The following is a 121,796-nucleotide window of genomic DNA, read 5'->3' as shown; positions in this document are numbered from 1 at the left end:
AGTACTCCTCCATGTTGAACACCACCTGGAAGAAGCACAGAGTAGCAAGGGCACAGAATGTACTCTGGGTGGGGGACTTCAATGTCCATCACCAAGAGTGGCTTGGTAGCACCACTACTGGCCGAGTCCTGAAGGACATACAGGAAACTTTGTATTATCCGGAGGTTAACTGTCCGGAATGCTCGAGCCACCGGCAAAAATCAGGAGCCGTTTTGTTAGGTTTTTTTTTTTTGGTTGCTTTTTTTTCACCAGTCAGGCTCTGCAAGGTCTCGCTGAAGCTGTTGCTAAGCTACAGAGATGCTTGCAAGGTACTGCTGACTGTTTAGAAGCTGTTGCTAAGCAACAGGGTTTGTTGCTAGATACGGAGCTCAAAATCTCCGTATGTTTCAACATTAGCGCTGGTTTGTCCGGCAGTTTTGATGGGACGGCAACAGCTCGGTCCCGTCGGTGCCGGATAGCACAAAGTTTCCTGTAGCTGCCAGTCTGGGCCTGCGACAGGTGGTGAGAGAACCAACACGAGGGGAAAAACCTACTTCACCTTGTCCTCACCAATCTACCTGTCGCAGATGCATCTGTCCATGACAGCATCGGTAGCAGTGACCACTGCAGAGTCATTGTGGAGACGAAGTCCCATCTTCACACTGAGGACACCCTCCATCGTGTTGTGTGGCACTACCACCGTGCTAAATGGGATAGATTCAGAACAGATCTAGCAGCTCAAAATGGGCATATGTGGGCCATCAGCAGCAGCAGAATTGTATTCCACCACAATCTGTAACCTCATGGCCCGGCATATCCCTCACTCTACCATTACCATCAAGCCAGGGGACCAACCCTGGTTCAATAAAGAGTGTAGAAGAGCATGGCAGGAGCAGCAGCAGGCATATCTAAAAAAGAGGTGCCAACCTCGGGAAGCTACAACACAAGACTACATGCATGCTAAAAAAACGGAAGCAGCATGCTATAGACAGAGCTAAGCGATCCCACAATCAACGGATCAGATTAAAGCTCTGCAGTCCTGCCATATCCAGTTGTGAATGGTGGTGGACCATTAAACAACTAACAGGAGGAGACCATTAAACAACTAACAGGAGGACGGGGCTCCATGAATATCCCCATCCTCAATGATGGTGGAGCCCAGCACGTAAGTGCAAAAGACAAGGCTTAAGCATTTGCAACCATCTTCAGCCAGAAGTGCCGACTGGATGATCCATACCGGCCTCCTCCTGAGGTCCCCACCATCACAGAAGCCAGTCTTCAGCCAATTTGATTCACTCCACATGATATCAAAAAATAGCTGAGCGCACTGGATACAGCAAAGGCTATGGGCCCCGACAACATCCCGGCTGTCGTGCTGAAGACTTGTGCTCCAGAACTAGCCGTGCCTCTAGCCAAGCTGTTCCAGTACAGCTACAACACTGGCATTTATCTGACAATGTGGAAAACTGCCCAGGTATGTCCTGTCCACAAAAAGCAGGACAAATCCAATCCGGCCAATTACCGCCCCCATCAGTCTTCTCTCGATCATCAGCAAAGTGATGGAAGGTGTCATCGACAGTGCTATCAAGTGGCACTTACCAATAACCTGCTCACTGATGCCCAGTTTGGGTTCCGCCAGGACCACTCGGCTCCCGACCTCATTACAGCCTTGGTCCAAATATGAACAAAGGAGCTGAATTCCAGAGGTGAGGTGAGAGTGACTGCCCTTGACATCAAGGCAGCATTTGACCGAGTGTGGCATCCAGGAGCCTGAGTAAAACTGAAGTCAATGGGAATCGGGGAAAACTCTCCACTGGTTGGAATCATACCTAGCACAAAGGAAGATGGTTGTGGTGGTTGAAGGTCAATCCTCACAGCCCAGAACATCGCTGCAGGAGTTCCTCAGGGCAGTGTCCTAGGCTCAACCATCTTCAGCTGCTTCATCAATGACCTTCCCTCCAACATAAGGTCAGAAATGGGGATGTTCGCTGATGACTGCAGTGTTCAGCGCCATTCACAACTTCTCAGATAATGAAGCAGTCTATGCCTGCATGCAACAAGACCTGGACAACATTCAGACTTGGGCTGATAAGTGGCAGGTAACATTCGCACCACAGAAGTGCCAGGCAATGACTATCTCCAACAAGCAAGAGTCTAATCACGGCCCCTTGACATTCAACGGCATTACCATCGCTGAATCTCCCACCATCAACATCTATTGACCAGAAACTTAACTGGACCAGCCACATAAATATTGTGGCAACAAGAGCAGGTCAGAGGCTAGGTATTCTGTGGCGAGTGTCTCACCTCCTGACTCCCCAAAGCCTTTCCACCATCTACAAGGCAAAAATAAGGAGTGTGATGGAATACTCTCTACTTGCTTGGATGAGTGCAGCTCCAACAATACTCAAGAAGCTCGACACCATCCAGGACAAAGCAGCCCGCTTGTTTGGCACCCCATCCACCACCTTAAACATTCACTCCCTCCACCACCGTGCCTGCAGTGTGTACCATCTATAAGATGTACTGCAGCAGCTCGCCAAGGCTTCTTCGGCAGCACCTCCCAAACCCATGACCTCTACCACCTAGAAGGACGAGGGCAGCAGGCGCATTGGAACACCACCACCTCCCAAGTTCCACACCATCCTGACTTGGAAGTATATCGCCATTCCTTCTTCCAGTATAATAATATTCTTTATAACCCATTGTATTCTGTACTGACCCCTCAACCTCAGAACACCACATACTGTACCAGTGTACATGTTTCCTGTTCTCGTGCTAGCTACCCTGTGATCTCCAAGTAAAATTGCCAGTAAGGAGCAGATTTGTGCTGTGAGTCTGTACAAAGTAGGCACTGGATTGAGACTACCCAGATTTCATATAGGGCCTTTTTAGTTGACACAGAATTTTCATTCCATCACACTTCCACGTGAACAAAAAGCAAAATATTGCACATTCTGAAAATCTGAAACAAAAACGGGCAGCAGTGTGGAGAAAACAAAAGTTCAAGTTTTGATTGTGCCTTTGTCAGAACTGGAAGATGTTACAGTTGAGCAGCATTTAAAAAGCTGTTTGTGATATTAATGTTCCCATTCTGATGACCTGTTTGTACACTCGAAATATTAACTTGTTTGTTCTTCCCACAGATACTGCCTGACCTGCTGAGAGTTTCCAGCATTTTCTGTTTTGTTTCATGTTTCCAGCACCTGCAGTTTTTTTTTAATAAGTTTATATGCATGCAGCAATATAGATTTTTTTTTTTTTTTTTTTTTTGTCCATGATGTCACATCCTGCCTGTGACTTTTCTGTTCTGAAAATATTTTTTTTTAAACTTTGTGCATTTTTGTTTCTGATGGGTAGTTTAATTGCTGGAAAGTTTGATGGGATCTGGGACAGAGGTTCTCTGGTAGCTATCAACCCATCTGACAGACAATGGTGAGTAATGTTATTTGTCTTATTTAGCAAGAATTACCAGAAGTTATTGTGCTGCATTTCACCAAAAGTAAACTTGCTTATGATTTTTGAGAGACCAAATTTAATTTTCTGATCATAATTAATGCTGGTAATGGCATAAGTTATAGGGGAAGCCCAGAATTGACGCGCCTTGGTCTCCCACACCTCGGTGAAACCCTGAGTTTACACCCCACTGGTCTCCCTTACTTATCAACAATTAACCCCAGCAGTTCACTTCAGTTTTCAAAAAACATGCAGTACTTGGTGAAGACTATGGCTGGAGCTTTCTAGAGGTAGGCAGGTTGGAGCTGGGGGCTTCCGCAGTAGGTGAGAAACCTGGGAGGCTGGGTTTCCCACAGGCCCTACCAACTTTAACAGCGGGGCCTGATTTGCACGTGAGGCCTCGGTTTCCCACCCGCAATCTGACAGACTGAGAGGCTGGCTGGTTATGGGCAGGTAGGCCTGCAGCTGCAGAGAGGGATGGAGGGTTCGGCCCGGAGGATAGATGTGTGGGGTGGGGGGGTCAGTCAAGAATTGCGGGGGGGCTCGGCCGGGGATGGAGGGGTGGGGGTTGCGGTCGGTCGGAGGATCAGTGGGGCAGCAGAGGGGGTCGGTCGGAGGATCAGTGGGGCAGCAGGGGGGGTCGGTCGGAGGATCAGTGGGGGAGCTGGTGGTTGGCCAGAGGATCAGTTGGTAGGTTGGGGGGGTGGTGGGTGAAGAGAGGATCAGGGCCGGCCATGACCAACGGAGGATTGTGGCCGGCCTCAGCATCATCAGTGGGGGGAGGCCTCATGGTGGGGATCGGAGGCCTGGGAAGACGATCGGAGGCCTCGTCAGGAGGTCTCCGATTAGACATAGAAGATAGGAGTAGGCCATTCGACCCCTCGAGCCTGTTCCGCCATTTAATGAGATCATGGCTGATCATCCAAATTCAGTACCCTGTCCCTGCTTTCTCCCCATATCCCTTGAACCCTTTAGCCTTAAGAAATATATCCAACTCCTTCTTGAATATATTTAATGAATTGGCCTCAACTGCCTTCTGTGGTAGAGAATTCCACAGGTTCACCACTCTCTGGGTGAAGAAATTCCTCCTCATCTCTGTCCTAAATGGCTTACCCCTTATCCTTAGACTGTGACCCCTGGTTCTGGACTCCCCCGCCATCGAGAACATCCTTCCTGCATCTAGTCTGTCTAGTCCTGTTAGAATTTTATAAGTTTCAATGAGATCCCCTCTCATTCTTCTAAACTCTAGCGAATACAAGCCCAGTCGACCCAATCTCTCTTCATACGTCATTCCTGCCATCCCAGGTATCAGTCTGGTGAATCTTCGCTGCACTCCCTCCATGGCAAGAACATTTTTCCTCAGATAAGGCGACCAAAATTGCACACAGTACTCAAGGTGTGGTCTCACCAAGACCCTGTACAACTGCAGCAAGACATCCTTGCTCCTGTACCCGAATCCTCTCGCTATGAAGGCCAACATACCATTTGCCTTCTTAACCGCCTGCTGCACCTGCATGCTTACCTTCAGCGACTGGTGCACAAGGACACCCAGGTCTTGTTGCACTTCCCCTTTTCCCAATCTGTTGCCGTTCAGATAATAATCTGCCATCCTCTTTTTGCCACCACATTATACTGCATCTGCCATGCATCTGCCCAATCACTCAACCTGTCCAAATCATACTGGAGTTTCTCTGCATCCTCCTCACAGCACACACGCCCACCCAGCTTTGTGTCGTCTGAAAACTTGGAGATATTACATCTAGTTCCCTCGTCTAGATCATTAATATATATTGTGATTAACTGGGGTCCTAGCACCAATCCCTGCGGTACCCCACTAGTCACTGCCTGCCACTCGGAAAAAGACCCGTTTATTCCAACTCTTTGCTTCCTATCTGCCGACCAGTTCTCTATCCAAGTCAGTACCTTACCCCCAATCCCATGTGCTTTAACTTTGCTCACTAATCTCTTATGTGGGACCTTATCGAAAGCCTTCTGAAAGTCCAAATACACCACATCCACTGGTTCTCCCTTATCTATTCTACCAGTTACATCCTCAAAAAATTCCAGTAGATTAGTCAAGCATGATTTACCTTTTGTAAATCCATGTTGACTTTGTCCGATCTTGTCACTGTTTGCCAAGTGCTCTGCTATTACATCTTTTATAATGGACTCTAGCATCTTCCCCACTACCGATGTCAGGATTACTGGTCTATAATTCCCTGTTTTCTCTCTACCACCTTTTTTGAATAGTGGGGTTACATTAGCTACCCTCCAATCCATGGGAACTGTTCCAGAATCTATAGAATTCTGGAAGATGACCAGCAATGCATCTACTATTTCTAGGGCCACTTTCTTAAGTACCCTAGGATGTAGATTATCAGGCCCTGGGGATTTATTGGCCTTCAATCCCATCAATTTCCCGAACACCATTTCTCTACAAATACTGATTTAATTCAGTTCCTCCCTCTCATTAGACCCTATGTTCCCCCACATCTCTAGGAGGTTATTTGTGTCCTCCTCTGTGAAGACAGAACCAAAGTATGTATTTAATTGGTCTGCCATTTCTTTGTTCCCCATTATAAATTCCCCTGATTCTGACTGCAAGGGACTTAGGCTTGACTTCACCAATCTTTTTCTCTTCACATATCTATAGAAGCTTTTACAGTCAGTTTTTATGTTCCCTGCAAGCTTACTCTCCTACTCTATTTTCCCCCTCTTAATTAATCCCTTTGTCCTCCTTTGCTGAATCCTAAACAGCTCCCAATCCTCAGGTTTTCTGCTTTTTCTGGCCAATTTATATGTCCTCTCCTTGGATCTTATGCTATCCCAGTTTCCCTTGTTAGCCACAGTTGAGACACCTTTTTTGTTTTATTTTTGTGGGGGTGAGTTAGGCAGGAACTCTGGATCCAGGAGGTAGATATAAAGGCGCTCATCTCCTGGATGCAGTAGTCCCGCCTTGCTTTAACTGCCGGGTTTCATTAATTGTGTGAAACCTGTCCACATACAGTTAAATTCAAAATGCAGGTTAAAAAAAGGCTTCCAGCCTCATTAAAATATTTAAATTGACGTCCTGCCCCCTGGGAGCAAGTTGGTCACCTGCCTCCGTTAAAACCAGTAGTAGGTGGGATCAGGTCAGGAATTCCATTTTTAACAGTTTTAACTGCCCCGACACTCCAAACCCACCTGTTTTGTTTAGGGGGAAATTCCGATGTCTGAGTTCACTAAATCCATCCAATTTTCCTTGTACCATGAAAGGAAACAATTGGCCTCCATTTGGTACCTCTCTGTGTCACCGCTCAGATCATAAATTGAATGTATTGGACTATCAAATCTGTAGCCTACTTACTCCATTGTGATGCATGTTAGTATTGTACAAGACTATCCTTTTTAGTAATGTAGTTCTATGCCAAAATTATTTTTTTAATGTTCATAATTGAAGACGAGAAAAATGCAGATTAAATGCTTACTTTTCTCTTTTTAGTAGAAGATATTTCAATTGTATATGTATGTCATTTTTTTTTTAAACTAAATTTATCATGTATATCTATATATATAAATCGGTCGGTGTGTCTGTCTGTCATTCTGTCTGTCATCGCCTGTGCGTCTGTCGGGCTATGCACTCGAAAGTTACAGGGCGTACCTACGCGCGCGTTACCTCCAAAGAAAGCTTACGCTTCCGAGACGGTTTTAAGCGTATTTACGTTTCGGCCGGGCTAAAATCCCGCCCGCGGTATCCCAAAAACCTTCAATGTTCCGCTCGTTAGCATCTCATTATCCGCTCATTAGCGACAAAGTGACCTCGAGCTCGACCAATCGTACGCCGGGTTGCTGGCGTGTGCCGCCGGGCCAATCGGTGCGTGTGTGGCCGGGCCTTATCGTTCTGAACCGAGGTGAGTCGCCGCCATCTTGATTCCAAACTTTTCCTTTCTTTTTCCCGCTTTCTGCGTCTTAAAAAAAAAACGTTGCTTTTAAAACACATATTGTTTTTTAAAAAAATGATTTAGAAAGTAATTAACTTATCTAATCTCATTAATTTTCCTACCTTTCCCCGTTTGTCCAGGTAGGCCTAGAAGCCTCGGCGCCTCCTCCGCACCCACGCCCGAGCTAGGCACCTCCCGGCCCCACTCGAAGGCTGGAGGGCCGAGCCTCAGCCCAGCGCCGCTAGGGTGCGCGCGCAGCAGGAGCTGAGACGCGCTGTCTCTCTCTGGCTCGGCCGGGGGGCGGGGCTTGCTGAGCGTCAAGCGTTACCCTGGCAACCCCGGCCGGCCGTCTCGCACAGCCGCAATCGGCAGTCTTCGCCTCGGGGGGGCGGGGGGGGGCCGCGCGCGCAGCAGGAGCAGCTGAGACGCGGCATCTCTCTCTCTCTGGCTCGGCCCGGGGGCGGGGCTTGGTCAGCGTCACGGCTACCCTGGCAACCAGGCCCGCCGGCCGAGCCAGAGAGAGACGCCGCGTCTCAGCTCCTGCTGCGTGCGCAATCGGCGGTCTTCACCTCGGGGGGCGGGGGGCGGCGCGCAACCCTCGGGGGGGGGGCCGCGACCCTGGGGGGGGCCGCGACCCTCGGGGGGGGGCCCCGCCCTCTCCCCCCTTCCCCCCGCCCTCCCCCCCCCCCGCCCTCCCCCCACCCCACCCTCCCCCCCTCCCTTCCCCCCCTCTCCCTTCCCCCCCCGCCCTCCCTTCCCGCCCTCCCTTCCCCCCTCCCCCCACCCTCCCTCCCCCCTCCCCTCCCCTCCACCTCCCCCCCCTCCCCTCCCCTCCCTCTCTTCGCCCCCAGTCGCGCTCTCTCTTCCCCCCCCGTCGCGCTCTCTCTTCCCCCACCCAGTCGCTCTCTCTCTTCCCCCCCAGTCGCTCTCTCTCTTCCCCCCCAGTCGCTCTCTCTCTTCCCCCCAGTCGCTCTCTCTCTTCCCCCCCAGTCGCTCTCTCTCTTCCCCCCCAGTCGCTCTCTCTCTTCCCCCCCCAGTCGCTCTCTCTCTTCCCCCCCCAGTCGCTCTCTCTCTTCCCCCCCAGTCGCTCTCTCTCTTCCCCCCCAGTCGCTCTCTCTCTTCCCCCCCAGTCGCTCTCTCTCTTCCCCCCCAGTCGCTCTCTCTCTTCCCCCCCAGTCGCTCTCTCTCTTCCCCCCCAGTCGCTCTCTCTCTTCCCCCCCAGTCGCTCTCTCTCTTCCCCCCCAGTCGCTCTCTCTCTTCCCCCCCAGTCGCTCTCTCTCTTCCCCCCCAGTCGCTCTCTCTCTTCCCCCCCCAGTCGCTCTCTCTCTTCCCCCCCCAGTCGCTCTCTCTCTTCCCCCCCCAGTCGCTCTCTCTCTTCCCCCCCAGTCGCTCTCTCTCTTCCCCCCCAGTCGCTCTCTCTCTTCCCCCCCAGTCGCTCTCTCTCTTCCCCCCCAGTCGCTCTCTCTCTTCCCCCCCAGTCGCTCTCTCTCTTCCCCCCCAGTCGCTCTCTCTCTTCCCCCCCAGTCGCTCTCTCTCTTCCCCCCCAGTCGCTCTCTCTCTTCCCCCCAGTCGCTCTCTCTCTTCCCCCCCAGTCGCTCTCTCTCTTCCCCCCCCAGTCGCTCTCTCTCTTCCCCCCCAGTCGCTCTCTCTCTTCCCCCCCAGTCGCTCTCTCTCTTCCCCCCCAGTCGCTCTCTCTCTTCCCCCCCAGTCGCTCTCTCTCTTCCCCCCCCCAGTCGCTCTCTCTCTTCCCCCCCCAGTCGCTCTCTCTCTTCCCCCCCAGTCGCTCTCTCTCTTCCCCCCCAGTCGCTCTCTCTCTTCCCCCCCAGTCGCTCTCTCTCTTCCCCCCCAGTCGCTCTCTCTCTTCCCCCCCAGTCGCTCTCTCTCTTCCCCCCCAGTCGCTCTCTCTCTTCCCCCCCAGTCGCTCTCTCTCTTCCCCCCCAGTCGCTCTCTCTCTTCCCCCCCAGTCGCTCTCTCTCTTCCCCCCCAGTCGCTCTCTCTCTTCCCCCCCAGTCGCGCTCTCTCTTCCCCCCCAGTCGCTCTCTCTCTTCCCCCCCAGTCGCTCTCTCTCTTCCCCCCCAGTCGCTCTCTCTCTTCCCCCCCAGTCGCTCTCTCTCTTCCCCCCCAGTCGCTCTCTCTCTTCCCCCCCAGTCGCTCTCTCTCTTCCCCCCCAGTCGCTCTCTCTCTTCCCCCCCAGTCGCTCTCTCTCTTCCCCCCCAGTCGCTCTCTCTCTTCCCCCCCAGTCGCTCTCTCTCTTCCCCCCCAGTCGCTCTCTCCCCCCCCAGTCGCTCTCTTCCCCCCCAGTCGCTCTCTCTCTTCCCCCCCCAGTCGCTCTCTCTCTTCCCCCCCAGTCGCTCTCTCTCTTCCCCCCCAGTCGCTCTCTCTCTTCCCCCCCAGTCGCTCTCTCTCTTCCCCCCCAGTCGCTCTCTCTCTTCCCCCCCCCCAGTCGCTCTCTCTCTTCCCCCCCCCAGTCGCTCTCTCTCTTCCCCCCCCAGTCGCTCTCTCTCTTCCCCCCCCCCCAGTCGCTCTCTCTCTTCCCCCCCCCCAGTCGCTCTCTCTCTTCCCCCCCCCCAGTCGCTCTCTCTCTTCCCCCCCCCAGTCGCTCTCTCTCTTCCCCCCCAGTCGCTCTCTCTCTTCCCCCCCCCCCAGTCGCTCTCTCTTCCCCCCCAGTCGCGCTCTCTCTCTTCCCCCCCAGTCGCGCTCTCTCTCTTCCCCCCCAGTCGCGCTCTCTCTCTTCCCCCCCAGTCGCGCTCTCTCTCTTCCCCCCCAGTCGCGCTCTCTCTCTTCCCCCCCAGTCGCGCTCTCTCTCTTCCCCCCCAGTCGCGCTCTCTCTCTTCCCCCCCAGTCGCGCTCTCTCTCTTCCCCCCCAGTCGCGCTCTCTCTCTTCCCCCCCAGTCGCTCTCTCTCTTCCCCCCCCAGTCGCTCTCTCTCTCTTTCCCCCCCCCAGTCGCTCTCTCTCTTCCCCCCCCCCAGTCGCTCTCTCTCTCTCTCTCTCTTTCCCCCCCCCCCAGTCGCTCTCTCTCTCTCTCTCTCTTTCCCCCCCCCCCAGTCGCTCTCTCTCACTCTCTCTCTTCCAACAACAACATGCCCTTGAAAAAGCCTCGGCACCACCGGGCACTTCAGCTAGTAATCTATAATTCAAATGTGCAATTGTATCTCTCCGAGCTTCATGGCACATACTATAGCAACTTATGGAAAATGACTGTTAAGCATTTCATTGTAAATAGGAAGAAATGTGATTCTAATTGTATTGTTGCATTCTGCTTTTTGCTTCCTGATGTGAGAACATACACTGTGCTCTCCCAAACCTGGCTAATACTCCCTTTCCTGTCCAAGCATGACCAACTGAGCCAGGCTAGAAAAACCAAACGTAAAGTGAATGAAAATAGCAGGGTTAAATAAAACAGTGATAATCAAAGGAAGAAAAGAGAACACCAGCAAAGCAAAATTGAAAGATAAAAATGTTAAATGAGACAGTTTGCTAAATTTAATATTGCAATATTTAATTTTTTTTGTTATAATTGTTTCAGTTATGCCAAGCTAATGACTACACTTATGGCCGAAGGATGTCAGTACCTTCTGGACACTTTCACGTATGATCAAAACAAATGTGCTGGTAAGTGATTGTGGGATTCACAGACTAGATGCAGGAAGGATGTTCCCGATGGCAGGGGAGTCCAGAACCAGGGGTCACAGTCTAAGGATAAGGGGTAAGCCATTTAGGACAGAGATGAGGAGGAATTTCTTCACCCAGAGAGTGGTGAACCTGTGGAATTCTCTACCACAGAAGGCAGTGGAGGCCAATTCATTAAATATATTCAAGAAGGAGTTGGATATATTTCTTAAGGCTAAAGGGATATGGGAAGAAAGCAGGGACAGGGTACTGAATTTGGATGATCAGCCATGATCTCATTCAATGGCGGAGCAGGCTCGAGGAGCCAAATGGCCTACTCCTGCTCCTATCTTCTATGTTTTTATGTTCTAGATAAGTTTTAGGTGTGAAAAGTGTAAGCACTTGCATGTGTTTGTGTAAAATAACAAAAAAGTTTTTGTAATACAGTCAAGCCCACTTAAACAAATAACTGATAAAAGAATAAAACATTTAAGAGAATAACATTTCTATGCACGTCTTTTCCAATTATAGCTGTCCCTGTTAACTGTTAAATGAATAAGACATTTTTAAAGCAATTGCAAAAGTCTAGATTTATTTAAATGAATAAGACATTTTTAAAGCAATTGCAAAAGTCTAGATTTATTTATTTTAAGTGTTGTACTGCCTCACTAAAGCCAATGTGTTAAACCATCTTTATCTAAGTGTTTGTCTCGGTGTGAAAATCGCCTAGTAACCAATTCAGTGATGTTTCACAATCTTTCACCTTATCGGCTGCTGGGGCACAAGCACTTTTATCAATGTGACCAGCACTTTTGTTTAGGTGCAAAAGCCACCGCATTGGGTGCGAACATAAGAACATAAGAAATAGGAGCAGGAGTAGACCATTCGGCCCCTCGAACCTGCTCCGCCATTCAATGAGATCATGGCTGATCTGACCTTGGCCTCAACTTCACTTTCCTGCCCGCTCCCCATAACCCTTGATTCCCCTGTTTTTCAAAAATCTGTCTATCTCCGCCTTGAATATATTCAATGACCCAGCCTCCACAGCTCTCTGGGGTAGAGAATTCCAAAGATTCACGACCCTCTGAGAGAAGAAATTCCTCCTCATCTCCGTTTTAAATGGGCGACCCCTTATTCTGAAACTATGGCCCCCTAGTTCTAGATTCCCCCACGAGGGGAAACATCCTCCCTGCATCTACCCTGTCAAGCCCCTTCAGAATCTTATATTTCAATAAGATCACCTCTCATTCTTCTAAACTCCAATGAGTATAGGCTCAACCGTTCCTCATAAGACCACCCCTTCAACTCGGGAATCAACCTAGTGAACCTTCTCTGAACTGCCTCCAATGCAAGTATATCCTTCCTTAAATAAGGAGACCAAAACTGTATGCAGTACTCCAGATGTGGTCTCGCCAACGCCCTGTACACTTATAGCAAGACTTCCCTACTTTTATACTCCATCCCCCTTGCAATAAAGGCCAATATTCCATTTGCCTTCCTAATTACTTGCTGTACCTGCATGCTAACTTTTTGTGTTTCATGTACGAGGACACCCAGATCCCTCTGTACCGCAGCATTCTGTAGTCTCCATTTAATTAATATTTTGCTTTTTTATTCTTCCTACCAAAGTGGATAACCTCACATTATACTCCATCTGGCAAATTTTTGTCCACTCACTTAACCTATCTATATCCCTTTCCAGACTCTTTGTGTACTCCTCACAACTTGCTTTCCCACCAACTTGCTTTCCCACCTATCTTTGTATCGTCAGCAAATTTGGCAACAGTACACTCTGTCCCTTCATCCAAGTCATTAATATAGATTGTAAGTAGTTGAGGCCCCAGCACTGATCCCTGTGGCACCCCACTAGTTACAGTTTGCCAACCTGAAAATGACCCATTTATTCCAACTCTCTCTTTTCTGTCAGTTAGCTAATCCTCTATCCAGTCTAATATATTACCCCTAACACCGTGAGCTCTTATCTTATGCAGTAACCTTTTATGCGGCACCTTATCGAATGCCTTCTGGAAATCCAAAGACACTACATCTACTGGTTCCCCTTTATCCACCCTGCTCATTACATCCTCAAAGAACTAGTAAATCTGTCAAACATGATTTCCCTTTCATACAATCAAGCAGAGTCAACATGGTTTTATTATGATTTTCTAAATGTCCTGCTATTACTTCCTTAGTAATGGATTCCTGCATTTTCCCAATGACAGATGTTAGGCTAACTGGCCTATAGTTCCCTCCTTTCTTGAATAGGGGAGTTACATTTGTGGTTTTCTAATCCGCTGGGACCTCTCCAGAATCCAGGAAATTTTGGTAGATTACAACCAATGCTCAAGCTTTGTGCTGCTTAGAACTTACCAATGTTTTAGCAGTACATAAACTCTTGCTGTGAATAATTGAAATGCCAACTCTAAAGATGAGGGTTTCTGCCTCTACCACCCTTTTAGGCAGTGAGTTCCAGACCCCCACCACCCTCTGGGTGAAAAATGTTTTCCTCAACTCCCCTCTAATCCTTCTACCAATTAATTTAAATCTATGCCCCCTGGTTATTGACCTCTCCGCAAAGGGAAATAGGTCCTTCTTATCCACTCTATCTAGGCCCCTTATAATTTTATACCTCAATTAGATCTCCCCTCAGCCTCCTCCGTTCCAAATAAAACAACCCCAGCCTATCCAATCTTTCCTCATAGCTAAAATTCTCCAGTCCTGGCAACACCCTTGTAAATCTCCTCTGTACCCTCTCGAGTGCAATCACATCTTTCCTATAATGTGGTGACCAGAACTGTATGCAGGACTCTAACTGTGGCCCAACTAGTGTTTTATACAGTTCAAGTATAACCTCCCTACTCTTGTATTCTATGCCTCAGCTAATAAAATAACGTATCCCATATGCCTTCTGAACCACCTTATCTACTTGTCTTGCTACCTTCAGGGATCTGTGGACATGCACTCCAAGGTCCCTCTACACTTCTCAGTATCCTACCATTTATTTTGTATTCCCTTGCCTTGTTAGTCCTCCCTTGCACTTCTCCGGATTGAATTCCATTTGCCACTTTTCTGCCCACCTGGCCAGTCCATTAATAATTTCCTGCAGTTTACAGCTTTCTTCATCACTATCAACCACACGGCCAATTTTTGTATTATCTGCAAACTTCTTAATCCTACATTTGAAGTATACCACAAAAAGCAAGGGACCTGGTACGGAGCCCTGCAGAACCCCACTGGAAACAGCCTTCAAGTCATAAAAACACCGTTATCCTTTGCTTCCTGCCACTGAGCCAATTTTGGATCCAACTTGTCACTTTCCCTTCAATCCTATGGGCTTTTACTTTTCTGACCAGTCTGCCATGTAGGACCTTGTCAAAAGCCTTACTAAAATCCATGTAGACTACATCAAACGCACTTACCTTATCGACTCTCCTTGTTACCTCCTCAAAAAATTCAATCAAGTTAGTCAGACACAACCTTCCCTTAACAAATCCATGCTGATTGTCCTCGATTAATTCGTACCTTTCTAAATGACAATTAATACTGTCACTCAGAATTTTTTCCAATAATTTGCCCACCACTGAGGTTAGATTGACCTGCCTGTAATTACTCTGTCTATCCCTTTCTCCCTTTTTAAACAACGATATAACATTAGCAGTCCTCCAGTCCTCTGGCACCACACCTGCAGCCAGAGAGGATTGGAAAATGCTGGTCAGAGCCTCTGCTATTTCCTTCCTTGCTTCTCTTAACTTGGGATACATTTCATCCAGGCCTGGTTATTTATCAACTTTCAAAGATGCTAAACCCCTTAATATTTCCTCTCACTATTTGTCTCATCTAATATTACACACTCCTTCCTTAACTACAATATCTGCATCATCCCTCTCTTTTGTGAAGACAGACACAATGTATTCAATAAGAATCATACCCACGTCTTCCGCCTCAACAACAACAACAACAACAATTTGTATTTATATAGTGCCTTTAATGTAGCAAAACATCCCAAGGCACTGCCAAGGAGTATTTTAAAACAAAAAATTTTTGACACCGATCCACATAAGGATAAATTAGAGCAGGTGACCAAAAGCTTGGGCAAAGAGTTAGGTTTTAAGGAGCGTCTTAAAGGAGGAAAGAGAGGTAGTGAGGCAGACAGGTTTCGGCAGGGAATTCTAGATCTTCAGGCCTAGGCAACAGAAGGCACGGCCACCAAAGATTGAGCGATTTATAATCGGGGATCCTCAGGAGGGCAGAATTAGAGGAGTGCAGATATCTCGGGGGGTGGGGGGTTGTGGGGCTGAAGGAGATTAGAGATAGGAAGGGGCGAGGCCATGGAGGGATTTGAAAACAAGGATGAGAATTTTAAAATTGAGGCATTGCTTAACCGGGAGCCAATGAAGGTCAGTGAGCACAGGGGTGATGGGCGAACGGGACTTGGTGCGAGTTAGGCCTCCACACACAGGTTACCTTTTTTGTCTCTAATAGGCCCTACTCTTTCTTTAGTTATCCTCTTGCTCTTTAAGTATTTGTAAAACATCTTTGGGTTTCCCTTGCCAATATTTTTTCATGCCCTCTCTTTGGTTACCTAATTTCCTTTTTAATTTCACCCCTGCACCTTCTATATCCCTCTCGGCTTTCTACAGTATTTAGCTCTCGGTATCTGACATAAGCTTCTGTTTTTTTGCCTTATCCTACCCTGTATGCCCCTTGACATCCAGGGGGCTCTAGATTTGGGAGTCCCACCTTTTTCTTTGTGGGAACATATTTGCTCTGAACCCTCACTGCCTCTTCCATGAATGTCTCCCACTGCTCTGACACTGATTTACCTTCAAGTAGCTGTTTCCAATTCACTTTTGCTGAATCACATCTCGGTTTAGTAAAATCGGCCTTTCTCCAATTGAGAACTTTTACTCCAGGTCTATCGTTGTCCTTTTCCATAACCTATGCTAAATCTAACTGAATTATGATCACAACCACCAAAATGCTCTCCACTGATACCCCTCCACCTGCCCAGTTTCATTCCCTAAAACTAAGTCCAGAACCACCCCCTCTCTTGGGCTTGCTACTTCTAGACAGTTTCCTAGAAGTAAAGGGAATTAAAGGTTACGGGGAGCGGGCAGGAATTTGGACATGAGTCTAGGTTCGGATCGGTCATGGCCCTGTGGGTAGCGGAGCGGGCCCAGGGGCCGTGTAGCCTGATCCTGCTCCTATTTCGTGTGTCTAATTCTGTTAGATTCAGGAGATGGTTCTGTGATAGTGGATTGGCGGTTAGGATCAGATCAGCCATGATCTTATTGAATGGCGGAGCAGGCTCGAGGGGCCGATTGGCCTACTCCTGCTCCTATTTCTTATGTTCTTATGTACTGGCTAAAAAAGTTCTCCTGAATGTAGTTTAAGAATTCTTCACCCTCTATACCTTTTACACTGATTCTATCCCAGTTAATATTAGGGTAGTTGAAATCCCCTACTATGACTGCCCTATTGTTTTTGCACTCATCAGAAATTTGCCTGCATATTTGCTCTTCTATCTCCCTCTGACTGTTTTGGGGGTATGTTGTACACTCCCAGCAGTGTAATTGCCCCTTTTTTGTTCTTCAGTTCAACCCATATGGCCTCATTTGATGATCCTTCTAACATCATCCCTCCTCACAGCTGTAATTGTTTCTTTAATCAATATTGCGACCACCACCCCCAATCTCGTCTGAAAACCCCGTAAGCAGGAATATTGAGCTGCTGTTCCTGCCCTTCTTTCAACCATGTTTCAGTAATAGCTATCTATTTATCTGTGCCCTTAGCTCATCTGCCTTATTCACTAGACATTTGCATTGAAATATATACTATTAAGCACTGCCAAACTCCTTTGTTGCCTATTTTCTAGCCTTTGTTTCCTCTGCCTTCCAAACTTGCTTACTAATTTTCTGCCTTTCATTTCCAGCTTTGCTTAGAATCATAGAATAGTTGCAACGCAGAAGAAGGCATTTGGCCTGTCGAGCCTGTGCTAGCTCTCTGCAAGAGCATTTCAGCTAGTCCCACTTCCCCGTAGCCCTGCATATTTTTTTCCTTCAGGTACTTCTCCAACCCCCTTTTGACAGCTGTGATTGAGTCTGCCTCCACCACCCTTTCAGGCATTGCATTCCAGATCCTAACCACTCGCTGAGTAAAAAAGTTTTTCCTCGTGTCGCCTTTGGTTCTTCTGCCAATCGCCTTAAATCTGCATCCTCTAGTTCTCGACCCTTAACATAAGAACATAAGAAGTAGGAGCAGGAGTAGGCCATACGGCCCCTCGGGCCTGCTCCGCCATTCAATAGGATCATGGCTGATCCAAATCTAGACTCGCGTCCACTTCCCTGCCCTCTCCCCGTAACCCCTAATTCCCTTATCTGCCAGGAAACTGTCTTATCTCCATTTTAAATTGATTTAATGTTGCAGCTTCCACAGCTCTCTGGGGTAGCAAATTCCATAGATTTACTACCCTCTGAGTGAAGAAGTTTCTCCTCATCTCAGTTTTGAAAAGGCAGCCCCTTATTCTTAGATTATGCCCCCTAGTTCTAGTCTCACCCATCAGTGGAAACATCCTCACCGCATCCACCCGATCAAGCCCCCTCACAATCTTATATGTTTTGATAAGATCGCCTCTCATTCTTCTGAATTCCAATGAGTAGAGTCCCAACCTACTCAACCTTTCCTCATACGTCAACCCCCTCATCTCCGGAATCAACCGAGTGAACCTTCTCTGAACCGCCTCGAGAGCAAGTATATCTTTTCTTAAATATGGAAACCAAAACTGCATGCAGTATTCCAGGTGTGGCCTCACCAATACCCTGTATAACTGCAGCAAGACTTCCCTGTTTTTATACTCCATCCCCCTTGCAATAAAAGCCAAGATTCCATTGGCCTTCCTGATCACCTGCTGCACCTGCATACTAACTTTTTGTGTTTCATGCACCAGGACCCCCAGATCCCTTTGTACTGTAGCACTTTGCAGTTTCTCTCCATTTAGATAATAACTTGCTCTTTGATTTTTTCTGCCAAAGTGCATAACCTCACACTTTCCAACATTATATTGCATCTGCCAAATCTCTGCCCACTCACTTAGCCTGTCTATGTCCTTTTGCAGGTTTTTTATGTCCTCCTCACTCACTGCTTTCCCTCCCATCTTTGTATCGTCGGCAAACTTGGATATGTTGCACTCGGTCCCTTCCTCCAAATTGTTAATATAGATTGTAAAGAGTTGGGGTCCCAGCAATGACCCCTGCAGAACACCACTAGTTACTGATTGCCAGCCCGAGAATGAACCATTTATCCCAACTCTTTGTTTTCTGTTAGATAGCCAATCTTCTACCCATGCCAGTATATTACCCCCAATCCCATGATTTCTTATCTTGATCAGTAATCTTTTGTGTGGAACCTTGTCAAATGCCTTTTGGAAGTCCAAATACACTACATCCACTGGTTCCCCTTTATCCACCCTGTATGTTACATCCTCAAAGAATTCGAGCAAATTTGTCAAACATGACTTCCCCTTCATAAAACCATGCTGACTCTGTCCTATTAAATTATGTTTATCCAAATGCTCTGTTACTGTTTCCTTAATAATGGACTCCAACATTTTGCCAACCACAGATGTTAGGCTAACTGGTCTATAGTTTCCAGCTTTTTGTCTACTTCCCTTCTTAAATAAGGGTGTTACATTAGCAGTTTTCCAATCTGCCGGGACCTTTCCTGAGTCCAGGGAGTTCTGGAAAATAATCACCAATGCATCCGCAATCCCTACCGCCACTTCTCTCAAGACCCTAGGATGTAGGCCATCAGGTCCGGGGGATTTATCCGCCTTAAGCCCCATTATTTTACTGAGTACCATCTCCTTAGTGATTTTAATCGTGTTTAGCTCCTCCCCCCCCCCCCCCAATTGCCCCCTGTTTGTCCAGTGTTGGGATATTTTTAGTGTCCCCTACTGTAAAGACTGATACAAAATATTTGTTCAGCGTCTTTGCCATCTCCATGTTCCCCACCACTAGTTTCCCGGTCCCATCCTCTAAGGGACCAACGTTCACTTTAGCCACCCTTTTTCTTTTTATATAACTGTAGAAACTCTTGCTATCTGTTTTTATATTTTTTGCTAGTTTACTTTCATAATCTATCTTCCCTTTCTTAATTAATCTTTTAGTTATTGTTTGCTGGCTTTTAAATGCTTCCCAATCTTCTATCCTCCCACTAGATTTGGCTACTTTATATGCCCTTGTTTTCAGTCAGATACTATCCTTTATTACTTTACTAAGCCATGGATGGCTGTCTTTTCTTTTATTCCCCTTTTTCCTCAGTGGAATATATTTATCTTGAAAGATGTGAAATATCTCCTTGAATGTAGACCACTGCTCTTGTACCGTCTTACACTTTAATCTGTTTTCCCAGTCCACTTTAGTCAATTCTACTCTCATACCTTCATAGTCTCCTTTATTTAAGCTCAGTACGCTGGTTTGAGATCCAACTCTCTCATCCTCAAACTGAATTTGGAATTCAACCATATTATGGACACTCATTCCAAGGGGATCCTTTACTAGGACATTTTTTATTAATCCTGTCTCATTACACAGGACCAGATCTAAGGTTGCCTGCCCCCTGGTTGGTTCAGTTACATACTGCTCAAGGAACCCGTCCCTAATACACTCTATGAACTCTTCCTCAAGGCTGCCAATCCCAATTTGATTAGTCCAGTCAATATGATTAGTCCAGTCAATATGAAAGTTAAAATCCCCCATGATTATAGCTGTTCCCTTACTACAAGCCCCAACTATTTCCTGATTTATACTCCGACCAACAGAGTTGCAACTGTTAGGAGGCCTATAGACTACGCCCACTAGTGACTTTTTCCCCTTATTATTCCTTATCTCCACCCAAACTATTTCACTATCCTGATCCTTTGACCCAATATCATTTCTGACTATTGCAGTGTTTCCATTCTTGATTAACATAGCAACCCCACCTCCCATTCCTTCCTGTCTGTCCTTCCTAATTGTCAAATACCCTTGTATGTTTAGTTCCCAGTCATGATTATCTTGCAGCCATGTTTCCGTAATGGCCACCAGATCATACCCATGTGTAGTTATTTGTACCGTCAACTCGTCAATTTTGTTACGAATGCTGCGTGCATTCAGATAAAGAACTTTCAAATCTGTTTTCTGACAATTTATTCCTGCTTTTACCCCTTTTACTACTTTACCTTTATCATTATACATTCTGTCCCTTCCTGACACGCTCTGGTTTTTAATTCCCCCACTGCTACCTTGCTCTATTGCCTTCTCCACTGTCATTTTTATTTTTCGCTCTCTTAAAACCTCCCCCCCACTAATTAGTTTAAAGCCCTCTCTACAGCCCTAGTTATTCGATTCGCCAGGACTCTAGCCCCAGCACTGGCCAAGTGACATCCGTCCCAACGGAACAGCTCTCTCCTGTCCCAGTACTGATGCCAGTGTCCCAGGAAGCAAAATCCATTTCTCCCACACCAGTCTTTGAGCCACGCATTTAACTCTCTAATTTTATTTACCCTAGCCAAATTTGCACATGGCTCAGGTAGTAATCCAGAGATTATTACCCTTGTGGTTCTGCTTTTTAATTTGGCCCCTAGCTGCTCATACTCCCTCAGCAGAACCTCTTTCCTTGTCCTATCTATGTCGTTGGTACCAACATGGACCACGACAACTGGATCCTCCCCCTCCCACTCCAAGTTTCCCTCCAGCCCAGAGGAGATGTCCTTAACCCTGGCACCGGGCAGGCAACACAGCCTTCGGGACTCTCGCTCTCGGCTGCAAAGAACTCTATCTATCCCCCTAACGATACTATCCCCTACCACTACAACATTTCTTTTATCTCCCCCCACTTGAATGGCCCCCCGCTGCACGGTGCTGTGGCCGGGTTGCTCATCCTCTCCGCAGTCCCCGTTCCCATCCTCACAGGGAGTAAGAGCCTCAAACCTGTTGGACAAGAGCAAGGGCTGCGGCTCCTCCAACACTACCTCCTGGATCCCCGTACCTGCCTCACTTCTAGTCACACCATCCTGACCCTGGCCACGGACTACATCTGAATTAATTAATCTAATTGGTGTGACTACCTCCTGGAACACAGAGTCCAGGTAACTCTCCCCCTCCCTGATGTGTCTCAGTGTTTGAAGCTCGGACTCCAGCTCTTCAACACGGAGCCGGAATTCCTCGAGCAGCCAACATTTACTGTAAATGTGATCACCGTGAGCATCAATGGTGTCCACCAGCTCCCACATATTGCAGCAGCAACACATCACCTGATCTCCCATTCTATGTAATTAATTAAATTTATTAATATTATTCTTAAATACCCTCTGCCCCGATTCTAGATGATGAATATCGCACCTTAGAAACTATAAACCACAGAGTTTAAGCTTAAAAAAGAGAGAAATACTCACCAACCAATCACTTACCCGCTTTCTGGTGACGTCACACTTGGATTACTTTTTACCTCTCTCCTTCCCTCTGAGTTCCAAGATTGGAGATTGGTAAGCCTTACCTGGGTCTCGGGAGCCTTTATACAGCCGTTCAGCCCGCGATTCCTGCCGATTCTCGCACTGAGGCCTTACCTGGGTCTCGGGAGCCTTTATACAGCCGCTCAGCCCGCGATTCCCACCGATTCTCGCCTTCTGCCAATGAGAACAATTTCTCTCTATCTACTCTGTCCAGACCCCTCATGATTTTGAACACCTCTATCAAATCTCCTCTCAGTCTTCTCTGCTCTAAGGAGAACAACCCCAGCTTCTCCAGTCTACCCACGTAACTGAAGTCCCTGGAATCATTGTCGTAAATTTTTTCTGCACTCTCTCTAAGGTCTTCACATCCTTCCTAAAGTGCATTGAGGCCAAACCAGTGTTTTATACAGGTTCATCATAATTTCCACGTTTTTGTACTCTATACCGCTAACCATGAAGCCCAGGATCCTGTAAGCTTTTTTAACTGCTTTTTCAACCTGCCCTGTCACCTTCAACGATTTGTGCACATATACCCCTAGGTCTCCCTGTTCATGCACCCCTTTTAGGATTGTACCCTTTAGTTTATACTTCCTCTCCTCAGTCTTTCTACCAAAATGTATCACTTTGTACTTTTCTGTGTTAAATTTCACCTGCCACGTGTCCGCCCATTCATGCCCTCTTGAAGGCTATCACTATCCTCCTCACTGTTCACTATACTTCCAAGTTTTGTGTCATCTGCAGATTTTGAAATTGTGCCCTGTACACCCACATCCAAGTCATTAATATATATCAAGAAAAGCAGTGGTCCCAGAACCAAGCCCTGGGGAACACCACTGTTTACCGTCCTCCAGTCTGAAAAACAACTGTTCACAACTACTAAGAACATAAGACATAGGAGCAGGAGTAGGTCATTTGGCCCCTCGAGCCTGCTCCGCCATTCAATAAGATCAAAGCTAATCTGATCTTGGCCTCAACTCCACTTCCCTGCCCGCTCCCCATAACCCTTGACTTCCTTATCGCTCAAAAATCTGTCTATCTTCATCTTAAATATATTTATTGACTCAGCCTCCGCAGCTCTTTGGGGAAGAGAATTCCAAAGATTCACGACCCTCTGAGAGAAGAAATTCCTCCTCATTTCCGATTTAAAAGGGTGCCATTATGTCCCCTAGTTCTAGATTCCCCCATGAGAGAAAAATCCTCTCTGCATCTACCCTGTCAAGCCCCTTCAGAATGGTATATGTTTCAATAAGATCCCCTCTCATTTTTCTAAACTCCAATGAGTATAGGCCCAACCTGCTCAACCTTTCTTCATTAGACAGCCCCTTCATATCCGGAATCAACCTCGTGAACCTTCTCTGAACTGCCTCCAATGCAAGTATATCCTTCCTTAAATAAGGAGACCAAAACTGTACGCAGTACTCCAGGTGTGGTCCCACCAACGCCCTGTACAGTTGTAACAGGACTTCCCTACTTTTATACTCCATTCCTTTTGCAATAAAGGCCAACACTCCATTTGCCTTTCTAATTACTTGCTGTACCTGCATGCTAACTTTTTGTGATTCATGTACAAGGACACACAGATCCCTCTGTACCACAGCATTTTGTAATCTCTCCCCATTTAAATAGTAATTTGCTTTTTTATTTTTCCTACCAAAGTGGATAACCTCGCATTTTCCCACATTAAACTCCATCTGCCAGATTTTTGCCCACTCACTTAGCCTATCTATATCCCTTTGGAGATTCTTTGCGTCCTCCACACAATTTGCTTTCCCACCTATCTTTGTATCATCAGCAAATTTGGCTACATTACACTCAGTCCCTTCATCCAAGTCATTAATATAGATTGTAAACAGTTGAGGCCCCAGCACTGATCCCTACCGCACCCCACTAGTTACAGTTTGCCAACCTGAAAATGACCCATTTATCCCGACTCTGTTTTCTGTTAGTTAGCCAATCCTCTATCCATGCTAATATATTACCCCCAACCCCGTGAGCTCTTATCTTGTGTAGTAACCTTTTATGTGGCACCTTATCGAATGCCTTCTGGAAATCCAAATACACGGCATCTACTGGTTCCCCTTTATCCACCCTGCTCGTTACATCCTCAAAGAACTCCAGCAAATTTGTCAAACATGATTTCCCTTTCATAAAACCATGCTAACTCTGCTTGACTAGATTATGATTTTCTAAATGTCCTGCTATCACTTCCTTAATGATGGACTCCAGCATTTTCACAATGACAGATGTTAGGCTAACTGGTCTATAGTTGCCTGCTTTCTGTCTCCCTCCTTTCTTAAATAGGGGCGTTACATTTGCTGTTTTCCAGTCTGCTGGGACCTCTCCAGAATCCAGGGAATTTTGGTAGATTACAACCAATGCATCCAATATCTCTGCGGCCACTTCTTTTAAGACTCTAGGATTCACGCCATCGGGTCCAGGGGACTTGTCCACCTTTAGTCCCATTAGTTTGCCTATTATATTCTCTCTAGTGATAGTGATTGTTTTACGTTCCCCCCCTCACCACCACAATAGCCCCTTGATTATCCATTATTGGGATGCTTTTAGTGTCTTCTACCATGAAGACTGATACAAAACATTTGTTCAAGGTCTCTGCCATTTCCCTGTTTCCCATTATTAATTCTCCAGGCTCATCCTCTAGGGGACCAACGTTTACTTTAGCTACTCTATTTTCCTTTTTATATACCTGTAGAAGCTCTTACTGTTTGTTTTTATATTTCTTGCTAGCTTACTCTCATAAGCTATCTTCTCTCTATCATTTTTTTAGTCGTCCTTTGCTGCTTTTAAAATTTTTTCCAATCGTCTGGCCTTCCACTATTCTTCGCAACATTGTATGCTTTTGTTTTCAATTTGATACCATCCTTTAGTTCCTTAGTTAGCCACAGATGGTTCATCCTTCTCTTAGAGTCTTTCTTTCTCACTCTCTGTTCCCTGTCACTTAGCCAATTTCGTATCCATGCTGCCACTGTCCTTTTTATTCCATGGGCTTCAGCTTTGCTGACAAGCCTATTATGTGGCACTTTGTCGAATGCCTTTAACCCTTTAAGTCCCAGTATCATTCTGGTGAATCTGCATTGTAACCCTCCAAGGTAGTGAGGAAGCTTTTAGAAACAATAATCAGGGGCAAGATTAACAGTCACTTGGACAAGTGTTGATGAATTAAGGAAAGCCAGCAGATTTGTTAAAGGGAAATAGTGTTTAACCAACTTGATTGAGGTTTTTGATGAGGTAACCGAGAGGGTTGATGAGGGCAATATGGTTGACGTGGTGTACATGGATTTCCTCTTGTTCCATTACAGTTTTGCCTGCCATTCTTTGATTCCAATTTACTGAGGCCAGGTCCGTTCTTATCCCACTGAAATCTCCAATTAAGTATTTTTACCCCTGATTGCTCCCTGTCCTTTTCCATAGCTAATTGAAACCTTATGATACTATGATCACTGTTCCCTAAATGTTCACCTACTGACACTTGCTCCACTTGACCTACCTCATTCCCCAGAACCAGCAATACCTCCTTCCTCGTTGGGCTGAAAACTTACTGATCAAGAAAGTTCTCCTGAACACACTTTAGAAATTCTTCCCCCTCTCTGCCCTTTACACTATTACTATCCCAGTCTATATTAGGATAGTTGAAGTCCCCCATTATCACTACTCTATAGTTCTTGCATCTCTCTCTAATTTATTTTGGTGGCCTATAGAATACACCTAGTGTAATGGCACCTCTATCTATATCTAGCGATATAGATTCTGTCCTTGACCCCTCCAGGACATCCTCTCTCTCCAGCACTGTAACATTCTCCTTAACCAATACTGCCACACCACCTCCTATCTTTCCTTAACATTTTATATCCATGAATATTTAATACCCAATCCTGCCCTTTTTGAGCCAGGTCTCCATTATTGCCACAACATCATATTCCCATGTGGCTATTTGTGCCTGCAGCTCACCAACCTTGTTTACTATGCTTTGTGCATTCACATACATACACTGCAAACCTATCTTAGCCCATCCTGTATTCTCTCTTAGTCTGACCCCACCTAATACCTTACTATTTCTTATTTTAGTGCTATCCGTCTCTCCCAATCCTTTGCGCCCTTTGTTTTTCCTTTCTAATGCTACATCCTGGTGCCCATCCCACTGCCAACTTTGTTTAAACCCTCCCCAACAGCACTAGCAAACCTCCCCGTGAGGATATTGTGGTCCCGGACCTGTTGAGGTGCAACCCGTCAGGCTTGTACAGGTCTCGCCTCCCCCATAAACGGTCCCAATGCCTCCGAAATATGTGGGGGTTATGGGGTTACGGGGAAAAGGCTTGGGTGGGATGGCTGTCGGTGTAGGGACCGGGTGCTAGGGTTTGGATGATCAGCAATGATCTTGAATGGCGGAGCAGGCTCGAAGGGCTGAATGGCCTACTCCTGCTCCTAGTTTCTATGTTTCTATGAAATCTAAGGTCTTCCTTCCGCCACCATCTCTCCAGCCACGCATTCATCTGCTATATCCTCCTATTTCTGTACTCACTAGTGCGTGGCACCGGGAGTAATCCAAAGATTACTACCTTTTGAGGTCCTGCTTATTAATCACGTTCCTAGCTCCCTAAAATCTGCCTGCAAGACCTCATCCCTCTTTCTACCCATTGATACCGATATGGACCACGACCTCTAGCTGTTCCCCCTTCCCCCTCAGAATGTCGTGCAGCTGCTCAGTGACATCCTTGACTCTGGCACCAGAGAGGCAACATACCATCCTGGAGTCACATCTGTGGCCGCAGAAATGCCTGTCTGTTCCCCTTTTACTATTGCTTTTCTGACCTTCCTCTTCCCACCCTCTCCCCCACCCCCCATACAGCTGAGCCACCCACAGTGCCGTGGACTTGGCTCTGGCTGTACTCCCCAGAGAAACCATCGCCCTCACCAGTATGAATACCGGTTAGAGAGTGAGATTCACTCAGGGGACTCCTGCACTACCTGCCTGGTCCTCCTTGTCTGTCTGGCATTACCCATTCCCTCTCTTCCTGCAAACTCTTAAGCTGCAGGATGACCACCTCCTGAAACGTGCTATCCACGTAGCGCTCAGCCTCGCAGATGCACTGCAGTGACGCCAGTCGCTGCTCAAGCTCTGAACCCCAGAGCTCCAGCTCCTCTAGCTGACGACACTTCCTGCACATGTGGTTGTCCAAGACACAAGAAGCATCCTGTACTTCCCACATGGCACGGGATGTGCATTCGATGGGACTGAGGTGCCTGCCATGCCTCTATTTATTAGACTGCTAACTAAACTTTTTAGTTTAACCCACTACCCTAACATAGAGAGAAAAAAGACAATTATTTACTCAAGTTTAACCAGAACCACTGAGATACTAAACATAGAGAATCTAAATATTAGATATCTTGATACTTAACTTGGAATCCTCGGGCTCTGTGGCTCCGCTCCTCCTTTTGAGTTGGACGTGAGAAACAGCCTTCCATCCTCTCCACCGAATTCCTGCTACCACCAAATTGTTCCACTCGATCTACGATCCACTCTGATTGTGAATTCACCCCAGCTCTGTCTCCAAGCTCTGTGCTCAAGCTCTGTTATTCATTTAACAGTATTGCCGAGTCACAAATTGTGACATTTGTGGTGTTTAGTATGATGCCAACAAAGGTTGCAATAGCTGACCTCTCTATTGCATTCCACACAAACAGAGAAAGACAACTCCAAGCCCTTGCAGAGAAAACCATGAATCAGAGCAGTTACGAAAAAAAGGAAACAGAAAAGTTAGCGGTTTTGAGATGGCTTTTGAAATCTAAGGAAAGATGGCAACACAGAGAAAATTAGGATGGGATTTTCCAAGGGCATGGTGTAGCCAAAGAGTGGAGGGTGCAGGAAGTAGTAATATTTGCAACTGATGCACCAACTTGTAAATTCACATGTGTTAATACATGGGTATTTTAGTGTAGTGGTTATGGTACTGCACGAGTAACCCAGAGGTTGAGTTGAAATCGCACCATGGTAAATTGTGAAATTGAATTCCATAAACTGGTAATTTATAACTAGCACCAGAAAAGATTACTATGCAAGCTGCCAGATTGTCATTTTTAAAACTCTACTGGTTAACTAATATCCTTCCAAGAAGGGAACCTGTCACCCATACAGCTATTGGCCCAGAGTGGAGAGTTAAAAACCCAAAACAACAACAGAAAATGCTGGAAACACTCAGCAGGTCAGGCAGCATTGTGGAGAGAGAAACAGAGTTAACATTTCAGGTTGATGACCCTTCGTTAGAACTGGAAAAAGTTGGAGAAGTAACAGATATTTAAATAAGTGTGGGGCAAGGAAAGGGGGCAGGGGAGGAAAGAACAAAAAAGGGAAGGTCTGTGATGGGATGGAAGGCAGGAGAGATTGAAAGACAAAAGGGATGATGGTGCAAGGCCAAAGGAGATGGAAATGGGACAAGTTAAGAAACAAAATATGACTCTAGATGAGGTGTAAATGACAATGGCAGAATCATCAACAGCTGCCATGTGAGAGAAAAAAAAAACATGGGGGCCGAGATTATGGTCTGAAATTGTTGAACTCGATGATGAGTCCAGAAGGCTGTAAAGTGCCGAATCGAAAGATGAGGTGCTGTTCCTCGAGCTTACGTGAGCTTCGTTGGAACAGTGCAAGAGGCCAAGGACGGAGAGGTCAGAGTGGGAGTGGAGCGGAGAATTAAAGTGACAGGCGACCGAAAGCTCAAGGTCATGTTTACGGACTGAACGGAGGTGTTCCGCAAAGTGGTCACCCAATCTGCGTTTGGTCTCCCCAATGTAGAGGAGACCGCATCGTGAGCAGTGAATACAGTATACTAAATTGCAAGAAGTACAAGTAAATCGCTGTTTCACCTGGAAGGACTGTTTGGGGCCCTGGACAGTGGGAAGGGAGGAGGTGAAAGGGCCAGTGTTGCATCTCCTGCGCTTGCATGGGAAGTTGGCGTGGGAAGGGGAAGGGGTGTTGGGGGTGATGGGAGTGGACCAGGGTGTCGCGGAGGAGTGGTCCCTTCTAAGTTTTAAAAACCCAGTCTGGCCTACAAGTGATTCTAACCCCTCTGTCACATTTTGGGATTTTTGATTTTTTTCTTCTGAAAAGGAGTTTTGGTTTGAATTATGTTTACATATTGTCAACATGCTGCAACATTGAAGAATGTATATTAAAGCCAGACAATCTATTTTGGGGGGATGACACAACTTGGTCTATTTCAAACTGATACAAGGATCTATCATCTCATCCTCATCCCCAGCTGGTAAATCCCTGCATTGGAAGCAACATTCCCGTTAAGTTGCATGGCCACGCAGCGGTCTGGAGGTCCCACGCAGACCACTCACCAGCTTTTCAATGGAAGAAACCGTGCATGCACGAAGATTTGAATGGGCTGCGCAGCCAATTAAAGGGACCGCGCACCAAAATAAATTAGAGGGAACATTGATTGGAAGGTGTTGACATCAACCTTCTGCTGCCTAGGGTTAGAATTAACAGAAAAGAAGGGAAAGCCCTTACTTGGGAGGTGTTCAAGGACTCTAACATCTAGTTCTTGGACCAGAGGTGAAAGCTAAAAATACAGGTCCTGTGATTATTCAAGAGAACACATGACAAATAAAGTAAGTCAGCCTACAAAAGGGACAGTGCATGCGGTGTGTTTTGCCCCACATTTTTTGGGGGAGAGAAGTAAATTTAAGTTAAGTGGAATTTACTTTGGGTGTTACTTTGTACGTTCACTTGCTGTTTCTATGAAATAAAGCAGCTTAACGATCAGTATCTGGCCTTGATGAATTTTATTCTACATTGCCGTTAGAGAAATTGACGGGATTGAAGGCCGATAAATCCCCAGGGCCTGATAATCTACATCCTAGGGTACTTAAGGAAGTGGCCCTAGCAATGGTAGATGCATTGCTGGTCATCTTCCAAAATTCGATAGACTCTGGAACAGTACCCATGGATTGGTGGGTAGCTAATGTTACCCTACTGTTCAAAAAAGGTGGTAGAGAGAAAACGGGGAATTACAGACCTGACATCGGTAGTGGGAAAATGCTAGAGTCCATTATAAAAGATGTAATAGCAGAGCACTTGGAAAACAGTGACCGGATCGGACAAAGTCAACATGGATTTACAAAAGGTAAATCGTGCTTGACTAATCTACTGGAATTTTTTGAGGATGTAACTGGTAAAATAGATAAGGGAGAACCAGTGGATGTGGTGTATTTGGACTTTCAGAAGGCTTTCGATAAGGGCCCGCATAAGAGATTAGCGTGTAAAGTTAAGGCACATGGGATTGGGGGCAAGGTATTGACTTGGATAGAGAACTGGTTGGCAGATAGAAAGCAAAGAGTCGGAATAAACAGCTCTCTTTCTGAGTGGCAGGCAGTGACTAGTGGGGTACCGCAGGGATTGGTCCTTGGACCCCAGCTATTCACAATATATATTAATGATCTGGACGAGGGAACTAGATGTAATATCTCCAAGTTTGCAGACGACACAAAGCTGGGTGGGTGTGTGTGCTGTGAGGAGGATGCAGAGAAACTCCAGGATGATTTGGACAGGTTAGGTGACTGGGCAGAAGTATGGCAGATGCAATATAACGTGGATAAATGCGAGGTTATCCACTTTGGTGTCAAAAACAAGAAGGCAGATTATTATCTGAATGACAATAGATTGGGAGAAGGGGAAGTGCAACGAGACCTGGGCGTCCTTGTGCATCAGTCGCTGAAGGTAAGCATGCAGGTGCAGCAGGCAGTTAAGAAGGCAAATGGTATGTTGGCCTTCGTAGCGAGAGGGTTTGAGTACAGGAACAAGGATGTCTTGCTGCAGTTGTACAGGGCCTTGGTGAGACCACACCTTGAGTATTGTGTGCAGTTTTGGTCGCCTTATCTGAAGAAGGATGTTCTTGCCATGGAGGGAGTGCAGCGAAGATTCACCAGATTGATACCTGGGATGGCAGGAATGACGTATGAGGAGAGATTGAGTCGATTGGGCTTGTATTCGCTGGAGTTTAGAAGAATGAGAGGGGATCTCATTGAAACTTATAAAATTCTAACAGGACTAGACAGACTAGATGCAGGAAGGATGTTCCCGATGGTCGGGGAGTCCAGAACCAGGGGTCACAGTCTAAGGATAAGGGGTAAGCCATTTAGGACAGAGATGAGGAGGAATTTCTTCACCCAGAGAGTGGTGAACCTGTGGAATTCTCTACCACAGAAGGCAGTAGAGGCCAATTCATTAAATATATTCAAGAAGGAGTTGGATATATTTCTTAAGGCTAAAGGGATCAAGGGATATGGGGAGAAAGCAGGGACAGGGTACTGAATTTGGATGATCAGCCATAATCGCATTGAATGGCGGAGCAGGCTCGAGGAGCCGAATGGCCTACTCCTGCTCCTGTCTTCTATGTTTCGTCTGACTCCAATTAATTTAAAGGAATCAAACTTAATGCCCCATAATTTGCGGTCAGCAGCGAAGCAAAGGCACTCGCCACTGACCTGAAGAAAGCTGCCCACAGAGATCTCGTGATCTCTGTGGCATAAACTTGAGGTTTCTCGACGTTCAGTTGATTGCTGCGTTCTGTACTGGGAATTCCCAGCGAAGAGCTGCAGTGACGTCAACAAGCTGTCTAAGCAGGCAATCATATTGAAGAATTCTCAGACCACAAAGCAGGAAATGAAAAGCAGATTTTATCTGGACTTTTTAAAAATGTTAGAGAGCGAAATAAAGATTGGGACTTTCACATGAGGATAAGAAGCTGACCGATCATGAAAAAACTTTTAAAACATTTTTTTTTTTAATTTTTAATTTATTTTTTCACAATGGAGCAATTTGACACTCCACAAATATAAAAATTGGCTTATCAGGGCCAGAACGGTTATTTAGCAGTCAATACGCTGTTAAAACCCCAGTTACACCTATTCCAACAAGGCTAACATTTAATGGGGTATTTAACAGTGATATTAGCGCAGAAAAGCCCAAGTTTTCATCACTGATTACACTGATTGCCGACTGCGGGGGGCAGGGGGCAGGGCGAGGTGGCAGTCCACAGCGCAGCCAGAGTCGGAGCAGTGACAACTCACCGCAACTTCAGGATTTCCACATTTAGATGTGTATGCGCTAAATCCTGAAGTTGTGGTCAGTTTCAGAGGGATAATGACGGCGAACGCTGACAGTTTGCCATCATTACCCACCGCAAATTCTGGGCCATTAAATACTCTTTGTAGGATGTACAATAAAATATTTAAAGCTCTTACAAGTTGTGATTTTTGCCTTGGTCCTTGGAGGATCTTTTTCATATTTGGTGCTCCTTTACATTCCAACCACTGTTGTACCGGTCAATAACCTATATTTGTATTAGTATATATTTTTGGTCACTGGCTTTGAATTAGTAACTTAAGGAAATGTATATTTGTTTGCTTTTGCAGGTCCACCATTTTCTACTCCCAAACATGCAATTCAGGAACTGTACGGTGGGTTTGTTTCAACATTTTTAAAGGATTTTTCCTAAATTAAAAGATATTTAAATTTTATGCAGATCAAAATACAGTGTCTTACAGCAATGACATGAAAATGTGGGAATCTGCTTTTGAGCAATTTAATATTATGGAAAAACTGCCACTTTAAGCTTTAGCCTCTGGAGTATATTAATGTTTGTATTCTTCTTTACAGGCCAGTCGTGCAATATTCAGTTGATAGAAACATCTGACGCTCTGACTGATAGACAGAGATCGTGGGGTCTGGATTCCTTCATTGAACAAATTCACCTAATTACATTAAAGACTGATGTGGATTCCTGTGCACTCATACAAGAACACAAGCTGCATTAATTTAATGATAAATTTTAGAAAATATGGAAGTGAATCTAATTAGGACAACCAAAACAATGACCGGAATTTTTCTTACCTCGGCGCGGCTGGTGTTTGTGGCGGCTCCCGACCCCACTGCTGGCTCCGCTGTACAGAATGAACTTGCCTTAATGGGGCCTATTAAGCCCGCCCAGCACGTTACCCAGCCCAATTAGATGGAGCGGGTCTGGTGATATCACTCATGAAGTGTTTTAAGCCAGGATCCTTAAGGGCCCATGGCCACATTAAATTTTAAGTTCAATCTAACCTAGTGGGTGTTGAATCTTTACTGTACAATCATATAATAAAATTATATATGAGTGACAGAGATATTTAAATAATATGACTCCATCTACAAATAGGATCAAGAACATAATTAAAGTACATTAATTGTGAAGATATTGGTGCTGTAGTCACAAATCTATAGACTTTTGTATCAGTAACTGGTACAAATAAAGGATGTGTGTGTATAGGTAATACATCAAATTAAGCAGATTTTAAATGTAATTGTAAAGGAATGGTTTTACAATTTTGTGCAAGTTCAGCAGAACAGCTGCAGAATCCCTGACAAACAGTGTAAGTGGTGCTTATAATGTGTTTCTGGGATTTCTGCAGCTCTTCTGTTGAAGTTAACAATGGACAAGTGAGAGAACCTCTGCAGAAATTCACCCTAAAGTCTCGGACTGAAAAATTAAATTATTCATGTTCGGGGACTGAAAGCAAATTGAATCAGTGGAATGAGTGATGAGAATGAAATGGTTACGGTTGATGACTTGATTTAATGTGTAACTGGACAATCACCGTATACTGTGAGAAAAATCTGACCAGAAACAACACAAAAATGTATTTAAATGGTCTGTGTCATTTTTTATAGTGCAGATCAATTCACTGCAATTACTGTTGAGTTGGAAGGCAACAACTGAGAATGGCCAGTGAAAAATTAACATTTACCAATAGCTTTTCAAGTAGAACAGAATCTCCATCAAGCTGTTGGCTGATGTAATCAACCTTTTTTTTATTTTGGTTTGTTTTCCATGCTGTCAAGTAATCAGCTGGAGCAATGGCCACAGAACTCACGCTTCAGGTTGACAGATGTGGTTTCCAAGCTGTGTGAATTCCGTGGCCATGCAGGGAAATTTAAAAAGTAGGAGGGAAAAGACTCTTAGGTGCCTGGAAACGACCTCATAATGATTTCAGTTGGGTCCCCCACCGCTGCAGGTCGAGTCAGCTCCACGCTGACAGATGCGCCTGTGGGGAAAGGCGCCTGGGAGTAAGTTGACAGCGGGCTCCCGATCCGCTGTCAAAAGAAACTACTTTCCCACCCGACCCGCCACCGATCGCACCCGCTACCACCCTGGAAAATTCAGCCCAATGGGTTTTGAATGGAGCTGGAAACTGAAGACTTTTCTTTTCCCCTAGCAGTAGGACATGTGATGTATATTTTCTGTGATTCCAACATCTGCACATTTTACGGGTCCATTCACACTAACTGTAGGGTTAGAGCAAAGTGGTTTCATTTTGCGGCAATGCTGCAGTTATAGTGTAAATGCAGTTATGTTGTAAATGGTTCCCTCTCCTCAGCTTCTGTCACCCTCTCAAAACAGCTGTAATTACCCCCTCTCCTCAAAAAAAACCCACCTTCAACCCCTCTGTCCTTGTAAACTATCATCCCATCTCCAACCTCCCTTTCCTCTCAAGCCCTTGAACGCGTTGCCTCCCAAATCCTTGTCTATCTTCCTCACAACTCTATGTTTGAATCTCTCCAATCGGGTTTCTGCTCCTGCATACAGCACTGAAACAGCCCTAATCGGAGTCACAAATGAAATCATTTGTGACTATGACTATGATGTATTATCCCTCCTTACACAGAATTTACAGAAACAAACAGGTTATTCGGTGTCAATGTTCATGCTCCATTCGAGCCTCATCCCACTCTATTTACTTCATCTCATCTCATCCTATCTGTGGTAAACCACTTTTATCGTTCACTATCGTTACACTATAGTTATCACTGTTGTATTGTTATCACTGTTCTCACTGTTGTATCACTATACGAGGTCGCCTCTTGTCGCGCTGTTATACCTGGGCTGACCACCTCCGACTCCGCCCATGGCTCCACCTACCTGCCCAGGTATAAAGGTAGTCGACTGGCTGGTATTCCTCCTTGTTGGACCCGATCACCCACGAGGGTGGGCTCTGTTATTTAGTCAATAAAAACCTTTAGTTACGTTCCTAACTCGTCGCTTTTTGTTGGACGAATTGATAGGTATATCACTATCAACATATCCTTCTATTCCCTTCTCCCTCACGTACTTATTCAGCTTCCCCTCCTTGTTGTCCTTCAAATCTCTGTAGCCTTTGGCATGATTGACCACACCATCCTCATTCAAGGCCTCCTCTGTTGTCCAGCTCAGTGGGACTGCCATAGCTTGGTTCCACTTTTACCTATCTAATGGTGGCCAGAGCTCTGTTACTTCAAATTCCCCAAGGATTTATCGGTGGCTCTCGCCTCTTCTTCATCTACCTGCTGCCCCTCAGTAACATCATTCACAGACGAGGTCAGCTTCCACATGTTGACCACGCCCAATTCTACCTCTCCTGCACAACCTTTGACTCCTCCACTACCTCTTGTGTTGTCAGACCACATGTCCAACATCCGGATGAGCCACAATGTCCTCTAGCACGGAGAAGACCAAAGCCATTTTCTTCAGACCCTGCCACAAACCGTACACTTGACACCAATTCCATCCCGCTCACTGACTCAGACCGAGTCAGACTGTTCTTGACCTCCGCATCCTTTTTGACTCCAAGCTAAGCTTCCAACTCTATCTTCTCCATCACAAAGACTAGCTACTTCAACCTCTGTAACATTACCTGCTGCTGACCCTGCCTAATCTCATCTGCTGCTGAAACCCTCCTTCATGCTTGACTATTCCAATACTCTCCTGGTCAGTCTCCAAACCTTCACCCTTCATAAATGTCAGCTCATCCAAAATTCTCCTGCCTGTGTCCTATCCCATTGCCAAGTCCTATTCATCCATCACCCCTGTCCTGGAGTGGGCCTTTGGCGTAGTGGTAAGCATCCCCGCCGCTGGGCCAGAAGGTGTAGGGTTTCGAACCCCGCTCCAGACAGTCCCAGCAAGTAGAGTCGGAGCTCCGGCTCTCAATTCTGGGTTCACATCCAGCGGGATACTTGTGGGTGGCCCCCCTCCCCCCCCCTCGTATGGGTTGTGGGAGCCCGTAAAACCCTCCTGCCTATAGGACTAACCACCCTAATGGCTGGTATGAAGATGGTTACGGTCACGGAAGGAGCGTTTAACGCGGCCAGAAATCCTTCCACTACTTCATACTGTTCCCCAAAGGGAACAGTGTGTAGACACGATAAGAAGAAGACCCCTGTCCTCACTGACCTAAATTGGCTCCCGGTTCCCCAGTACCTCAAATTTAAAATTCTTATTGTGTTTAAATCCCTTCATGGCCTCACCCCTCCTTGTAACTTCTGTAACCTACTCCAGCCTACAACTTGCCTCTACCCCTCCTTCCTCCGCACCTCCCCCGCCCCAAACTCTGTGTCTTTCCAACTCCAACCTCATGCATCTCCCATTCCCTTTGCTCCACTATTGGTGGCCACGTCTTTAGCCTTCTAGAAATTTCCTCCCTAAACCCCTCTCCACCTCCCACTGCTCCTTTCAAACCCACCTCTTTGGCCAAGCTTTTAATCACCCCTTGTAATATTTCCTTCTTTGCCTCTCTATCAATTTTCTCTGGCTGATTACACCTCTGCAAAGTGAAGCAGCTGGGAAAGGGTTGCAGGTATCCAAACCAGCAACAGAGAAACAATGCAAGCAAAGTCTGAATTTCAGAACAAATGCAAATTCTAGACTCCACAACAAAAGCCAGTGGAAAGTAATTACAAATGACTTCTCAAAATCTTAGCCACTTTTTTCATATATTTAATTACATGAATAGTCATTTGTGTAACATACGCCTTGGCTTTCTAGTTTCAATGTTATTTTTGATGCATATTTTGGCTTCTCTTTTAGGTTGTGCTGTTTTCAAGTTTTTTGGTGCCTTCCCATTTAATTTCATTGAAAAGTGTAAAACCAGAGTAAATATTTTAACTTTTTTAATTTAACTTGGGAGCATTGCATGTGAGGAAGGATATCTGGGCCTTGGAGGGGTACAATGCAGATTCACTAGAATGATACTGGGGCTTAAAGGGTTAAATTATAAGGAAATGGTAGAGAAATTAAACACATATTTTGGCTGGATTTTCTCAGCATTTTTGGGGTGGTGGTGGGATAGCTGGTTGCCGGGTTCCGGTCCTGCTCTCGGCTATAGCCGCTCTGTCAAAGGGATTTTCCCTTGATTGACCTTGTTAAGCCCGCCTTGTTGGCTTCCCGGCCAATTAACAGGAAGCGGGTCTGATGACATTATTTGATGACACGTCATCAGCCGGTTTCTTTAAAGGGACCACGGCCACATTGAGTTTGACAGTTGTTCTGTCTGTGTTTGACAGCATTGAGGTGTTGTAAACACTGACTAGCATTGCACAGAGGTGGACGGTTGCACCCAGGCTCACCAATGACTCCCTCCACATGCTTCTGAAGGGAGTCACAGCACGCAGGGAGGTTCTCTTCCCTTCCAAGGGTGGAAGAGACCTCCCCAGGACACCAACGCAGCCTGGTTGCACATTGCACAGTAGGACAAAAGCAGAGATGTCGTTAGGAGCCCCTGGATGCAGTGGCGCCAACCTTTCAATGATCTCAGTGGATCACAAAACGTTACTGCAAAGCCACACTCAAACTGATGCTGCTGTGCCACTCAACACATCCCCATCACTCTGAAATATATATTTTCAACACTGCCCCTTATTGGACAGATCTGTGCACACCTTGGGAAGTGTCTTACTGAGTTACAGTGAATGTTGAGACATAACTCCCCACCCTCACCCCCCGCTATAGTGATGAGTGTGCATGAAATGGCTTGGACATTAAAGGGACGCTTTACAGTGCTGGTGTGGGATGGTGTCAACCTGGCACATCATGTAGCAGCCAGGGTTTACACTATCAAGTGAAGTAAATGTGGCCATGGTGATGCCATCACTGTCTTCCTGGGTAGCAGTGTTGTCGGGGGCTGATGTCCTGTGCAGCATCAGGTGATGGCGGAGAAGGTTGGCATTGTTGGTGCTGCTGGTGTGCCTGGTGATGTTGGGGCTGAGCATGGAAGAAATCAGAGGAGCAAGGTGAGATCGTTTCTAGGGCACCGAAGTTGCTGCGATAGATGGCAGATGAGATGACAGAAGCGATCTGTCAATGGTGAGAGAGGTTGTTCCAATGAGGTGGCACTAGATATACATTTGGCTCTAAACTTTGCAAGCTAAAGAAATATCTATGTATTACAAATGTAGTAACCAACAGTTTCTGCGCTCTGAAACTGACCATCTGCAACATGGCATCCTTTACACCACTTCTGCAGCTGTCAGCTTATCAGATACATCAGAGCAGACTCAACTCACACCAGGGTGAGCTGGCGTGTTCTCCGAGCAGCGGGTTATCCATGGGGGAGCACGTAAAATTGGAAGGAAGCCTCAAAATACCATTAAATTGGCTGTTAACGAGCCATTTAATCAGCTCAATCGTCTTCCCCATCGCTTGGTGTAGGGTCAGTTCTCCGCTGACGGACCCGACAGCTGGGAGACTCACGTGGAGGCGGGTTGACAGCTGGTTTCCTACCCGCTGTCGGTCTTTGCTATTTTGACAGTGAACCCGCCTCCAAACCCGCACTCTGAGCGCCGCAAAATCCAGCCCTTTGTGTCTGTCTTCATGGAAGAAGACGCAAAAAACTTTCCAGAAATAGTGGAGAACCAAGGGTCTAGCAAGAATGAGGAACTGAAAGAAATTAGTATTAGTAAAAAAAAGTACTGGAGAAATTAATGGGACTGAAAGCCGATAAATCCCCTGGACCTGATGGCCTACATCCTAGGGTATTGAAAGAGGTGGCTATAGAGATAGTGAATGCATTGTTTGTCATTTTCCAAAATTCCATAGATTCTAGAAGGGTTCCCACGGATTGGAAGGTAGCAAATGTAACCCCACTATTTAAGAAAGGAGGGAGAGAGAAAACGGGAAACCAAAGACCAGTTAGCCTGACATCAGTAGTAGGGAAATTGCTAGAATCTATTATTAAGGACGTGGTAACAGGACACTTAGAAAATAATAATAGGATTGGGTAGAGTCAACACGGATTTATGAAAGGGAAATTGTGTTTGACAAATCTGTTGTAGTTTTTTGAGGTTGTAACTAGCAGAATAGATAAGGGGGAAACCAGTGAATGTGGTGTATTTTGATTTTCAGAAGGCATTCGCTAATGTGCCACACAAGAGGTTATTAAACAAAATTAGGGCTCATGGGATTGGTGTAATAAACTAGCATGGATTGAGGATTGGTTAACTGACAGAAAACAGAGAGTAGGAATAAACAGGTCATTTTCGGGTTAGCAAGCTGTAACTATTGGGGTACCGCAAGGATCAGTGCTTGGGCCTCAGCTATTCACAATCTATATCAATGATTTGGATGAGGAGACCAAATGTAATGGGGCAGTAATTCGGGTTGGTGGCTTGCCGCGTGTGCAAGCCCCCGATATGCACTTACCCGACGTGCCTGCCATTCACCTCCAGGGACGCCTGGAATTCCATTTTGAAAGAGAAGAATCCCGGGCAGCGTTTGACGTCACGCCGCCCAGGAGTGCAGCCAGCGCGAAGCCTGGGGCGCGCTGTGCAAGTGAGACATGCCCCTTAAGGTCTCATTGTAGTAGGACACGCCCCCAATCTCTCCAAGCAGCTGCAGAGGACTTTGTAGTTACACAGCTGCAGGGAAAGTAAGTTATCTGCTATTTTATGAATGTTTTGTGAACTTTTATAAAATTTTAAAAACGTTTACATTATTATGAAGAATCTGAAGTCGTTTTGAACAGAATTAAAGCAATTTAAAGACTTTTAAAAGCCCTAAAAGAATTTTTTTAATTCCATTTATTTATTTAGCAATGTCGTCGTCATACGTGTCTTCACACTGTTCCCTTTGGGGAACTGTATGAAGTGGTGGAAGGATTTATGGCCGTGATTAACGCTCATTCCGTGACCGTAACCATCTTTGAACCAGCCATTAGGGTGGTTAGTCCTATGGCGGGAGGGTTTTACGGGCTCCCACAAGCTATACAAGGAGGGGGGGCCACCCACACCCACGGACGCAAATATCCCGCTGGATGTCAACCCAGAATTTAGAGCCGGAGCTCCGACTCCACTTGCCGGGACTGTGTGGAGCGGGGTTCGAAACCCTACCCCGTCTGGCCCAGCGGCGGGGATCCTACCGCTACGCCAAAGGCCCAATCCGATTAGCAACGTGAAATGGCTGGAATGAGCACAATTCACGGCATTAAAAGAACTCACAATTGAACTGATGATGACCTCAGCAATCTCCTCAACGAGGTGGAGGCGCAGCGCCTGCTCATCATTGGTAATGAGAAGTCAAAGGCGCCGCAAAAAGGACAGATGATAGCTTGGTCTTTCAAGTGGCAGCATAGGGCTCCAGTCACGGGGAGGGAAAAGGCGCAGGAAACGTATGGGTGTCACCTTTTGCGCGGAGTGGGCCTTTTGCGTAGCGGTAAGCATCCCCGCCGCTGGGCCAGAAGGAGTAGGGTTTCGAACCCCGCTCCAGACAGTCCCGGCAAGTGGAGTCGGAGCTCCAACTATAAATTCTGGGTGGACATCCAGCGGGATACTTGCGTCCGCGGGTGTGGGTGGCCCCCCCCCCCCTCAGATGGGTTGTGGGAGCCTGTAAAACCCTCACGCCATAGGGCTAACCACCCTAATGGCTGGTATGAAGATGGTTATGGTCACGGAAGGAGTGTTAACGTGGCCAGAAATCCTTCCACCACTTCATACAGTTCCCGAAAGGGAACAGTGTGAGGATACGTACGACGATGACCTCTTGCGCAATGCACCTCCTTGGACCCTCAGTCGCAGATGCGAGGGGGCAAATCGTGCAATTGTTAAATTTTTCATTTTATTGACATGTAAAATGTTGGCCCAGTAATTCCCTTCCAAACGCGCGAGTACGGTCGGGGTACTTACGCGTCTGGCCGGAGGAAATGCCGGTTTTCAGCATGCACAGCGCATGCGGGGAAAACCAGCATTTCCTGTCCTCTGAACGAAGGGGTTCAGAGGCAGAACGCGTGCGACTGTACAGGCAGCGCGTGCGCGGTAAAATTTGCCGCTTTCATTCATGCTTTCAGTGAGGTCAAGTCCTTACAACTTGCACATGAAAAAAGCATGAGTACAGTTGCTCCAGAGGCTGCGGAGGAAGATATTTCTTATCGTGGAGCTTCTGAAAGGCAATATTTTTGTTTGGGAAAGGGAGGAAAATTATTTTAAGAAATGCTGAGGTAAGTTTTAAAGTTTATTTTTGTTTTTTAAAACGGGTTTTCAGTACTGTAGGTAGAAGGATCAATTGTGGCTATGTGAATTGAATTTGCTGTGTTTATTAAATGTGAAAATGACTCCAACATTTTTAAGAAAGAAACTTTTCATCAGTAATATATTCTTTTAAGTAATTATGTATGTATGTCTGTATATATTCCTTTGCGTGTATGTATATATTCCTTTACTTATGTGTATGAATGTATGTATTTAATTATGACTTTCAGAGAAAGTAACTTATTGGAAAATCATAATTAAAAACATACATTCATACACATAAGTAAAGGAATATAAAACATACATACATATACGTAAAGGAATATATGCGGACATACATACATAATTACTTATTACTGATGAAAAGTTTCTTTCTTAAAAGTGTTGGAAATGTTACATTACTCATTTTAGAACACTCATTCTCACATTCAATTCACACAGCCACAATTGCTCCTTCTGCCTACCGTACTGAAAACCCGTTTAAAAAAATAAAAAAAATTTAAACTTTAAAACTTACCTCAGCATTTCTTAAAATAACTTTCCTCCCTTTCCCAAACAAAAATATTGCCTTTCAGAAGCTCCACGATAAAATATATCTTCCTCCGCAGCCTTGGAGCAACTTTACACATGCTTTTTTCAAGTGTAACTTGTAAGGACTTACCCTCACTGAATCCATGAATGAAATCGACGAAGTTCACTGCGCAAGCGCTGCCTGTGCAGTCGCACATGCTGTGCCTCTGAACCCCTTCGTTCAGAGGACTGGAAATGCCGGTTTTCCCCGCATGCGCTGTGCATGCTGAACACGGGCATTTCCTCCGGCCAGACGCGTGAGTACCCCAACCGTACTCACGCGTTCAGAGGGGAATTACTGGGCCAATATATCCATGTTTGCTGATGATACAAAGCTGGGTCGGAACATAAGTTGTGAGGAGGATGCAAGGAGGCTTCAAGGGAATATAGACAGGCTAAGTGAGTGGGCAAGAACATGGCAAATGGAATATAATGTGGAGAAATGTGAAGTTATCCACTTTGGTAGGAAAAATAGAAAAGCAGAGTATTTTTTAAATGGTGAGAGATTGGGAAATGTTGTTGTTCAGAGGGACCTGGGTGTCCTTGTACACAAATCACTGAAAGTTAACATGCAGTTACAGCAAGCAATTAGGAAAGCAAATGGTATGTTGGCCTTTATTACAAGAGGATTTGAGTATAAGAGTATATAGAGCCCTGATGAGACCACACCTGGAGTATTGTGTACAGTTTTGGTCTCCTTACCTAAGGAAGGATATACTTGCCATAGAGGGAGTGTAACGAAGGTTCACCAGACTGGTTCCTGGGATGGGGCTGTTGTCCTATGAGGAGAGATTGAGTAGACTAGGCCTATATTCTCTACAGTTTAGAAGAATTAGAGGTGATCTCATTGAAACATACAAAATTCTTACAGGGCTTGACAGAGTAGATGCAGGGAGGATGTTTCCCCTGGCTGGGGAGTCTAGAACCAGGGGTCACAGTCTCAGAATAAGGGTTCGGCCATTTAGGACTGAGATGAGGAGAAATGTCTTCACTCAGAGGGTGGTGAATCTTTGGAATTATCTGCCCCAGGGGGCTGTGGAAGCTCAGTCATTGGGTATATTCAAAACAGAGATCAATAGATTTTTGAATATTAACGAAATCAAGGGATGGGGGATAGTGCAGGAAAGTGGAGATGCGGAAGATGATCAGCCATGATCTTATTGAATGGCGGAGCAGGTTCAAGGGGCCAAATGGCCTACTCCTGCTCCTATTATGTTCTTATTATGAGGACAGGTTTGCATAAATTTGGCTTGTGTTCCCTTGAGTATAGAAGATTGAGGGGTGACATAATAGAGGTATTTAAAATAATAAAAGGATTCGATTGGGTAGAAAAAAATTATCTATTTCCTCTGGTTGTGGAATCCAGAACACGAGGGCGTGATCTTAAAATTAAAGCTGGGCCATTCAGGAGTGAAATCGTGAAGCACTTTTTTTATATAAAGGGTAGCAGAAATCTAAAAATCACTCCCTCAAAAGACTGTGGATGCTAGGTCAATGAAGACTGAAATCAGCAGATTTTTCTTAAGATTTTTATGAGGTAAAGCTATCAATGGATATGAGTAAATGCAGTTGTGGTACGGATACTGTTCTCAGCACTTTATAGGGTCATGTGGTTGGCCTGCGAGGTAAGCCATTGGCCATGCCATTCATGAGGCCCCTGATTTGTCATTGACCTCTCTGTCATTAACGGATCAGCATTCCAGCAAATTGCGGCACAAAAGTAGTTCAAAATGAACGGGGAGCTAAAACCTTCAATTAACGCCGTTAGCCGACAAACATGCCACTCCAGAAAATTCAGGCACATGTGTGCCAGTGCGATAGCTGCTAACCCCTCAAGTATACACTAATGGTAATGGTGGATTTTAGAACATTTCCACCTCAGCAACTACTGTTACACTATTGAGAAAGGAAAAAGACTTAAAATGGTAACCTGGAATACGAACAAATCTGATCCAGTCCTTAAAGAAAGAAAGACTCACAACCTCATGATGTTGCAAAGTGCTTTAAAAACATAAGAAATAGGAGCAGGAGTAAGTCATATGGCCTGCTCCGCCATTCAATGAAGATCATGGCTGCCCTTCTACATCAATGCCACTTTCCCGCCCTATTCCCATATCCCTTGATTCCTTTAGTGCCCAAAAGTCTATCGGTCTTCGTCTTGAATGTAGGAATGGCTAGATTCCTAACTAAAGGACTGAGGTCGAGTCAGTCTATCAAACAAACGATGTTTAATACTAATCAGCAGAGTTTAAAACGAAAACACAGGAGAACTACATTACAGGCCTGTACTCTTTGTTGGCTCCATGAGGACTGGCTAGGGTGGCTCCCCAGTCTGACGTCATGACGTCATCACATTTTCCTGCCGCTGGAGGATCACGTGATCAACGTGATGACGTCATCGCGTTTGGTCTCATTCTTAAAGGGACCGCGCTATGTACATGCAATGATATGAACAAAGATACAGATTCATTCTGTAGCTAATAATTTGCTAAAGATAATTATGTACATTAGATCAGCGTCCCCCTGGTGGCTCCGCCACAGTACTTGAATATAAACGACTGAGCATCCACGGCCCTCTGGGGTAGAGAATTCCAAAGATTCACAACAGAGTGGAGTAATTTCTCCTCATCTCAGTCCTAATCCCTTATCCTGCGACTACAATCCCTAGTTCTAGGCTCTCCTGCCAGGAGAAACAGCCTCTCAATATCTACCCTGTGAAGCCCTTTAAGGATTTTATATGTTTCAATGAGATCACCTCTCAATCTTCTAAACTCCAGAGAATATAGGCCCATTCTACTCAATCTCTCCTCATAGGACAACTCTCTCATCCCAGGAATCAATCTAGTGAACCTTCGTTGCACCCCCTCTAAGGAAAGTATATCCTTCCTTAATAAGGAGACCAAAATTGTACTCAATACTCCAGGTATGGTCTCACCAAAGCCCTATATAATTACAGCAAGACTTCCTTACGCTTGTACTCCAATTCTTTTGCAATAAAGAATAATGTACCATTTGCTTTCCCAATTGCTTGCTGTATGTGCATGTTAAATTTCTGTGATTCATGTACAAGGACCCCCAAATCCCTCTGAATACCAACATTTACTAGTCTCACCTTTTCAAAAATATTCTGCTTTTCTATTCCAACCAAAGCGGACATTATACTCCATTTGCCACCTTATTACTCGCTCACTTAACCTGTCTATATCCCTTTGCAGCCTTTATGCGTTCTTCTCGCAGCTTACTTTCCCACTTAGCTTTGTATCATCAGCAAACTTGGATACATTACACTCAGTCCCATCAGTTAAGGCATTGATGTAGATTGTAAATAGCTGATACCCAAGCACTGATCCTTGCAGCACCCCACTAGTTACAACCTGCCAACCCAAAAATTACCCGTTTATTCCTACTAGGGGGCATGTCATCAAAGAGGATAAAACCCCTGGTCCAGATGGATTGATTCCCCGCATTTTAAAAAATCTAGGGAAGAGATAGCAGAGGCATTACTACACATATTTAATAATTTGTTAGAAAAAGGTGTAGTGCCAGTGGACTGGCGGATAGCTTACGTAATATCTATATTTAAGAAGGGGGATAGAACATGTCCAGGGAATTATAGACCAGTCAGCTTAACATCGGTGGTAGGAAAAATAATGGAATCCCTACTAAAGGGGAGAATAGAAGAACATCTAGAAATGAAAAGTATAAGAATGAATAGTCAGCATGGATTTCAAAATGGAAAATCTTGCTTGACCAACCTTAGTGAATTTTTTGAAGAGGTAACAGAGAGAGTAGACAATGGTAATGCAGTAGATATAATTTATCTAGATTTTCAAAAGGCCTTTGATATAGACTGATGAATAAGGTCAGAGAATGCAGAGTCAGGGGACAAGTAGCAGAATGGATTGCTAGCTGGCTTCAAGACAGAAAGCAGAGAGTAGGGGTAAAGGGTAGTTATTCACAGTGGCAGATGGTGGGTAGTGGTGTTCCACAGGATCAGTGCTGGGACCACTGCTGTTCACAATTTACATTAATGATTTAGATTTTGGAATCAAAAACACAATTTCTAAATTTGCGGATGATACCAAATTGTGGGGGATAATCAATACTGAGAAGGACTGCAACAAATTACAGGAGGACATTAATAAACTTGCAGAATGGGCAAATAATTGGCAAATGAAGTTCAACACAGATAAATGTGAGGTATTACATTTTGGTAGGAAGAATAGGGAAGTCACTTATCACTTGGAGGGTGCGAGTCTAGGTGGGGTAGAGGAGCAAAGAGATCTCGGAGAACAAATACACAAATCACTAAAAGTGTCGACACAGGTTAGCAAGGCCATAAAAAAAGCAAACCAAGCACTAGGGTTTATTTCTCGAGGGATAGAATTGAAAAGTAGGGAAGTTATGCTAAACCTGTATCAAACCTTGGTTAGACCACACAGATTACTGCGTACAGTTCTGGTTGCCATATTGTAAAAAGGATATAGAGGCACTGGAGAGGGTGCAGAGAAGATTTACAAGGATGATACCAGAAATGCAAGGGTATACATATCAGGAAAGGATGAACAGGCTGGGTCTCTTTTCTCTTGAAAAAAAGGCTGAGAGGTGACCTAATAGTGGTCTTTAAAATTATGAAAGGTTTTGATAGAATGGATACAGAGAGAATGTTTCCACTTGTGGGGAAGAGCATAACTAGAGGTCATCAATATAAGATAGTCACCAAGAAATCCAATAGGGAATTCAGAAGAAACTTCTTACCCAAAGAGTGGTGAGAATGTGGAACTCGCTACCACAGGGGGTGGTTGAAGCGAATAGTATAGATGCATTTAAGGGGAGGTTGGACAAGCATATGAGGTAGAAGGGAATAGAGGACTACGCTGATAGATTTAGATGAGGAAAGACGGGAGGAGGCGCCAATGGAGCATAAGCGCTGGCATGGACTGGTTGGACCAAATGGCCTGTTTCTGTGCTGTATATCCTATGTAATCCTATGTAGTCTAAAAATTAGAGCCAGACCTTTCAGGAGTGAAATTACAAAACTCTCCTACGCACAAAGGGTGTTAGAAGTTTGGAACTCTCTTCCACAAACAGCAATTGATGCTAGATCAATTGTTAATTTTAAATCTAAGATTGATAGATTTTTGTTAACCAATGGTATTAAGGGATATGGGGCAACAGTGGGTATATGGAGTTAGGTCGCAGATCAGCCATGATCTCATTGAATGGCGGAACAGGCTTGAGGGGCTAAATGGCCTACTCCTGTTCCTATGTTCCTACTCTGTTTTCTGTCCAATAACCAATCCTCAATCCATGCTAATATATTACACCCAATCCCATGAGCCCTAATCTTGTGATTCAATCTTTTGTGTGGCACCTTATTGAATGCCTTTTGAAAATCCAAATATACTACATTCACTGGTTCCTCCTGTTGTACCCTCAAAAAACTCTGATAGATTTGTCAAACACAATTTCCCTTCCATAAAGCCGTGTTGACTCTAATCATATTATGATTTTCTAAGTGCCCTGTTACCACATCCCTAATGATTGATTCTAGATTACAGCCAATGAAGTACTTTTGAAGTGTTGTAATGTAGGGAGACATGGCAGCCAATTGTGCATAAACAGCAATGAGATAATGATCAGATAATCTGTTTCAGTGATGTTGGTTGAGGGATAAATATTGGTCAAGACAACAGGAGAGCTTTGCTATTTTTCCTTTGAAATAGTGCCATGGGATCGTTTACTGAGAGGGCAGTTGGTTTAACGACTCATAGCAAAGCCTGCTCCTTCACCAATGCAGCACTCCCTCCGTCCTACACTAAGTGTCACTTAGATTTTCTGCTCAAGTCTTTAAAGTGGGACTTGAACCCACAACCTTCTAATTCTAAGGCGAGAGTGCTGCCACTCGGCCACGGCTGACGCTTCTACACAACGAACACCAGTCGGCAGACTGACCTTTATTTTTTATGCTCCTTCCTAACCTAGTGTCTGGAAAACTAATTACAGCCCCCCTTCCATCATGCTAGCTGACCTCTGCTAACTGGATAAAAAGCAGGATCGAGTCCTGGGACCTTCATGGCTCAGTCTATTTAGAAGATTCTATTCCTCCGGTCTAGGGGGTGCTAACACAGCTTTAAAAATATTGGTCGTTGGAAGTAGGAAGTGTGATACGTGCAGCATCATAATCTACACGATCTTTCTGATGCTCGTATCATGTAAACTTTGCACTTCGAAAAGTTAAAAGTACTTAAATGACAGCTTTCCTGGAGGGCAGGTAGTTAAATCCTTCACTATAATTAATTTTAAAGATACTTTTGTAGAATCTGTCATGTGATCAGACATTTGTTGTACTATGGAGAAATGTCTTATTAATTTACTGCAAAGAACTGACTTTAATTCTGCCTGTTAGATATGGTGACAGGTTACAAATTGGAATATAAAATTAGTGCCCTTTGCACTGTATTGTAGAAGGTGTGTTCCTGCCTAATATTTGCATGTTTGTGAACGAACTGAGGGCTTCTGTTCGGTTGCTAGCCAGAAATCTTGGGGGTGGGGGGTTCGAATCTCCTTTTTATGCTCTTTCCCTGGTTCTCTGATCGATACTTAATTTTCCTGTCGTTAGGGGCAAAATGTAATCTTGAAATTTGCTGGCCGCTTCCTTCATCGATGGAGACATAATCCTGAAGCTGTCCTCCTCCAAACAGTACTTGGGAATCGGGACAACGTTTCTTTTAAACAATATAATCTTTTCCTCTCAGTTGCTTGGCTTCGTGCCACTTCAGTTGACCCACTCATTCTTTCCTGCAAGGCAAAGTGAGTCACCCATTGCGACAGGGACAAGGCACAGAAAAGTATTGAAGAAAGAAACCGTCTCAAGAGTTTATTTTAAAACTCCAACCACATCATGGGGTTTATTCATTTCTTTGTTAGAGAAATGGTGATAATCTGATGCTACTTGTAGGTCCAGGACATTTTTAAAAACTTTCTATGGCTTGGCTTGGCTTCAGGTTCCGACCCATGTTTGGGCTGTGCCAATATTTCGACAAAGACTATCTGTATTCCTTCTCTTTCTGGTGACTCAACTCTTCCAGAGGAAGAACTTAGAATCATAGAATCATACAGCACAGAAGAGGGCCATTCGGCCCCTTATGCCTGTGCCGGCTCTTTGAATGAGCTGTCCCATTTATTCCCACACCCTGGCTTTCCCCCATAACCCTGCAAATTAGTTATCTTCAAATACATGTCCAATTACCTTTTGAAAGTTTCTATGGAATCTGATTTTATCACCCTTTCAGATAGTGTTCCAGATCATAACAAGCCTCTGTGTGAAATAATTACTCCTCATTTCCCCTCCTAGTTTTTTTGCCAATTATTTTAAATCTATGACCTCTGGTTACCGATCTGCTTGCCACAGGAAACAGTTTCTCCCTACATGCTCTATCAAAGCCCCTCATAATTTTGAATACCTCTATTAGCTCTTCCCTTAACCTTCTCTGCTCTAAGGAGAACAATTCCAGCTTCTCCAATCTCTCCACATAACTGAACTCCCTCAACCTTGGTATCATCCTGGTAAATAACCTCTGCACCCTCTCCAACACCTTGACAGCCTTCTTGAAGTGTGGTGCCTAGAATTGTACATAATACTCCAACTGAGACCTAACTGGTGATTTGTAAAGGTTCAGCGTGACTTCCTTGTTTTTGTATTCAATGCCCCTATTCACAAAGCCAAGTATCCCATAATTGCCTTATCAATTTGCCCTGCCACCTTCAAGGATTTGTGAATATGCACCCCAAGGTACCTCTGCTCCTGCACCCCCTCCTCTCAAAATAGTACCATTTAGATTATACTGCCTCTTCATGTTGTTTCTCCCAAAGTGCATCACTTCACACTTATCTGCATTAAATTGCATCTGCCATGTGTCTGCCCATTTCACCAGTCTGTCTATGTCCTCCTGAAGTCTGCTACTATCCTGCTAACTATTTACTATGTTTCCAAGTTTTGTATCCTCCACAAACTGTCAGGGTTGCTGTCACGGGGCCGTGCTGTCCGGGCGAGGCTGGTTCTGGACCCAAGTGCAGACAGATGAGGCGAGAAGCAGATATGCAGTCTTAAATAACAGTACTTTACTAGAATCACACAAGTAAACAGTTACAAAACATAGGAGCTCAATGATGTGCCTCAATAAATCCAAGACTCGATGTTAGCGAAACAAAACAAGGCTTTTATTGACTTAGAAGGTAACACACAGAGGAGAATGTATCTTCCATCCAGAGGTCTGCCGTACTGGATGTGCTGCAGGCTGGGCCAGCTTACATAGGAGCCAGGTATGGGCGGAGCCCTAAACACAGTACAATACAATGGAAATGAAACTGAAACCAACCACAGTCACAGGCAGAGAAATACTGATGAGTGATGAATGGAATATTTCATCACATTCACCCCTTCTATAGATTTAGTCTGTTCGGGGGTTTGATAGTCCTCTGCGACCGACGTGGCTGTTGTGGTGCCGCGGGTGTCGGCTGGGTGTCCCCGGTGGCCTCCTGGGTCTCTGCCGGGGGTGCTGCCAGGGTTGTTGAAGGGGTAGTTGGTGGGGGTATCGTTGGTTGATGTTCTTCCGGGGGTGATGAAAGAGTAGTGGGTGGGTAAGAGTTGCTGTGGTCGTTGTTGCTGCTGTTGTCGTGGTTGTTGTCGTTACCGGCTGGGGCGACGTCTTTTATGGACACGGTGTCCTCCCTTCCGTCGGCGTGCCGGACATACGCGTATTGGGGGTTGGCGTGGAGTAGGCGCACTGACTCCACGAGAGGGTCCGTCTTGTGGCCCCTCACATGCCTTCGCACGAATACCGGACCTGGGGTGGAGAGCCATGACGGCATGGATACGCCTGAGGTGGATTTCCGGGGAAAGACAAACATTCGCTCATGAGGCGTGGCATTAGTGGCAGTACACAATAGCGACCGTATCGAATGGAGCACATCTGGGAGGACTTCCTGCCAGCGGGAGATAGGGAGGCCTTTGGTCCTTAGAGCTAGAGTGACTGCTTTCCATACTGTCCCGTTCTCTCGCTCCACTTGACCGTTACCCCGGGGGTTGTAGCTGGTGGTATGGCTCGTGGCGATCCCCCTGGACAGCATGTACTGGCATAGCTCTTCACTCATGAAGGACGCCCCCCTATCCGTATGGATGTAGCTCGGCATACCGAACAGGCAGAACAGGCTGTTGAGGCATTTAATGACCGTGGCGCTGGTCATGTCTGGGCAGGGGAAGGCGAATGGGAAACGAGAGTATTCGTCCACAATGTTCAGGAAGTAAACATTGCGGTCGACGGACGGGAGGGGGCCCTTGAAATCTAAGCTGAGCCGCTCAAAGGGCCGTGTAGCTTTGATTAAGTGGGCTCTATCTGGGCGGTAGAACCGAGGCTTGCACTCAGCGCAAGTGCGACAGTTCCTGGTCAGGGACCGAACTTCCTCAATCGAGTAGGGTAAGTTGCGGGACTTTGTGAAGTGGAACAGCCGCATGACCCCTGGGTGGCAGAGGTCATTGTGGAGGGTCTGTAGCCGATCCCCGGTGGCGCTGGCACACATCCCTCGTGAGAGGGCGTCGGGGGATTCGTTAAGGGCCCCTGGCCGGTAAATGATGTCATAATCGAAGGTGGAGAGCTCGATCCGCCACCTAAGAATCTTATCATTTTTAATCTTCCCCCTCTGTTTATTATTGAACATAAACGCTACCGACCGCTGGTCGGTAAGTAGGGTGAAGCGTTTGCCGGCTAGGTAGTGGCGCCAGTGGCACACTGCCTCCACGATGGCTTGGGCCTCCTTTTCTACGGAGGAGTGTCTGATCTCGGGCCCTTGGAGGGTCCTCGAGAAGAAAGCTACGGGCCGCCCCGCCTGGTTGAGGGTGGCCGCCAAGGCAAAGTCAGACGCATCACTTTCCACTTGAAAGGGAGTGTTCTCGTCCACTGCCTGTAGCGTGGCCCGCTCAATATCCTGCTTAATGCTTTTGAAGGCGGCATGGGCCTCAGCAGAGAGCGGAAAAGAGGATGCTTTCAAGAGGGGGCGGGCTTTGTCGGAGTAGTTGGGGACCCATTGGGAATAATAAGAAAATAACCCCAGGCACCTTTTCAGGGCTTTGGGAGTGTTGGGCAGGGGCAGCTCCCGTAGGGGGCGCAATCGGTCGGGGTCTGGTCCGATTTCCCCATTCTCCACCACGCTGCCTAGTATGCAGAGGCACGTGGTGTTGTAAACGCACTTGTCCTCGTTGTAGGTGAGGTTGAGTTTTTGTGCGGTTTTCAGGAACCTCTCGAGGTTCGAGTCGTGATCCTGCTGGTTGTGACCGCAGATGGTGACGTTGTCGAGGTAGGGGAAGGTTGCCTGCAAGTGGTGGTCATCGACCATGTGGTCCATCTCCCTCTGGAAGACCGAGACCCCATTCGTCACCCCAAAGGGGACTCTGAGGAATTGGTAGAGGCGTCCGTTCGCCTCGAAGGCGGTGTACGGGCGGTCCTCTGGTCTGATAGGGAGCTGGTGGTACGTTGACTTGAGGTCGATGGTGGAGAACACCCGGTATTGGGCGAGTTGGTTCACCATTTCTGATATGCGGGGTAGCGGGTAGGCGTCTAGTTGGGTGTACCTGTTGATCGTTTGGCTATAGTCGATCACCATCCGTTTCTTCTCGCTACCCCTTACCACCACCACTTGGGCGTGCCACGGGCTATTGCTGCATTCAATAATGCGCTCTTTCAGGAGCCTGTCTACCTCGGTCGCGATAAACCACCTGTCCTCCCAGCTGTACCTCCTGCTTTTGGTCGCTATTGGCCGGCAGTTAGGGGTAAGGTTCGCGAATAGCGAAGGCGGCTTTACCTTCAGGGTAGCCAGACCGCACACTGTGAGGGGTGGCTGGGACCCACCGTAATTGAGCGTGATGCTTTGGTGGTAGCACTGGAAATCCAGGCCCAAGATCACGCTCGCACATAGATTCTTCATGATTAATACTTTAAAATTATCGTATACAGTTCCATTAACGGACAATTGTACTGTGCAGTAACCCATAATGGTCGATGTCTGGGTTTTATCAGCCATGGAGATGGTACCCCGAGTAGGGACCACCTTTAGGGAGAGTTGTTGTACCAGTTCAGGGTGGATAAAACTCTCCGTGCTTCCACTGTCAATTAAACATTTAACCCTGCACCCGTTTACCTCGATGTCCACCATTGATTTGGATAGCGGGTGCGGCCTGGTCTGGTCCACTGTGACCGATGCCACTGTAGGGCCCTGATCGAGACAAGGTGGCGTCCACGCTGTCTGCTCACAAGATGGCGGACCCCACGAGGTCGGGCAAGATGGCGTCCAAGATGGCCGCTCCCACGGCGCACACGCGGCGGTGGCGGGTTTTCCGGTGGGGTTCCCTCTGCACACCTTCCCGAAGTGCCCCTTCTTACCGCACTTAAAGCAGGTGGTGCCTTTCGCCGGGCACAGGTTTCTGGTGTGCTTCGGCTGCCCGCAGAAGTAGCAGTTGGGTCCCCGACGCGTCACGGCTGTCGTAGGGCTTCTGGGGGGAGAGTGGGGCCCCGATGGTGTCGGGCTGCCGGGCGGGGAAGATGCCTTCCAAGATGGCGGCGCCCTTGGTGCACACGTGGCGGCGTGGACGGCGCGGGCTGAAGAGTAGGCGTCCGAGTTTCTCTGGGCCACATCCAGGGATCGTGCTGTGTCCGCAGCCTGTTTCAGGTCCAATCCCGTTTTTTCCAGCAGTCTCTGCCGGATGTAAGTGGAGCTGAGGCCTGTGATAAAGGCATCACGAACAAGCTCGTCAGTGTACACTGCGGCTTTTACATCTTGGCACTTGCAGTCTTTGCCAAGCGTTTTCAGGGTGCCTAGGAACTCCTCCACCGATTCCCCAGGTCGCTGTGTGCGAGTAGCGAGCAGATGCCTAGCATACACCTCATTCGTAGGCTGCTGGTAATGCGCCTTTAAGATGTCGCAGGCGGCCGGGTACGTGTCGGCGTCTTGGATGAGGGGGTAAACCCAGTGGCTTACCCAATTCCGCAGAATTCCGAGTTTCATACTCGCAGCGTCCGTAGCGTCTTTGACAGCTGCGGAATTGTCCAGGAAGAATTCCATACACATAAACCAGTGTCCGAAGCGTGCCGATGCGTCTGAAGCATGCTGGTCCAAATCCAAACGTTCGGGTTTCAAGAGTTGATCCATTGTGTTGAAAATTAAGTCAATAAAATTGATGTGCCTCAATAAATCCGAGACTCGATGTTAACGAAACAAAACAAGGCTTTTATTGACTTAGAAGGTAACACACAGAGGAGAATGTATCTTCCATCCAGAGGTCTGCCGTACTGGATGTGCTGCAGGCTGGGCCAGCTTACATAGGAGCCAGGTATGGGCGGAGCCCTACACACAGTACAATACAATGGAAATGAAACTGAAACCAACCACAGTCACAGGCAGAGAAATACTGATGAGTGATGAATGGAATATTTCATCACACTCAAGACAAGCTACCACATAGGCAAATGGCTAGTCAAGATAGGAACTCAAGACAAGCTACTGTGAGGCAACCGGTTTGTCAAGACTGAGCTCAAGACAAGCTACCCCAGGGCAACTGGCTTGTCAAGATAGGAACTCAAGACAAGCTACCGTGAGGCAACCGGCTTGTCAAGACTGAGCTCAAGACAAGCTACCACAGGGCAACCAGCTTGTCCAAACTGAGCACCTTATCAAGACTGAGCAACTTGTCAGCACCTTGTCAAGACCAAGAACAAAGGGAAGAACCACAGAGCTTAAATACAAGCAAAAACAGGTGAAACCAATAAACCAAATAAAAGGCAGTTAAGTAATAAACAGGAGAAACAAGTAACAATTAACAAAGGGAAACCAACCAGTGAAGGTGCCATCTAGGGGTTAGTGAAGGAACTGACCGGTACCCTCACAGGACCCCCTTCCCTAGGAACGGCTCCTGAAGTTCCTCCTGGACGATCAGGGTGGCGACGGCGAAAATCCCTGATGAGTTCAGGATCCAAAATGTCCCGGGCCGAAACCCAGGAACGCTCTTCAGGACCATAACCCTCCCAGTCGACCAGGTATAGAATGCTCCTCCTAACCCGAGACCGGAGAAGCAGCGGACCTGCGCGGGAGCAGCCCGAGGCGGGAGAGCTTGAAGGCTTAAAAGGGAGCAGTCAGAGGCACCGAGGCCCACAGCCCCGAGACCGGAGAAGCAACGGACCTGCGTGGGAGCAGCCCGAGGCGGGAGAGCTTGAAGGCTTAAAAGGGAGCAGTCAGAGGCACCGAGGCCCACAGCCCCGAGACCGGAGAAGCAGCGGACCTGCGCGGGAGCAGCCCGAGGCGGGAGAGCTTGAAGGCTTAAAAGGGAGCAGTCAGAGGCACCGAGGCCCACAGCCCCGAGACCGGAGAAGCAGCGGACCTGCGCGGGAGCAGCCCGAGGCAGGAGAGCTTGAAGGCTTAAAAGGGAGCAGTCAGAGGCATACCAATCCAGGTTCCAGGAGAGAGGTAAAAAGTAATCCAAGTGTGACGTCACCAGGGAGCAGGTAAGTGATTGGTTGGTGAGTATTTCTCTCTTTTCAATACAAGCTTGAATTCTGTGGTGTTAAATTTCTGTGGTGTAGTGGGGATAGTTGGTAAATAAAACGCCCTAGAGTATACCTGTAACTGGGGTATTGAATAAATTTTTTAATTAATTAAAAGGAGTAAGTCATGGCAGGAGAGTTCAGACCCGTGTTCTGCTCCTCTTGCTCCATGTGGGAAGTCAGGGATGCTGCCAGTGTCCCTGACGACCATGTGTGCGGGAAATGCATCCAGCTGCAGCTACTTGTAGACCGCATTGCGGCACTCGAGCTGCGGGTGGATGAATTTTGGAGCATGCGCGATGCTGAGAGGGTCGTGGATAGCACGTTTAGCGAGTTGTTCATGCCTCAGGGTAGGGCAGCACAGGGGGTGACCATCAGGCGGAGCAACAAAGGCAGGCAGGTAGTGCAGGGACCCCCTGCGGACATCCCCCTTTCAAACAGGTATACCAAGTTGGACACTGTTGAGGGGGATGACTCACCAGGGGAAGGCAGCAGCAGCCAGCTTCCTGGCACCAGGGACGCTTCTGCTGCTCAGGAAGGGAGGAAAAAGAGTGGGAGAGCAATAGTGGTAGGGGATTCTATCGTAAGGGGAACAGATAGGCGTTTCTGTGGCCGCAAACGTGACTCCAGGATGGTTTGTTGCCTCCCTGGGGCCAGGGTCAGGGATGTCACTGAGCGGCTACAGGGCATTCTTAAGGGGGAGGGTGAGCAGGCAGAGGTCGTGGTCCACATTGGGACCAACGACATAGGTAGGAAGGGGGATGAGGTCCTGCATCAAGAATTTAGGGAGCTAGGTAACAGATTAAAGAGCAGGACCTCAAAGGTTGTAATCTCTGGATTACTCCCAGTGCCACGTGCTAGTGAGTATAGGAATGGGAGGATAGATCAGATGAATGCGTGGCTAAAGAGTTGGTGTAGGGGGGCGGGTTTTACTTTCCTGGATCACTGGGCCTGCTTCTGGGAAAGGTGGGACTTGTACAAGTCGGACGGGTTGCACCTGAACCAGAGCGGGACAAATATCCTTGTGGGGAGGTTTGCTAGCACTGTTGGGGGGGGTTTAAACTAACTTGGCAGGGGGATGGGATACAGAGGGGAGCTGAAATAGGGGGTGATGTGCTGCCAATTATAGAGAAAAAAACAAGTCAGCTTGGTAGACAGGGCAAATATACAAGGGCAAGGCTGGATGGCATCTATTTTAATGCAAGGAGTCTTGCAAATAAGGTGGATGAACTGAAGGTGTTGATAAACACATGGGAGTACGATATTGTTGCTATCACGGAGACATGGTTGAGGGAGGGGCAAGACTGGCAGCTCAATATTCCGGGGTACAGAATCTTCAGGCGAGACAGAGGGGGAGGTATAAGAGGAGGGGGTGTCGCAATATTAATTAAGGAGTCAATTACTGCAGTAAGGAGGGATGATATATTAGCAGGTTCCTCTAATGAGGCCATATGGGTGGAGCTTAAAAACAAAAAGGGGGCAAGCACTTTGATGGGAGTGTACTATAGGCCTCCAAACAGTCAGGGGGAGATAGAGGAACAGATATGTAGGCAAATCTCAGAGAAATGTGCAAATAATAGGGTAATAATAATGGGGGATTTCAACTTCCCCAATATTAACTGGGATAGTCAGAGTGTGAAAGGCTCAGAGGGTGTAGAATTCTTAAAGTGCATCCAGGAGAGCTTTTTGAGCCAGCATGTAGAAAGTCCTACAAGAGAGGGGGCGGTACTGGACCTAATTCTAGGGAATGTGGCCGGCCAAGTGGAAAAAGTGCTAGTAGGTGAGCACTTTGGTGACAGTGACCATAATATGGTAAGATTTAAGGTGGTCATGGAAAAGGACAGGGATGGGCCGGAAATAAAGGTTCTAAATTGGGGGAAGGCCGATTTTAATAGGATAAGGCAGGATCTGGCCAAAATGGACTGGGATCAGCTACTTGTAGGAAAATCCGCATCAGAGCAATGGGAGGCTTTCAGAAGGGAGATTGAGATCATACAATGGCAACATGTTCCCGTAAAGGTCAAGGGTGGTTCCAAAAACCACAGGGAACCTTGGATGTCAGGGGATATACGAGAATGGATTAGGAAAAAAAGGAGGGCTTTTGGCAGATACAAAAGGCTAAAGACGGAGGAAGCCCTAGAGGAGTACAAAAAGTGCAGGGGGATACTTAAAAAAGAAATTAGGAGATCAAGGAGGGGCCATGAAATAACACTGGCAAGCAAAATAAAGGAAAATCCTAAGATGTTTTATAAGTATATTAAGGGTAAGAGGATAACTAGGGAAAAAATAGGGCCCATTAGGGACAAAAGTGGCAATCTGTGTGTGGAGCCGGAAGATGTAGGAAGGGTTCTAAATGAATTTTTTGCATCTGTTTTCACTATGGAGAAGGACGATGTAGACATAGAAATAGGGCGGGGGGACTGTGATATGCTTGAACATATTCACATCGAGAGGGAGCAGGTATTGGCGGTTTTAGCTGGCCTAAAAATGGATAAATCCCCAGGCCTGGATGAAATGTATCCCAGGCTGCTGTGTGAGGCAAAGGAAGAGATTGCGGGGGCTCTAACACATATATTCAGGACCTCTCTGGCCACAGGGGATGTGCCAGAGGACTGGAGAACCGCTAATGTAGTACCATTATTCAAGAAGGGAAGTAGGGAAAAACCGGGGAACTACAGGCCAGTGAGCCTAACATCAGTGGTAGGAAAATTATTGGAAAAAATTCTGAGGGACAAAATTTGTCTCCACTTGGAGAGGCAAGGATTAATCAGGGATAGTCAACATGGCTTTGTCAAGGGAAGATCATGTCTGACTAATTTGATTGAATTTTTTGAGGGGGTGACGAGGTGTGTGGATGAGGGTAACGCAGTGGATGTGGTATATATGGATTTCAGTAAGGCCTTCGATAAAGTCCCGCACAGGAGACTGGTCAAGAAGGTAAGAGCCCATGGAATCCAGGGTGCCTTGGCACATTGGATAAAAAACTGGCTTAGTGACAGAAGGCAGAGGGTGATGGTCGAAGGTTGTTTTTGTGACCGGAAGCCTGTGGCCAGTGGGGTACCACAGGGATCGGTGCTGGGTCCCTTGCTGTTTGTGGTCTACATTAATGACTTGGATATGAATGTAAAAGGTATGATCAGTAAGTTTGCGGATGATACAAAAATTGGTAGGGTGGTAAATAGCGAGGAGGGTAGCCTCAGTCTGCAGGACGATATAGATGGGTTGGTCAGATGGGCGGAACAGTGGCAAATGGAATTTAACCCGGAAAAGTGCGAGGTGATGCACTTTGGGGGGACTAACAAGGCAAGGGAATACACAATGAATGGTAAGACCCTCGGCAAGACGGAGGGTCAGAGGGATCTGGGTGTGCAAGTACACAGATCCCTGAAGGCGGCGGAACAGGTGGATAAGGTGGTAAAAAAGGCATATGGGATACTTGCCTTCATTAGCCGAGGCATTGAATATAAGAGCAAGGAGGTTATGATGGAACTGTATAAAACGCTGGTTAGGCCACAGCTGGAATACTGTGTGCAGTTCTGGTCGCCACACTACAGGAAGGATGTGATCGCGTTGGAGAGGGTGCAGAGGAGGTTCACCAGGATGTTACCGGGGCTGGAGCGCTTCAGCTATGAAGAGAGACTGGGCAGATTGGGTTTGTTTTCCTTGGAGCAGAGGAGGCTGAGGGGGGACATGATTGAGGTGTACAAAATTATGAGGGGCATAGATAGGATGGATGCTGAGGAGCTTTTTCCCTTAGTAGAGGGGTCAATAACTAGGGGGCATAGATTCAAGGTAAAGGGCGGGAGGTTTAGAGGGGATTTGAGAAAGAACTTTTTCACCCAGAGGGTGGTTGGAGTCTGGAACTCACTGCCTGAAAGGGTTGTGGAGGCAGGAACCCTCACAACATTTAAGAAGCATTTGGATGAGCACTTGAAATGCCATAGCATACAAGGCTACGGACCAAATGCTGGAATGTGGGATTAGATCAGACAGGGCTTGATGGCCGGCGCGGACACGATGGGCCGAAGGGCCTCTATCCGTGCTGTATAACTCTATGACTCTATGACTCTATGACTCTAACCCGGCGACTATCAAGGAGGCGACAGACCGTGTAGGCTTGCTGACCTTCAATCATGCGGGGCGGGGGGGTGGGGATGAAGTCTGGAAGCAGGAACCAAAGGACTGATAAGGCAGTACTCGTGGTCCTGGTGTACAAAACTCCGTGCTTGTACGGCCAAAAAAGCGTCATTTAGCACAGTCATTGCCTCTACCTTAAAACACTCAGCTTCAAACATTTTTAAAAAACCACGAGATCAATTATTCAAGACAGAACTACCAAGAGCACATTTAGCAAAACAAAAAAAAACCCCAGAAAGCTTGCTGCCCAAGAGCAGTGGTGAAATGGCCAATACACCTCCTGCAATTTGGGTAACCAGCAACATGAGAGCAAACAAGCAGCAAAACATTGCTCAAAACAAACCATAAAGCACATAACTAGAAACAGACAATTATAAAATGGCCCTCGTTTCATTATAAAGACATAAGGCACAGAATAATCATTTAAATGAAAATAGAGCATATGCTTAAATTATCCACACTTCTATATTATAGTAGTATGGATACCCAAGGGGGGAAAAGACTTAAAAGGCTCAAACTTGATAAATCCGAAGTCACAGTCACACGTGTACAACAGTAACCAGCCACACACCCTCCTGGGCATTTAGAACTAGAAGTCAAAAATGAAAAAGTCTGTATTAGTACACATAGTGAATTTTCTTGGCTTTTCAAGCAATGATATTTCCCATTCCAACTGACCACGAACTGCAGATGTTCAGAAATCTCAAGACAAAATCATCCTCCTCATCCACTAGCGGCAGGTACATGTCATGGCGATCATATGATCATAATCTTTGTAAGCGACAGAGCCATCGTTTTCCAGAGTTAGCACGCTCAATGGATTATATTCCGAAGGGACGCAAGAAGGGCGAGGAAAGCGCCTTAACGGACGAGAATAGAACAAAATTCCTCCATCGCTGCTGGGTCCATACGGGCTCAGTCCTACTGTCAGGGTTGCTGTCACGGGGCCGTGTAGGCACGGGGCCATGCTGTCCGGGCGAGGCTGGTTCTGGACCCAAGTGCAGACAGATGAGGCGAGAAGCAGATATGCAGTCTTAAATAACAGTACTTTACTAGAATCACACAGGTAAACAGTTACAAAACATAGGAGCTCAAGACAAGCTACCACATAGGCAAATGGCTAGTCAAGATAGGAACTCAAGACAAGCTACCATGAGGCAACTGGCTTGTCAAGACTGAGCTCAAGACAAGCTACCCCAGGGCAACCGGCTTGTCAAGATAGGAACTCAAGACAAGCTACCGTGAGGCAACCGGCTTGTCAAGACTGAGCTCAAGACAAGCTACCACAGGGCAACCAGCTTGTCCAAACTGAGCACCTTATCAAGACTGAGCAACTTGTCAGCACCTTGTAAAGACCGAGAACAAAGGGAAGAACCACGGAACTTAAATACAAGCAAAAACAGGTGAAACCAATAAACCAAATAAAAGGCAGTTAAGTAATAAACAGGAGAAACAAGTAACAATTAACAAAGGGAAACCAACCAGTGAAGGTGCCATCTAGGGGTTAGTGAAGGAACTGACCGGCACCCTCACACTCATTCCAGACCTTGCTGTCTGTGGAGCAGGTTGTGCTGCAGCAGCTGTGTGGGAAGTGGTGGTCGCCTTGACCTGGGAGTGGAGGGGAAGGAGAGACCCCAGGCCACCACCACCATCAACCATCTACTAACATCATCTACCGAGGTGCCTGGGGAGAGAGGAGGAGAGGGAAAAAGGAGGCCAGCATTTACAACAAGAGAGGCTTTTCCATCACTGCCTCCCCAAATTGGCCTCCATTCCAGGAGAGGGAGAGAGGGGAGAGGAGCGGCGCTTAACATCAACTGCTTGGAAGGAGGTTAGGATCAACTTCCTTTCTATTTGAACTTCTGCAGGGGGGTGTCATTCGGTGCATTCCCCAAAGACTTTGTATTGTGGGTAGGGGGAGGAAAGAAGACCGGGCCAGAAGACCAAGGGGTGTCAAAAGCCCCTTCCATTGCCTGGCCTGGGTTAGCTGGAGCTGCCCAGGTGAAGCCTTCTTCAGTACATCGAGAAGACCTGGTGTGGGGCTGAGCCTGGGCTTTTCTCCAGCTTCCCAGGCGAAGACATCTTCTCCCCCTGCCTGAAGACCATCCGCAGAGACTTGATTTATTTTTCCATTGGGGAGTGCACCCCTGCCGACGCCCACCCACCCACCTACCATCCTGAGTGGCGCCCCTGCCTTTGCGGCCTCCCTCCTTCCCACCACCCCCCCCTCTCCCTCTCTTTGTCTCTCTCTCTGTCTCTCAGAAGGCACCTCTGGTTCAAAACTTCTTACCTATTACCACTTGAGCAGAGGGGAGTAGACCCCTCTCCCAATTACTTCCAACAAGGGGAGAGGCGGGCCTTAGTTTAACAGCTCCCTCTACTCAAGGGAAGACTTAATTTAAAAAAAAACCTGAGGCCTTTTAACACCTTCAGGCCTGTGACTTGGGGTGAGTGTAGCTCTTTCTTTTTAAAAAAGAGAACCACCCCATAATGGCGAGTACATCTTCGCCGGTGGCGGGGTCAGCCAGGTCGTACGCGAGAGTGGTAGCCACAGCCACATCCGCTCTCGCTGCTTCTGCTGCCCCGTCACCTTTTAAACTTATCACCAAAAAGCTTGGGGTGAAGAGCTACACCCACCCCAATATGACAATTGAGGCGTGCGTTAAGGCCATGGCTGGGGTTGTCGGCCCTTCAGCCATCCTTGCCGCCTCAAAAATGTACGGGAAGGCTGTGTTCTTCCTGGGGTCGGAGCGGGCGGTGTCCCTGGCCATCACAAAGGGGCTCACTGTGGGTGGGACCTTCCTGGCGGTGGATCCTCTCGAGGCCACCGCGAGGAGGATCGTTATTTCTAACGTCCCGCCCTACATTCCTGGTGAGCTCCTCCTCCCCCACTTGCACCAACTTGGGGAGGTGAGGTCGGGGATTGCGCCTATCCCGCTCGGCTGCCGGGAAGCCAGCCTTCGGCACGTTTTCTCCTTCCGACGCCAGGTCTACATCCAGCTGGCGCGGGAGGAGGACACCGACGGGGCATTTGTCGTCCTCCATGAGGGGACCGCTTACCGCGCCTTTTGGACGTCGGATGGTGTGCGGTGCCATGCCTGCAAGGAGGTGGGGCACATTAGAAAGAACTGCCCCGCCTCCAAGGCCGCCAGATCGTCTGGCGTGGCCGAGGCTGGCGCCGCCACCGCTCCTCTCCCCGGGTCTGGCCGCGCCCCTCAAACAACTGATGCGCGGTCGTCGTCGGAGGCTGATGCCATCCAGGCCTCCGGCGGGGGGGAGGGAGCCCGTCCGGGCGGAAAGAAGGCGTGGGCGAAATCCAAACATTTCAGGGTGGGTCCCCCCGCGGAGGGCGAGCCCCTGGACTTAGAGCCCCTGACACCCGCGTTCATTGCGGAGCTGGTCGGGGCAGACGAGGGTGGGAGGGGCCTCGTGCCCGAGCCTGTGGCCGCTGCCGCCGAGGCGGAAACGTTAATACCTGCGGCCGGGCTCGGGCCCGAGGAACCCGACGAACCTGCCCCGCCGGAGGGAGCAGAGGAGGAGGCCCCTGCAGGCATGGAGGTCTCCCTCGCTCCCTCCGCGCTAAAAAGGCGCGACCCCCTGGACGAGGAGGAGGACCGGGAGGAGGAAGGTCCCTCCGAACAGGGGGAGTCGTTGCCCGCCGCGGGTACTGCACCTCCCCCCCTCCGCTGTCACCATCTCCGGCGTTCGGCAGGGGTCGCCTGTCCCTCGGGAGGCTGAGGCAGATGTGTCTGTCCAGCACGCGCCTCCCGGGGATGGGGACGAGACCCTGCCCGTGGGGGGGGTCGCGGAACAACCCGCGGCAGATGTAGATTGTCTCTCGGTGCCGTTACCCCTCGACAGGTCGGGCGGCCTGGGGTCTGGGTCGGGCGAGTTTGATGAAAGTGAGCTCGCCCAAAGCGACCCGGACATTTCCCAGGGGCTGCTCGACCTGGTCGAGGATTTAGCCGAGGTCACCCCATCTGCTGGGTCGGAAGCCGGTGGCGGGGAAGAGGAGGGCCCTCTGACTGTGTCTCCGGCGCCGGATGTCTTGGAGGAGTTGGGTTTTGTATTTTCCCCGATTCCTCCGGCGTCTGAGGCGGAGGGGGGCTTCGAATCGCCGCCGTCTTCTGGCCCGGCGCCCCCAGAGGAGTCCAGGGAGGATTCCTCTGCCACCGATCCTGGGGGTGGGGTCCGGGCAGAGGCGGGGCCGGCTGTTGCGGCCGAGCCGTTCGCTGCACACTGCGCGACGGACGGGTCGGCCGCCGGCGACGACCCCCAGGAGGAGGACGGGGACTCGGTGATGGGCGCGGAGGACAACTTGGATTCCATCGCCGACGAGGCGATGGATGACCCCGTGCCCCTCGCCGGGTCTCCCCTCATTCCCGTCGGGGAACTCCGGGATTTTGTGGCCGTGCGCCACGGTCATCAGAATAAGACCCAGCTGGCCCTCGCCAGGTGGTCGGAGCTGGCGCTGCTCATCGGGTTGGTCCGCGCCGCCATCAGGGCCGTGGGCGCGGACGCGGACGTGAGCCCGCTCGAGCTGCGTCAGCTCAGGTCGTTCCTCACTGGGCTCCTGAGGGAGTGGCGGTCGACTAGCGGCTGCGCTCCCTCCCCCCATTAGTTGTAGGTAGAGGTTGCACTATGCTTCTGAGATGAAGATAACCATAGCCAGCCTCAACATCAACGGCAGCAGGGAGGCTCGCCGCAGATTTAATAACCTTTCGGTCCTTCGGGACGGGAAGTATGCGGTGTGCTTCCTGCAAGAAACCCACACTGTTCCGGGAGACGAGGCTACGTGGCTCCTGGAGTGGCAAGGAGGGGTCAGCACGAGTCACCTCCAGCGTTTCCAGCGGGGTGGCTGTCTTGCTGGCCCCGCATTTTCAGCCGGAGATCTTGGGGGTCAAGGAGCTCGTGCCGGGCCGATTGCTCCAGGTCACTGTGCGCCTGGGGGGCGTGCCGCTCCATCTAGTGAACGTGTACGCCCCTCAGGCCGGTGCGCAGCAAGTTCGCTTCTTTGAAGAAGTGTCCGCTCTTCTGGGCTCCATCGACGCGGGCGAGTGCGTCATCCTCGGGGGGGATTTTAACTGCACCCTCGAGGCGAGGGACCATTCGGCCCCCCAGCGATGCCCAGCGGTGATGGAGAAGTTGAGGGACCTGGTTGGGTCCTTCGACTTGGTGGACGTCTGGCGACATCTCCACCCCGACTCCAGCGCCTTCACTAGCGTGAGGTCTGGAGGAGGATGGTCCAGGATCGACCGCCTTTATATTTCCCGGGCGTACGTCTCCTGCGTTCCGACAGCTTCCATGCGGCCGGTGCCGTGCACGGACCACCACCTGGTGTGGGCGGAGCTCGCTCCGCTGCGCGCACGGTGGGGGGCTCCGCGTACTGGCATTTTAATAACCGGCTGCTGGAGGATGCGCGGTTCCGGGATTCGTTTCGCTGGTTCTGGGCCGACTGGAGAAGGAAGCGGGGGGGCTTCCCCTCCTTGAGGCTATGGTGGGACGTGGGCAAAGCTCACGTCCGTCTCTTCTGTCAGGAGTACGCGAAGGGGTCGACCAAGAGACGGGAGGCCCGGGTCGGGCGGTTGGAGAAGGAGGTGCTCGACCTGGAGTCCCGTCTCGGTCAAGTCTTCAAGGACCCGGCCCTGCGGATGGTGTACGAAGAGAAGAAGGGCGCGCTGAAGGACCTGCAGCTTGTCGGTCCCGAGGCGCGTACGTGAGGTCGCGGATCCAGTTCCTGCGGGACCTGGACCGCGGCTCCCCCTTCTACTCGCTGGAAAAAAGACAGGGGGTCCGTAAGCAGCTCTTGGGGCTGCTGGCCGACGACGGATCTCTGGTCTCGGATCCGGAGGCAATCAGTGCGGAGGCCCGTGCCTATTACGGGGCTCTGTACTCTCTGGATCCGTCCAGCGAGGCTGCGTGCAGAGTTTTGTGGGAGGATCTGCCGAAGGTCGGCCTGGAGGGCGCCGAAAAATTGGACGCTCCTCTGAGTCTGGAGGAGCTGACCGGCGCCCTCCGCCAGCTCTCCAGGGGAAAGTCCCCGGGGCTGGACGGGCTGACCGTGGAGTTCCACAGGGCGTTCTGGGACGTCTTGGGGGGCGACTACGCGCGGGTCCTGGGGGAAAGTTTGGCGACCGGGGAGATGCCCCTCTCTTGGCGCAGGGCGGTTATTGTCCTGCTGCCTAAGAAGGGCGAGCTCCGCCTCCTTAAGAACTGGTGCCCGGTCTCCCTCCTCAGCACGGACTATAAAATTTTTGCCAGGGCTATGTCTGCTCGCCTAGGCGCCGTGCTGGCCCACATGATCCACCCCGACCAGTCCTACACGGTCCTGGGCCGGACCATCCACGATAACATCCATCTGGTCCGGGACCTGGTCCACCATTCCCAGAGGGCTGGTCTGTCGGTCGCCTTCCTTTCCCTGGATCAGGAGAAGGCATTCGACAGGGTGGATCACGAGTATCTCTTCGGGACTCTGCGCGCATTCGGGTTCGGGACGCATTTTGTCGCCCGGATCCGACTTCTGTACGCTGCCGCAGAGTGTCTGATTAAAGTTAATGGGTCCTTGACGGCGCCCCTTCGCTTCGGGAGGGGGGTGCGTCAGGGATGCCCCATGTCCGGCCAGTTATACGCTGTTTGCGTAGAGCCTTTCCTGCGCCTCTTGCGGAAGAGGTTGACGGGACTGGCTCTGCAAGGGCCGGGCGTGGAGGTGGTCCTCTTGGCTTACGCCGATGACGTGCTCCTCACGGTCACGGATCCCGCTGACTTGCGGAGGATGCGGGAATGCCAGCAGATTTACTCGGACGCATCCTCCACCAAGATCAACTGGGGGAAATGTTCTGGACTCCTGGTGGGTCAGTGGCAGGTGGACTCCCTGCCGGAGGAGTTCAGGCCCTTCGCCTGGAGCACCACGCACCTCCTCTACTTGGGAGTCTACCTCAGCCCTGCCGAGGACGCCTGGCCGGCGAACTGGCAAGAGTTGAAGGCCAAAGTCACCACTCGCTTAGGACGCTGGACAGGATTGCTCCGAGTGTTGTCCTACAGGGGTCGAGCGATGGTCATAAACCAACTGGTGGCCGCCATGTTGTGGTACCGGTTCGTCACTTTGATCCCTCCCCCTGCGTTTGTCGCCAAGATACAGAAGAAGCTCGTCGACTTCTTCTGGGACAAAAGGATGCACTGGGTCTCTGCCGCGGTTCTGAGTCTCCCGCTTAGGGAGGGCGGTCAGGCGTTGGTGTGCCTCCGCACCCAGGCTGCGACTTTCCGTCTTCGGACGCTGCAGAGATACCTGTACGTCGAGAATCCTCCGAGATGGTGTGCGCTGGCGACGTACTTTTTCCGCCAGCTGCACGGCCTCAATTACGACATGCAGCTCCTGTTTTTGGAAGTGGGCGGCAGGCGTATCAGCCTGCGGGAGCTGCCTGTCTTCTACCAGGAACTGCTATGGGTTTGGAACTACGTCGCCTCCAGGCGGAGCTCTCCCCCGTCAGGAATGGCGGCTGTCCTTCGGGAGCTGCTGTTCAGGAATCCGCATCTCCGCGTCCGCGAGTTCGGGTGGCTGGCGGAACGCAGGGCTGTGCCTGGCAAGGTGACTAGAGTCGGGGACCTACTCGATGGCGGAGGAGCGGGCTGGATGGCGCCGGAGGAGTTGGCGTGGCGCATGTCTTGGGACAACGTCCGGCTCGCGGTCGATGCCATCGAGTCGGTGAAAGCGATGCTGCACCCCGGCGCCACGAGGTGTATCGAGGCGGCTCAAGCGCGTGGGGCGATCCCGTCCGAGCTTTCCCCCGTTCGGACGGAATTCCTTATTGGCGCCCTGCCCCGAAACCCCCCTCGGGAACCGGCGCCTCACAACTTGAGCCGTCTCGAGGAGATGCCCTCTGTGCCTTTTTATTCCGCACGGAGGGGTTTCCTGTACGGGCTGCTCCTGCACACTTTCCACTTTGTCATCTTCGCCCGCCGTCCGGACACGCTGTGGCATGCCGTTTTGCCTTCCGGCGGAGGTGGAGGTCCCCAATGGAGGGCTCTCTATGCGGGAGTCCTCCCTTGTTCTATTGGGGACTTGGCCTGGAGGGTGTTGCACGGAGCAGTCCCGTGCAATATATTGTTAAATAGGTTCACGGACTCCCAGACTGCCTGTTTGTTCTGCGGTCTGGAGGAGTCCGTTTTTCATGTTTATGTTGAGTGTGAGAGGTTGCAGCCCCTCTTCCATTATTTGAAGGGGCTGCTCCTCGATTTTTGGTTGCACTTCAGTCCCATGCTCTTGATCTACGGTCACCTGGTGCGGAGGGGAGCGGGCAGGTTGGAGGACCTCCTCGTGGGTCTGCTCCTGGGCCTGGCAAAAAAAGCCATTAATTGGTCCAGGCAGTGGGCGGTCGAGGGGGTCATCCTGCCAGATTGCCTCCCTCTCTTCCGCGGCCATGTTCGCGCCCGGGTGGCCCTGGAGATGGAGCACGCGGTGTCCGCCGGCGCGCTCGAGCACTTCCGTGACCGGTGGGCGCCGCGCGGACTGGAGTGCATAATTGGATTGAACAACCAAATTTTAATTTGATTTGTTAAGGTTTATTTAAAGATTTTTTAGAGGTTTAGTTACAGTTTATTTGTTCAATTTATTTGGCTTTACCAAAAAGAGGAGAAACAAGTAACAATTAACAAAGGGAAACCAACCAGTGAAGGTGCCATCTAGGGGTTACTGAAGGAACTGACCGGCACCTTCACACAAACTTCTAAATTGTACTCCCTATACCCAAGTTCAGGTCATTTATATAGAACAAGGAAAGCAATAAACCCCTAGGGGTCCCCACTGCATTCTTCTCTCCAGCCAGAAAAAACATCCGTTCACCAGTAGTCTCTGCCTCCTTTCCGTAACCAATTACGTACCCAAGTTAGCACCGTCCCTTTAATACTATGTGCTCTATTTTCCGAATACATGTGTTATGTGGCATTTTATCAAATGCCTTTTGAAAGTCCACATATGCAACATCTATTGCACTACCTTCATCAACCCTCTCTTGTTATTTCTTCAAAGAACTCAATCAGGTTAGTCAGACACAATTTGCCTTTAAAAAAATCCTTGAAATAATTTTATCCTTGACAACGGTCTCTAGTAGTTTTCCCACGACTGACGTTAGACTGATTGGCCTGTAGTTACCAGGTTTATCCCCCTCCCTGTTTTTGAACAGGGGTGTAACTTGCATTTATATAGCAGCTTCCACATCCTCAGGAAGTCCTAAAGTGCTTCAGTGAAATATTTTTGAGCTGCAGTTATTTTGTAGGCAAACAGGGCCACAGGCAAAACAAGGTGCCACAGACAGCAATGAGCTAAATGACAAGTGAACCTGTTTTGGTGGTACTGGATGAATATTGGCCTCTCTGAATATTGTTTCTATGATTCTCTGAATAGTGCAATGGGATCTTTTACATCCACCTGGACAGCCTGATGAGCCATGTCAAAGTGTTTCTTTCCTAACTTCTCTCCTGGATGGCCTGGCTCTGATTTTAAGGTCATGTTCCCTTGTCCTAGGCTCCCCCTCCAGTGGAAAAAGTTTCCCTCTATCTACCCTATCAATTCCTTTCAAAGTCCTAAAAACCTCAACAAATCACCCCTTAACCTTCTATATTCCAGGGGATACAAGCCTAGTTTATGTAACCTCTCCTCATAATCTAACCCTTGGAACCTTGGTAACATTCTGATGAATCTGCACTGTACCCTTTCCAAGGCCAATATATCCTTTCTAAGGTGTGGTGCCCAGAACTGTACACAATACTCCAGATGTGGTCTAACCAGGGCTTTGTATAGCTGTAGTAAAACTTCCTCCCCTTTATATTCTAGCCCTCTAGTTATAAAGACTAACATTCCATTAGTCTTTTTGATTATTTTTTGTACCTGACTACTACATTTTAATGATCTGTGTACATGGACCCCCAAATCTCTGGACCTCCACTGTTCCTAGCTTTTTACCATTTAAAAAATAATCAGATCTATCCTTTTTTGGTCCAAAAATGGATCACCTCACACTTACCTGTGTAGAAATCCATCTGCCACAGTTTTACCCATTCACTTAATCTATCAATGTCTTTTTGTAATTTTATGCTCCCGTCTAAACTACATACTGTGCCACCAATCTTTGTGTCATTGGCAAACTTGGATATATGGCTCTCCATTGTGTTATCTAAGTCATTAATAAATATAGCGAATCATTGAGGCTCCAGCACAGTTCCTTGTGGGACATCACTAGTCACTTCCTTCCAATTCGAGTACATACCCATTATCCCATCTCGCTTAATCAGGTCACTAATTTGCCTTCAATTCCATGAGCTTTAATTTTAGCTAACAGTCTCTTATATGGAACCTTAACAAATGCTTTCTGGAAGTCCATATAAGCTACATCCATTGACATTCCCCTGTCTACTTAGATATTTGCTCAAAACCTCAATTAGGTTCATTAGACATAAAGAAATACTTGCATTTATATAGCGCCTTTCATGACCTCGGGGCGTCCCAAAGTGCTTTACAGTCAGTGAAGTAATTTTGAAGTGTAGTCATTGTTGTAATGTAGGAAGCATGGCAGCCAGTTTGCACACAGCAAGGTTCCAGAAACAACAATGTGATAATGACTAGATAATCTGTTTTTAGGTGTTGGCTGAGGGATAAGTATTGTCCAGGACACCAGGGAGAACTCCCCTGCTCTTATTTGAAATAGTGCCATGGGATATCTTGCACTCTCGCAGTACTGCACTGGAGTGTCAGCCTAGATTATATGGTCAAGTCTCTGGGTGAACCACAACCTTCTGACTCAGAGGCGAGAGTGCTACCAACTGAGCCACAGCTGACACTACCCTTTACAAATCCATGTTGGCTCTCTCGAATGAGTTCAAATTTCTCAAAGTGCTCAATCACTGTCCCTAATTATAGATTCCAATAACTTCCCCACAACAGATGTTAGACTAACAGATCTATCATTTCCTGGTTTCTCTCTCTCTCACCTTTCTTAAATAATGGAGTTACATTTGCAATTTTCAAATCTAAAGGAACAATTCCTGAATCGAGAGAGCTTTGCAAGTCATCTGCAATTTCCTCACTTTCTTTAAAACCCTGGGATGGAAACCGTCAGGTCCTGGGCATTTGTCAGTCTTTAGTGCCATTAATTTTTCTAATACAGTAATCCCTCCCCAACTGCGGGGGATACGTCCCTGAAAACCCCCGTGGTTAGTAAAACCGCGGTAGGCAAATACAGTATAAATGTTCAAATAACACAATAAAAAAAATATAAAAGCAATAAAATCATGTTATTTACCTTAATCCTAAATTTAAAACCGCATATACGCAAAATTCACTGCTGCGGTTGGCAAAAGTTGTCGCAGAGAGGAAACCGTGTCTATTTGAAATCCGCGTATGGCAAAACTGCGGTTGGGGCAGGATTCCTGTACTTTTTTTTTGCTTTTGTTAACTTTAGTGAGTTCCAGTCCTTGATTCATTATTAGTTTCCCTGGAATGTCAGGTCTATTATCCTCTTCCTCTACTGTGAAGATTGACACAAAGGCCTGAATTTTAATACTTTGGCGGATTGGAACGGTCGGGGGCAGGGGGGTACTCGGAAGCGGTGAGGAAACCCGGGAGAACGGGTTTCCTGCAGGCCCTGCCGAATTTAATGGCAGGGCCTGATTTGCATTGGAAACCTTTCCCGCCCGCAGCCAGACAGATTGAAGGGGGTCGGGTGCTCATCGGGGTCCGTAGCGGCTGATTGGAGGAGCGGAGGGGGGGGGTGTCTGGGGCCGGAGCAGCTGTTCAGAGAAGTGGGGGTGGGGGGCAGCGGCTGAGAGCTCATTGGGGGCCGGAGCGGAGGGCCGGAGGAGCAGTGGGGGTGGGGAGGTCAGGAGCATCATTGGAGGAGCTGGGGGTGGGCGGAGTTTCCAGAGCACATCGGGGGGCCGGAGAAGCAGGCGGGGAGGCAAACGACATCAGAGGGCTGGAGGAGCATGGGGGTAACCAGAAGCCTCGTGGGGTGGGGGGGTCTCCGATCATGGCGGGGGGGGGGGGGCGGGGTGTGAGGCAGGGACGCTGGATCCAGGAAGTAAGTATAAAGACACTTACCTCCTGGAGCCGCCTTCCCTTAGCTGCCAGGTTTCACGAGGCCTGCAAAACCCGACCAGCCGCTGTTAAATTTTAAATGGTGGTTAAATCTGAGGCATGCCAGCCTTATTATAATATTTAAATGGGCAACCTGCCTCCTGGGAGCGTTGGCTGCCTGCCCCTCATCCCACCTCTGTTAAAACCGGAAGTGGGCGGGTTGGAGGCGGGTTCTGGTCGGGATTCAGATTTTTAACACTTTGGCCTAGAAATTCAGTTGTTAGCGCCAGCCGCTAGCGCCTTAAGAGGCCGAGAAGCGGGGCGCGAGGCGGCTAGCGCACGGGCGCGGCGCGATCTGCGCCTCTCGCGAACGTCAGTCAAGAATTAGCGGCGGCGCAAAACCGCAGTGCCCGCTTAGCTGCGCGCGCAGATCCTGACGTCATTTGATGGTGCAACGCCCTTGGTGCGCCCCGAACCGGAACTTCAGTGGCGCCCCCCTTCTGTGCGCCTGGCGCCCCCAGCGACTGGTTGAGTGGAACGGTTCCCAGTCGCTGGAGGGCGCAGGGGGCGCTATTTAAAGGGGACTCTTCCTGCATTCTTTGTGGCAGCCATTTTGTTCCACACCTTCTGTGTGAGAGACGGATATTTGGAGAGAGACAAAGGCAGAGAGCTTTCTGCTTTGACTCAGCGCTCGCACAGGTACTTCTGGTTTCAGGCCAGAGCTTTGCAGTTGGATTTAACTTTTAGTGCCATAGCCTTGAGTTGCCACATATAATGGGGGCTGCAATGGGTGGAAACGTTGGGTTTCTCCATTGCATTGAAAGTGCTCAGAGACGTCGAGAGAGTGCCAATCATGGCCAGACGGAGAAGGGCCAACAGGCGTCGGCACAGGAGGCCTTACCTGTTGTGTATGTACCTTTAAGAGAGAACTGATTTTATACTGCAGTACCGGCAGTGACCACAGCTGTATATAAAGCCATAGCAGGCTTCTGTACTTTAGTTTAAGCTTACCCTCTGTTCAGTAAATACCTGTTATTATTGTTCTCCTGCAGTCCGTGTATTATTGATACTCGGACACTACACTGGCGACGAGCAGGTTCGAACTCACCTGCAGTACTGCATCACCTCACGGGGATCCATCCCTGAAAAGAAGCTTCTTGGAGGTCGAAGTCAGAGCAACGGGCGTCGACCACGGGCAACTGCCCAGGGATCCATTGGAGTTCGGAGAATTGCAGGGGAGGCTGTGGAGAGCTGGGCTTGGCTCCCCAGTCGAGGTGTTCCAGCAAATCGTGCTGGTAGCAGGTAGTGTGCTGACCCTTCCGGACTGCGGCGGGCTCGAGCTCGATCGAGCGGCTCTGCAAAAGGGGCCGTGCAGCATCGTCGGGAGGAAAAGAGAGAGAGAGAGGGTGGAGCGCACAGGGCGCGGTCGGTGCTCAAGAACCGGGCAGCGTAGAGAAAATAAAACGAGGGGAAGGAAAAGTGAGATGCGCCAAAGCCGCGGGTTGTCGCCATTACCCTGTAGAACGCTAGGAGCAGCGTGGCAGCAAGGGGAAGAAGGAAAAGCGCGGGAGGCGCCATTTTAATCCATTGGGGAAGAAGAAAAAGCACGGGAGGCGCCATTTTAAACCACCCAAGATGCCAAAGAGTGGCAGTATCACTGCTTTCGACAACGAGGTAGAAGACTGGACCATGTATGTGGAAAGAATTGAAGTGTACTGCAAGGCAAATGAGGTGGCCGATGGAAAGAAGGCGGCGGTATTATTAAATTTGATGGGCGCGAGAACATACGGCCTATTGCGGAATTTAATTACCCTAGCTAAACCAATGGAGAAAAGTTTTGAAGAGATTGTTAATATCTTACAGGAACACCTAAACCCTACACCGCTGCTGATAGCAGAAAGATTCAAGTTCCATAAAAGAAACCAGCACAAGGATGAGAGCAATGCTGACTATCTTACGGAACTACGCAAGTTATCGAAGCACTGCCAGTTCGGAGCAGGACTGGCAGACACCTTAAGGGATAAGTTTGTCTGCGGGCTCCAGAGTGAAGGAACCCAGAAACGACTACTTTCAGAAAAGGACCTGACGCTAGAACAGGCTTTCAGCGTGGCAGTATCCTACGAAGCAGCAGCACGGGGAGCTGCGGAAATACAACAGAAACCACAAGAATACAGCGCTAACGAAATGGCATATGGAGCAGAAAAGTGCTATCGCTGCGGCAGAACAACCCATGATCAGAAGGACTGCTGGTTTAAAGACAAAGTATGCAGGCAATGTGGGAAAATGGGACACATAGCAAGAGTCTGCAGGTCGGGAAAGAAAACCAACACTAAAAGAACTACTAAGGAAAAGTACAAGAAAGTAAAAAAAATGACAGACAGTAGTTCGGAAGATCAGGAGAGTGATAATGACTCCGGGAGCAGGAGACTAAGTTGTCTAAAGTTACACAACGTGATCGCCAAGGAGGATCACCGAACCATTTGGGTCACCCTCATGATAGCAGGGTCCCAAGTAAAGATGGAATTGGACACAGGATCAGCCCTAACTGTCATGAATCGACGAGACTATGAGCGGCTATTCTCACACATACCCTTGAAGGACACGTCCATTGTATTGAAGACATACACGGGGCAAAAAGTCTACCCCAGAGGAAAAATAAGGGTGCCAGTTAAATACAATGGCAAGGAAACACAGAAACTGTATCTAAATATACTACAAGATGGAGGACCACCATTATTGGGACGTGAATGGATCCGAAAAATACAATTGGATTGGGATTCCATTCAGACGCTAACTGTGACTGACAAAAAGGATGATGACGTCACACCTGGCCGACTGTCAAAAATTCTAACTGACGCGAAAGAGGTGTTCCAACAAGGACTTGGGACTCTAAAAGGAGTAACAGCAACGATAAAAATCGAAGATAACGCAAACCCAAAATGTTTTAAGGCCAGACCGGTACCGTACGCGATCCGCCCAGCCGTTGAAGCAGAGCTGGAGAGTCTGGAGCGTTCAGGTGTGCTGTTCAAGGTGGACTGGACCGAGTGGGCCACACCCATCGTTCCTGTAATGAAGAAATCATTGAGCAGCACGCCTGGGGAGCCAAAGAAGGTTCGCATCTGTGGGGACTTCAAGGTAACTGTGAACCCAGTCCTGCACACAGTACAATATCCACTTCCACTGAGAAGATATTTTCGCCTCACTATCTGGAGGGAAACGCTTTACAAAGATTGATCTGGCCCAAGCCTATCTACAAATGGAGGTGGAAGAAGCATCTAGGAAATACCTCACGATAAACACTCACAAAGGTCTTTACCAGTACAATTGACTGGTATTCGGGGTAGCATCAGCCCCGGCTATTTGGCAGAGGGCGATGGAACAAGTCCTGCAAGGGATCCCGGGGACCCAGTGTTATTTGGACGACATCCTGGTTACGGGCGAAAATGACAGTGAACACCTTGCCAACCTGGAGCAGGTGCTCACTAGATTACAAGAATATGGGCTACGAGCCAACCGCCCCAAATGCGAGTTCTTCAGGAGACAAATCTTGTATTGTGGCCACATGATTGATGAGGAAGGGTTGCATAAGTCCCCAGACAAGATTGAGGCTGTAGTCAAGGCTCCAGCACCGGAAAATGTGTCACAACTGAGGTAGTTTCTCGGGTTGGTGAACTACTACCATAAGTTCTTGCCGAATTTATCTACAATTCTGCACCCACTGAACGCCCTGCTGCAAACTGGAGTAACATGGAAATGGAGTGATGAGTGTAAGCGTGCCTTTCAGAAATGTAAATGCCTAATCACTTCAAAAGAAGTATTGGCCCACTACAATTCAACACTACCAATTCGGTTGGCATGTGATGCGTCTCCCTACGGCATTGGAGCGGTGCTGTCACACAAATTCCTTGACGGTTCAGAGAGGCCAATAGCCTTTGCGTCACGCTCGTTAACCTCAGCCGAGCGTAACTACGCCCAGATTGACAGGGAGGCCCTCAGCCTGGTGTGGGGGGTGAAGAAGTTCAATCACTATCTGCATGGGCAGAAATTCACCCTACTGACTGATCATCAGCTCCTGGTCTCCATTTTTAACCCAAAGAAGGGCGTTCCGGTGATGACGGCGCAACGGCTGCAAAGATGGTCACTTTTTCTAGGGGCACATCAGTACGACATACAGTACAAGGGTACGAAACAGCATGGAAACGCTGATGGGCTGTCGCGCCTACCGTTGCCTACGGTGGAGGAAGCACCTGCAGTGGACCCTGTTGAGATATTCCATTCGACCATAGTCGAATGTCTACCTGTTACAAACTCAAGTATAGAGAAGGAAACACGAAATGACCCGACACTCTCACGGGTCTATGATTTGACGGTGAAGGGATGGCCAGCACATGGCGACTCACTGTTGCCAGCATTCTCGCCAAGGAGAGAACAGCTGTCAGTGTGCCGGGGGACCTTGATGTGTGGATCCCGAGTGGTAATTCCACCCAAGTTGAGAGATAGAGTGCTCAATGAGCTTCATGAGGGTCATCTGGGAGGGGTAAAAATGAAGAGCCTAGCCAGGGCGTTTGTGTGGTGGCCGGGAATCGATAAAGAAATCGAGGATATGACCAAGAGATGCACAGGATGCCAGAAGGTCCAAAACGCTCCACCACAGGCCCCGTTACACCCATGGGAGTGGCCCTCATCTCCATGGCAATGGGTACGCATTGATTTTGCTGGTCCATTCATGGACTCAATGTTTCTAATCGCCGTGGATGCCCATTCGAAATGGCCAGAGGTCATCAAAATGTCCTCCACCACCACGGAGAAAACTATTGCAGTCCTACGGACCATCTTCGCCAGGAATGGCTTGCCAGAACAGATTTGCTCCAACAATGGGCCACAGTTTGTCCGAGGAGTTCCGGAGGTTTCTGAGGAATAATGGGGTGAAACATTACACATCTGCCCCATATCATCCAGCCACAAATGGATTGGCTGAGAGGTTTGTTCAGACCTTTAAAAAGGCAATAAAGGCGATGTATAACGATGACATACCACTCCAACACAAGGTGGATAATTTCTTGTTTGCTTACCGGAATGCGACACATGCAGTCACCAACCAAGCTCCAGCCATAATGTTCTTCAACCGAAGGCTAAGATGTCGCCTGGATTTGCTCAAACCAAACATAAGACGAGATGTTGAGGATAAGCAATTCCAGCACATCAATGAGAAGCCAACCAGGAGCATCAAGATAGGGCAACCAGTCTTGGCCCGCGACTACCGAACAGAAAAATGGCAGCCAGGAACGATATGCACACAGCAGGGACCACTAATGTACACAGTGGACGTTGGAGAGAGCATCATGAGATGCCATGCTGACCAGATTCTAGAGTCACAGGAACAAGCCAAACCCATACCACGAGCATGTGCACCTGGTAATGAACCCGAAGTACAGATTGCGTCTACCTCAGAATCAGTGGTATTGGAAGCTGACGAACCAACCAATGACAATGAGCCAGAATCGACTCCGCCGCAAGAACAGGATACTCGAGAAAGGCGCTATCCAGTCAGGATCAGGAAGCCTCCTCAAAGACTGAACTTATAAATGATTATTTCAGTTGATGTATATAGTACAGAGAAAATTGTAATTAGTTATTATTTAGTTGTTAAATGAATGTTATGTACTGTTTATCTAAAAGGGGAGGAATTGTTGTGCATGTACCTTTAAGAGAGAACTGATTTTATACTGCAGTACCGGCAGTGACCACACCTGTATATAAAGCCATAGCAGGCTTCTGTACTTCAGTTTAAGCTTACCCTCTGTTCAGTAAATACCTGTTATTATTGTTCTCCTGCAGTCCGTGTATTATTGATACTCGGACACTACATTATCCACCCAGGGTATACCGCCAGCAGTTCTCATACCTCAACATGTCTGAGGAGCAGTGTATTCAGAGGCTGCGATTCAGAAGGGAGGTGGTCACTGAGATCTGCCACCTGCTTCAGAGAGATCTGCAGCCACAGCTGAGGAGCAGGACGTCTCTGTCGGTGGCAGTGAAGGTGATAGTGGCTCTCAACTTCTATGCCACCGGCTCCTTCCAATCCGCTACTGGGGACATTGCCAATATCTCCCAGTTCGCGGTGCATTGCTGCATCCGCCAGGTGACGAATGCCCTCTTCAGAAGGAGACGTCAGTACATTTCCTTCCCCATGACCCTGGACAAGCAGCAAGAGCGTGCAATGGGATTCGCAAGAATAGCGGGCTTCCCCATGGTCCAGGGCGCCATTGACTGCACGCATGTGGCTTTGCGGGCGCTTCTACAGAATGCCGAGGATTACTGCAACCGGAAGGGCTACCATTCGCTGAACATCCAGTTGGTGTGTGACCACAGGCAGCTCATACTAGCTGTCAATGCCCGCTTTCCAGGCAGCAGCCACGATGCCTTCATCCTGCGCCAGACTTCTGTGGCAGACATTTTCGAAGCCCCGGCTCACCCAGGAGGCTGGCTTCTCGGGGATAAGGGCTATCCTTTGTGCACCTGGCTGATGACCCCGCTCCGTGCACCCAGCACCCCTGCTGAAGAACGATACAATGACAGCCATCAAGCGACCAGGAACATCATTGAGCACACAATCGGCGTGCTAAAGCAATGGTTCCGCTGTCTGGACCATTCCGGGGGAGCCCTACAGTACTCGCCTGAGCGAGTCTCCCATTTTGTTGTAGTGTGCTGCATGCTGCACAACCTGGCTATCCTCAGGACTCAGCCACTGCCACCAGACATTGGAGGACCACCAGAGGAGGAGGAGGAGGAGCACCAAGACGGGAGGGAGGCACAAAGTGCAAGGGCCGTCCGTCGGCGGCTTATTGCAAGTCGGTTCTAGGCCCCCTCTCAGGGAATGGCTTGTGCCATTGAAAGAACATGAATGGAGCAGCTCCGCAAACCCTGAGGGGGTCAAGGCAACAAATAGTTCAAAGTGCAAACATGGACAATCTGAATAAAGACAATTTTTTATTTTACAAACTCTGTGCCCTTCCCGCATGACAAACAAAAACAGAGAAACCCCCCAAAAAACAGTCAGACACATAGCTGGCTCTCACAACCTGGTGAAAATCAACAAAACAGTTAAACAAAAATGACCATGATCCTCGGCCTTCATAAAAAACTCATAACCTTCTCGGCCATAATAAAAAACACACATAACCTTCTCGGCCTTCATAAAAAACTCACATAACCTTCTCGGCCTTCATAAAAAACTCAACATTTTGCCACAACTCCTACTTTTTGGCCTGCGAGGGTGATCCGCCTCGCTTGTGCGAATGGCCCCTTCCCGCCCTGCAGCTCCTCCCCAATGGGACCCCAGTGGCTGCAGCAAGGCTGGGGGAAGGCTGCTGAGGGCCACATAGTGAGTCGGCAGATGCCCTTGGGGGACGGCCTGGACCAGCTCTGGGCCTGGAGGGCCCGGCTGCTGACTGTTCCAACTCTGCTTGGGCGGCAGCAGTCTGTCCTACGGGTGATGGCAGCTGCAGTGGAGGAGTAACAGTGTTGGCAGCAGGAATGCTGCCAACCTGACAGAGCACAGGCACTTCCTGGTCGACCGAGACACTGGCACTCGCACAGGCCAGCACTGAAGCATGCGCAGCAATCTGCTGAAGCACAGACTGCTGGGCTGCTGTGGCGCGGCGAGGGCCCCGGCGATTCCTGGCCGAACCAGCGAGGGTGGCAGCAATTAGTGCCCGTGTGGCCCTGATCTGTGTCTGCATCAGACCAGCCAGTGAATGCATGGCACGACTAAGCACTTGGCTCAAAGCCGCCTGTGCTGCCCCGAAGTCCTGCAGACTCCTGGCCTGTGCTGCCCCGAATTCCTGCACACTCCTTGCCAGTGACTCTATGGAGTCAGGCATCCTTGCCACTGCAGCCATGAGCTCAATGTGCCTGCACTCAGCCTGGGCGCCCATTTCACCAAGGAGCCACACCTCCTCTGCGCTCACTCCGGGGAGAAGGCCGCCGAGCTTCCCTACTCCTCCCATGTTGCTGCAGCCCGCTGGGCCCTGGAGCTTCACCGTCATCAGACCCTTCCCCCCCTGCTCCCCTCCAGGGAAGACGTGTCCCCATCATGGCCATGGGCTGCCTCAGCTGAGGGTGGCACTGATGGTCCGGCTTCCTTTTCCTCCTCCTCGCCTTCCGAATCACTCACAGTGCCAGCTTGAGGGCCCGCCTCCTCACCTGGCGAATCAGCATCTGAAAGCAGGGAGGCACAAGAGTTGCTTTAGAAATGAGGACAGGGCAGCAGCAAGGGAGGCATGAGTGCTGCTATGCACTGCATTGGTTCAAGAGTGGCAAAGGATGCTGGTGTGAGGCACAAGTGGAAAGAGAGAGATCAAAAATGTGATGACCTTACCATTGCTGTCCAGAACGGGGTCGGCATCTCCAGTGGCGACGGGGCCAATCAGCCGGCCTCCCATAATCCGCTCCACTCGCTGCTCCAGGTCGGTGAGGTCTTTAAGTTCAGGACGGCCTCCCCCGGTCCATAGCTGCTGCCTGCAATTGTGGGCCAGCTTGCCCTGCAAGAGAAAGGACGGGCTCTCAGTACAGTGTCAAGCCCTGATCTTGCCTGCACTGCCTCCCATGGTCGAATAGCCCTGAGAGTGTCAAGCCCTGATCTTGCCTGCACTGCCTCCCATGGTAGAATAGCCCTGACAGTGTCAAGCCCTGATCTTGCCTGCACTGCCTCCCATGGTCGAATAGCCCTGACAGCGTGTAAAGTGGTGAATGTGCATGTGATTTTCATGAGAGTCCCATAGTTATTGGATAAGGGCTGGGCATTGGGGCTTTCAGGACCCTTTGGCCATAAAGTGAGGTGCACATGCAGGGATGAAGAGGATACTGGAAAGGGTACTCACCCTGACAACCCAAGTGAGGTCATTGAACTTCTTTCTGCACTGCGTGGGTGTCCTGGGGACCATGCTGCTGGAGGTCACTCTGTTCGCCACCTCCCTCCAAGCTTTCCTATACTCGCTGGGCAGCGGCCTCCTGCCACTGTCAGGGAAGAGGACAGGTCGCCTGCACTCCACTGCGCCAACCAGAACCTTCAGGGCACCCACACTAAAGTGCTGCGCTCGCTCCCTGGCCTTCTCCATGGGCCTGGGCGTTGCGTGGTTGAAGCAGGTCTGTCTAGGCCTAGATTCAGGGCTTCAGTGTGCAGGGCGTGGCAGCAAACCAAATCGACCCTCCCCCTTTAAGAGCTGACCGGCGCCAGCGTGTCTGCCAGCAATCGATAACTCGCCGCACCTGCGCTGCGCCCGCCCTCGGTGGTGGCGCCCCGGCTCACCAGCTTAGCGCCTTATGATAGTCGTGCACCACCTGCTTTAGCGCAGCAACAACCTCTTGGGGTGATGCAACTCAATTTCGGCGAAGGTGTCGCTAAGTTGCGCCGGGCGCTAAATTTAGCGACCACCCAGCTGCAACGCCCCAAACGTGGCGATACTGAATTTCTAGGCCTTTAACTTCCCACCGGACCCAAACTCACCCGTTTATTTGGGTTAAAATTCCCCCCAAAGTAATTATTCAACAAGTCAGCCAGTTCCTTATTTTCATTTGCAATATTACCTGCACCTGTTTTTAAAGGGACCACATTAACCTTGACTATGCTTTTTCTTCTGTAGTATAATAATAAAAACTTTTTGTGTTACTCTTGATATCCCTCGCAAGTTTCATTTTGTATTCCTTTTCTGCAGCTCTTACTATCTTTTTTTCCCTTCCTTTGCTGTTCTTTATATCTATCCCAGGCTCCTGGATCTACACTGTTCTTTGTACTTTTGTATGTTCTTTCCTTTAGTTTTATGTTCTCTCTCACCTCTTTTGTCGACCATGGCTGTTTTATTTGCTAAGTAGAGCTGTTGCCCCTTAGGGTTTTATACTGGTCCTGTATTAAACTAAATTCTTTTATGAACACCTCCTGCTGTTCATCTGTAGTTTTACCCGCTAACAGTTTTGATCAGTTTGCTGTCATCAATTTCTGTCCAATCCCGTTAATGTTAGTCTTACCAAAATGTTGAATCTTAACTATGTTAAGTTTCTCCTTTTCAAACCTAACATTGAATTCAATCATATTATGATCATTTAGATACATGTTCCCTTACTGTTAGATTATTAACTAAGTCTGGCTCATTACTCATTAATAAATCTAGTATTGCCTGTCCTCTTGTTGGTTCTAGAACATATTGCTCTAGAAAACTATCTTGAATGCACTCAATGCACTACCTTCCTGACAGGAGCTAATCTGCTCTTCGCAATCTATATGAAAATTAAAGTCTCCCATTAAAGTTGTGAGGAGAGACGAGAGAAGCTGGGATTGTTTTCCTTAGAACAGAGAAGGTGAAGGGGGGATTTAATAGAGGTGTTCAAAATTATGAGGAGTTTTGATAGAGTAAATAGGGAGAAACGGTTTCCACTGGCAGGAGGGTCGGTAACCAGTGAACGCTTATTGAAAAAGAACCAAGGTGGAGATGAGGAGAATATTTTTATGCAGAGAGTTGTTATGATCTGGAATGCACTGCTTGATGGGGTGTTGGAAGCAAATTCAATAGTAATTTTCAAAAGGGAATTGGAGATATACTTAGAACATAAACATAAGAAATAGGAGCAGGAGTAGGCCATTCAGCCCCTCGAGCCTGCTCCGTCATTCAATAAGATCATGGCTGATCTTCTACCTCAACTCCACTTTCCTGCACTATCTTCATATCCATTGATTCCCTTAATATCCAAAAATCTATCAATCTCTGTCTTGAGTATACGCAACGACTGAAAATATACTTGATATATTCTTGAAAAAGAAAAATTTATAGGGTTATTGCGAAAGAGCAGAGGAGTTGGACGAATTAGATAACTCTTTCAAAGAGCCAGCACAGGCACGATGGGCCGAATGGCCTCATTCTGTGCTGTGTGATTCTATGAAATCCTGGAATGGAGCCGGACTCTATGACCTTCTAACTCAGAGGTGATTGCTACGGCAGAATTCAAGGCTGACACGCATTAATTGCTTGCTCTTGTACCGATCACAAGTGGAATTTGTTATCTTAATTACACAGAAGTTACAATTTGGAAACAGGCCATTCAGCCCAAACAGTCCATGTTAGTGTTTATCCTTCGCACAAGCTATTGTCCTAAATCTCAAGAACACTTCCTGTTCCCAGATCTCTTTATTCTCCTTTCCGTCAACCAATTATCTAACCTATTCTGAAATGTTGACATGGCCTGTGTTTCAGTCATTATGTCTGGTAGTGCATTCCACATTCTCACAGCCTTCTGTGTTAAGGGAGACATCTCGTGCTCCCTGTGCTAAATCTCCCCTTTCCTGTGATAATTGGACGCTGTTCTCCTCATTTTATTTGTTACCTGTTCTTTTCCTTTCAGTTCATTCCTTTGTTGCCTCCTCTTTTATTTCATCCCTGTTGTGCATCGTATTACCTATTCGCTCAGATTGATCTTAGGGATATCTTGATATCTAAATGTTCATATGTTGACTACTTATTGCTATTTATTACGAGCTTAGCTGTTTTCCTCTTTCGATTTATAAATTGCTTATTTGTCCTTTTGGCTTGGTATCATCTGTATTTGTTACTGTTTTTAAATAGTCTTTTTTTAAAATAGACTGATGACAAGAATAATTTGGGTGAATATATTCCAAATACTATACTGTATACTACAGTAGGATTTTTAAAGGAATTCAGAGGGTAGATAGAGAGAAACTTACATAGGATTCCATAGGATATACAGCACAGAAACAGGCCATTCGGCCCAACCAGTCCATGCCGGCGTTTATACTCTACTTGCGCCTCCTCCCGTCTTTCCTCATCTAAATCTATCAGCGTAACCCTCTATTCCCTACTCCCTCATTTGCTTGTCCAACCTCCCCTTAAATGCATCTATACTATTCGCTTCAACCACTCCCTGTGGTAGCGAGTTCCACATTCTCACCACTCTTTCGGTAAATAAGTTTCTTCTGAATTCCCCATTGGCCTCTAGTTATGCTCTTCCCCACAAGTGGAAACACTCTCTCATTATCCACTCTACCAAAACCTTTCATAATTTTAAAGACCTCTATTAGGTCACCCCTCAGCCTTTTTTCAAGGGAAAAGAGAACCCGCCTGTTCATCCTTTCCTGATATGTATACCCTCGCATTTCTGGTATCATCCTTGTAAATCTTCTCTGCACGCTCTCCAGTGCCTCTATATCCTTTTTATAACATGGCGACCAGAACTGCACACAGTACTCTAAGTGTGGTCTAAAAAAGGTTCAATACAAGTTTAGCATAATGTCCCTACTTTTCAATTCTACCCCTCTAGAAATAAACCCTAGTGCTTGGTTTGCTTTTTTTATGGCCTTGCTAACCTGTGGCGACACTTTTAGTGATTTGTGTATTTGTTCTCCAAGACCCCTTTGTTCCTCTACCCCACCTAGACTCGCACCCTCCAAGTAATAAGTGACCTCCCTATTCTTCCTACCAAAATGAAATACCTCACATTTATCAGTGTTGAACTTCATTTGCCAATTATTTGCCCATTCTGCAAATTTATTAATGTCCTCCTGTAATTTGTTGCAGTTCTTCTCAGTATTGACTATCCCCCCCAATTTGGTATCACGGCCAATTTAGAAATTGTGTTTTTGATTCCAAAGTCTAAATCGTTAATATAAATTGTGAACAGCAGTGGTCCCAGCACTGATCCTTGTGGAACACCACGACCCACCATCTGCCACTGTGAAAGCTACCCTTTTCTCCCACTTTCTGCTTTCTGTCTTGAAGCCAGCTAGCAATCCATTCTGCTACTTGTCCCCTGACTCTGCATTCTCTAAGCTTATTCATTAGTTTATTATGGGGTACCTTATCGAAAGCCTTATGAAAATCCAGATAAATTACATCTACTGCATTACCATTGTCTACTCTCTCTGTTAACTCTTCAAAAAATTCAATAAGGTTGGTCAAGCAAGATTTTCCCTTTTGAAATCCATGCTGACTATTCATTCTTATACTTTTCATTTCTAGATGTTCTTCTATTCTCTCCTTTAGGAGGGATTCCATTATTTTTCCTACCACCGATGTTAAGATGACTGGTCTATAATTCCCTGGACATGTCATATCCCCCTTCTTAAATATAGATATTATGTAAGCTATCCGCCAGTCCTCTGGCACTACACCTTTTTCTAATGAATTATTAAATATGTGTAGTAATGCCTCTGCTATCTCTTCCCTAGATTCTTTTAAAATGCGTGGATGCAATCCATCTGGACATGGGGTTTTATCCTCTTTGAGTTTGATTAGTTTATTTAATATATCCCCTTTTTTTATCTTAAATGCACTTATCTCATTACTAATCTCATCATCCAATGTCATGTCCACCTGTTCTATCTCCCTGGTAAATACCGAAGCGAAATAATGATTTAATATTTCTGCCATCTCCCTATCGTTACCTGTGGTATTGTCCTGTCTAGCCCTTCATGACCCTATTCCTATCCTAAACTTCCTTTTTTTATTGATGTGCCTGTAAAATATTTTACTATTTTGTTTTATGTTCCTTGATAATTTAATTTCATAGTTCCTCTTTGCCTTCCTAGTTGTTTTTTTGACTTCTCTCCTAATCTCTTCGTATTCTCTCTTATCATGCATTCCTCTACTGTCTATGTATTTAATGTATGCCTCTTTCCTCACCCTCAATTGTTCCCTTATGTCTTTATTCATCCATGGAGTCTCATTAGTGTTTAGCTTGTTCTTTCCTTTTAGCGGAATATATTTTTCCTGCACTCTGTTGAACGCCATTTTAAATGTTTCCCAGTGTCATTCTACATCGTTGTTTGCCAATATTGTTGCCCATTTTACCTTCCCAAGTTCTATTCTCAGCCCCTTAAAATCAGCTTTTCTCCAATCTATTAACCTGTTTTTTGTCATACTTATGTCCTCCTCTATTATCATCTTGAAGCGTATTATATTATGGTCACTATTGCCTATGTGTTCCCCTACTTTTACTTCTCTTATCTGCTCTGGCTCATTCCCCATATCTAGATCCAGTAGCAAATCATCCCTTGTTGGGCTTTTTACATATTGGGTTAGAAAGGAGTCCTATAGACATTGTAGGAACTCCATTCCATTATCCCCTTTAGCTCTCTCTTCTGTCCAATTAATATCAGGGTAGTTGAAATCCCCCGTGATTATTATTCTATGTTTTTTACTAATTTCTCTAATTTGTCTGTATATTTCTTCCTCCGCCTCCCTTCCACTATTAAGTGGTCTGTAGACTATGCCTATTAGTGTGATTGATCCTTTATTATCTTTTATCTCTATCCATATGGATTCCATTTTTGTCTTGCTGATATCTACGTCCCTTTTTTCTACTGCTATTATGTTATTCCTAATAAGTACAGCTACTCCACCTCCCCTTTTTCCCCTCTATCTTTTCTAAATATGTTATACCCTGCAATGTTTAATTCCCAGTCCTGATTTTTCTGTAGCCATGTCTCAGTAATCCCTACTATAACTGGTTCCTCCCAACACATGATTGCCTCCAGCTCCCCTGTTTTATTACAGACACTGTGTGCATTACTGTACAGACAGTTTAACTCATTTTTAATAGGATTTCCTCTCAACTTATGCTTAACCATCTTTTTAGACTCCTGTTCTATAACTTTATTTGCTCCCTAGCTGTCAATATCCTCCCTTACTTTATTCTTTCCTATGCTCACTTTTCCTGTTTTATTTATATTTAGATCCCTCCCCCTTCTTACTCGTTTAAAGCCTTTGCCACCTCCCTATTACCCTTTCCACTAGGACACGGGTCCCATCCTGGTTCAGGTGGAACCTGTCCCATCGGTACAGCTCCTTCAAGGCCCAGAACTGGTGCCAGTGTCCCATGAAAAGGAACCCCTCTTTCCCACACCAGCCCTTTAGCCGTGTGTTAATTCTCCTGATCTGTCTGCTTCTATGCCAATTTGCACGTGGCTCGGGCAATAATCCAGAGATTATTAACCTCGATGTCCTGCGTTTTAGTTTAGAGCCTAACTCCTGAAACTCTTTCAGCAGGACCTCCTCCCTGTTCCTACCTACCTACTTTTTCTGCTGGTGGGGGAGTCTAGGATAAGGAGACATAACCTTAAAATCAGAGCCAGATCATTCAGGAGAGAAGTTAGGAAACACTTCTTCACACAATGAATGGTAGAAGTGTGGAACTCTCTCCCACAAAAAGCAGTAGATGCTAGCTCAGTTAATAATTTTAAATCTGAGATTGATAGATTTTTGCTTGACAAGGGTATAAAAGGATATGGAGCCAAGGCAGTTGGATGGATTTGAGATACAGATCAACCATGATCTCATTGAATGGTGGAACAGGCTCGAGGGGCTGAATGGCCTTATTTGTATAGTTAGAATGTATTTATCACCTTGAAACAGCTCCTCATGTTTTATAAACTGATAGCATTTCATAACAGGTGCGACAGCACTATAATATTGCATGGCTTTCTTTTGTCGTGCACTGGGTTTTCAGTCCAGTGTGTATTAAATCAACACTTTCTCCAGGTAGGAGATCTTGCATTCAAATTACAATCTCCTATTTTAAAATTTAGCCCTTGTTTTTTCAACAACTGCCATAATGAAAATTCTACACCAATCTCCAGAGAAAAATGCGTTTACCGAGAGCTACAGTTGACTTGAAGCATGCAAGTCAGTGATTTGGTTTGCTGGGTGTTCTTGATGCATTGTACACACATGTGGTCATAGTGTACATTTTCACAGACCAGTTATGGCCACCGAAGGAGATGGAGATGGAAAGACGTCAAACAGGTTTGAAAGAAAGAAACCAGCTGACCTGACTCTGGAACACTGGATCACAAGTTGGGAAAAACAACAAATTGGATTTCACCTCGATGAAGTACATGAGTGAGTAGTACATTTCTGTTTTGCTCCAAGCCTCTGGCAGTCTCATGGGTGCAATCACCTCATGGTGCCAAGTTGTCTACATCAAATCTTCTAGGGGAATGGAATGGAAGACCACTGGGGCCCTTCTACCTGTCAGGATAAGCAAATAAAGCCTCTGGGTAATCAAACCATTCACCACTAACAAAAAACACATACGAATGCAGAGTAAATCAACAATATTATGACACAAATCCTTTTCAATACAAATCCTTCACAAAGGTTTCAGAACAGTGCTAATCCAACCCAGTGGACACTCGATGGGGGGCGTTTTCCAATTGCCAGCTGCCCATTTCTCGCGTGAAAAACATGCAGCTGGCATTTGAAAATCCGGCGGGGGTGGGACAGAAGGGACGCCTCAGCCAGCCCTTAGGTGCCCGAGCTCCTCCTTCCCTCCCCCAGGCTTGACTTGCCAGCCGCTCAGCATAAGAGCCAGCCAATTTCCTGCCCTCCCACAACCAGCTAACTGCTTGTTTGATATCCACAGCTCGCCCGCTATATTCAAATGAGGCCCAAGCTTGGAAATGGTTCGGGCCTTCCGACGTCAACTTTGGAATTACAACAAAGCCATTCCATCGACTTCGCAACTTGTTTCAGACAGAGATTGAGGAATCCATAAGTTTAAGGGGGGTGGAGTTTCCATTTGTTTCCGCTAGTTTTGCACCCAGATTCCAGCCGAATCGGCTAACCCAGCGCAACAGATCAGGGAATTTAAAACGTAGGTGAGTTATTTCCAAAACCACTTACGTTCATATTTTCTGCAATCTTTTACACTGTTTCATGATTCAATCAGGCTCCGCCCACAGAACTGGCCACACCCCCGCGTTAAAATTGTGAGATTCCGCCGATTGTGCTGGTTCGGGAAGGCTCTTCAAATTGCGCTCATTTTCTTGCACGCACAGGCACTAGTAGGCACATTTTAATAGCTTTTTCATATTAAAAGATATTTCATTTACTAAGAACCTGACCTGTGTACACCAATGAAACTATTAAATGTTTCAGGATAGTTTTTAAAGTAATTTTCAGTGATATTAAATCAGGTTACTCACAGGTCAAGGACTGGACACCCTTATTAAAAATGCTTATTTTTGGTGATAAACCCATTTTCAGCTATATAAATAAAACTGCACCAGGTTACCGCTCTTCAATACATCAAGGAAAACTTTTTTAATGAGAAAAAAAAGAAACACTTACACTCTATTACGCTGCCCGATTACACTGGTTCATGGGAGATTTTACGTTTGTGATTATGCAAATGAATTTTAGCGGAAACTTGAAGCCTAACCTAACCAGCGCAATTTCAAACACATTTTGGGCGCAATTTTCTGATTGCACCCAAAGCGGAAACTCTACCCCAAGATCTTTTGCCTGTGACACCTATAACAGCTCCCATGTGATGTATATATTGGTAACAAGTTGGCACGGTGCATCCTAGATTCGTAACATATTACATTAACCAGTTATGTCAATTTAACATAATGAAGAAAATAAAAGTTTAAGGGGAAAAATTCGGTGGAGCCCCCTTTGGGGTGCTAACTTTGCCAGGCCCCGAAAAAGTTAGCGCCCCTGTGCTGTAAATTCAGTGATAGCCCCAAGCAGAAGGCAGAGTGCTACTGGAAGCGCTCTCCCTCCTTTCTGGGGCACTACAAGTGAATATCGCGGCGCTACATGCAGCAGCGCCACGCACTTCGGCACGTAGCACCGCACGGTATTGCAGGCCTCCCTCCCCGGACCAATGGGGAGCGGGGTGCCAGGAAAACAGCCCGGCACGGCCAAAAAAAAATGGCTGTCTGACACCTGACACCTGCCACAACTGCAAAAACGCTACCCTGACCCTGTCGGACATATCGTCTGGCGATAGGTCAGGGGGCGCAACTGAAGTTTGTGGCTGGGGCGCTGTGCACGGTGATGACGCCATCGCCAGAGGTGCAGCACCACGGGGCGCTCCTGGCTACCGCCGCTGCTAACCTCCCGCTGAATTTTGCGGGAGGCATTAGCAGCGCCACGCCCGGGCGTGAGGGGCTTTGCGCCCCGTTAGCACCCCCACGGGAGGCGCAAAGCAACCCAATTTTTCCCCCTAAATCTCTTACCTGAGGTAGTATTGTATTTTATTCTTTTGCCTTTTTAACTATCAATTTATCTTAAATATAAAAGAATATCAAGTTATATATAGTTTGTTGAAATATATATATAGTATCTCACGTTATTGGATTGCAATTAATCATAATACTTAATTGTTACAAAACCTTCAAATTGCTCAGAACTGGAAAACGGATGTGTTTAATTCAGTTTGCAGTAAAACATAAGGATAGCAAGGATATGTTAAGCTGATGATATGGGATTGCTTTTGTGACAGTTTATAAATTTAATGAGAACTCCGTTTTGTTTCTTCGACTCACCTGCATTGTGCACTAGAACCAGGTCCTGGTGGCCCCTAGTAAAACCTGTCCATGATTCTAATCTACAAAATGGACTGAGTATTCTCAGATCAATCAGCATCTCCTGAGATGACTGCACCTCTTTTATAAGTAAAGCATGGTTCCAGCCACATGTTCAATCACTGTGTGAGAGACATTGGCCTAGAAATTCACTGGCCTTAGCGCCGCTTTTGAGGCGCTAGAGGGCCTAGCGCCGAAGTTATGGCCAGTTTAGAAATTGATAGGGGCCCTAAATCGGCGTTAGGCCGGTAGCGCTGCGCCGGCACCGATGACGTCATCGGTGTGCGCAGCGTCCCGGTTGCCATGGTAACCCGCCCGAACGCGGAAATTGAGTTGCGGCCGCCTCGCCCGTGGCAGCCGCAAGCAACGTTCTGGCAGAGGTGCCTTACAGAACTTTGCGCCGGCGCATTAAAGGCCCCGCGGCGGCCGGCCGCTTTCCCGCCGGCCGCCTGGCCGCAGCTCCCTCCCCGGACTTCCCCCCCCCCGGAACAGAAGCAAGCCCGGCACTTGTCCGAGGTGCCGGGCTCATTTTTAAAAAGATTATCGCGGGCCGCGGCCGGGTGCAGGCAGCTCCTCCTTAACGGAAGGAGGAGGCCTGCACTTCCCGAGCCTGCCGCACCGCAGCGGGCGCCGCAGCGCCGGAATAGCGCCGCAATGCGGCGCGTGGCGCCAGTTTTGAGGCGCTGAGACCCCTCAGTAGCGCCGGCAGCCGTTTGGGCGCGGTGCTACTGAATTTTTGGCGCGTGCAGGGGGACTTAGCGCCGGCACTAACTTCCGGCGCTAAAGCCCTCGCTGCGCCAAAACCGAATTTCTAGGCCATTGTAACATAAAGAATGAAATCGGCCACAATAAAACAGACATCCTTGGAGGGGAAAATATTTCTAGATTTTAGTTCTTTGTAATTTTGTTTTACAGTTCAGCAATCTCTATTTTGATCTCATATTAATGTTTGTGACTTTAATGTACTTTGTCCCCCGCCCATCTTCATCCAGTTGAGAAGAATGCCCACTGTCCTTATACGTCTGACTCAAGATGCTGTCCCATAAATTGACAGATGTTTTTAATATTAAAAGTTTATAAACTGCAAAGCAAAAGGTGTTCAAAAATTAAATGTGCTATTTTTGATATAAAATTCTAGTTTATCCAGGAAGACATGCCGTTGGATCCACAATTTAGCAGATAGGGGAGGGGGGTGAGGGAGAAATAATTTGGAAGGAATATGTACAATTTAAAATGTGCTGCCGATGGGCGATGTAGAAAACTTTAGGACGCGCTTCAATTCCACAGCACGGTATAAATTAAAACATTATATTGTGGGGGCTGCCGAATTGGTTATAACTGTCTAATTATATTTGTTCATTTTTAACTGCTCTTTATCTATAGAATGTTGAAGAAACACCTGGATGTTATGCTAAATGGGAGAAAGCAAATCCGTATTTTTTTCCCACTTTGTGGAAAGGCAGTGGATATGAAATGGTAAGTAAATTGCTGATGGAGAGTGACATGTTAAAACATTTGTACGATTGGTCATACTGGAGGACACTTTTTTAAATTCTGCTAATATTTCATTTTTTTCAATATTCTTATTCAACATTTGGGTCTCGGAACTGCAATTTTGTTCGAGCAGCCTTTCCCTGGGTGTTTAATTTGCCAGCACTATTTGAGGTTTTGACTGAAATTTATAATTTGCCACGTTCCACTTTGATATATATACAAGTTTAATTTTTTTTTAAATGGTGGTCAAAGCAAAGTCATATGAACATATTCATGCGCCAATATTTGCCAAGCATAATTTTGATGACACGGTGATCGTAAGGAATAGTAAGCGTGGTTTTAACAGCAATAGCTTGTGCCTTGCACTGGAAATCCTGAAAGATGCAGTCATATCAATAATTGAAACTGATTTAGTTGATCAAATTTACTTGGATTTTTAGGAGACCTTTGATAAGATCCGTCTGGGGCTTTGAAATAGATAAAGGTGCATGGAATAATATCAGATTACAAACTGGTAGGAAGTGATGATGAGTAAACAGTGCTTTGCCATGGGGTAGATCCCCTGCTGTTCACACTATGGGTGAGTGTATTCCCAATTTAAGGTAATGCTCATTGATCCATGAAATATTAAACACGCACAATAGCCAGATATTAGGAACTGAAAGTGGTTACTTTCATTTTGAACATTTATCAGCAATTTTTGTTCCTAATTCAATGACTAAATTTTAACTCTTGTACTTCTCAAAGTTTTATTGCAGCAAAATATCATGTTATGTTAGAGTGTAGAACTGTATACTTCGAATATTCAGTGCACATCCCACACATGTTACAATTAACAGAAGTGTGTTATGGTAAACTTCAAAAAAAATATGTGTATTAAATTTGAAGTTATTTAAAAAATTGCCATATTTTATTGACTTGTTGACAGCAAATTAACATCTGATTAAGTTTAAAGCCCTCATTCTAATCTTAAAATCCCTTGATGGCCTTGCTACACCCTACCTCTGTAACCTCCTCCAGACTTGCTTTCCCTCCCACACCCTTCAGTCTTCCAACTCTGGCACCCCCTCCACCCATTCTAAACCCTCTCCCATGGCTCGCCGTTTCATTTCTCTTACTATTTCCTTATAAAGGGCATTGCACTTTGAAAGCACTATTAAATGCAAGTTGTTGTTGTTGTTGATGGCTGCTAAACCGGCACGGAATGCTCAACTGAAGCTTCTGCCATTAGGACAGAAAAACTGAACTCTGTCGTCTCTATCTGTTCACAATATCTAATATTACAAGCTTAAAGCACTGCATTTTATTAAATTTATTCAGTGAGTGCACCTCAGACTTTATTAAATTTTATTCAGTAAGTGCCCCTCAGACTCATGGAGCTTCTTTAGAGAGCAGTGTGCAGTAAACAGAAAGGTTTTGTGTGCATTTATTTTTGAAGTATTGGGGTAGATTTTTGTCTTCACCAGCTGGGTGGTAATCTGGCTGAATGGACTGCCCGTCCTTATTCAACCCGACTGGTTTTCATTCCACTGATTTAAATCTACCCCCTTAGGCTATTGTGTACTGCGTTAACCTAAGATTTATGTAATGTTAAGATAGATTTCAGGCAACTTAGACTGATCCTTTTAATTAAGTTATTGAGAAAACAATTAAAGTCACTGAAGAATTCAGATCATTGTGATTGAGCCTTTATTAAATATGCTTATTTATAATTGCATTGACTAGGCATTAAAAGACAACAGAGGAAATAGCTGTGTTGGACATTTCAAATTTTGCACTAAAAAAGAAGCGTGTTTATCTTTGAACAGTAAGGGCGCGAAATTGGGATCATTAGTGCCAAAACGGACTCTACGAATGCCCTTAGAGCTCCAAAATGGCATCTGCGGTGCGCGCGCACACTTGTGGGGTGAATCGTGCCAGACACCATATTGGTGAGGGCGTTAGCGTGCACGCAGTGAACATCCGCCGGAAGTATGCAGAACAGGCAGACGATGACATCAATCAGCGTGTAATGCTGATTTGATGCCAGCGCTGCCATTTTGGAGCTTAACGCTCCAGCTAACACCCTCTCTTAACCTTGCACAGTTGAACGTGCGGTCAGCAGCAGTAAGGACCCCCCACCAGCGCTATTTAAACTTACAGATTAGCTGCTGGTTGATTTCTTCTGGCTGTTGCTACGATTCTACAAGTGTTTGGTGCTTTCTTTAGATGTTTCAAGTTGCATAAGTCTACAGGGAGGGTGCGGCAGGTGCAGAAGGACTTTCAGTTGACTTCAAGGCTTCTGCACAAACCAGTGGGTGCACTAGTAGGCATTTCCCTTGGAATACAGCATGACTTGGACAATGAACAGAGGCCATGTCGAGCAATACAAGCTGCTGGAAGAGGGAAGAGGAGGAGGAGGAGGAGGGCTCTCAGCAGGAGGCCATATCTGCCCAGGGTGTTCCAGGGAGCAATTGTCCTGCCTCAACCTCAACGAGGAACAATGTGCGAGACGTGTGCGCTTCAGTAAGGATGTCTTCACTGAAATCTGCCACCTGCTGCAGCCACGACTGTAACCTCAGAGCATGGCAAGGACCGCATTGCCAGTGGCCGTGAAGGTGACCATGGTGATGAACTTTTATTAATCTGGCTCCTTCCAGGCTGGAGATATTTGCAACATCTCGCAGTTTGCCATCCACTGTTGCGCAAGGGAGGTCACTGAGGCTCTCTATTCAAAGAGAGCTACCTACGTTTCATCCTCTCTTGCCAGAGAGCAGCAGACGGAGCGAGCATGCGGCTTCGATAGGATTGCAGGCTTCCCCATGGTAAAGGGTGCCATTGACTGCAAGCACATTGCTTTGTGGGCACCGCATGTCAACTCTGCCATATATCGGAACTGAAAGGAATTCCACTCCCTCAACGTCCAGCTGGTGTGCGACCATAGGCACCGAATCATGCACGTCAATGCTCGGTATTCTGGCAGCAGTCATGATGCCTTCATTCTGCGGCAGTCCACTGTGCCAGCTGCATTTGAGCCACTATGGTGACTACTGGGCGACAATGGCTATCCACTGACGACATGGCTCATGACTCCGGTGCGCAACCCACACACATGTGCAGCATGCATACAATGAAAGCCATGCTGCGCATGAAGTGTGATAGAGCAGACCATTGGTGTGCTGAAGCAATGCTCCGCTGCTGCACTATTCTGGAGGAGCCCTGCAGTACTGGGCAGAATGGGTATCAGATTCATGGTGGTCTGCTGCATGCTGCACAACCTCGCCATCATGAGGTCACAGCCCTTGCCACCAGCTATACGTCGAGCAGCTGAGGAGCATGTAGAGGAAGAGGAAGGGAGGAGGCAACCTAGACAGCCCCTTCCTGCCCAGGCTGTCCATGAAGAACTCATCTGAGTGAGTTACCTGCAACCCCAATTCCCCATTCACCAACAGTCCCACACCTTACCTTCCCTCTGTCACTGACGATCACAGCATCTGCTTGGCCACAATGCAAAATAAACATTCCAAACCAAATTTATAAATCAAATCATGCCAAACGTCAACTAATTACCCTTATGAATTCTCTTAGTACCTGTCTTCCGTGTGCCTTTGCCTGTCCTAGTGCTCCTACGCAGTGCTACCCTAATGACTGCAGCATGGCTGGTGGAAGGCTGCTGACTTTCAGTGGAGGACACTGCAGCTGGCCTTGGAGGATGATCTCAAGCAGCTCTCTGCCTAGAAGGCCCGGTTGCAGACTGCACCATCTCGGCATGTGCTGCAGCAGTCTGGGCTGACTGTTCGGCAACAGCAAGGGCACTGGCGGAGTGGCAGTGGTGGGAGGACGAATGCTGTCATCCTGAGAGAGGACAGCAGGTTTGTGCCCCATGGAGCCACTGCCACTCCTCTGGGGTGGCGTCTCAGCAATCCTAGTAATCTGTTGGAGGACAGACTGCTGGACTGCTGTGACACCCTGCAAGCCCCTTTGAACATTGTAATCCACAGCCATGATGGCAGCAGTCTGAGCTTGCGTGACAGCAGTCTGAGCCTCCACTGCAGCACTCAGACGTTGGGTGGCTGCTGCTTGTGCTGCAATGGAAGCAGAGACATCGGCCATCAGATGCCGCATCATGGTTGGAGTCAACAAGTGTGCTGGTGGAGTTGGCCACCGCTTCCATGCTGGAAAGGATGGGCTCCAAGCTCTGAGAAAAGCCCTGTGCTAAGTTGGTGCCAGACTCCTCCATGCTCCTTGAAGAGAGGCTTTCTGGCAGGCTTTCCAACGCACCAAACATTTCATGGTGCATACCCATCAGCCTTCTTCTGTAGCCTGCCCTCATCTGAGTCCTCTGCTTCAGAACTCACGTGTGACCTCATCCTCCGGTGAACTGGCATGTATGCTATCCTTGCCCCCAGCTCTGGCTGCAGACCACTCGTGCCCAGTGTCTCACCACGTGCAGATCCCGCCTGTATGCTATCCTCTAAATTAAGCGCAGTGTCAGTATCTGAGCTGGTGGCTGCCAGTGTGAAATCGAGTGACGGTATGTCTTCATCATCACTGACATTTTGCTGTTCCTCCACTGCCTGGTCAGGTTGCACTTCTTGGGTATCTGAAAGGAGAAAAGCACAAGGGTATGGTTGTGGTGAGGGGAGAGGGGGAAAGTAAGAGGTGCAAGCTTACACCATCTACAACTTGTAAATCAGAAGAGATTGTGGGATGAGGGGGAAATGGGATGTCAGGGAGAGGGTTAGGTATGAGGATATTGTCATCTTCGATGGCTTCAGCCTCGCCGGTGGCCACGGTGTCAGCAATGGCCGTCCCAATATGGCCAGCACTGTCTCCTCCATCGGGGTTAGGACATGCAGGCGCGCCTGTCCCCCGCCAGTTAGCTCCTGCTGCTTTCAGTTGTGCGTCACCTTGTCCTGCAACAGAGAGGGAAGTGTCAGTGAGTGTCATGCAATATGTTTGGGTGATGTGGCTGTCATGGTTGAATAGCTGGAAGTGTGTACAAACTGTGAGGTGTGGGTGTGAGGCTTGCAGTAGTGCTAAGTGTGTGAGGGTGAGGTGAGTGATGATTGTGTGGTGCATTGAGCAGTGTGTGAGGCTAGTGGTGCAGTTGGTAGGATATGGCATTTGTAAATGTATTCACTGACCGTGACCACTCATGTGAGGTCATTGAACTTCTTGCAGCATTGCATCCAGGTCCATGGGGCTTGACTCCTGGCATTGACCTCCAGGGGTATTTGCATCCACTGCCTTTTGAGCATGTGGCTAGAGAGCCCCCTGCGGATACAGGATATCTCCCCTACTTTCCACCTCCTCCACCAAGGCCTCCAGTGCAGCATCCAAAAACCTTGGAGCCCACTCTCTCCCATGTTATGCCATTCTTCATGGTTTCCCCAGGTCAGATTCACTTCCTGAACGGCTGCCAGCAGCTGCTCCATCCGCAATGCCTCTCCCCTTTAAGAGGTACAGGCTAGCTTTAAGCAGAGCAGGCTAGCTTCAACTGGTGCTCGTCTCTCATGATATTGGCACCCTGCTGATGCGTCCAGCCAATCAACAGCGTGGTTAGTGCTGGCTGGACACCGAAATCATTTAAATGAGCAGGCAGCACGAAGTTGGCATGCTGCCTGCATTGCAATCAACAGGCGCAGGTTAATTGCGCATCGCGATCCCTGCGCCCATATTCAGGGGCTATCCAAGTTAACCCCCTGTATTTCAGTTGAGTTTTAAGATTCACATTGCAATAAAGGGTCATGCCTCTTCATTTGGTCTGTTGTCTGTAGGCTTGCTGACCAGGGGCACACAATTGTTGGTGTGGAAATATCTGAAATCGCAATAAAACAATTTTTCACAGAACAGAATGTGTCCTACACTCAGGAGCCTGTACCAGGAATGCCAGGTACAGATATATTTAAGGTAAGGTGGTGATAGCTGTTTGTTGACAGTCCATTAATATTCATGTGATTTTTACACTGAAGATTAATAATGCCATGTGGCTAGAAATTTCCTTGATGCGTTAAATTTATCCCCCAGCCAGGTTCATCGTGGGTATGTGATTTTTCCTGTGGATTAAATGTAAAGCATGGGGAAATTTCCAGACAGTGTTTCTTATTTTCACATTTAAAGAGAAACAAAAACAATGGGATACTCGGCAGCTGATTATAGTGAAATTTCAGGAGCACCTCATTTTATTTCTTATTTAAATAAACGTTCAGACGACCCCACTACCTTCAAGAATTGCAAGGGCTTCCACTCCATTAATCTGCATCTCACGTGTGATCACCATATAATTTTGAACGTCTGTCAGATCTTTTAACTTTTCTATTCTCGTGAAGATAGCCCCAGTTTCTCTAATCTCTCCTCGTAACTAAAGCCTTTCATCCCTGGTATCGCTTAGTAAATATTCTCTCAACAAATCACTGTCCAACTCCCTCTTAAATTTAATCAGACTCAATCATCTCCCTGGTCAGTCCATTCCAATCACTCACTATCCTTTATGTGCAATAGTTAGAACTAATCTGCTTAATCACCTTCCCTCTTCTGAGCTTCAACCCATGGCCCTTGTCATTGTCAGAGCCATACTAAACAGTTTCTTATTGTTTACCTTATTGATTTTGACTTTAGTAAGATCCTCTAAGCCTTCTCTAGTGTAAGCAAACTCAGCTTCCGTAGTCTCTCCTTGTAGCTTAGGTGCCTGACACCAGGTATTAGAGTTAGATGAAGAGGGGTGCAGGGAGGCTTGTGTGGAGCATTAACACCAGTATAGACCAGTTGGGCCAAATGGCTTTTTTCTGTGCTGTAAATTCTATGTAATTCTATGTATTAGATGAGTTGCCTTTGGCCACACTTCTTCCAGTGCCATAATATCCTTCCTCTAATATGGTGAGCAGAGCTACACACAGCACTCAAGATGGGGATGAACCAATACCCTGTATAGGCTCAATATCACGTCCTGTGATTTGTGTTTTATTCTCTGCTTTCAAACCCAGAATCCAATTTTCCTTATTTACCTCTGCCACACACTGTATAGACAGTTTCAACTGCCTGTTCACCAATACCCCCAAATCCTTTTCTTGTGCTTTATCCTGTAGACTAACACCATTTAGTTTATATCTCCAATATTGGTTCTCCGTTCTTGTTCTAATCACTTGGCTCTTGTCAAAATTAAATTAAATTTACCATTTCTCATTCCAACTTTCCAATCTATCATGGGAGTAGGAGATGGGTCTCCTGGACAAGCTGAAGTTGAAGAGGGCATGAGAGGAGATAGGAGAGAACCTGGAGGCTACCATCAAACTAGATAGGTTTTACAGAAAGCAGAATAGGGGTAAACAGAAAGCAGAGAGTAGGGGTAAACAGAAAGCAGAGAGTAGGGGTAAACAGAAAGCAGAGAGTAGGGGTAAAGGGTAGCTATTCACAGTGGCAGAAGGTGGGTAGTGGTGTGATGCGCTATCAATTACTCAAAAGACTGAGGTTAAGCGAGTAACTAACAGGCTTTTATTAACAAGAGAATGAAGGTGTGCCTCGAGTGGTCGACCAGTCCAGAATACAGAGGGACTGTGGAGCAGTCACCTTTACACCTGGACTCGTGGGAGGAGTCAGCCGAGGCATGTACAGACATGTACACAGTGGAATACAAACACACACACAGGCAGGTATAACAGTGGTTTACCACATTCACCCCTTGTTTAAAAATGAGTCTGGCGGGGTGAAGTGTATTAAAAGTTTGTGTATTGGAGTCTCTCCGGAGGTCTTGTCTGCCGCTGTGATCGATGTGGCGACGGCAGGGGTAGTGAAGCTTCCGGCGTCGAGTCCCGCGTAGGCTGGGGCACTGGTGTGTAGTCCTCGTGGGTGTCGAGCGGGTCGCGGGGCCCAGGCATGCCGTCTGCTGGGGTTGGATATTGGATCGTGGGGGTGGGTGGTAGTGGGTAGTGGGTTACTGGGGCCCCCGAGGGTGCGAGGTCTCGTATGGAGACTGTGTCCTCCCGCCCGTCCGGGTACGCAATGTAAGCATACTGGGGGTTGGCGTGGAGGAGGTCGACCCTCTCGACCAGGGGGTCCATTTTATGGGTCCTCACGTGTCTTCTCAGTAGGACCGGCCCTGGGGACGTCAGCCATGGCGGTAGCGATGTTCCCGATGTGGACTTCCTTGGGAAGACAAACATTTTCTCATGATGGGTGGCGTTAGTGGCAGTGCAGAGCAGTGACCGAATAGAGTGGAGCGCATCGGGGAGCACATCCTGCCAGCGGGAGGTCGGAAGGCCCCTAGACTTTAAGGCTAGCAGGGCGGCCTTCCAAACTGTTGCATTCTCTCTTTCCACCTGTCCGTTCCCCCGGGGGTTGTAACTGGTGGTCCTGCTTGTGGCAATACCCCTAGCGAGCAGGTACTGACGGAGTTCGTCGCTCATAAACGATGAGCCCCGGTCGCTATGGATATAGCTGGGGAAACCGAACAGGGTGAAGAGGTCGTTCAGACATTTAATGACCGTGGCACTGGTCATGTCCTGGCAGGGGATGGCGAACGGGAAACGGGAGTACTCATCAATAATGTTGAGGAAGTACACATTGCGGCCGGAGGAGGGGAGAGGCCCTTTAAAAGCAACGCTCAGGCGCTCGAAAGGGCGAGTGGCTTTTATCAGGTGAGCCCTGTCTGGTCTATAAAAGTGCGGTTTGCACTCAGCGCAGACTTGGCAGTTCCTGGTCATGGTCCTGACCTCCTCAATGGAGTAAGGCAGGTTGCGGGCCTTGATGAAGTGGAAGAACCTGGTGACCCCCGGGTGACAGAGGTCATTGTGGAGGGCCCGCAGTCTATCGATCTGCGCGCTGGCGCAGGTGCCACGCGATAGAGCATCCGGGGGTTCATTGAGCTTCCCGGGCCGGTACAAGTAGTTGTAGGTCGTAGTTGTAGGTGGAAAGTTCGATTCTCCACCTCAAGATCTTGTCGTTTTTGATTTTGCCCCTCTGCTTGTTGTTAAACATAAAAGCAACTGAACGCTGGTCAGTGAGCAGGGTAAATCGTTTTCCGGCCAGGTAGTGCCTCCAATGACGCACAGCCTCCACAATAGCCTGGGCCTCCTTCTCAACAGCGGAGTGTCTGGTCTCCGGGCCCTGGAGGGCTCGTGAAAAGAAGGCCACGGGTCTCCCCGCCTGATTAAGGGTAGCGGCCAGGGCAAAGTCGGACGCGTCGCTTTCCACCTGGAAGGGGATGGATTCGTCCACTGCGTGCATGGTGGCTTTGGCAATGTCTTCCTTGATACGGTGGAAGGCTAAGCGGGCCTCTGCCGTCAAGGGAAAAGAGGTGGACTTGATCAGCGGATGGGCCTTGTCCGCATAGTAGGGGACCCACTGGGCATAATAGGAGAAAAACCCAAGGCACCTCTTCAGGGCCTTGAGGCAGTGGGGCAGTGGGAGTTCCATAAGGGGACGCATCCGGTCGGGGTCGGGACCGATGACTCCGTGTTCCACAACACAGCCAAGGATGGCGAGGCAGGTTGTGCGGAATATGCACTTCTCCTTGTTATACGTCAGGTTCAGGAGTTGGGCGGTGCAGAGGAATTTTTCGAGGTTTGCGTCATGGTCCTGCAAGTCATGGCCGCAGATGGTCACATTGTCCAGATATGGGAAAGTGGCCTGCAACGCATTTTGATCGACCATCCGGTCCATCTCCCTTTGGAAGACGGAGACCCCATTGGTGACGCCAAAGGGAACCCTAAGGAAGTGGTAGAGGCGGCCGTTTGCCTCAAAGGCAGTATACTGGCGGTCCTCAGGGCGGATAGGGAGCTGGTGGTACGCTGATTTCAGGTCAATGGTCGAGAAGACGCGGTACTGCGCGATCTGGTTGACCATATCAGCTATACGGGGGAGTGGGTAAGCGTCCAGCAGGGTGTAGCGATTTATTGTCTGGCTGTAGTCGATGACCAGGCGCTGCTTCTCGCCGGCCTTAACGACCACAACCTGGGCTCGCCAGGGGCTGGTGCTGCCCTTAATAATCCCCTCCTTCAGGAGCCGCTCCACTTCAGTTTTAATGAAAACCCTGTCCCCGGCACTGTATCGCCTGCTCTTTGTGGTGATGGGCTTACAGTCGGGGATGAGGTTAGCAAACAGTGGGGGGGGGGGGTGACTCTGAGTGTGGCGAGGTTGCACCTGGTGCGCGGCGGGCAATTTGGAAGCTGCTGGCTGCGGACTGTGAGTGGGGGGAGGGGTCCACCGTACGCCATCGTAACACTTTTAAGGTGGCACTGAAAATCTAACCCCAGTAGAACGGCAGCGCAGAGGTGGGGCAGGACCAGAAGTTTAAAATTATCGTACACAGTCCCGTCTACTAAGAGTGTCACCACGCAGTAGCCGCCAATGTCCGCCGACTGGGACTCGGAGGCCATAGAAATCCGCTGGTGCGCAGGCAGGACTGGGAGAGAGCAACGCCGCACCGTGTCGGGGTGGATGAAGCTCTCCATGCTCCCAGAGTCAAAAAGGCAGGTTGTTTCGTGACCATTTACCTTAATGTCCATTGTGGACCGGGCCAGTTGGTGCGGTCTCGCTTGGTCCAGCGTAACGGAGGCCAGCGTAGGGGTCGGTGTGTCGCTGCGGGTATCAGATGAGGCAGTGTTGGGGGCCTGCTGCGTCCCGGCTGGCATCCAAGATGGCGGCGTCCATGATCCCCATGTGGCTGGAGGCATCCAAAATGGCTGCTGTTCCGGTGGTTCGCACATGGCTGGGGAGGCCCAAGATGGCGGCCCGCACGCCCCACACGCGGCGCTGCTGGGGTTCGGGGTGGCTTTGGCCCTGCAGATGCTGGCGTAGTGCCCCTTCTTCCCGCAGCCCGAGCAGATCGCATTTTTCGCCGGGCAGCACGCTCTGGGGTGTTTGGCCTGGCCACAGAAGTAGCATTTCTGGCCTTGGGACACTGCTGCGGTAGTTGGGCCGTTGCTGGGATGTGGCTGGGGTGGCACGGCGCTATGAGACGGTCCTACCGTGTCCCAGGCTGTCGTTCCCCGCGGCGTCCATAGTGCAGAGGAGTAGGCATCCATGCCCCGGTAGGCTGCATCCAACGATAGTGCGAGTTCAGAGGCCTTGTTGAGGTCGAGGTCACTCTGCTCCAACAGTCGCTGTCGGGTGTAATTGGACCTGTGGCCCGCCACAAAAGCGTCCCGGATAAGTTCCTCTGTGTACACGGCGGCCTTTACATCCTTACAACCACAGGCCCGGCCAAGCACAGACTGCCTGAAGGTATTCCTCGGTCGATTCCCCAGGTTGTTGTTTACGACTCCCCAGGAGGTGCCTGGCGTACACCTTGTTCACTGGGCGCGTGTACTGGTCCTTGAGGAGCTTGAGAGTAGCCGTGTACGAGGTCGCGTCCTGGATGACCGAGTACGCTCGGTGGTTCACTTTGGAGGTCAGGACATCCAGTTTGTCCTCATCCGATTTGACCGTTGCAGCGGAGGCGATCAGGAATCTTTCAAAGCACTTAAGCCAGTGAGCAAGCTTGGTGGATGCGTCCGCCTCCCGATGGTCTAAGTCCAGGCATGCTGGTGTGAGGATCTTCTCCATTATAAAAAATCTTGTTAATAAAATTGATGCGCTATCAATTACTCAAAAGACTGAGGTTACGCGAGTAACTAACAGGCTTTTATTAACAAGAGAATGAAGGTGTGCCTCGAGTGGTCGACCAGTCCAGAATACAGAGGGACTGTGGAGCAGTCACCTTTATACCTGGACTCGTGGGATGAGTCAGCCGAGGCATGTACAGACATGTACACAGTGGAATACAAACACACACACAGGCAGGTATAACAGTGGTTTACCACATGGTGTTCCACAAGGATCAGTGCTGGGACCACTGCTGTTCACAATTTATTTTAACAATTTAGACTTTGGAATCAAAAATGCAATTTCTAAATTTGCGATGACACCAAATTGGGGGGATAGTTAATATTGAGGACTGCAACAAATTAAAGGAAGACATTAATAAACTTGCAGAATGGGCATATAATTGGCAAATTAAATTCAACTCCGATAAATGTGAGGAATTACATTTTGGTAGGAAGAATAGGGAGTTCACTTATTACATGGAGGGTGTGAGTCTGAGTGGGATGGAGGAGCAAAGGGATCTCGGAGTATAAATACACAAATCACTAAAAGTAGCGACACTCATCAAAATGCCTGTCATTGGTAATTACCTTTTTCTCTGAAAAGTCTAATAAAAAATCAAACAACTCAGTGATTTAACCCCTCAAATGTAAACAATTAAATACAATTTAAAAAGAAATTTGGAACCATTTGTTTTATTTTCTATGGACTTTTGATTAACACGCCACATATAAACATATATTGAATGAAAGAAAGATTTGCATTTATGTAGGCTCTTATCATGTCTCAGAATTATTTCAAAAACATCCCAAAGTGCTTTACATATAGAGGAAACTTTCTGGTATCCGGCACTGACAGGACCGAGCTAGTGCCGTTAGATCAAAACTGCCGTATAAACCAGCAGCAATGTTAAAACATACAGAGCTTTTCAGCTCCGTGTGAATCAACAAACCCTGTTGCTTAGCAACAGCTTCAAAACAGTCGGCTGCAGCTGCAAGCGTCTCTAGCTGAAGCTGTTGCTTAGCTACAGACCTTGCAGAGCCTGACTGGGAAAAAAAAAGCAACGAGAAGTAAAAAAACTTATAGAAAACGGCTCCTGAATTTTGCCGGTAGATAGAGCTTTCCGGACTTTTAATCTCCGGTTAAACGAAAGTTTCCTGTAATAAAATGCTCCTTATCCAGGTAAATACAGGTACCTCCAAGTTCCCCTCCAAATCACTATCCCAAATTTGACATATATCGCCGTTCTTCATCGTCGCTGGATCAAAATCCTGGAACTCCCTTGCTAACAAGAACAACAACAACTTGCATTTATATCACGCCTTTAATGTAGTAAACCGCTCCAAGGCACTTCACAGGAGTGTTATCAAACAAAATTTGGCACCGAGCCACATAAGGAGATATTAGGCCAGATGTCCAAAAGCTTGGTTTAAAAGCTGGGTTTTAAGGAGCGTCTTAAAGGAGGAGACAGAGGTAGAGAGGTGGAGAGGTTTAGGGAGGGAATTCCAGAGTTTAGGGCCTAGGCAGCTGAAAGCACGGCCACCAGTGGTGGAGCGATTAAAATACGGGATGCGTAAGAGGCCAGAATTGGAGGAGCGCAGAAATCTTGGAGGGTTGTAGGGCTGGAGGAGGTTACAGAGATAAGAACATAAGAAATAAGAGCAGGAGTAGGCCATACAGCCCTCGAGCCTGCTCCACCATGCAATAAGATCATGGCCGATCATCGCCCTCAACTCCACTTTCCTGCCCCATCTCCATATCCCTTGATTCCCCTAGAGTCCAAAAATCCATCTATCTCAGCCTTGAATATACTCAAAGACTCAGCATTCACAGCCCTCTGGGGCAGAGAATTCCAAAGATTCACAACCCTCTGAGTGAAGAAATTCCTCCTCATCTCAGTCTTAAATGGCCTACCCCTTATCCTGAGACTATGCCCCCTAGTTCTAGACACACCAGCCAGGGGAAACAACCGCTCAGCATCTACCCTGTCAATGCCCTTCAGAATCTTGTATGTATCAATGAGATCGCCTCTCATTCTTCTAAACTCCAGAGAGTATAGGCCCATTCTACACAATCTCTCATCATAGGACAGCCCTCTCATCCCAGGAATCAATCTAGTGAACCTTCATTGCACCCCCTCCAAGGCAAATACATCCTTCCCTAGATAAGGAGACCAAAACCGTGCACAGTACTCCAGGTGTGGTCTCACCAAGGCCAGGGGCGAGGCCATAGAGGGATTTGAAAACAAGGATGAGAATTTTTAAATTGTGGCATTGCTGGACCGGGAGTGAATGTAGGTTAACCAGCACAGAGGTGATTGGTGAACGGGACTTGGTGCGAGTTAGGATACGAGCAACAGAGTTTTGGATGAGCTCAAGCTTATGGAGGGTGGAAGGTGGGAGGCCGGACTGGAGAGCATTGGAATAGTCAAGTCTCGAGGTAACAAAGGCATGGATGAGGGTTTCAGCAGTAGATGAGCCGAGGCAGGGGTGGAGTCAGGCGATGTTACAGAAGTGGAAGTAGGCAGTCTTGGTGATGGTGCAGATATGTAATCGAATGTTTATCTCGGGATCAAATACGACACCAAGTTTGTGAACGGTCTGGTTCGGCCTCAGACAGTTGCCAGGGAGAGGGATGGAGTCGGTGGCTAGGGAATGGAGTTTGTGGTGGGGACCGAAGACAGTGCTTCGGTCTTCCCAATATTCAGTTGGAGGAAATTTCTGCTAACCCAGTGCTGGATGTTGGACAAGCAGTCTGACAATTTAGAGCCAGTGGAGGGGTAAGAGAGGTGGTGGTGAAGTAAAGCTGGGTGTCGTCAGCGTACACGTGGCACCTGACATTGTGTTTTTGAATGATGTCGCCAAGGCCAGCATGTAGATGAGAAATAGGAGGGGGCCAAGAATAGATCCTTGGGGGACTTCAGAGGTAATGGTGCGGGATCGGGAAGAGAAGCCACTGCGCGTGATTCTCTGGCTACGACTGGATTGATAAGATTGGAACCAGGCGAGTGCAGTCCCACCCAGCTGGATGATGGAAGAGAATTGTTGGAGGAGGATGATGATGTGGTCAACTGTGTCAAAGGCTGCAGACAGGGCGAGCAGGATGAGGAGGGATATCTTACCACAGTCACAGTTGCATAGGATGTCATTTGTGACTGTCAGGTCTCTGGGGCCACAGGTGGGACACACCTGCTTTATAATGTCTGGTGTGGATATGAGGGCAAATTCAGCAATGCTGTGTTCCCGGAATGTAGCCATGCAGGTTGGAGAATCAGGCCTATTGTGTTATAGCCCTAACCTTGCCTCGTGCTCCCGTCTAGCGAGGGTCCCCTCCAGGAGTGCCTTGTTCAATCTGCACTACGAATATGTTTTAGTCCTGTGATGCTTTAAGTGTTCACACTGCTAAGTGACTCTAGCTGTGAAGCGTTGGACTCCCCAAGTTCAGATGCCAATCTTGATTTATGGTATACAAAAGTGTGCCAGTTTTGAAATGGCCCCCAGCCAGATGTTTCATCTCTGAGTGGGGCCGGGGCGGGGGGGTGAGGAACAACTGGGAAACCTTTGCAGTACCAAGAAAACACAGGTCACAAAATGGAGCACTTTGTAGCCGACCAGGATATTCTGTTTCCGTTGAAGGAACAGCTAACAGGGCCAGTATTGCCCTGTGCAAGCTGGTCTCTTATCACACCAGTGACAGCCAGTTTTTCACACAAACCAGCCTGAACCAGTTGAAGGAAAGCAACAGCGGCAACAATAGGTGTCTGTGGAGGTGGGACATGGCTTAAAAAGCTACAATCTGACACTTTGTTGCTTCGTGCTTTCCATTTCAGAGTTCTGATGGACGGATTTCTCTGTTTAAGAGCAATATATTTGACTTCTCAAGGTAAGAACAAATGTTCCCGTCTCCTTTGGAGTGTGTTCTTTATCCACATTTTCTCTAATGTAAAGTTTTTCTTGACCCCAGAGTTTTTTTGCATGATTAGGATCATCCACTTAGCTCCCTAAGCTTTCTCCTCTTCCATCCTTCACCCTTCCACACTCCCTCACCCCAGTCGATTCAATATCACTCTGTTGCTTCTCTCCCACTATACCCGCCTCACCCCCAACACGGTAATTTTCAAATCAAAATCAAATCAAATCAAATCAACTTTTATTGTCATTGTTAGTGCACAAGTGCAGTACAACGAAATGTAGGCTTGCGGCTCCCGAGAGTGTACAATTTGGATTGGACACTTAAACATTTCAACATACATTTGTACATATATATTAGCATAAATATGACCATAATAAAGTGCTTCATGTAATCACCTCCTGAGTCTTTAAACATCTCCCAACCCAACTCCTGTCTATACAAAGATCTTTCCTTGCCACAGTGCTTGCTGACAGCATTAATGGTTCCTTTTGCGAAGGTATTGTTCCTCTGTCATTCAAAGATGCAATCATCACCCTGTCCTTAAAAAGTCCATCCTAAATACCGTAATCCTCTCCAACCACTGCCTCATGTCTAAACTCTCTTTCCTTTCTCAGACCCTTGAAGGCATCATCACCACCAGCTCCATGTTCATCTTTCCCACCATTCCCTTTCCAACTCTCTTCAGTCTAGCTTCTACCCTGCTCACCATACCTAGACCACTTTGATCAAGCCAACAACATGCTTTATGGCTGTAACCATGGCATATTATCCCTCTGTGTCCTCCTCAGCCTCTTCACTACATTCAACATGGTCAACCACTCCATTTTTTTCTACCACCTCTCTTTGGTGGTCCACCTACATTTTTCTGCCCTCGGTTGGTTCCATTTCTTGCTGTCCCAATGTAACCAACACATTTCCAGCCATGGCCTATCATCCTGCTCCCACACATCAAACTAGGAGTAACTCAAGGTTCCATCCTTGGCTCCTGCCTATCCCTTACCTACGATTAGTCCCTCAATGGCATTAAGCATTGGCATGGGATCAGTTTCCAGATGTATGTTATTAAGCTTCCAGTATTTGATAACTGTCTTTAATAGCAGCTTCACATTGGTTAGATACTTTCAGTGAATGGCCAATAACCAGACCCAAGTGCTTTAACTTTTGCAAAAATACTCCTGGATCAATAGAGTAGATGGAATAAAGATAGATTTCAATGTAGATAAATGTAAGATTTTGCAAATTACCAAATAAAGCATGTATGCGATGAAAGGATGTCCTTAAGCAAAGTTGGAAAAGTCTGAGAGGAGACATGGTCTAGGTTTTTAAAATACTGGGGGAAATAAGTAACATAGATGCAAGCAGGTTACTTAATGTTGACTGTCAATTTATGTAAAAACCTGAGTTGGTATTTATAAAGTGAGGAATATTTTTGTGTTTTTGATTCTATGATAGCTGAAATGTCTAATTATATTTGACGGTACAATAGTTTGTAATCCGCTCCATTCTGCTTTTCTCATGGGTAGTTTAATTGCTGGGCAGTTTGATGGGATCTGGGACCGAGGTTCTCTGCAACCTCTCAACAGCGCTGACAGACAACGGTGAGTACTGTGTCATTTTCTGATTTCACTTACCATAGACTGAAATTAATTGCTGGTATGTATCCCAGCTAATGTAACATATAATGTTCAGCCTGGGGGAATTTTCTTTGTTTCGATTTTCAAAATGAAATCGATAATCTGTTTTACGGTTTGATTTTCCCTATATGAGATAGACAGGCTGCTCTTGAACTGAGAGAGCAGCATGTGTTTCACTGCTTTTTCTGGGGTGTGGTGTGTCACTACATAAATGACCTTTGCACCCGGACAAATGGAAAATGTTAATATGGAACTTTTCTCACTGGAAACGAATTTGTCATTATGAAGAGGATTCCACGTTAAGCTCTTGCCTATGATTATGATGAATTAAGAATAAAAACAGAAAATGCTGGAATTACTCAGCAGGTCAGGCAGCATCTGTGGAGAGAGGAACAGAGTTAATGGGCAGGATTTTCATTGGGCCGTGGAGGCGGAATTGGAGGCGTGTGAGGGTTTAAAATCTCAAAATCGGGGGGGCACGAACCGATCCCAGCCCGCCTCCATGCCAGTTTCAAAGGAGGCGGATACCTGACCTGTGCTGGGACCCACCTCCCCGAGGCGGGAAGGGGATTAGTGCCAATTAACTGCCTGTTAACAGGTAGTTAACAGGCAGTTTTTAGCCTAATCCCTATTTTTATCCCTGAAGTGTGGGATTCCCGATGGCTCCAAACCACGGCAAGTTAGCGAGGCGGACCGTCGGGCTAAAGGGCTTGGAAGGTTCGAGATGTCCGGTGTTCAGGTGAGTGATGGGTGCATGAGTGCAGAGGTAAGTGTGTTTGGTGTGTGTAAAGTGTTTAAATAAGTTTTACTTACCTTTGCAGCCTTCCTTCAGGTCTCGGGAGTCCCTCATCTCACCGGCACAGAAAGCAGAATGGCTGCGAGCTGTCAAAATCTGCAGCATTCTGCTTTCTGTTCTGGAGAGATCTCTAAATCAGCCTGAGAGGAAGGAATTAACTTAGAGTACAGATTGTCAGTGTTTGACAGCTTCAAAGAGCTGTCAAACGTTGATATTTCATCTGTCAAAAGCTCTTGACAGATGAAATATCAATCTGTGACGTCACCTGTTGCCGGGTGGCCCATAATTGGACTGCTGAGCCCGCTGGGTGGGCTCAACAAGGTCAATCAAGTGAAAATCGTGTGGGTTGGCCACAACTCGATGGAGGCGGGACTACAACCCCAAAAGTTGTAGTCCTGCCTCCTACAGGCCTCCAGTATCAAAGTCCAGCTCAATGTTTCAGGTCAATGGTGAGGTCATCGACCTGAAACATTAGCTCTGTTTCTCTCTCCACAGATGCTGCCTGACCTACTGAGTATTTTCAGCATTTCCTGTTTTTATTTCAGATCTCCAGCATCCGCAGTACTTTGCTTTTGTATGATGAACTAAGAGTTCTTCTTCAGTGGGATTGAAGCTCTGTTTCCTCAGGATGTTTTACTTCAGTGTTAAAGCTTTATTAGATGCAGTAGAATTAAAAATATCTGGCTGGGGCTGTTCTGTTTGTAACCCACTCTGACGAGGGTGAATCTCTGTGTTTGTTGCTTTTCCTCATGAAAGGGCATGTGACTAATTGAAACGTTTCCCTTCCCTCTGATTTGTGTCCCTTGCCTTTATTTTCCTGAAAGTGACAATTTATGTTGGAATACAGTCCCACAGGCAATGGTAGCTTGCCTGAGCATTCAGTCTTCACTTGCGAACCAAGATAGCTTTGGCAAGCTGTTCAATCATGGGGCCTATCATAGGCAAGCCCATTCCTGTCCTCACCTTGTGTTCGCAGAAGCCCACGTCCAGCAGGGGTCACTGGACAACAACCAAAAATAAAATCCCCAGCCAATTTGTCCCAGGGACATTTTGTTTTGTCTCACTATAGTTTTTTCTTTTGTTATCGTATTGCTCCCGCTCTGAGCGAATCCTCTCCTGAACATAGTGCTTCATGCTCGGGTATGGTTCCAGGGACCCTGGCAGGCTTCTGGTATTCAGCACGGTGTTCATGTGTGAGCTTACACAGTAACTGTGGGCAGTATTCCAATCAACTCTTATCCTATTCTTGCACCATGTCCATTCTCAACTGGAACCACTGGTTAGTGATCAGGAGCAGGAACCCTCACTGATTTGTAGCTACAGCTTTGTTTCCTTGGTGAGGGGTATGTCATATATAATTTTAAAAAGGTCTTGTGCAATACCACAGGAGCTTGATTTGTGTGTGTGTGTGTGTATTCAAGTGCTTTTTGTCTGTTTTAGTTATAGCAAACTAATGATAACCCTCATGGCCAAAGGATGTCGATATCTTCTGAACATTTTCGTCTGCACTAAAAATGATTTTACTGGTAAGTGATGTCTGTATCCATTCTACTTAGATATAAGTATAAAAACAGAAAATGCAGGAAACATTCAGCGGGTCAGGCAGCATCTGTGGAGAGAGAAACAGTTCCTCTCTTAGATATATATGAGTACTAGCTGAAGTGCCCGGCGGTGCCGAGGCTTTTTCAAGGGCATGTTGTTGTTGGAAGAGAGAGAGAGAGCGACTGGGGGGAAGAGAGAGAGCGACTGGGGGGGAAGAGAGAGAGTGACTGGGGGGAAGAGAGGGAGGGGAGGGGTGGGGGAGGGGAGGGGGAGGGAGGGGAGGGGGAGGGAGGGCGGGGGGAGGGGAAGGGAGGGCGGGGGGGAGGGGAGGGGGAGGGCGGGGAAGGGAGGGGAGGGGGGAAGGAAGGGAGGGAGGGAGGGGGGGAAGGAAGGGGGAAGGGAGGGCAGGGGAGGGGAAGGGAGGGCGGGGGGGAGGGGAGGGAGGGGAAGGGAGGGCGGGGAAGGGAGGGCGGGGGGGAGGAAGGGAGGGCAGGGGGGGAGGGACGGCGGGGGGGAAGGGCGGGGGAGGGGAGGGGGGATGGAGGGTGGGAGGGAGGGGAGGGAGGGCGGCGGGCGCCCCCCCCAAGGGTCGCGCCCCCCCCCCGGAGGTGAAGACCGCCGATTGCGCGCGCAGCAGGAGCTGAGACGCGGCGTCTCTCTCGGCCGGCAGGCCCGGTTGCCAGGGCAACCGTGACGCTGACCAAGCCAGAGAGAGAGACGCCGCGTCTCAGCTGCTCCTGCTGCGCGCGCGGCCCCCCCCCGAGGGTCGCGGCCGCCCCCCCCTCCCCTCCCCCCGAGGTGAAGACCGCCGATTGCGCCCGTTGCCAGGGTAACGCTGGACGCTCAGCAAGCCCCGGCAGAGAGAGACGTCTCAGCTCCTGCTGCGTGCGCACCCTAGCGGCGCTGGGCTGAGGCTCGGCTCTCCAGCCTTCGAGTGGGGCCAGGAGGTGCCTAGCTCGGGCGTGGGTGCGGAGGAGACGCCGAGGCTTCTAGGCCTACCTGGAAAAACGGGGAAAGGTAGGAAAATTAATGAGATTAGATAAGTTAATTACTTTCTAAGTCATTTTTAAAAAAAACAATATGTGTTTTAAAAGCAACGTTTTTTTTTAAGACGCAGAAAGCGGGAAAAAGAAAGGAAAAGTTTGGAATCAAGATGGCGGCGACTCACCTCGGTTCAGAACGATAAAGCCCGGCCACACGCGCACCGATTGGCCCGGCGGCACACGCCAGCAACCCGGCGTACGATTGGTCGAGCTCGAGGTCACTCTGTCGCTAATGAGCGGATAATGAGATGCTAATGAGCGGAATGTTGAAGGTTTTTGGGATACCGCGGGTGCAATTTTAGCCCGGCCGAAACGTAAATACGCTTAAAACCGTCTCGGAAGCGTAAGCTTTCTTTGGAGGTAACGCGCGCGTAGGTACACCCTGTAACTTTCGAGTGCATACCCGCAACGCACACGCGATGACAGACAGATAGACAGGTGGACAGATAGACAGAATGACAGAAGTACCGATTTATACATATAGATATAAATGTGTAATGTTTACTGTTTTGTGTAAAAGAAAGAAAACCTTTGTGAAGCACCTCTGTGTAAAGACACGTCCACGTTGAATCAAGTACTCCTGAATTTTAAAATGTTATAACACACTTACAGATGGATTTCACTCTCCGAGCCCACTCTCTTGATGGTTCAGTAGATAACTGCACCACCCAGGGTGGTACCGAGCCAGTTGGAGCAGGAGGGTCCCAGAGTTTGAATGCTCATCTGTCTGAGTAGTGTCATCTCTGTTAGAGCAACATTTGAGGTTCAAGATTTTGGTGGGGGAAAAAAAATCATCCAAAGTTGCCATTCTTAACAGCTATCTAGTGCTACTGCTGGACATAAGAACGTAAGAAATAGGAGCAGGAGTAGGCCATACGGCTCCTCGAGCCTGTTCCGCCATTCAATAAGATCATAAAGAAAAAAAAAGAAAGACTTGCATTTATACAGCACCTTTCACGACCACCGGACGTCTCAAAGCGCTTTACAGCGAACAAAGTACTTTTGGAGTGTAGTCACTGTGGTAATCATGGCTGATCTTCTACATCAACTCCACTTTCCCACCCTATCCCCACATTCCTTGATTCTCTTAGTGCCTAAAAATCTATCTATCTCAGCCTTGAATATCCTCAAATACTCAGCATTCACAGTCCTCTGGGGCAGAGAATTCCAAAGATTCACAACGCTGAAGAAATTTCTCCTCATCTCAGTCCTAAATGGCCAACCCCTTATCCTAAGACTATGACCCCTAGTTCTAGACTCTCCAGCCAGGGATAACAGCCTCTCAGCATCTACCCTGTCAAGTCCTCTAAGAATTTTATACGTATCAATGAAATCACCTCTCATTCTTCTAAACTCCAGAGAGTATAGGCCCATTCTACTCAACCTCTCCTCATAGGACAGCCCTCTCATCCCAGGAATAAATCTAGTGAACCTTCATTGCACCCCCTCTAAGGCAAAGGAAATCGTGTTTGACAAATCTATTAGAGTTTTTTGAGGGTATAACTAGTGGGGTAGAGAAGGGGGAACCAATGGATGTAATATATTTGGATTTTTAGAAGGCATTTGATAAGGTGCTACACAAGAGACTGTTACACAGGATTAGGGCTCATGGGATTGGGGGTAATATTAGCATGGATTGAGGATTGGTTAACGGACAGAAAACAGAGAGTAGGAATAAACGGGTTATTTTTGGGTTGGCAGGTTGTAACTAGTTGGATCAGTGCTTGGGCCTCAAGGATCAGTGCTTGGGCCTCAGCTACTTACAATCTATATCAATGACTTAGATGAAGGGATCGAGTGTAATATAGCCAGGTTTGCTGATGATACAAAGCTAGGTGGGAAAGTAAGCCGTGAGGAGGACGCAAAGAGCCTGGGATATAGACAATTTAGTGATTTGGCAAGAAGGTGGCAGATGTAGTATAATGTGGGGAAATGTGAAATTATCCACTTTGGTAGGAAGAATAGAAAAGCAGAATATTTTTAAAAGGTGAGAGACTAGTAAATGTGTTGGTGTTCAGACGGATTTGGGGTCCTTGTACACGAATCACAGAAAGTTAACATGCAGTTACAGCAAGCAATTAGGAAGGCAAATGACATGTTAGACTTTATTGCAAGGGGGTTGGAGGATAAGAATAAGGAAGTCTTGCTGCAATTATATAGGGCTTTGGTGAGGCCACACCTGGAGTACTGTGCACAGTTTTGGTCTTCTTACATAAGGAAGAATATACTTGCCTTAGAGGGGGTGCAACAAAGGTTCACTCGATTGTTTCCTGGGATAAGAGGGTTTTCCTATGAGGAGAGATTGAGTAGAATGTGCCTATATTCTCTGGGGTTTAAAAGAATGAGAGTTGATCTCGTTGAAACGTATAAAATTCTTAGCGGGCTTGACAGGGTAGATGCTGAGATGTGGTTGCACCTGGCTGGAGAGTCTAGAACTAGGGGTCATAATCTCATGATAAGGGGTCAGCCATTTAGATTTGAGATGAGGAGAAATTTCTTCACTCAGTGAGTTGTGAAACTTTGGAATTCTGTACCCCAGAGGGCTGTGGATGCTGAATCATGAGTATATTCAAGACTGAGATCGATAGATTTTTGGACACGAAGGGAATCAAGGGATGGGGGCTAGGGCAGGAAAGTGGTTGAGGTAGAAGATCAGCCATGATCTTATTGACTGGCGGAGCAGGGTCGAGGGGCCATATAGTCTACTCTTGCTCCTATTTCTTATGACTCTTAAGCTTCTTATGATCTGACTAAGAAAGCAGATACTCAATTTATAGAAAGAAAATACACTTATTAAACATCCTATTTCATAAAATATAGGGGATCTTATAGGGGACTACTGGGAGACATTATGGCCTACTTTACACTTGATTCTCTGTTACAGTCTGACCTGAAGCATTCATCAATGTGTTGTCTATAATCTATATTTGTTTTTTTTTAATTGGTTACACATTTTGCACGGATAACGTAAAAAATAATGTGTTCTGTGTTGGTAGGTTTACCACCCAAGATCTCAGAATCCGAAGTTCGGGATTTGTTCAGTGAGTTTGTTTTTATTGTATCTTTAAAAGACATTTACTAATTTTAGTATGTGTTCAGTTTCACTGTATGCAGTTCAGAAATTTAAATAATTCTCATTTAAAGCTGCACTGCCTCACAACGCTGTTTCAAGAATGTGAAGTCTTACTGTTGTTTGTCATTATGCCTGTTTTCATTGTGAGGTGGTGGGGGGGTACTACAGTTTTTATTGTTTGTGAATAAATATCCTGCATTTCCCTTATAATTTGTCTTCCCTTATAATTGGCCTATGTACTAACCCCGGCCAATGGAGGAGACAACCTTCCCTCATGCCACTCAATAGCTGATCCAAATGGACTCGGTGTCTAAGCTTCACTCAGCACCTGCCACTGCTGCTGGGAGTCTAGCTGGTGTTGGAAATTTCCAAAAGAGTCACAAGGAGTACATTGTGTTACCCCAAGTTGTAGCACATTAAAAATCAAGACTAATTACAGAGTAAGAGTCAACTCTGAAAGTCAGATGAGTTGGCAGTTGGGCAGCTAAAATCATATGGAGCCTGAGGAACTGGCACCCAGAGGTCTGGTCTTTCTCACGATTATGCGAATGAAAAATTGATAGTTTCTGCATTAGAATGATCATCGGCATTCATACAATTCCAGCACCGAGATCTAGTTTGTTGTTTAATAACAGCAAATCCAAGTACGTACAAGTTAGTGGCATGCAAGATGTGTACAAACTATTCTCTTTCATGGTTTAGAATACCAAGGCGTGCAACAGCATATAGGACCAATTGTAACCCCTTTCCCATGCCAGCCATGCTTCTGATGCACCCTCGCACTCCCGCCATCCACCCCCGCCCCCTAATGTTTTTACTTACCTGCCTTCAGGCACGAGAAGGTGGCCCACCCCAGAGTAGCGGGGGCCTAATTTAAATGGCAGTATCGCATCCTTATTACGTCATTAGAACGTGCACGCCATTTTAACCATGGCTTGACTATGGCCTGCATGGTCCCAGGCCTGCCAGCAAAAGCTGGCAGCAGCAAAGATCCAGGCCTAGGTAAGTCTATGTCTTTTTTAATTTTTAGAGGTTTCTTGTGGCCCAGGTGGAGCAGGAAGGCACTGGTAAGCTTCCTGCTGCTTACCAATTTTGACTTCCCGCGGTGACATCATTCCCGTCGGTTTCGAGCAGGAGTCAGAGTCGGGACATGTAAATGAGGCCTGGGGGTTAAAATCTCTCAGGCCTCACGGTTCAGGGGGCCAAATGGTTTGCCACTGATTCGGCGCTCGCACCCTCTCGATTCCCACCCCGAGATAAAATCTACTCTTATGTGTGAAATCCAAGACCAACCTGTGAGGTGGATTTGAAGCAAAAAAGAGAAACTGTTACAGGGAAGAAGGGCTCCAGCCTTCGCTGACCAGCGACTGAGTAACATGGAGGGGGAGTCAATCTCATAGCTTCATGTCTTTTTGCCAAAATACTTCTATTTAAGGACCTGGATTCAGCAATTGATCATGTAAGGAAGTCTTTGGAGTATAAGAGTCTTACTACAATTGTATAGGGCTTTGGTGAGACTGCACCTGGAGTACTGTGCACAATTTTGTTCTCCTTATCTGAGAAAGGACATACTTGCCTCAGAGGCGGTGCAACAAAGGTTCACTAGATTGATTCCTGGGATGAGAGGGTTGTCCGATGAGGAGAGATTGAGTAGATTGGGCCTATACTCTCTGGAGTTTAGAAGAATGAGAGGTGATCTCATTGAAACATATAAGATTCTGAGGGGGATTGACTGGGTAGATGCTGAGAGGTTGCTTCCCCTGGCTGGAGAGTCTAGAACTAGAGGGCATAATCTCAGGATAAGGGGTAGGCCATTTAAGACTGAGATGAGGAGGAATTTTTTCACTCAGAGGGTTGTGAAATTTTGGAATTTTCTACCTGAATGGGCTGTGGATGCTGAGTCACTGAGTATATTCAAGGCTGAGATCGATAGATTTTTGGACTCTAGGGGAATCAAGGGATATGGGGATCGGGCAGGAAAGTGGAGTTGAGGTCGAAGATCAGCCATGATCTTATTGAATGGCGGAGCAGGTTCGAAGGGCCATATGGCCTACTCCTGCTCCTAATTCTTATGTTATGTTTTTATGTGTGTAAGTAAGCCTGATAAACAACACTGGACTTGGATGTCTAGAACATCAAGATGGCTGGTTCATCACACGCTGCCGTGCGTAGCCGTTCTTGCCACAGACGTCCATCATTTAGCTGATGAGGAAACTGAGACTTGGGCGCTGCTGGAAGCTGGTAACTGATCAGGCACGAGAACACATATCCAGGATCTGGCACCATGTGTGGGCTGCAGAAAGGCAAGCAGCTGCTGCTGAAGCATGACATCTTCAACTAGTGGAACCACTGTTCAATGGGGTATAGTGTGTGTGCATGCTGTCATTAGGAGAAAAGCAGTGCACTCATATGGTGCTGCTCACAAAGTTACTTGTGAGGAGTTCCTGGCACCTGCTGTCTGCCTGCAAGATCTCAAATCTGCACTAACTGGTTGTCTTGACTGTCCTGCTTGGGGGGTGGGGAGGTAAATGGGGTCATTCTGGAAATCGGGGGTTGGATTCAACAAACCTCGGCGGGTCCGTGGTGGGTGACGTCGGTGGCGGGTCCTGACCCCACTGCTGGCTCCAGCCCGCTCTGTGAAATGAATATCCCTTGATTGGGCTTGTTAAGCCCGCCCAGCTCGTTTCCCAGCCAATTAGAGGAAGCGGGTCTGGTGATGTCATTTGATGATGCGTCATCAGCCGGTTTCCTTAAATGGGCCGTGGCCAACTTTCTTTTGACATTTGTGCGGTCAGTGTTCTACAGCATTGAGGTGCTGCACTGACAAGCACTGCACAATGGCACAGGGCTGCACCCAGATTCTCCCATGACTCCCTCCATATGCTTATGGAGGGAGTCACAGCACACAGGGAGATCCTCTTCCCTTCCCATGGGCAGAAGAGACCTCCCTAGGAGATCAACACAGCCTGGTTGCACATTTCAGAGGAGGGTACAAGCAAACGTTTCAATGATCTCAGTAGATCACAAAATGTTAGTACAAAGCCACACTCAGCTTCACTCTTCTGTGCCTCTCATCACATCCCCATCACTCTGCCTTCCCTACCCTACTCCTGTACATCCTTACTCACACCAACTTACCTTGCACCTCCACCCATCACTCTATCTACATTATCACATCCCCATCTCACTAACCACCCCTCACACTCACCCTCATCCTAGGGCAATCATACCAACTAACAACACACAAGGGTAGGCACTTGGTTGTTTTATACAATGTTCATGTAAAGTTTCTGTTAATGTGGTGTCAAACATTGAAACCTTTATTTCTTTATTTTCAACACTTTGCGTTCTTGGACAGATTTGTGTGCACCTTTGGAAGTGGCTTAGTGAGTTGCAGTGAATGGCGAGATATAACGGTCCCCTGCCCCCCCCCCGGCAATGGTGATGAGTGTGAAAGGAATGGCTTGGACATTGTAGGGATGCTTTATGGTGTTGGTGTGGGGTGGTGCCAACCTGGCACATCATATAGCAGCCAGGGTGTGCAGCATCAAGTGAAGTAAATCTGGCCATGGTGGCAGCAATGTGGTCAGGTGCTGATGCCCTGTGTCCTGTGCAGCATCACTTGATTGCAGAGAAGGCTGGTGTTGCTTTGGTGCTTCTGGTGTGCCTGGTGCTGCTGGTGTGCCTGGTGCTGCTGGTGTTGGGGCTGATCATGGTGGGATTCTGAGGACCAAAGTGAGAGACTTTCAAGGGCACCCATGCTGATAGATTAGATGGCAGGTGAAGTAGAGATGACAGAAGCGATCTGACAATGGTGGGTAAGGTAATGAGCTCGGGCTGGATGGAGACTTGTGTAAAGACTTGCAGCATTCTGAATCTTTAGTGGAAATGCAGTTTAGAGAAGCTAGTGGTTAAAGGAACATTTCTCAATTAGCAGGGAGCTTTGACTTGACATTTGAAGCTGTCAACTCATCAGCTGATTCAATGGCCACTGACCTCCCACCTCAGCTCCACAGACGAGGGCTAGGCACAGCGGGAAACCGGTGGGCGATCTGTCAAATTCAAAAAGCTGGGAGAAAACCATTGATAAGTGGCTGTAAACAAGCCACTAATGATTTTAATTGCCTCCCCTGCCGCTGCGTGTCGGGTCTGCTCAGCGCTGACAGACCCGACATTTGGTAAAGGTGCGTGGCAGCGGGGTCCCAACCCACTGGGGGAAGAAAACACTTTTCCACCTGACCTGCCACCGATCACGCCCGCCGACCCCCCAACTCCAAAATGAGACACCTGGCTATGAAAGATTGGAACTGAGTGAACCCTTCATGGCAGAATCAGTAATCCAATACCTAATCCAGGTCAGCCTGTAGTATTCCAGGGCCTTGTTGAGGATTGACTTTCCAGCCTGGCTCACTAACAGGACCTGAAGGGATTCTCCTGGCACTGGCAGTTTAGATTCTTCCAACTCAGCTCCAGGTAACCCTGTATGGCAATGCCCGAACAGGTAGGGTGGTCCTGGCTGGATAAGCAGAAAGAAGCTTTATGCCGATAAGCTTCATCGTTTTAACTGGTTACATTCCAACAGTGCTCTTGCATGGACGTGCAGGTCTCGAAGCCCTAGTTGGAAGTAACTAACCTGCACCTCTACTGTCTAGACTTAGTTAAGTGGGTGTGCACTCCATAATCAAGCAAACAGAAACTCTGTTGATTGTTCAACAGTTTGATTTGAATACTCTCAAGAATGGTAACAGGTCCCCAAATTGTGTCACGCATCCAGCTGACCAAAAAAAAACACACCCAGCAACCAGAGGCAACATTTGACCTCTTAAATGCATTAATTTTGGAAAAGGTAAAAAAAAATTGTACATTAATAATTATTCTACTACACACTCACTTCATGTCTCTGATTCTCCTACCCCGTTCTTTATTGTCCTCTCTGGTGCCCCATGCCTTTTTCCCCCCAATACTCTCCTTCCCCCCACCCAGTTTTCTCCTCTCCCACAATCATACAGCCCAGGAGGCCTTTCAGCCCATCATGTCTGTGCCGGCTCTTTGTAAGAGCTATCCAATTAGTCCCACTCCCCTGCTCTTTCGCCATAACCCTGCAAGATGTTGACTCTCTTACTGGGTTACAGTACCACAGTGCTGGTCACCCTCCAGCACCTCACATCAATATTCATATGTCAGCTTGACAATGAGTGTCAGCAAACTATCCAACTGTGGAGGACATCAAAGTCAAGCCCAATCCTGTCCTCATCCGTCAGCAACATACACACAGGCTTCCAGCAGCAGTAGGAGTCAGGAATAGCAACCATGGCCAACTCAACCCTTCCCTAATCCAAGGACACTAAGGTCAATCATAGCACCACTGCCACTGCTCCAGCTGAGATCAGCTATCTCAGCACAGACAGGGGCGGGTGGATGAGAATCAAACCTAAGACATGCTGCTCTGTGTGACTCAGACACTGTGATTTTACCTTTGAGGCACCAGTGCAGCCCCCACACCTGTCTTTGCACCTGCAATGCCATTGACACTCAGAAACCCCCAATGTCCCATCATGTTTTGGAATCCCACCTGAGATATTCCCAAGTCCCTGTTCCAGCAACCCAATGTGTCTCTGTTGCTCTGCTTCACGCCTCTGCTGCCCTCCTAATGCTTTGTGAAAATGTAAAACAATAATGAGAATATCCTAAATAGAATTGTGTAAAGGAAGCTATTGTGACATTTGTAAACATTTGGTGTGTGGCTTCAGTTACAGTTTTGTTCATATATACACACAATGTAATGGGAACCTTCGTAAACAGCTAACATGTGTTAAGAACACCCAAACGTATTAATGTTTGTAATCATTGGTACCCTTTTTTCCAGGCCATACCTGCAACATTCAGTTGTTGGAATCATCTGACACACTGTCCGGGAAACAAAAATTGTGGGGTCTGGAATTTTTCAATGAGGAAGTTCTCCTCATTACACTGAAGACAGATTCTTCCTGAGCATTCATACAACACAGGCTGCATTCATTTTTTTTTAGCTTTTTACCTCGTTTTAACTCCCAATTTTCAAATGGCTGACGTACAGCTCCACAGGTGTTGACAGCCTTCCAGTACCTCACCAAGTGGCCATTCATTCTGTGTGACAGTGAGTGTTGGCAAGCCATCCAACCATGCAATTTTTAAATCAAGTGAATTCATACACCTGATTTTTTTTCCTTCTGGTGGTAGAATCCCAATTTGTGTGTGTGTTGAAGCAGTGACATTCCTTAAATATTACTTAAATGACTGAATTAAATTGTTTGAAACTTCTATTAGTGACTCATGGCCATGTTTCACTGAGACTGATCGATTGGCCAATGCTAGATCAATCTTCACTTGACTTCATAATTCAAAGTCAAATCATTGCAAAGCTGCTGTACTATAATTTCCATATCATATGGCGCATATACCATTTTTTAGTATCACGAGGAAAGATTTCCGTGACCTGCCCCTCCCTGTCACATGATGGCATACGCCTGAGGTTCTTCGACGTAACAATGTTGTATTTGTTTCTTGCTGTATAGTGATATAAAAACTGCTGCCATGTTCAGAAGAGCATCACTGTGCACTTCCCAGCACCACGATCATTCATAATTGCACAGACTGTGTATAGACAAAATGCCTTGTGTACTGGGGGAAGTTGCAATAAATAATGCATTGTCAGTGTGTTGATGACCATATTAAAATACTTCAGCTTCTCTTATTGTTTGTAACCTCATTAAAAACACTGAACTGTGTGGCAGGCAGCCTTGTAAAATACTCACAACCAACAAGCAGTCTGAATTTTCATTTTTTGTTCAATGGTATGTAAATTGCTGCAGAGGTGTAACAAATGTCAGCAATATAGAAATATTACATATATATTCCATTTATCTTGTGCAAAAAGTCTGTTGAATTAAAAACAGCAAATAATCGCGCCTTAAGAATTTCGATGTGCAATAAATGTGTCGATGAGGCGCTGTTTCATTATATTGTCAAAAATTCGTTTTACAATTGTAAGTGACAAAAGAATGATATGTGAGCCACAGGCTTTTGAGAGCTCTGTATCCGTGATAGGGGTACAGCTTTAAGAAGTTGTATAAAATGTCAGAATGGCATCTTGAAAAGGTCAGCAATGTTAGTTTCTAGAGAATGCACAACACCAAGACACTTTCCTTGGCAGGAATTTCAATGGGCTG

At 47.6% G+C, this 121,796-nt stretch overlaps 2 protein-coding genes across 3 annotated transcripts in view; both read left to right on the top strand.

The window, feature by feature from the left end:
- The window catches only part of LOC147117701 (putative thiopurine S-methyltransferase), an 88,692-nt gene extending 54,142 nt beyond the window's left edge, over positions 1-34,550 (top strand). Inside the window, exons 5-8 of the mRNA XM_085988918.1 lie at positions 3,340-3,414; positions 10,883-10,968; positions 31,895-31,939; positions 32,139-34,550. Of these exons, the coding sequence (XP_085845044.1) occupies positions 3,340-3,414; positions 10,883-10,968; positions 31,895-31,939; positions 32,139-32,296 (364 nt within the window). The 3' untranslated portion in view covers positions 32,297-34,550. The remainder of the gene's footprint in view (positions 1-3,339; positions 3,415-10,882; positions 10,969-31,894; positions 31,940-32,138) is intronic.
- Positions 34,551-47,487: 12,937 nt separating this feature from the next.
- On the top strand, positions 47,488-121,576 carry LOC147117700 (putative thiopurine S-methyltransferase). Of its 2 annotated transcripts, none has more exons than XM_085988911.1 (9): positions 47,488-47,631; positions 86,915-87,058; positions 90,916-91,008; positions 96,786-96,918; positions 106,418-106,470; positions 108,024-108,098; positions 110,371-110,456; positions 114,512-114,556; positions 116,720-120,540. In XM_085988911.1, exons 1-9 carry the CDS (start codon positions 47,609-47,611, stop codon positions 116,758-116,760), a joined length of 693 nt encoding a protein of 230 aa, XP_085845037.1. In that variant the 5' UTR covers positions 47,488-47,608; the 3' UTR covers positions 116,761-120,540. The 2 variants fall into 2 exon arrangements, with proteins under 2 accessions (XP_085845037.1, XP_085845036.1); XM_085988910.1 differs by having other exon boundaries at positions 47,490-47,631; positions 120,455-121,576.
- The last annotated feature ends 220 nt before the right edge of the window (positions 121,577-121,796 follow it).

Source organism: Somniosus microcephalus, chromosome 5, assembly GCF_052327205.1.
Source record: "Somniosus microcephalus isolate GS21.2 chromosome 5, FLI_Smic_1.0, whole genome shotgun sequence".
NCBI lineage: Eukaryota > Metazoa > Chordata > Chondrichthyes > Squaliformes > Somniosidae > Somniosus > Somniosus microcephalus.
Note: the sequence above shows the minus strand (reverse complement) of the source record. Positions and strands in the feature narration are given on the sequence as shown.

Coding starts and splice junctions, on each gene's coding strand:
- LOC147117700 (XM_085988910.1), top strand. CDS start 47,609: ATGACAGCTTTCCTGGAGGGCAG. Junction 110,457..114,511: donor CACTAAAAATGATTTTACTG/GTAAGTGATGTC, acceptor CTGTGTTGGTAG/GTTTACCACCCAAGATCTCA. Junction 114,557..120,454: donor CGAAGTTCGGGATTTGTTCA/GTGAGTTTGTTT, acceptor CCTTTTTTCCAG/GCCATACCTGCAACATTCAG.